This window comes from Lytechinus variegatus, chromosome 1 (assembly GCF_018143015.1).
Source record: "Lytechinus variegatus isolate NC3 chromosome 1, Lvar_3.0, whole genome shotgun sequence".
In the NCBI taxonomy this organism is placed as follows: domain Eukaryota; kingdom Metazoa; phylum Echinodermata; class Echinoidea; order Temnopleuroida; family Toxopneustidae; genus Lytechinus; species Lytechinus variegatus.
The window spans coordinates 39097382-39241560 of NC_054740.1; the positions used below are offsets into that span (position 1 = coordinate 39097382).

At 36.7% G+C, this 144179-nt stretch overlaps 3 protein-coding genes and 30 non-coding genes across 33 annotated transcripts; 17 read left to right on the plus strand and 16 right to left on the minus strand.

Annotated features, from left to right (window-relative positions):
• Positions 1–10580: 10580 nt before the first annotated feature.
• Positions 10581–10662, plus strand: TRNAS-AGA. The gene has a single exon. It is a non-coding gene; the product is annotated as a tRNA-Ser (tRNA).
• Positions 10663–11478: 816 nt separating this feature from the next.
• TRNAS-UGA lies at positions 11479–11560 on the minus strand. Its single transcript has one exon. It is a non-coding gene; the product is annotated as a tRNA-Ser (tRNA).
• An 8681-nt stretch (positions 11561–20241) lies between these two features.
• On the plus strand, positions 20242–32156 carry LOC121430546. Its single transcript, XM_041627853.1, has 6 exons — positions 20242–22586; positions 23598–24173; positions 24888–25169; positions 26570–26907; positions 27895–28157; positions 28734–32156. The coding sequence occupies exons 1-6, from the start codon at positions 22418–22420 to the stop codon at positions 28993–28995; spliced, it is 1890 nt and encodes a 629-aa protein (XP_041483787.1). The 5' UTR covers positions 20242–22417; the 3' UTR covers positions 28996–32156.
• Positions 32157–35068: 2912 nt separating this feature from the next.
• On the plus strand, positions 35069–35147 carry TRNAS-AGA. Its single transcript has one exon. It is a non-coding gene; the product is annotated as a tRNA-Ser (tRNA).
• Positions 35148–37233: 2086 nt separating this feature from the next.
• On the minus strand, positions 37234–37315 carry TRNAS-UGA. Its single transcript has one exon. It is a non-coding gene; the product is annotated as a tRNA-Ser (tRNA).
• Positions 37316–39030: 1715 nt separating this feature from the next.
• Positions 39031–39112, minus strand: TRNAS-UGA. Its single transcript has one exon. It is a non-coding gene; the product is annotated as a tRNA-Ser (tRNA).
• An 826-nt stretch (positions 39113–39938) lies between these two features.
• TRNAS-AGA lies at positions 39939–40020 on the plus strand. Its single transcript has one exon. It is a non-coding gene; the product is annotated as a tRNA-Ser (tRNA).
• Positions 40021–40854: 834 nt separating this feature from the next.
• TRNAS-UGA lies at positions 40855–40936 on the minus strand. Its single transcript has one exon. It is a non-coding gene; the product is annotated as a tRNA-Ser (tRNA).
• Positions 40937–41743: 807 nt separating this feature from the next.
• Positions 41744–41825, plus strand: TRNAS-AGA. Its single transcript has one exon. It is a non-coding gene; the product is annotated as a tRNA-Ser (tRNA).
• Positions 41826–42665: 840 nt separating this feature from the next.
• On the minus strand, positions 42666–42747 carry TRNAS-UGA. Its single transcript has one exon. It is a non-coding gene; the product is annotated as a tRNA-Ser (tRNA).
• A 4698-nt stretch (positions 42748–47445) lies between these two features.
• TRNAS-AGA lies at positions 47446–47527 on the plus strand. The gene has a single exon. It is a non-coding gene; the product is annotated as a tRNA-Ser (tRNA).
• Positions 47528–48362: 835 nt separating this feature from the next.
• On the minus strand, positions 48363–48444 carry TRNAS-UGA. Its single transcript has one exon. It is a non-coding gene; the product is annotated as a tRNA-Ser (tRNA).
• An 805-nt stretch (positions 48445–49249) lies between these two features.
• Positions 49250–49331, plus strand: TRNAS-AGA. The gene has a single exon. It is a non-coding gene; the product is annotated as a tRNA-Ser (tRNA).
• Positions 49332–50166: 835 nt separating this feature from the next.
• Positions 50167–50248, minus strand: TRNAS-UGA. Its single transcript has one exon. It is a non-coding gene; the product is annotated as a tRNA-Ser (tRNA).
• An 808-nt stretch (positions 50249–51056) lies between these two features.
• TRNAS-AGA lies at positions 51057–51138 on the plus strand. The gene has a single exon. It is a non-coding gene; the product is annotated as a tRNA-Ser (tRNA).
• Positions 51139–51978: 840 nt separating this feature from the next.
• Positions 51979–52060, minus strand: TRNAS-UGA. Its single transcript has one exon. It is a non-coding gene; the product is annotated as a tRNA-Ser (tRNA).
• Positions 52061–53130: 1070 nt separating this feature from the next.
• On the plus strand, positions 53131–53212 carry TRNAS-AGA. The gene has a single exon. It is a non-coding gene; the product is annotated as a tRNA-Ser (tRNA).
• Positions 53213–55000: 1788 nt separating this feature from the next.
• On the minus strand, positions 55001–55082 carry TRNAS-UGA. The gene has a single exon. It is a non-coding gene; the product is annotated as a tRNA-Ser (tRNA).
• Positions 55083–56154: 1072 nt separating this feature from the next.
• TRNAS-AGA lies at positions 56155–56236 on the plus strand. The gene has a single exon. It is a non-coding gene; the product is annotated as a tRNA-Ser (tRNA).
• A 1792-nt stretch (positions 56237–58028) lies between these two features.
• TRNAS-UGA lies at positions 58029–58110 on the minus strand. Its single transcript has one exon. It is a non-coding gene; the product is annotated as a tRNA-Ser (tRNA).
• Positions 58111–59182: 1072 nt separating this feature from the next.
• Positions 59183–59264, plus strand: TRNAS-AGA. Its single transcript has one exon. It is a non-coding gene; the product is annotated as a tRNA-Ser (tRNA).
• Positions 59265–61057: 1793 nt separating this feature from the next.
• On the minus strand, positions 61058–61139 carry TRNAS-UGA. Its single transcript has one exon. It is a non-coding gene; the product is annotated as a tRNA-Ser (tRNA).
• Positions 61140–62211: 1072 nt separating this feature from the next.
• On the plus strand, positions 62212–62293 carry TRNAS-AGA. Its single transcript has one exon. It is a non-coding gene; the product is annotated as a tRNA-Ser (tRNA).
• A 1345-nt stretch (positions 62294–63638) lies between these two features.
• On the minus strand, positions 63639–63720 carry TRNAS-UGA. Its single transcript has one exon. It is a non-coding gene; the product is annotated as a tRNA-Ser (tRNA).
• A 1061-nt stretch (positions 63721–64781) lies between these two features.
• On the plus strand, positions 64782–64863 carry TRNAS-AGA. The gene has a single exon. It is a non-coding gene; the product is annotated as a tRNA-Ser (tRNA).
• A 1793-nt stretch (positions 64864–66656) lies between these two features.
• TRNAS-UGA lies at positions 66657–66738 on the minus strand. Its single transcript has one exon. It is a non-coding gene; the product is annotated as a tRNA-Ser (tRNA).
• A 1077-nt stretch (positions 66739–67815) lies between these two features.
• Positions 67816–67897, plus strand: TRNAS-AGA. The gene has a single exon. It is a non-coding gene; the product is annotated as a tRNA-Ser (tRNA).
• Positions 67898–69690: 1793 nt separating this feature from the next.
• Positions 69691–69772, minus strand: TRNAS-UGA. Its single transcript has one exon. It is a non-coding gene; the product is annotated as a tRNA-Ser (tRNA).
• Positions 69773–70843: 1071 nt separating this feature from the next.
• TRNAS-AGA lies at positions 70844–70925 on the plus strand. The gene has a single exon. It is a non-coding gene; the product is annotated as a tRNA-Ser (tRNA).
• A 983-nt stretch (positions 70926–71908) lies between these two features.
• TRNAS-AGA lies at positions 71909–71990 on the minus strand. The gene has a single exon. It is a non-coding gene; the product is annotated as a tRNA-Ser (tRNA).
• A 388-nt stretch (positions 71991–72378) lies between these two features.
• On the minus strand, positions 72379–72460 carry TRNAS-CGA. The gene has a single exon. It is a non-coding gene; the product is annotated as a tRNA-Ser (tRNA).
• Positions 72461–82769: 10309 nt separating this feature from the next.
• LOC121413676 (putative nuclease HARBI1) lies at positions 82770–85661 on the plus strand. Its single transcript, XM_041606599.1, has 2 exons — positions 82770–83518; positions 83624–85661. The coding sequence occupies exons 1-2, from the start codon at positions 83106–83108 to the stop codon at positions 84612–84614; spliced, it is 1404 nt and encodes a 467-aa protein (XP_041462533.1). The 5' UTR covers positions 82770–83105; the 3' UTR covers positions 84615–85661.
• Positions 85662–95223: 9562 nt separating this feature from the next.
• On the plus strand, positions 95224–98529 carry LOC121406429 (trans-L-3-hydroxyproline dehydratase-like). The gene is made up of 2 exons (XM_041597454.1): positions 95224–95514; positions 97685–98529. The coding sequence occupies exons 1-2, from the start codon at positions 95419–95421 to the stop codon at positions 97943–97945; spliced, it is 357 nt and encodes a 118-aa protein (XP_041453388.1). The 5' UTR covers positions 95224–95418; the 3' UTR covers positions 97946–98529.
• The last annotated feature ends 45650 nt before the right edge of the window (positions 98530–144179 follow it).

Sequence of the window (144179 nt, forward strand, 5' to 3'; positions counted from 1 at the left end):
ATCATTTACTATTAACTATATGCGTATCATATCAATATCTATTCGGATCCATTATGGTGTTGAAATATGAAAAATAACTTTTTATTACAGAACGGTTTGTTATTTTTCTGTTATCCAAATAATGCAAGTGGTTCAAAGAAATCCCGAACTTGTCTATTTAAGTGTGTTAATGGTGGCGCACATTTTGGTGTTTACATTAAAATTCGTTTGGTATGTATGTGATGAAGTGCTGTTCTACTCCAAGACAAATCCTTTCATCACTCACTAATTGAAATCATTCTGGCATGAAAATGTTTGAGTTTAATCATATCAACGATAAAGTATAGAGCTGACCTAAAATGATTAAAACATCTAAATAATATCTTTTCAGTTCATAATGCTAATTCCGTCGATAGGATTCCATTCACGGCCAATAATAATGACTGATTGGAAAGGCTCTGTCTTTCCTCGTTGATGTAGTATGTCATGATATCCTTACCTCAAGTCATTTTTAACTCTTGCCATTTTCACCGTCTGCCATTATTACCTCTGCCATTTTTACCTCTGCCATTTTCACCGTCTGCCATTATTAACCTCTGCCATTTTTACCTCTGCCATTTTTACCTTTGTCATTTTTACCTCTGTCATTTTTACCTCTGCCATTTTTACCTCTGCCATTTTTACCTCTGCCATTTTTCCTCTGCCATTTTTACCTCTGCCATTTTTACTTCTGCCATTTTTACCTCTGCCATTTTTACTTCTGCCATTTTCACCTCTGCCATTTTTGCCTCTGCCATTTTTACCTGGCACCATCACGCTATAGCGCATCTTTACAGAGATTTCTTAAAATGACAATACTTAGTCGCCATGTTCATGATTTACAAGATTGACATAAAATGGTTGATTAAAACAAATTTTTTGCTTTATTAATTCATGTTTAGGTTTGTGGGGTATCTAAATAATAATATTAGATAGCCAAGACAGAGTGGTTCTTAGCGCGTCACGTGATATGATCGAAATCAACGTATTTTCCCAGCTACCTTCGATGAATAGACCAGTTCGTAGTTAACTTCATTGACTATTTTGGTCAAATGACCTTTCATTTCTTTCATTATGATAGGCAGATTTCAAAGCAAGATATTACGTAAGCTTGCCCTACATAGCAGGATGAAGAAATTGAATAGACCAGGTGACTAGAATAGCACACCAATCAACACTTTATGAAGGTATTTGTTGCATCCTACTCTGAATGCATATCATAGCAAGTTGTACAATGTACTTGGCAAACTGTGAAATACCAGTCGTTCGTGGACGCATTGTTGTTTTTTGTGGATGTGAATGAAAACCACTATTCAAAAGAATATATGAATAATCAAGACATCAAAGTTGGTGCTTATCTCATTAGATTTTAAACCCCCATGTCAATTTAGTACAAATGACCTTCCTCCGATCATGCGTAGAAACTTTTGAGCATGCGCAGAAAGGAACTACGAACTGAACTGGCGTAATATAGCACCCTCTTGTGGATTATATGTTACCAACTACACGGAAATAACATATGTGGGACTAAAGTAGCGATCGTATGAAATCGATCAAAACTCTTCGAACACCCCGTACGGGACCCTATTCCGTGACCGGACCGCGGAATCTAAAATTCAAAGTGAGTCCGACGACGACGACGGGGAGCCTAGCCTACTAGTAGTCCGAGATAACGTTAGATCTATCTAAGTTAACGTTAGAACTAACGTTAGGCCTTCTACTTCTACTAAAATGGAGCCTATACTATTTGCGTAGACAGGAATTACCATAATTTCTGAAATTCTGGCGATTTATTTAACAATTTCTGGATATTTATTGGTGAGTGGGGCCAAATAATTTGTTTAGCAGAGAAATTGAAGCTTAGCTTTAAAACTTTTTTTAGATTTGGATTTGGTCTAACGTCAAGATTTGTGGTGATGTCTGATGAGCGATGAGGGAATAAGATCAGCTTTTGGACGATAAATTTGGGTAAGTAGATTTAGCCTAGATTTACTTTTATGTAGGCCTAGCCTTAGCCTAGATCTAAGTTAGGTCTTACTTTTTAAAGTATTTAACGTTAGGCTAGAGTCTAAACGTTAGAGAAATCTGACGTATATAACGACAACGACTGAACGAAAGTTAGTGTTAGCAAAACATTTGTTAGTTTGATTTGGTCCTGGAGCTGGTTCAACAACAGAAAGATCAGGACCACCACTAACAGTCTGACATTAGTCATTATATAGGAAGATCTATCTTAGTCATGTTTAGATCTGACTAAGGGTAAATTTGATCAGAATCTGCACCTTATCATGGCTCAACATGCATTCTCGATCTGCATGCCTTGGGTTCTGAACATGGACTGGACTTTAAAATAGATCTAACAACAAAATATGCCTAGATCTAAACAAACTTGATTTTGATTAGAAAATGGGCATTCATGCGTTAGACTAACATTACTTATCCTGGTGGGTGTTTCATAAAGCTGTTCGCAAAGTTACGAAAGACTTTACGCACGACTGGTGATCTTTTCTTATGCTATGTGATATCTCTATGTAATTTAGTTATGAACTAAGAACATGTTCCAGTCGTGCGTAAAGTCTTTCGTAACTTTACGAACAGCTTTATGAAACACCCACCAGTTCCATTAGTCATCATTAAATATCATACACAACTGGTCGACTGCACGCACCGTATAGACCTAACTTAAAGTTAAAATTTAACGTTAAAAGTTAGATCTATCTTCATCATTCAAGGCTATCTAATATAACAGATATTGGCGGCTGCCGGCTGATGGGGTGTGTAAAAATTCTTTGGACCGCCTAAAGGATTTATATTTAAAATATAACCCCTTAGGAAAATATAAATCTGGCGGTCCAAACAATGTTCATATTACACACCCCATCAGTTAATATCTGTATAATAATAATAATAATTATAATATTCCGTCTTTGGAACAAACTCCCTCCATCTCTCCGAAACCTCTCTTCTCTTAACCTCTTCAAAAAAACATCTCAAAACACACTTATATAACCATAAACCTTAACTTGTTTTATGCAATTAACAGCGCTTTGTATCCTCTGGAAAAAGCGCTACATAAATCCAATTATTATTATTATAATCATAATAATAATAATAACAATAATGATAATAATAATTATAATATTGGATGGCCAATTTTCGTGGGATGCGTAGAAATATTATTGATAGATAAAGAACAATATTTCCACGCATCCCACTCAAGGCCATCCAATATTCCCTAGTTATTTCCGTTCCAGAGCATCACCAATTCAGAAAGCGGTGCGGCACATACTGTAGGTATCATGCTATAGTACCGCCTCCCCTTCCGTAGATCAAGTCTTGGAACGATATAATATAAAAAAAGCCCGCACTAGTCTTGCAAGAAGGCTTCAGCTGGTATATACTGAGAGAAGCAATGCAAGAGAGGTTAAAGTTAACATTTTCTACCATTTATTTGTTGAGAGTTGGATGCATTGGTGTTTATGCCGTCAACGAAAACGTTATCTCTGGTGTCATTGAAGTTTAAGATTACTCTCAGACTACCAGTCGCTGATAATGCGCCCTCATGTGTTTCATGCGCAACCACTGACAAAACGAAATCGCCGCCATATACATCATACATGTACTGTCATTCCACTGACTTACATTTTCCAACTCGACGCATCATATATGACATGCTATACGAGGGTTCAAAGAGGAAGGCATATTCTTAACCTTCGTTCGGCACAGTCAATCTCAATGATAATCTCAAATTCCAGGTCGAGTTCGAATAACTTCTAATATACTATATGACGCAAATTACCACCAAGTATAGAATTCTCTTCTTCTAAATTTACATAATCTAGAATTCCAGGACAAGTACGAATATCTTTCAACACAATAGATTACGAAAATAAACTACCGTATAGATTTTCCCAGTAAGTGTGGATTTTTTTTTTCAATCTCCGTAGAAAATCATAGCTGCATGAACTATTCATCCTATTCCCCTAACCCCTAAACTGTCTGCGTGACCGAGACAGGATTATACATCTGTAACACGTGACGCCATAGAAAATCCATCCTTTATACGCTTTCAGAAGATCTATTCTACAGTCTCATGAAGAAACCGACTCCAAAGCGACCGATTGTATCTCATTGGCGATCACGCAATAGCTTTGATCGGTCTTGAGTCGGCTCCGCCGATGTGACTTAAGCATAAAAGTAGAGCACAAATCAAAGCCGATGATTATATTCAGTTTCTATCCGACGCAATCGTTGATTTATATCAGCCATTCATTGATTATGAGGTACTGCGTTCGAAAGGGTGAAGTAGGTATCAATATACTCTCCTTGAGAAGGGGATAATACACACTAAAAGGAATAGGTTCAACTTTGCACCTTTAAAGGTGCAGACCAGGGCCCCGTTTTACAAAGAGTTGCGATTGATCCGATCAATCACAACTATGGACGGCCAGCAGTTAACGTCAACATCTAAATGACAAATAACACAAACAGGCAAAAAATGATTTAATAATACTAAATAATAACTACCTCTCATGTGAAGCAATTTTGCGTATAAGTTTTCTTTCCAACAAGCACATCGGTGAAGAAAAATAATAAGAAGAAGATAAAGACAAAGAAGAGGAGGAGGAAGAAGGAGAAGAAAAAGAAGAAAAAGAATTATGAAAAAGAAGAACAACAACAAGAACATGAACAAGAAGAAAAAAAATAAATGGTGTGGGGTTGCGCAGATCACCCCACATATTTTATGGCTTAGCCATAAAACCCCATGTTGTTTTATGGCTTCATTTTTCTGAAAAATATCCAAGAAACTCAGTAAATCAAACTTTCATCCTAACATTCCTGACAAAGATTCTGGAGTCTGTTTCATAAAGAGTTTTATAACTATATTTGTAACTCTGCGATTATGCTGTTATGGTAATTACCATGGTAACAGTGTTGAACAACCAATCACAATCAAGGTTACCATGGAAGCTATAATAGTGGCAAATTCACAATAGTTATTAGTCTTGATAAGAAAAAGGTCCTCGGTAAAAAATCATCACAGTTTGATACAATGTACCATAACCTGGATCTTTGTGAGATATGAACACACTCACTCATCCATGTGTCATCACATTCTTCAAATACACACACATAATTATGCAGATTCTGATTTGAGCATAAGTATGTACAATTTTTTTAATGAGAGGGTAAAAGAGAATGAGGTAAGTTCAGAGAGGGGGGGGGGGAGGGGTGAGGGGGAGAGAGGAGGGGGGGGGGGGGATAGAGGAGGCGTTTGACGGTGTATTGTGAGGGGCGGTATCATATTTTAAAATGTACTATGACAGGCGCGGATCCAGGAGGGGGCCGAGCCGGCCCCGGTCCCCCTATTTTTTTACAACCTGCTGAAAAAGTGTACTCTTTAACTTGATAGAAATTATGAAAAACAGAAAGAAAAGTAAGAAAGAGGTATCATGAAAATCACATTTATTTCCTTCAAACAGATACAAAATAATATTTGACATAGTAACGAATACAGTATATATTTCGATACAAATTTGAAGGAGGCGAAAACCCGAAAAGCAGAGCTTGAGTTGGGGTCGCCAGATACAAGTAAATAACAAGTTACGTAATGACATCATATGTAATTGCATATAAAAAAGAAAGTTAAGAGTATAAAAGAAACATACAGCAGATGGAGAAGAGGGAGAAGAAATGTAGGCATTAGAAGTTCATTTGAACAAAAGAGTAAACTGGTCGCAATGACGTGACATTGGTACATGTATGTAGAGCTTGACCGACATCTGTCCAGCACAGCAACAGGCAAGGCACGTGCATCAATTAACAATAGAAATGGAAGGTAGTTCAAGGCTTGAACCACCTTCCATTTCCACTGCCAACCAATGCACATGCCTCACCTGCCGCTACGCTAGACAAATGTCAGTCAAGCTCCACATACATATCATTGACATGTTGACATGCTTGAACTTAAAGCATGTCAACATGTCAATGATCTGCATTTAAATAAAGTTTCATTTTATAAGAAAAAGATTGCAAAGAACGAGAGTTTTGTAGGTGGGCTGGTAAACTGTTCCAAAGTTTTGGCCCAGAGTAACGAATATCGTACTGGTATCTTCGGGTTCTATGTTTCGGTAAATGAATTTGGGTAGCGTTTCTCGTACTATACTTATGAATATCCGAATTGAAGTTAAAATGACAGAGATTACTAAATTGCAAGGGGAAAATGTTGTTTGTGCTTTTGTACATAAAAATACTTTGCTGATGCAAATTAATATCGCTAAATTTCAATAATTTTAACTCTTTGAATACAGGATTTGTGTGAGATTGAAAATGTAATCCAGATATAATACGAACAATCCTCTTTTGCAGTATTATAAGCTTTAGGATGCTAGACTTACAGGAGTTGGCCCAAATAATATTACAATACGAGAAATATGGAAGTATCAGAGCACAATATAACATACGTAGAATGTGACTTGGCAAGAGATTTCTAATTCTAGATATAATACCAATGTTTTTGGATACTTTACTTTCGACCTCATGTATATGATCTTTCCATGTCATAAAACTATCTAAATAAATTCCAAGGAACTTGGATTTGTCTACCCGTGGTAATATTACATTGTCGAGTATAACACATGCATCATTCAAATCAACATTCTTTCTATTATGAAAAACCATGTAGTTACATTTCTTGATATTTAAAGATAATTTGTTAGCTTTAAACCATTCACATACATGTACAATACATGTATCATACCCATGATGTGTAATTTAAAGCCTAACGGCCGACCCGACCCCGAAAGAAAACAAGAAAAAGGTGAGGGGAAGAATTGGAAAAAAAAAATTATATAAACATTTTCGCTCGCGCTTCGCATTGGCTGTGTAATAAATCCCATTCAAGAGGATTAAATGGCACTTATATATCCAGTTCTGAAATCAATTTGCACACAATATTTTAGCTCGCACATTAAGCTTTCATTATTTTGTTTGATTTACACAAATTGTTTACATCAAAATTTTCAGCTCGCGCTGCGCACTCGCATTGTTTGATTTGTGAGTTACCTATCCTCTGGAAATTCTTACCAAAATTTGTCAAAATGCTCCCTTATTTTGTCAGTCTATCAAAAAATTAAGCTCGTGCTTCACGCTCGTATTTAATTGTTTGAGACACACAGCTTATTCCTTATTAAATAAAAACGAGTTTAGACTGTCCAGTTTTCAGGTCGAAATATCAAACATTTTGAGCTGGCACTTCGCACTCTCCTTTTTTAATTGGTGATACTTGTATCCTCTTCATTAATCACTAAAAAACAGTCCTAATTGAGTCCCTTTTCACGTAACGAAATAAAAAAAATTCGGCTCGCGCTTGGCGCTCGCATCGTTTAGTTGGATTACTTATTTGTTTTCATGATTATAGAATCTCCTCAGAATCTTCAAGTCTACACAAAGAATTTGAGTCGCGCTTCGTGCTCGCATTATATATAAAGACCACATGAGATACCTTATCTTGTTTATAACAATAAAATAACATAAACTTAAAGCTCCAGTCTTTGTAAAACTAACAAAAAAAAAATCAGATTATAGCGGCCAATCGAGAAAAATGTTGATGAAAATATTTTTCGGGCCCCCTATTGGCGAAAGCTGGATCCGCCCCTGTATGAATTACATCTGACCTCTAATGGAACAACAACAAAAAAAACCAAGAGTTTAGACATGAGAGCCTGGCCATTTATGCGTTTTAACGGATTGCTGCTTCAGGGTCGATGTTGATCGATGTTTCGGATGGGGGGAAGGGAATGAAATGATGATTTTGTCCGAAATTGCTCCCTCCTGTTTATCCCAGGAATGACACTTCTGCCTTCACCATGTTCATGATAAACTACTAAGGCCTATCTATGCCGAAATGATCTGGGATGGGGATTGGGCTATAGAGTACGTAAAACGCTTAAAAAATATTGTTTTTTGTTAACCTTGTTATTCTAAGGTTGGAAGGAATTTTTTTGCACAATTTATATACTGTAAAAATCATTTTGTAAAATTTGTCAAAATCAAGGATATTCACTGGGGGGGGGGGGGGTTGTTTCAAATTCCCCGCCCCTTTCGCTGCGTATAGCCATGGAAAAGACGGGGAGAAGCACTTGCTGATAAATGTGCCGCAGACTGTCAATTCATCTGCGCTAGCTCTATAATTATTTTGTAATTCCCCTTGGAATTTCATGCGATACGATTAAGATAGTCGATGAATCAACGAGATTTTCAAGCCTCGGCTGACGTCACAAGATTTCATTCATTAACGTTCAGTCACACCAACACAACGTGCTTCAAACCGATCGATGGTACGTCATATAGGAAATAACGTAATAGACTTGCATCAGTTTCGCCGGTGCACCTGAGGCATTTGATGTTTAAAAACTATACATTAAATCTCTCTTTCCCGCCAGTTATTTGCACAGGCGCCATTTTCACTTGAAGTGGTGTGTATTTATAGCTTAAACATGACGGGAATAACGAGTATGTTATGATTTACTGTTTGCGTTGTGCCAGACAGAAATCAAAACTTAGCACGACAAGACGTCCACATCGTGAAGAAATCAATGCTGTATGATGCAGTGACGAATCCAGGAGGAGGGGAGGGGGGGGGGGGGGGGGGTGGAGGCACACCCGGCCCTTGTTCTCCCACTTTGAGAGGCACACACATATTTAGCATAATAGGGAAATCATGTTTCCTGAAACAAAATTAATCGATTTATTATCAAAAACATTTTTTTTGTTTTTTTGCTTGACAAATTTTCCTGGAACAAAAGAACTTCAATTTTGTAAAGTAAATCTTTTTTCTTTCTTCACTTTTCCTGTACAAGAATGCAGGCCCTGGGAAGCGACGATGCTGAAGCACCCCCAGGATTTTCCTGGAGGGGGGGGGGGTCTGGTGCGTATACTATTCTCCATTGGAATCAACCTGGAATTCTATTATCTGTGAGAAAATCGATGAATATAATACAAAAATGCCCCCTTTTTGCTTGTCATATTTCTATAGACCAAACTGATCTTCATTTTCAGTGAAGGTTTATTCTAATTATTTTTGCTTTTCAAATTTACATCAGCACCCCCAGTTAAAATAACGTTCCCAGGGACCTGCAAAAATGCCCCCTTTTGGAATGCCCTGGATCCGCCCCTGCATGATATAAATTATGTAGAATATCCAAGGGGTGGAATTCATATTCGATTAGGATGATACAGGGGGATAATAATAATTGAAAGCAAACTACAACGTCGGCTCACCTTTGTAAAAATAAATTTATACTCTTAAAACATCACTGGTAATGAAATCAATGCGTTAATGAACATGTGCCCAACAGAAAAATTTGATCGAATTCAATCATTATTCCTTAGTCAATTTGTACAATTTTTAAAAATCAAACGGAATTTTGGCTCAAAGGACCTCTTTTATCCGTGTCATATTCATCAGCAGATTTGCTACTTTAACCAATCTCATTTTTTTTACATTTTAAGAATTTACTTTTCAAAGTTCAGAATAAAGATAAAATAAATTAAATATCTGCTTAATCAATGTATAGTATTTATTGCCTAAAATGCTAAATTATCTTCAATCACAATGCAAAAGGAATTTTCACATGATATCAAAATAATGAAGGGTATACACACAAACACACCCTCACATGCACACATCCTCCCGCGCACCTACTCACACAGAAAAGCGTTTACTAATAAATGGATGGAATCACTTATTATTGATTTTCAATTTTCTTCGTTTTGTTTAATATGTAACTCGATCTGTTTATTGTTAGAAATTTTAATTCATCAATGTAACATTTGTTTTTATAATTTGTAAAATTCGTTAGTTTTATTTGATCGTAATACTTTATTGTTGGATTTGAAAACAATGAAATAATCTTGAAACTTATTATTGACTGTAGAATCTATTCAACATGCAATGGCGTAGAAAATGGTGTGAGTGTGTGTGTGGAGGGGAGGGTGTCCGTGACTTGCTCCTCCTATAAAGCTACGTCTGGAGACCAAGAACTTCGACCACAGACTGATATAAGATCAACCACAATCCGTCCATAGATTGCGGCATGTCATGACGATTGTGACTGAAAAATAAAACGGTCAGCTTTTTCCCCAGTGAACAATTGATTTATAAGCAAAACCATAGACCTACAAAATGCGATTATCTAAAAATGTTATCTAAAAAACAGAGAAGAAATCTTTTGTAGCGAGCATAGGGTTCGAACCTACGCGAGATCCCATTTCATTTCAAGTCAAACGCCTTAACCATTCGGCCATTGCAACTTGATATTTCTGGTCAGATTATTTAAAATTAACTTCGAATAAATTCTACCAAGTTCTTGGCCTGTCCATGATGCATTCAAAGTTATGTAAGATCAGTTGATTAAGTCAAATCGATCTTGTTCACACTTGAATAACCCACAAAATACGATATAACTAATGCAAAAGAGGAAAAAGATTTGACATGGCCGAGTGGTTATCTAGTTTCTTTTAAATTTTACTTCCAATTCGTTATAGACAGCATTAAGTAGGTTGCGATGGTCGAGTGGTTAAGGCGTTTGACTAGAAATCAAATGGGATCTTCCCGCGTAGGTCCGAATCCTACTCGCAACGGAATATACTTTCTGTGGGTTTTGTTCTCTCTTTTTTTCAATACGAAACGAGTGTCACTATCTTGACTTTCACATCATAAACAAAATATCTGACTTTACAAAGAAATACAATGAAAATTTTTAAGGCACACTGCCTTGTTAAGTAACTTTCAATCTTAAAACATATTTCATGAACATGATCCTTTGAATATTGACGAATATTTGAATTGAGCATCATGATTGTGACACAGGTCACTGCTAAATTTAAATATCCTGTGGTCATGACGGCGAATAACCGTGCTTTTGATTTGCAAAGATCACGTGACAAAATCACTAGATCTTATAGAACTTTCAATGCATCATGGACAGGCCAAGAACTTGGTAGAATTGATTCGAAGTTAACTTTTCATAATCAGACCAGATATATGAAGTTGCGATGGCCGAGTTGTTAAGGCAATTGACTAGAAATCAAATGGGATATTCCCTTGTAGGATTCGAACCTGATGTCACGTGATGTTTTCAAAATCGTAAACGCGGTAATTAGTCATCATGACCACAGAAGATTTAATTGAGCAGGAACAGAGTAACAACTCCGTCAAAATGATGATCCTCAATTCAATATTTTAAAGATTATTTTTATGAAATGTGTTAAGATTGCAAGACATTCAACAAGGTAATGTAACTTGATAAATTTGATGAGAGCATTATTTGTCCGTAAACTCAAGATAAGTATTTTTAGCACAAATTTTCTAGAAATATATTGTATAGGGATGAAAGTCAAGATCACACTCATCTCGTTTTGGAAAAAAGGAGAAAACCAAACCACAGGAAGTATGTTCGTTGCGAGTAGGATTCGCACCTACGCGGGAAGATCCCATTTGATTTCAAGTCAAACGCCTTAACCACTCGGCCATCGCAACCTCTTACTGATTGTACTATATAAAGTAAAAGTACAGTAAATCTATTCGGACTCATTCAACCAACCAGAGATCTTACCTCTTCAAATCCAATAGACCAGTACTCAGAAACGTTGTGAAAGCTAACAACGCGCTAACTGGGCCTGTTTCTTAAAACTTTTGAAGCCACAAACTTGTTATTATAACAAATTTGCGATAACAGTTTAAAGCTACGGAAATCCTTCGATTTGATTGGTTAAGAGTAAACTTGTTATAGAAATCGGGAATTTGTTATCATAACAAGTCTTTATGATACGGAACCCACGTCCTGTTACAACTGGCACTATTGCAACCGGTAAGGTGGCAACGATGCCCAATGTCATCACAATTCATTACTAAACATTGAAATAAATGTCTTCATTTCACAATCCGAGAGACGTAACTGGGCTTACTGTTAAGCGCCCTGTTAGGCTAACAACGTTTCTGTGCTGTTGGCCCTGCTTACTAACATATTCAGAATTTTTTAATTTTTTATTCTTTGCAAACCGACATTTTGCTGGAGGACTACGGAACATATCAACAAATTATTTTACAAAATTTTCAATAAAAAATCAATAAAATTTTTTTTTGGCATTGATAAAAGTGAAAAATACACTGGCCTGAAGAAATTGTAAAATTAAAAGTAACAAATCGATCTTTTGTTCACTTGGATTTCCCAGAAAATAAGAGATGACCATTACAAGACAAGTTTTTTTTCTTGTTGTGGGTAGGATTCGAACGTCCGCGGGTAGATCACATTTGATTTCTAGTCAAACGCCCTTATACCACTCGGCTATCTCAAGTTTTCTGCTTACTAAAAGTTAACTTCGAATCAATTATACCAAATTCTTGGCCTGCCCATGATGCGTTCAAAGTTACATAAGATCTGTTGATTAAGTGAAATCGTTCTTGTTCACACTTGGATAACCCACAAAATACGATATAACTAATACAAAAGAGGAAAAAGAGTTGATATGGCCGAGTGGTTATCTAGTTTCTTTTAAATTTTAGTTCCAATTTGTCATGGACAGCATTAAGTAGGTTGCGATGGCCCCATACTGAGGTCGTTGGACTGCTCGGAAAATCCTAACAGTTTCCGACTTTCCTAACACTTTCCTAACGCTCTCCTATCACTTTCCTAAAGCTTTCCGACCACTTTCCTAACACTTTCGTAACACATCAACTCGGAACTGCGCATGCGCAAGAGGGCCGTGCGCAAAATCTACAGCCCGCTGTATTATATAATTGTAAACATGCTGCACGCTATTGATCGGAGGGAAGTGTTGTTGTTCGAGTCAGCTCGACCGTATCAAAAGTTCAAAGATTTGCTGGAAGTTTCTTAAAATGTAAGTGTAATTAAAAAAGTTTTTATAATTGTTATGTAAGCGTTTTACAAGATAAACCTGTGACTTTTTAAAGAAAACTTACAATTTAACTTAATTTAAACGTTGAAATCAAACTGAGGGCTAAAATTGTTTCGATACTTTCGCTGACTGTCATTGTGTCAAAGTCCTCAACTGGTTTCTGGTGATGGTGAGTGCAAGAGTGGCACATGGTGCACACTGTCAGCTATAGACAATGTGTCCATCACGTTCAAACTTGGGCCTATAGTGAAATCAATACTTGAAAAATTTATTAATTTTTGGCCCATTTTCTGGTGCTACGATATAGATTTACCTCGATCATATGTACTTCTGTTGAATCGTTTAGAGTTATTAGACATTTGAAAACCATGAAAACGTAGGCCTATTCCGAAGATATTCGATCTTGTAACGTTAACTTGGAGTCTCAAAACAGTTTATATGCACATCTCGGTCGGTATGCAAATGAGGGAACTAATGACATCACTCACTATTTCTTTTGTATTTCATTTTATGAAATATGTATATTTTCTCGTCATTGTCATGGGAAATGAAGTTTCATTCCTGCATGAACACGTGGAATTCCATTATTTTAACATTTTGTGCTTCAGGCATGGAGGTCCTAATCGTCATATTCGTAAAAATTGAAATATTGTATAATTCAAACAATAAAAAACAAAAGAAATAGTGAGTGAGTGACATCATCGATTCTCTCAATTGGATGTAACTGGCTCGTTCATATAACTATTTTGTTAAAAATAAGCGAAACTTTGAAATGTCATAACTTTCTTATTTTACAGTACATCCGATTTTGATGGAATTTTCAGCATTGTACTTGTCTGATTTTTCTCTATTGATTCAAATCAACATTTTTCTGCGGTGGACTTGACCTTTAAATATGCTAATTTGTTCATATATTTTCAAAACTCACCAAAATTATTTATTTGTTGATTGACTTTGGTTATTTTTATTCCATCTGAGAGCTACATTAGGTTCACCAAGGTTCTACACTGAGTTAAGAAACTTTGACTAGATAATTATTAATACTTAATTCATATGAAATTTATTCATTTTTACCTCTGCCAATTTTATCCCTGCCATTTTTACTTGTGCCATTTTTATCTCTGCCATTTTTACCTGGCACCTCTAGTCTAGAGACCTTTTTCTAGATGTAGAAGTTTGGTACTTGATAGACATTTACTGAATGAAAGATAGGTCTAATGTTAGGACCTAGATCTAGATAGTAGATCTACTGACCATTCCCTCCTATAAACTTACCGTGTGTGGATCTTGGCTATTTGTTGCTCGCCTTGTGTAACGTAATTGTTTATTCAATCATAGGCCAAATGTGTTTTTTTCCTATAAAAATTCCTGTATTGAATCATAAACACATAAAATTTGCTATTTTTTTTAAGATGAAGCCAAGGTCAAGTTACATTTACTGTGTGTCTAAGAAACAACATTTATTGTATTGTTTCTTATATTTTTTGTGTTTGCTTTTCATTTCCCCATTATTTACTTTACTGTAGGGTCTAAGTATTGCTGAATTTGTCTACATCATGACTGTATAATCTATAGATTTGAGAACATTATTGCTTTTTTTTATTTCATGCAGTGATAATGACCAAAAAGGGAAAACCAGATTCGTATTGGAATCACCTCATGCAACTATATGCTAGAGGTCAACACCGGTTTGGTGTGGGACAAACCCCAGGAGGAAAAAAGTGGAAGGAAGTAAGGGGCAAGATTGATGCGTGCCCCCTCCACAAAAAGCAGTCAACTGGCCTCTTTGGAGTTGCCCTTTCCTGCAAGTGTGGCTATCATGAGGTAATTTTGCCTATTATTCATTTATTTACTACATCTCATGGAATTCTGTGTGGTATATATGACAACTTGACACCCGAATTTCATCTAAGTAGAAAATAAAAATATAAATCCTTTATTCTTTCCTGACTGTAATCTATAAGACAAGTGGATAACATACCAAAGTATAATTAAGAAATTAGATTTTACTTCATCTAGGAACAGAAAAAAACAATACAGTGAATATGTCCACCTTCATTTTGAAAATGTCACACTAAATCTTTTCAATTGTTTCTGGTGCCTTACTGCTTGGAAATTGTGCTGTCAATTCAGCACCATTTCATTGGACAATCCCACATTGTTGATCTTGTTAACCCCCTTCCAAAGTGAGAAAATGTAAACATAATGTAGCTTTACTGAATTAAAGATGGAAAAAAAACAATTTTTTTATATTTTCTGCTAAAAGGCTACCATGATTATCATTTGCCATTCATATCACAAAATCATCTTTCAGTTATAAAAAGAAGAAAAAAGTTGATGAAAGTATGATGACATGATTTACTCTTTCACTTATCTCTGGTGCCCTAGCTTGGTGCTAGTTTATTGACCATGATCTTGAACCAGCTAGCGGATGAATTTAAAGCATTTCATAATTTTTCATTGAAAATTGAAAAGTACTTTTAATGTGCCCTAAGGGGACAAGTCCAGCCCAACAGTAAGTTGTTTTGAATAAATAGATAAAAATCAAACTAGAAAAATGTTGAAAATTTTTATCAAAATCAAAACTTGCTTTTTTTGATGAAACAGTGATATATGCACAACTCAGTGACATGCACCTGAGACGGCTGATGTCCCTCACTCACTATTTCTTTTGTTTTTTATTGTTTGAAATACAATATTTCAAGTTTTTATAGAATTGATAATATGGAAGAACTTTACTGATCCATATTAAACAACGCTTTGTCTATATGTTTGGAGAGGAATTAATTGTTGTTTCACTTCTCAATAAGGAGAAAATTATAATATTTCATATAATAAAATACAAAAGAAATATTTGGTCAGAATAAACATAGTATTGTTTAGTGAAATTAAGCAAAAGTTCAAAATGTCATAACTTTATCATTTTACATCCGATTTTGATGAAATTTTCAGCACTATGCTTTTTGGACTTATCTCTTTTTATTCATTTTTTTTTGGGGTGGACTTGTCCTGTAAATTTGTCAGAAATGGATCACATTTCAACTGTAGACAAATTTCGAAGTTTTAACACTGAGAAAAAAAATATACCAGAGGAAAATGAGTCTTATTATTTTATAATGCCAACTAATTTGTAAATTACATGATAGAGATGTTGTTTACACAAGCAACACTATCAGTTCTGGTATAAGGATTAGTGACCAGAGAGATAATTGTTTACTACTTTACTTAGTGATAACACCACTGCTTTAATTAACTTTTGGTCTAGAGGATATGACAGGGAATATAATCAGTGGCTTTCATCATCATGTTTAAATGTGCATTTAATTAGGTTTGCCATTTTTGTTGTTGCAAGGTTGATTGTTAAAATGATTTGTTACGTTAGTAGAATTGGACAAAAAATACAGTAGTAATTTTGCTTACTGGCAAAATGTGAATATTGTTCATTTTCTTCCACATCATTTCCACAAATACCATATATTTCAGTTTGAAAATATCTCTTTAAAATAATTCCCAATAACCTTAGGAGAGGATGTTTAAAATCCATTTTTGTATTTTTAGATGTAGTTTAGATATCGATTTATTCATTTTCCGTTCACAAAGCACTAGGTTTCTCGAAGTCCTCATTTCATAATCCATGATTGTATTGACGTAGTACAAAATACCAATAGGAGTTCGTGCAGATTGCTAGATTTGCTCTAAGCAATAATCCACTGCAACTATTTGATACATTTATTACAGCCACCAAAGAAAAGTACTGTAGCATCTTCAGCAGTATCATCGGCAACATCATCGGCAGCATCGTCGGCAGCATCGTCGGCAGCATCGTCGGCAGCATCGTCGGCAGCATCGTCGGCAGCATCATCGGCAACATCATCGGCAGCATCGTCGGCAGCATCGTCGGCAGCATCGTCGGCAGCATCATCGGCAGCATCCTCATCACCACAAGATCCAACAATCCCATGTGGGGTGTGTGGCCAAAAGATACTTGTTTCTGAATTTACAGAGCATTTATCAATGTACCATGCAATGATAACATGTGATCAGTGCCAGAGGACCTGCAGGGGTGAAGTTGGGATAGCAGAGCATGTTGAAGTTTTTCACCAAACTAGTGAGTATCTTGACACCTTTTTGCTCCACTAGGAATGATATTTTAAGAAAAAAGAATATTATGTAACCTCCCCCCCCCCAAAAAAAAAAAAAATAGCATGTTGATAACAGATAAGAATTAATTATCTGTGACACTATTATTACAGCCATAGATAGCATGAAATCAATTGCTTTAAAAAAATATATACATTGATGAATTTTGTTCAGATAAAGAATTTGCATTGTACTACATGGTAGTTTTAAATTAAATCATGCATTTGTGCAATGCACTTAGAAGTGTTGAGTAACTGAATATTGCTTTCTCTATATTTCTATTCATTAAAACATTGAAAATAACTTAGATTATCTCATTCATATTGAGGTATCAATATTTAATTTAAAAAATGCTTTTCCTCTGCAGCTAAATTGCCACGCGCCCGAGCTCCATCTGCTCAGTCGGCTCCACCTACACCTATACCCAAACCAGATGCGACCAGAGAGGCCAGGCAGCCTGGTAAGTTGTGTGTTTTGTCTACTTTTTATTTGGTGTGGCCTTGACTGTCAACCTCGCTTTAATAGGGAATGGAAAGCTGATTTTTTTTTTTTTTTGGGGGGGGGCTTTTAGGTGATGCTATATTGATCCCAGTTGCAACCTTTTCATATTTTCATTTGTTTTTATTTTAGTTCTGTAGAGAGAACTATGTCAGATTCTATAAACCTGCATGCATATTAAAAGAAGCACAAGTTTTATTTGACCTTTTAATTAATTGTCTTATTAATTTGTAATGCATATGTTTTCTTCACTTTCAGTTTATCTGTGTTTTCTTTTTTGCAATTTGCTTTGATATTTCAGTTTATATGCTTTTTGGTTTAAATACTTCAGTTTATCATTATTCATCTGCTTTTAAGCTCATATGATTCAATGAATTTTTAAAAAAATGATCATTAACCTAAATAAATAAAGAGAACTTTTCTATTCATGTTGCAATATGTAAAATATTTTATTTTTTTCCACTGCAGCTAGACTAACATGCCCCCGAGCTCCATCTGCTCAATCTGCTCCACCCATATCCCAATCAGATGTGACCAGAGAGGCTAGCCAGCCTGGTAAGTTGTGTGTTTTTCTACTTTTTATTTGGTGTTGCCTAGAAAGTCAACTTCTCTTTAATAGGACTCTGAGCTGAACTAGAAATGGTTGTTCAATGATGGAAAGCTGTCTCTTTTCTGGGGGGGGGGGGGGGGCTTTTTAGGCGATCCTATAGTGTTCCTAGTTGCAACCTTTCCATATTTCATTTTTTGTTTAGTTCTGTAGACAGAACTATGTCAGATTCTATAAAAGTGCATTCATATTAAAAGAAGCACAAGTTTTATTTGACCTTTTAATTTATTGTCTCATTAATTTGTAATGCATATGTTTTCTTCACTTTCAGTTTATCTGTGTTTTCTTTTTTGCAATTTGCTTTGATATTTCAGTTTATATGCTTTTTGGTTTAAATACTTCAGTTTATCATTATTCATCTGCTTTTAAGCTCATATGATTCAATGAATTTTTAAAAAAATGATCATTAACCTAAATAAATAAAGAGAACTTTTCTATTCATGTTGCAATATGTAAAATATTTTATTTTTTTCCACTGCAGCTAGACTAACATGCCCCCGAGCTCCATCTGCTCAATCTGCTCCACCCATATCCCAATCAGATGTGACCAGAGAGGCTAGCCAGCCTGGTAAGTTGTGTGTTTTTCTACTTTTTATTTGGTGTTGCCTAGAAAGTCAACTTCTCTTTAATAGGACTCTGAGCTGAACTAGAAATGGTTGTTCAATGATGGAAAGCTGTCTCTTTTCTGGGGGGGGGGGGCTTTTTAGGCGATCCTATAGTGTTCCTAGTTGCAACCTTTCCATATTTCATTTTTTGTTTAGTTCTGTAGACAGAACTATGTCAGATTCTATAAAAGTGCATTCATATTAAAAGAAGCACAAGTTTTATTTGACTTTTTAATTTATTGTCTCATTAATTTGTAATGCATATGTTTTCTTCACTTTCAGTTTATCTGTGTTTTCTTTTTTGCAATTTGCTTTGATATTTCAGTTTATATGCTTTTTGGTTTAAATACTTCAGTTTATCATTATTCATCTGCTTTTAAGTTCATATTCAATGAATTTTTGAAAATAATGTTATTTACCTAAATAATGAATAGAACTTTTTTATTCATGTTGCAATATGTAAAATATTTTATTTTTTTCCACTGCAGCTAGACTAACATGCCCCCGAGCTCCATCTGCTCAATCTGCTCCACCCATATCCCAATCAGATGTGACCAGAGAGGCTAGCCAGCCTGGTAAGTTGTGTGTTTTTCTACTTTTTATTTGGTGTTGCCTAGAAAGTCAACTTCTCTTTAATAGGACTCTGAGCTGAACTAGAAATGGTTGTTCAATGATGGAAAGCTGTCTCTTTTCTGGGGGGGGGGGGGCTTTTTAGGCGATCCTATATTGTTCCTAGTTGCAACCTTTTCATATTTCATTTTTTGTTTAGTTCTGTAGACAGAACTATGTCAGATTCTATAAAAGTGCATTCATATTAAAAGAAGCACAAGTTTTATTTGACTTTTTAATTTATTGTCTCATTAATTTGTAATGCATATGTTTTCTTCACTTTCAGTTTATCTGTGTTTTCTTTTTTGCAATTTGCTTTGATATTTCAGTTTATATGCTTTTTGGTTTAAATACTTCAGTTTATCATTATTCATCTGCTTTTAAGTTCATATTCAATGAATTTTTGAAAATAATGTTATTTACCTAAATAATGAATAGAACTTTTTTATTCATGTTGCAATATGTAAAATAATTTTATTTTGTTTCCACTGCAGCTAGACTGACATGCCCCCGAGCTCCATCTGCTCAATCGGCTCCACCCATATCCCAATCAGATGCGACCAGAGAGGCTAGCCAGCCTGGTAGGTTGTGTGTTTTTCTACTTTTTATTTGGTGTTGCCTAGAAAGTCAACTTCTCTTTAATAGGACTCTGACTTAGCTGAACAGGAAATTGTATTTAAGTGATGGAAAGCTGTCTTTTTTTCGGGGGTTGGGAGGGGGCGGGAGGTTTTAGAGGAAGGTAAAGTAATCCCAGTTGCACCTTTTTTTCATAATTTCACCTTCTTTCTATTAGTAGTTTGTTTTAGATACTTTTTTCTGATTATTATTAGTAGTTGTAGTATAATCATTTTCTTCATTATTATGATTATTTAATTTTTTTAATCGCAACAGGTACATCACAGCCCACAAACACTTCAAGAGAGCCACATGCAACTGTGGGATCGGAAATGCCGAGCACAAGCCATCGAGGTGAGTGGTACTATTTCCACTTTCATTTGTTGATCTGTTATCATTGGCTTGTTTATCCATATTATATTTGTTTTGAATTTCATCGTCACTATGGATAAACAAAAACGCACAATGAGAAATTAATATTTATTGATATTTTTAGTATTCACAATTTTTTCATTAATTTATTAATAATTGTTATAATTGGAACGTATATAATGAGTGTATTGGAGTGTATATTATGAAATTTTTATTGATTGGACCTTTAAAATGTTATACAGAATATGTTTTGAAAAAAAATGATATCAAGTGAAATCAAATAAAACTTGAAGAAAAAAAGGGGTTCTCTCATCTGAAATATGATCTTAATCAAATTGTAGTGATATTTCTCAAAACCCATCTTAAGACTACAAAACTTATTTCTAGAGCATTATTTGGTCAGTTCAAAGTACCTTTGCACTAGATTAACGCTGATGCTAGAGATATTTATGTTCTTAATTATGGAAAGATTCCCTTCTTATAAACAACTTTGTTTCTTTTCACACTGTAGCTGAAGTACATCAAAGTGTGTCCAACACTAGACGGTATCTGCCCAGCCAATTTAAGAAAGTTCTCAAGGAAGCAGACCAAGAGTGGATCGCTAATATACTTTATACCGGTCAAGGGAAACTGCGAGACCACTTCCCGGCACAGAACTGGTATCATCCCCCTCCTCCTCAAAAATTGTCTGGAGCTCCGCCTACTCCAGGAGAGTACTTCAAGCAGAGAATGTTTTTGTGGGCACCCATGCGAATGTGGGGGATCCCACTGCATTGCCCCACATGCAGATTTCACCTAAGTCATGCTGGGATCTACACAAAAGTCAGAGAAGTGATAGACCTAGATTCTAGGTACTATCTTGTCGGGGCAGAATATCCCAGGTGCAATAGATGTAAGGTGCCAGTTTGTCCCTGGAGTGAGGATCTGCTAAGGCAGCTGGACCCCAGTCACCGCAGCAGATTTCCTGCTGTTTTGACACAGCGTCTCGCTCTTGACAAGAAGTGTCTGACGCTGATGAAGCCTCGCACGGAAGGGAACAGCTCCAGTTATAATCAACAGGCACTGGATGAAATTCACAGTGAAGAATGGGGGCGAAAAGTTCTCCAGTACTTCACTGCTTGTGAATTGCATCAGAAGGGAACTGCCTTCACAAGATTGTCAAGTCCTTACGATCCTCCCCCGAGATACACACCTCTTCCGCTTGCTCAATGGTTTGAGACAGCCCATGCCAACAACATCTTGGCCCATCTAGATGAGCACAAAGGAGTGTTAACCTCCATGTATGGCAGATTTCTGAAGATTGACTCCACGAAAAGGGTAAACTAATGATATTTTTTGAACTGTATAAAATGATTGTTATTTAACTTGATTTCTCAAAGAATAATTTATTTATTTTACAATTAGGCATGTAAGGAGTGAGTAAAATGGCTTTTTAATTTTCACAATGCAATTCTGACATAATGTGAATTGGATAATCTGTGCAGTTGAATCAGTCAAACAGCTAGGAACTTTTTTCTATTGACCCACTGTTTGTGCTGTGAAAGGCAAATAAATATGGCTCTAATGCGCAAGCACTTACTGCCATCAGAAAAAGTCCAGTAAATATTGATTGCTCATGTATATTTTTTTTTCCAGATTGGCCATAGACTTGGCTCTGGTCATTTCTTTATACACATCAACCTGATTTAGAGTTAACTCGTCTGGCTAAAGACAAATGACATGTTGGCTTAAGTCATGGAGGAGTAGGATTTCATACATTCATTTAAATTAGGAAACAGTCCAAAATCAGATTGCTGTGCTCATCGGTTTATAAATACTTTTCCAAAGTTTGTATCTGTATCTTGTCTGAGCCAAGATCAGGGGGGGGGGGGGGTCAGAATCAGCCCCTCTCCCAGATATAGCATAGCCAAAAAGTCCTGCCTGATTAGGGTTAAAGATTGATTACTGTTAACAAATATCCTTTTTGTTTTTTCTTATAATTGTATAGATAACAAAGAAGCTGGCAGGTGGCGTTGCCAACACGGCCCATTGGATGACCAATGTGGCAAATGAAAGGGGACAAGTCCTCAACAGTGTTCTGACTACTGGAGAGGGTGCTGGTCTGGATGCTCTGTGCCAGGGTATTGTTGAACGCTATAAGGATGCTTTAGAGCCAGAGCCTGATGTCATATATGTGGACAGAGACTGCTGCAGTGCTTCAGGTGAGTTTTTGTATTTTTTTTAATGCTCACAGTGATGGATTTGTTTGGATTTCAACAATAAACTTAAAATCTTGGAAGAATTATGTGGCCAAGCAAATATTATATGTGTTTTTGTGTGAATTTGGTTCAATTTAGTGAATACACTTTCAAAACCGAGTTCCCAAATCAAGAGTTTTGTAACATTTTTCAGTCACCATAAGTAAAAATCTGCAAATTCTTGGTTTGGAAACTTGATGGACATCCAATAATGTAAAGAAGAATGACAAAAAATGGTAAGATTTATGGTCTATGTTAACACATTCTTAGGTCCACATTAGTAACAATATGGTATTGTATTTTAACTAAACAGCATTTTTCTGCCAAAGTCTTCTAAGTATAAAGAAACTCTAAGTTAAAATGTTCATTTTGCCAGAAAATTTCAAAAAATTAACACTATGTATTGGTATGATAGATATTTCAGTATATGAGTCAGAACTATAAAGCTTCATCGCTGATCAGGTAGTCTATTCAAATATAAGTATAGAATCCTGTTATATTCTGAATCCAATTTTTGTGTTTGAAAGTTTTATTAGTAATAATTAGTTTTGATTTTAAAGTTTTAATATCTGTAATCAGAAAAGAAATAAAAAACAAAAATTGAAGATTTAAACCAAACATTTTGAACCATTATATCAGAAGGAAAATTGTTTGGCACACATGGTTGCTTATATTCTGCACAAGGGAGTATTATATTATTGGTTGATCATTTTCCATCTTTCTATGAGTCTCTCTATTTGTACAAATGTCCCCTCAAAACCCAATTATTTATATTTTTGTATGTTTAGTGTTTTATTAATTTTGAGAATTGAAATGTAGTCAATAAAATGAATTTATCTGTGCAGTACTTTGTACAATGTTCGTGTAAATCTTTATTGCCCTTCCAGCCTGTCTGAAATTTGCTTTTTTTTTCTAAAGTTATTTTATATCAGAATTTTACATTTATTTTTTCCAATTTTGAAAACTATTTTGCAGGTAAACCAGCGGTACTCTCATTGTTTCGGCCATGGAGAACTCAGGTGAGGCTAGACATATTTCACTTTATGCGTCGCTTCGTGACTGGTCTCACCACTGAGCACCATCACCTCTTTCAGACCTTTTTATCAAAGATTTCAAGCTGCATCTTTGAGTGGGATAGGGTTGATATCGAGAAGCTGCGAGAGGCCAAAAAGAAAGACCTAACAAAGAGTGGCCGAATGCCTACAGATGCACAGGTGACTGCAAGTATAACTACAGCAGAACTGGCCAAGCACTGCAGACGGCGAACAAGGGGAGCAGAAGAGACAGGCAGACTGATTCAGGGTGTCTTAGACGCAATGTGGGACTCCACAGACAGTACTGGTCTTCCCCTCATAAACCATACCAGCATGGATAAGGTATGGCAGGTGCAGAAAAAACATCTGCCCTGCATCCAGGATGTGCCTGGTGTTGACCTATACACCCAAGTTGGCCACGTATACAAGGGTGGGCAAAAACTCCAAGTTTTACGATGCGCCAGAGGGTCATCCTCACTGGAGAGCTTCCATCGCCACCAGTGCAGCTTTGTTCCTGGTAAGTTGATGGACATGATTTTTTTCTTTCTCATAGTTGGGTTTTAATTAATCCTCATGCCATATATTCAAAAGTATCCTGCTGTTATACCCTATTTCCATGACATCATCATTTTCAACATGGCAACATTTTCAATGCTCTCAGTCTTCCTAATCAAGTTTTACAAAAAGTAAATTATATAAATTTTATTCTCACTACATCATCTTCTTGTGTGCCTTTCACCTTAAGGGGAACTCAGATTATCAAGGCTAATTAAATTATAGATTCCAGATGATGAAAAACAAACCCTTGGTTTACTGAAGCCTTCGGGATCTATATTAGTTTTTAAGTAAATGCATATTTACAGCAAGCAGTTCATAAAGTAGATTGAATCACTCTACTTAATGATCCTCATGGACATCTGTCAATATTGAAGCATTTAGCCTGATAGGTACCGACTATACTCTCCAATGCAACAATGACAGTTGTTTTTTATGGATATTTTCAACTTGTTTATAGTCCAGTTCCTTCCAAATTTGTCAAATGAACGGTAAAGATCAAATTCTTGGTTAGTATTGATGTTATAGTCGATACACACACACCCATATATATATATATATATATATATATGCACGGATTAAGCTGTATCAATTTAATTAATTTTTCCCATTTATACATGTCATAAATGCTCTCAACAATGTAAAAAAGGTGTATTACGTGTATGTTTTCTTTCAGGTTGGAGATGTAACGCCATGCACATGCAGATGTATATGTTGGAAGGTGGGGCCCGCTGGAATATAAACAGGGGGAAGGACGCTCTGGACATTAGTGACAACAGTGGAACGAGGCTCTATGACGTCCAAATGATGACAACAATCAACAGTATGTCCCGGAGGATCCTGGGATCGGACCTCATTCCGGAGTTCCAGACACCAGGAAAACCAACAGGTAAAAGCAATATGAAACAAATTTTTCTGTCCAGTTATGCACATAAGAGCCCCATTTCATATGCTGGGAGTGGGTAAGGGGGGGTGGCCTGGAAGGCCCCACCCTCATTTTTGCATGATATGTCGCAACACGAAAAGCTTTCATGCTTTTTTACCTCAAAAACGTTATTTTATGTACAATTTCATTACAAATTGCTTTTTCAACCAAGAATCATAAATGAATATATATTTCTTATTTTACTGAATCAAATTGCTTAATATGTTGTTTGTGACTGCATCCGAAAAATATAATTGAAAAAAAGTATTAAAAAAAGGACTGAAAAACAGAGATTGCAATTTTTTAGTACATTTGTTAAAAACACAACAAAGGATATCTACTCTAAAAATTAGCATGTTTGGAACTTTATTCAGTGACTTCGAACAAAATTATGCTTATATGCATATATTACGCATGGATAAACATAACTTGAAAAAATTTTAATTAAAAAAAAATGCACAATTTTGTACATTAGGTCGCGGGTGACATGCAGATATTCATCATCCTCGCATGGGTCAAGGGCTGAGATCTCACTCATGCTGTCACTTGTAAAACAGTATGTAGAAATATGAAATTAGAACTAAAACTATTCTTGGCTGATGGAAAGGCTGCAACACTAGTTTCTGGGGAAAAACTGAAATCGTCTTCCAATGATGTTTAATTTTTTACGAGCACTTAGTGATCATTTTGAATGGTAATTTTTTATCACGACTTCATTTTGGACCTTATCAAAGACAGTACTAGAACAGGGAATCATCTAGCTTACATCTAGCTTATATTTTTCATAAAAAAACTTTTATACTATGCTTTTAAACTAATTTTCGTAAGGAAAAATTTTATTTTTCAATGAACAGACTTGGAAATAAATAAAGCAGGAACAGGAAGATTGCTCTGTGCTCTGTATGTCATACATCAATTTTTTTACCTTTTTCACGGACAAGAAATCAATAACTTCAGTTGACAATTGCTCTGTATTCCTTTCCCACAGTACGGTGTTGAAAAATGTTACAATTTTGTTTATGTCATAAGGGACATCCAAACACAGCATTACCCTCAAGCTGACTTCTGCCTCTTGGTCTTTTATGATTAGGGCAAATGATAATTTGAAAATTGTCGTATCTGATATGCTCAAGCTGACTATTGTAAAAACGAAATACCTGATGGCACCTTCAGGATTAACTTTATAGAATTCAAAGACGTTGTAATCTACTATTTCCCTCCAAAAGTGACCTGTAAGTGCTGGTCACTTTGATATACATGTAGCAGTAATGTTGTCGCCCTAGACTGAGCTCTCATTTGCAATCAGCGTCTCCAGCCTATTTATCACTGGCTTCCTACCTGTATTTACATTTTCTTCCAGTCAACAATATTAGAAAAAATTACTTGTGAAATAACATCATGATTAGCTAATGTTTTTATTGTTACATTTTCAGATGAGAAGATCGCTGTGGAGTATCTGTTTGCTCAGTCTGGACGAGGGGATCTTCTTGCCCCAGAGCAGAGCCCTGATCTAGGTTCTAGAATACCAGATGTTCAAGAAGAGGAGAAGGTGGAGGAGAGTTTGGATGACAGAACTGTTTGTGGAGCTGTTGATGTTAACCTGGACATCACCCAAGTTGCAAAAAGGCAGGTGTCAGTACCTGCAGAGCAGCAGGAGCCACCAATAACTGCAGAGCTCCAGCAGCAGGACTCACAAACACCTTTAGAGCAGCAAGAAACACCATCACCTGCCCATTCACCCACTCTGCCTCCTGAATCTACACCACAAGAGGTATTTGACATTTCATCTGACATTTTTTGTGTTTACATGTTGAAAAGTATCTTGTTCATACTGACATGCAGGATATAGCCTTTATTTTACTCTTCAGTTTTATATGATTGGTTAGGAATTTAAAAGTGAGAAACAAACTTTAGTTGTATTCAGTTTAGGTATATAGATAGTTTCAGTATGTATATAAATATATATAGCTATATATATATATATATATATATTTATTTGGGATCAGTAGTATGGAGAGGGCCGTAGCAAGGTCAATACCCGTCTTCATCAAGCTTTCTGACACATGCCCTTCATCAGGATCTAGACCAATATATGAAATATTATATATTGGTCTAGATCCTGATGAAGGGCAGTGTCAGAAAGCTTGATGAAGACGGGTGTTGACCTTGCTACGGCCCTCTCCATACTACTGATCTCAAATATCATTATGACGGAGACCCGTACACGTACATCGCCCTGATGAAGCCCTATGGGCGAAAATTTGATCAACTTTTCTATCTACGGTTCTTTTATTCACATTGTATTTTGCTTTATACTTCCACAACCGACGCAGGACCTTCATTTTCATTTATATATATATATATATATATATATATGTATATATATATGTATATATATATATATATATATATATATATATATATATATATATATATATATATACATATGTATATGTATGTATGTATATTCTACCTTCATACCTATAAGCAAAATACCACCGTACATATTATTTAAGGAATTAGTCAAAATTGAACAGAAATGAGAGCCAAAATATTGTCCTGTAATATTGGATCAAGAATCCTGATATAAAAGATTAAATGAACTTGCATATAAAACAAGATATATTATGAACTAGATGTTTATAGATTCACTTGTTAATAGTATGCCGAGATTATTATGGACGACAGTTTTTCTTGATTTTTGTATGTTCCAAATATGTATGTGTGACAATGATGTATGTATGTAATATCATTATAGGACACATGCTCTGACCACAGAGGAATACCAGGTTGGAAGGCAATAGACAAGTTAGCGGCATATCTGGTCAGTTTGAAGAGAGATATTACTGCCCTAGCGGGCAGTGACGAACACCAGATTATTAGACTGTACAACCTCCTTGATGAGGCAGACAAGGCCCCATTTGTCTATGGTCCAAAATCAAGGAGGAGATCTCTCCAGGGTCCATGGAGGGCCTCTAGAAAAAGAAGTGGGGCTGCACCAGGTGTTCAGGCTGCTGAAAGGTAAATTTCTGGGTTGTTTTTTTTTTATTAGTAAAATTTGCATATGAAAAAAAGAGGAAATTCTCTTTATGCATGATTATAGATATATTACTTTGTTGATGAATATTTGAAATACATACTATGAAATCAGATACGGCATGTCAAAGCTTCATTTAGTCACTCTTGTCTTTGTAACTGTAAGGAAAAAATGGTACACTTATCGTTAGCCTTTTGGTCTGATCCAAAACTGTATATCTGGATTAAACTTAAACTCATTTGCTATTAAGGCTTAATGAGCTTTTTGAAAAATGTAATTTCATCATGATTTAATGATGCGTATTTGGAAAGCAATGATATCCTACTACTTTAGAACAGAAAGTATGTTTTAAATGTAAAATTTACTCATAATAACAGGACCAGGTTGATAAACAGTTAATCTGATCCTGCTATCCTGTATAAAGATATTTTAATAAATAATAAATATAAATTAATATAATTATTACCTTTTGTATTGTAAGTTAAAAAAATATAAAGATTGTAGATTTGTCCATTCACTATTCCTCCTGTATTCCTTGAATTGTCTTTCATTGTTTTTAGACTGTATTTGTCTGGTGGTGTGGCTGCAGAGAAACCAGATTCAAACAGGTTGACAGAGTGCCTCTGTCTCCACCTGTTTAAGGAGTTTAGTCTTGCCAGAAACAGACCAAGGGATGCCCAAGGAAAGATCCTCCCCACCCCCCAGGCCATTGTGCATACGTATCAGCACATAAAACAGCTGGTAGAAGAAAGTATGGTTTTGCAGAGGGACACTGATCTTGTGTTAGTGACATTAAACAACACTACTGTCACCACCTGGTAAGATTTTGCCCCCAAAAAATATTTCATCTAAATCCTATGTAAAAAGAAATGCACTTGAAGTTTTAAATGATTACATAAACTCACTTTGAGCCAAAGGTCAGTGATATCAATGTTTGGTTTGCCATAGTCCATAAAATGGTAAGAAAATTTATTCGATAGCCAGATTTCAACCTAACTTTGATTTGTATGTTTAGACTAACTTGTATGTTTATACTAACATGTAAACAGTTTAGGCATTTTTTTAAAGCTTGTTGCCTCAAGACATTCAGAATCTGTTATTGGTGGGATATGACCTTTGGGCATAGTGCTTTCAAATGAATAAAATCACCAAAAGGAAAATTAAATGTGCCTTCAGCATACAAAAATAAAATGCATACGGAAATGCAAAATGAATAAAAACAACCTTTTGCACAGTTGAAATTAAAAAACTAAAAGCAAGTTTGATACCTAGTGGTAGCAACTAAGGACCATGCGTTGACCTTTTTTTTTTAAATGGGACTATGAAAGATTGCGATCACTACATGAAGTTCTTGCCTGCGATCAATTAAAATCACAAATCAACACGTAGCGCAGGTGATGCAATTTTTTAATGTTGGGGGTGGACTAGCGGCCTCCTGGACCATGAAAGGGCATCAATAGGTTGATTCCTGGAAGTGGTTAATGGCTATGGGCACTCTTGGTCTCGGTAATAAGGAGGAAATAAACTGCAGAAAATGGGGGAAGAGAGTGATGCAAACAATTTCAGAAAGAATCGACTTGTTATTTCAAGTCTTCTAATATGTAACACATCCATTAACTTTGTCACTATTGATTTCTATTTTAAAAAAAAGTTTGGACTTTCAGTAGCCTTACCATACCATGGTGGTGTTCCATAAAGCCGTCCATAAGTTGCGAATGACTTTACACGTACAATTGATGATACTTTCTAGTGCTGTATGTAAATGAATGAGAATCTTTGATTTCCACCTGAGAACATTTACCAGTATTTCGTAACTTATAAACAGCTTTAATGAAACATCCCCATGACATATATATGTAACACTACTTCTGTGAAGCAGATTATGCACGTAATGAAATGTACTGGTACCAGGTTTTGCAAGGACACTGCATTGAACAAAACTTTACCTAATTTAGCTAATGTATCTACTTTGTAAATTTGAGCACAATCATTTCCAGGCCTTAGTAGGTAAAAATTATCAGAAACTTTAATAAAAAGTTTTTGGTTTTCATTTTTTAGTGGTTGCATCCATGGAGTATAATTGTACTGGTCTATATTTCCATTTTGATTTCAGGCTGCACAAACGACAGAAGAAGATACAGGCCACAACTCTTCTGCAAGGTGTGCACTTCCCGGAAACTCAAACAGTTGCAAGCGAGCCACTTCCCCTACCGCGGCAACAGCCCACTGAGCTGCAAACTCATGGACACCGGGAAATGGAGTTTGAGGAACCTCCAAACCGAGAGGGAGAGATGGCTCCTCCTAGATCCAAAAAACGGAAAGCAACCCAGTCAGGGCCTCCAGAACTTCAGTCACCAGCTCCATTCCCATTTTACCCCCACTATTATCAATTTCCCCCTTTTCCCCCTTTCCATGCAGCCAGGCCAACGATGCCCCCTCATCAGCCATACCCATGGTATAACTTTCCCTCTGGCTCAAGCCAAGAAGAGGGAAATGTTAACATATCTCGCCATGCTAGGTGGAGAAGAGAGAAGGCCCGACAAGAAGATATGGAAAGGGCTGCAAGAGGAGAGCCACCCCTTAAAAGGTACAAAAAGGGAAAGGGCACATACTCATGTTCAAAGTGCAATCAAAGTAAAACGAAGGAAACAGGTCACACACAATTCCAGGGAAAATGGTTCTGTCCAAGCGAAGGACAGACTTTGGAGGAATGGAAAGAGTTGGTGAAAAAAAAGTAATACTGACTGTCTGACTCTTTCATTGAATCTCCATACATATATCCCTTCCATATAGGTACTATTATAATGTATTGTCTACCTTGAATGCTGCATTGTGACCCGAATATGACAATTTTAGTGGGCCAAAATGAACAAATATCTTTTTTTAAAAAGAAAGAGACAATGTTCTTGCTTCTAAATACTGAAAAGACAGACTTTTTTACCCTCGTACAAAGACCTATAAAAAAGATTTTAAAGTTGATTCTCCCTTGAATATTTTGTTCACACTTTTGGCAGCCAAATTTTAATTGAGTTGCGATCCTTTTTGTATGTGCTGCTGTCGCAGCGTGGTATCCTCGGTGTTATGGTATCACAAGATGAGTATAGTAGCATTTTTTTTACCTCATAATAGCTGAACATGTGTATGTATTCAGGTCTTGTCATGTATTCTAAATTTGCCAGTTAGTCTCAGGAAATGTACTTAGTGGTAATGTTAAGTGCAGTGTGATATTAAGGAATATCAGATTGAAGAAATATTTTATTGAAACACTCTTCAGTTGTACTACTCTTGTCATTCATTCCGTACTTGCCAACCAGTCTCAAGCAATATATCTACTTTCATCAGATTTGTTTTTGTAAACATCTATTTATAATGTATATGCGATTTATAATGAGGAGAAACGATTTTGCATACTAAGACATTTCACTGTACTTCAGGAATCATTTAGTAAAAACTTGACCATCTCAGGATCTCAGTCTCATACTCAAATTTTGAAATGCTTTTTTCATCTTAAGGTGAGAGGCAATTTGTCTTTTCAAGATTTTTGATATTGTATTTTTATGGACAAATAATGATGTTCAAGACACATTTTTGTAATGTGTCAGAAACTGTTGCCTTTTGTAATGGCATATTAGGAAATAGTTGAACTACTTCCACAGATTTGACCAATCTTAATGAAAAAGGGGGAAACATTAGTCTTGAAGTTGTGTAAGACACATTTTTTTAATATGTTGAAAAGTGTAATACCATTGGTAATGGTGATTATGGCAATAATCAGATAAAAAATTTGGGGATTAGAATGATTTTTCAGATTTTGAACTGTAGACATAATAGCATGTAATGTCAATGAATGAGAACAATATTGGGATTGGACTAATTCCTCAGATTTTGAACAATGATCAGGAAATGTGGCATGTTCATAGCTTCTTATAATGATGGTCAAGACCCATTTTTGTCTCTCCTGCATAGCAGAGCAAGACTACAGGCGCCGCTTTTCCGACGGCAGCGTTGTCAACATTGAAATGTTAACCAAGTTTAAGTTTTTGAAATGTCATCATAACTTAGAAAGTATATAGACCTAGTTCATGAAACTTGGACATAACGATAATCAAGTATTGATGAATATTCTGCCTGAGTTTCAGATCACATGACCAAGGTCAAAGGTCATTTAGGGTCAATGAACTTAGACCATATTGGGGGAATCGATATCAAAATCTTAACCAAGGTTAAGTTTATGAAATGTCATAACTTCAAAAGTATATGGACCAAGTTCATAAAACTTAGACATAAGAGTTATAGTGCATCCTTGAACATCCTTTGTGAGTTTCAGGGGATATTTGTGGAATTGTCATAACTTTAAAAGTCTATGGATTTAGTTCATGAAACTTGGACATAAGAGCAGCAATGTATCCCTGAATACCCTGTGTGTGTTTCAGAAATATGTCCAGGGTCAAATATCATTTAAAGGTCAATGAACTCTGGCCGTGTTGGGAGTATGTCTTGAATTGGCTTCATAATTCAGGAAGTTTATGGTACTTGCTCATGAAACATTGGCATAAGGGTAGTCAAGTATGAATAATAGTTTTGTACAATCCTTAGGTCACATGATCATGCTCAAAGGTCATTTTGTTTCAATGGACATAATAGTTTATTATCTTATTGATGTTTTCTTCTGTGAATAATTATTCATTAGCTGTTTTTCAAAGGAAGCACTGCTGCTATATCGCATTGCATAATGCAGGCGAGACTGCCAGAGGCATTCCACTTGTTTTAATATATTGAAAACTGCAATGCCATGGTAAGGGTGTTTGATGGTAATAAATCAGAAAATTGTAGAGGATGAACTTCTTCCTCAAATTTTCACCAAGGCTCTTGAAATTTGGCACAAGCAGTTTTCTTGGGCCATAATGATGTGCAAGACATATTTTTTAATCTGAGCTGCCATTGGTAACAGTATATGATATCAAATGTATATGTCCATATTACAGTAGATGAGGAAAATCAAAATAAGACAGTTGTCTTCTAATTTAGATGAAACGGTCATGATAATTACTATAATAGTACTACCCTTTGACACATTCCATTTGGTAATGCACTCGGTAAATATATGTGTATCATAAATGTCCGACTAATGAGAAATAAGCTGTTCTCATTCATGATTTTAGATTTTGTAGAAAGGAGAGTGATATTACTATATGAAATTAGTATCATAGTTTACAAAACTCATTTCTTTGTTAACTTTGATATGTAGTCTTAACCCTTGGTGAACTGAGAAGTGGGGGGGGGGCTGAGAGGTCCCCCCCCCCCCCCGATGTTTTCAAGGAGATGTCTGCAACAAGAAAAGCTCTCACTGCGATGTTTTGTTACTTCTCTTCTTTGAATCTCTAAACTTTTTAAGATCATTTTCGACGCATCTGGGTATGCAGTTCTCATGTTACATATAATTTTGTACACTTCCAAAAATGCTCCTAAACATGATTTTAACTACAATTCCAAACACAAATTGTGATTTTAGCCGAAAAACAGAAATGTATGAATATTTTGGATATTTTGTGAACAAGTTTTGATATTGCAAGTTTTGAATGGTACATTTGCTAAAACGCAATGAAGAGTAAACTAATCTGATCTGATCTGATGAGAGAAGCTCATTACAAGATCTTAACAGTGACTATAAGCCTACTATTTGCCATTTGGCATCAGTTTGTAGTTGTGTAGACTGTGTTTTTGAATTATCATTTTACTGTAAAATTACTGTATGATATAGGTATCATAATTTATAATAAAATTGTGATGAAAAGTTTTGCTTTCACTTTTTTATCTCATAGGCATGTCGTCATATAAGATTATATGACATACATTTCAGACCTAAGCACATTACAATTGTTAACTATCGATGCATTCTCACCAGAGGGGCTTGGCCACAAAAATTATCTGACAGATTTTGCCCATCTACCTCAAAACTCCCCCCTCCCAAGATTTTTACATTGGTGCCTTTGATTTTTTTTTTCCAAAGTTCCTTGTGGAGCATGCCGTGATGTTATACATAAATTGTTTATTATCAAGAACTTTCAGACACAAATGTATCATGTGTATCAGTACTTTCAAACTACATTTCAGTCAACAAAACTACTAGTATGTCGAAACTTGTTATTGTTGCAATCATTCCATGCTTGCTTTTCTTTTTGTGTGTGTTCAGTATTGTTTTTAAACACCTTGCATTTCTATATATAACATATTTATTGAGGTAAAAAAAGAAATAAAGTTGGAACATGTGTTCCCATTTGCCATTTAATGCCATGTATTCTGCTTTGCTTTTGTAATTTATTCATTTACTATCCGCATCTAGTAGTATATTATTCTAGGGGTACTTTGTAGGATGTTGGTTGGCAGTGCTTTCAGAAATAATTTGTAAATACATGGCTTTACTACATGTAGATCTTTGCGGAAAAATTAAGCGTAACCATGACACTGGTGGCACCTAACGTTTTCCAAGCTGGTTATGGTTTCAAGAAAACGAAATTTCTGAAAGTGCTGTAAGCTTCCTGTGTATGATTGTGTCTGTATATTTGTAGTGAATGTGAGTGTGCTTTCGACTGGTATTTTCACGGGATGTGCTACCATTTTTCACCAGAAGAGTGAGTGCGGCAGCATGTTTTGGGGAGATTGTAGAACTTCAGCAAAGTTTGCCAATTTTAGCCATAACTGTAGCTAGATAATGTCTGATGGAGATGACATTTTGCAGGAAATAAATAAAAAAAGGTTTTCTACGAGAAAAATAGGGGTAAAATTTCATCTTTTTTCTTAGTTTTTTTCCTTTCCCCTTCTTCCCCCTTTTCCCCCTCTCTTTCCCCCCTTTCCTCTTCTCTTCTTCCCCTCACCAGCAGTCCATTATGCCCTGGCCCTGGCCGAGTGGTTAAGGCGTTTGACTAGAAATCAAATGGGATCTTCCCGCGTAGGTTCGAATCCTACTCGCAACGAAATATACTTCCTGTGGTTTTTTTTTCCTCTCCTTTTCTCAATACGAAATGAGTGTCCTTATCTTGACTTTCACACCATAGACAAAATATTTCAATTTACAGAGAAATACAATGAAAATTATCAAGCCATACTGCGGCCTTGTTAAGTAACTTGCGACCTTTCGCAATCATCACGGACGCTAGTATTAGGGTCCCCTAACACAAAAGTTAACGCTTAATCATACACTTGATTTTTAAGATTGATTGTGCATTACAGTCAATAGAATCAAACGTAGAAAACTGCTCTACGATCAATGCTAAGCTTTGTGTAACAGGGGGGGTTACAGGCCCTACAAATCTGCTTTTCGTGTGCAAAATCCCTTTCCGCGACACCCGTACCGCATACATGCATGTATATTACGACTGATGGCTGGAGATATTCAAAATGCAGGACCTAAAATAGATTTATGACATGGAGAAGAAAGTGGTTTTTCAAACAAATCGAGAACATATTGAGTGAGGAAAAACTTACTGAATGAAGGCTTAAATATAGATCATTACAGTCCATCGAATCGATATTACATTTAATGTGGATTATTGGTTGATCACTGGCAATTGATTTCATGGATAAGATCAACCTCTCCAGCCGAACATTTCGCATGCGTTGATATGTACACATCATATGCGATACCTTTGAACTCGTTTCCTTTTGTTTCTTTTGTTTCTTTGTTTCTTTTGTTTACTCCTTATACACAAACGATATGCCTCTCGCACACGATGTGAGGGGCATTATGTTTTACATTCCCCAGAAATGGGGATAAGATTCAAATTCCGGGGGACCACTTCCATTGATGAGTGGATACCAGGCACGACCATGGGGTTTCGAAAAGTACCCTAAACATGCTAAACGAGGGAAGCAATTCTTTTCCAGATTATGAAAATGCATCTCTTAACAAGTATTTGGCTTGTGAAACCCTACAAGTATTGAATATGTATCCCTTATTTCAGCGTTTTAAACATCGTTTTGACACCCTAATAACGTTACATAGGCCTATATACGTAACGTACCTGCCCACTCTGTCCCCTTTTACGGGTGGTCGCTACTGGTATCCACTAATCAATGGAAGTGGGCCCCCCGGGCGGCCTCTCGAGCTCTAGGAGGAGTCAAATGTGGCTTTGGAAAGTCGTCCTCAATCGGATAAATCGCTGTTACCATAGTAGCAACCAGAATTTTGCACACGAAACGCATATTGAATGTTTCCGTCGCAGATGCGAAACGAAAAAAAAATCTCATGTCACACAATTTGCATTGCAGGACTGAGTTTTACGACCATGATGACGGGCCCAAAAAGTCCCTTCCAAAGTCAACTACCGTTGTAAATAAGCGTCCGCGTCCTCAAACGAAAGGTCGGGACTTTCAGTCTTAAAACACATTTCATAAAAAGAATCTTTTAGACATTGACGAATATTTGAATCGAGCATCATGATTGTGACACAGGTCCCTGCTAAATTTAACTATCTTGTGGTCATGACGGCGAATTACCGTGCTTTTGATTGCAAAGGTCACGTGACTAAATCACCAGATTTTATAGAACTGTGAAGTTTGAATGCATCATGGACAAGCCAAGAACTTGGTAGAATTGATTCGAAGTTAACTTTTCATAATCAGACCAGAAATATCAACTTGCGACGGCCGAGTGGTTAAGGCGTTTGACTAGAAATCAAATGGGATCTTCCCGCGCAGGATTTGAACCTGATGTCACGTGATGTTTTTGCAAAGTCGTAAACGCGGTAATTAGTCACCATGGCCACAGAAAGTTTAATTGAGCTGGAACAGAGTAATACCTGCGTCAAAATCATGATCCTCAATTCAAATATTCGTGAATACGTAAAAAATAATTTTCATGAAATGTTTTAAGATTGCAAGTTATTCAACAAGGTTATGTAACTTGATAATTTCGATGAGAGCGTCATTTCTCCGTAAATTCAAGATAAGTATTTTAAGCATAAAATTTCTACAAATATATTGTATAGGGATGAAAGTCAAGATAGTCACAGTCATCTCGTTTTGGAAAAAAGAGAAAACCAAACCACAGGAAGTACGTTTCGTTGCGAGTAGGATTCGAACCTACGCGGGAAGATCCCATTTGATTTCAAGTCAAACGCCTTAACCACTCGGCCATCGCAACCTCTTACTGATTGAAGTAAAGTAAAAATACAATAAATCTATTCGGACTCATTCAACCAACCAGAGATCTTACCTCTTTAAAAACCAATAGACCAGTACTGACAACACGGAAACGTTGAAAAAGCTAACAACGCGCTAACTGAGCTTGTTTCTCAAAACTTGTAAAGCCAAAACTTATTATAACAAATTTGCGATAACAGTTTAAAGCTATACGGAAATCCTTCGGTTTGATTGGTTAATAGTAAACTTGTTATAGAAATCGGGAATTTGTTATCATAACAAGTCTTTATGAAACGGAACCTAGGTCCTGTTACAACTGGCTCTATTGCAACCGGTAAGGTGGCAACGATGCCCAATGTCATCACAATTCATTACTTAAACATTAAAATAAATGTCTTCATTTCACAATCCGAGAGACGTAACTGGGCTTATTGTTAAGCGCCCTGTTAGGCTAACAACGTTTCTGTGCGGTTGGCCCTCATTACTAGCATATTCAGAATTTTTTAATTTTTTATTCTTTGCAAACCGACATTTTGCTGGAGGACTACGGAACATATCAACAAATTATCTTACAAAATGTTCAACCAAAAATCAATAAAAATTGTTTTGGCATTGATAAAAGTGAAAATTACAATGGCCTGAAGAAATTGTAAAATAAATTTAACAAATCGATCTTTTTCACAGTTGGATAACCCACAAAATACGACATAATCAATACAAAAGAGGAAAAGGAGTTGATATGGCCGAGTGGTTATCTCGTTTCTTTTAAGTTTTACTTCCAATTTGTTATGGACAGCATTAAGTAGGTTGCGATGGCCGAGTGGTTAAGGCGTTTGACTAGAACTTCCCGCGTAGGTTCGAATCCTACTCGCAACGAAATATACTTCCTGTGGTTTTTTTCCCCTCTTTTTTTCAATATGAAATGAGTGTCACTATCTTGACTTTCACACCATAGACAAAATATTTTAATTTACAGAGAAATACAATGAAAATTATCAAGGCATACTGCGGCCTTGTTAAGTAACTTTCAGTCTTAAAACACATTTCATGAAAATGATCTTTTAGACATTGATGAATATTTGAATCGAGCATCATGATTGTGACACAGGTGACTGCTAAATTTAACTATCCTGTGGTCATGACGGCGAATTACCGTGCTTTTGATTTGGAAAGGTCACGTGACAAAATCACCAGATTTTATAGAACTTTGAAGTTTGAATGCATCATGGACAAGCCAAGAACTTGGTAGAATTGATTCGAAGTTAACTTTTCATAATCAGACCAGAAATATCAACTTGCGACGGCGAGTGGTTAAGGCGTTTGACTAGAAATCAAATGGGATCTTCCCGCGCAGGATTTGAACCTGATGTCACGTGATGTTTTTGCAAAGACGTAAACGCGGTAGTCACCATGGCCACAGAAAGTTTAATTGAGCTGGAACAGAGTAATACCTGCGTCAAAATCATGATCCTCAATTCAAATATTCGTGAATACGTAAAAAATAATTTTCATGAAATGTTTTAAGATTGCAAGTTATTCAACAAGGTTATGTAACTTGATAATTTCGATGAGAGCGTCATTTCTCCGTAAATTCAAGATAAGTATTTTAAGCATAAAATTTCTACAAATATATTGTATAGGGATGAAAGTCAAGATAGTCACAGTCATCTCGTTTTGGAAAAAAGAGAGGAAAACAAAACCACAGGAAGTACGTTTCGTTGCGAGTAGGATTCGAACCTACGCGGGAAGATCCCATTTGATTTCAAGTCAAACGCCTTAACCACTCGGCCATCGCAACCTCTTACTGATTGGAACAAAGTAAAAATGCAATAAATCTATTCGGATTCATCCAACCAACCAACCAACCAACCAGAGATCTTACCTCTTTAAAACCAATAGACCAGTACTGACAACACAGAAACGTTGAAAAACGTGTTGTTAATAACACGCTATAACTGGGCTTGTTTCTTAAAACTTGTGAAGCCACAAACTTGTTATAATAACAAATTTGCGATAACAGTTTAAAGCTAAGGAAATCCTTCGATTTGATTGGTTAATAGTAAACTTGTTATAGAAATCGGGAATTTGTTATCATAGTAAGTCTTTATGAAACTGAACCCAGGTCCTGTTACAACTGGCCCTATTGCAACCGGTAAGGTGGCAACGATGCCCAATGTCATCACAATTCATTACTTAAACATTAAAATAAATGTCTTCATTTCACAATCCGAGAGACGTAACTGGGCTTATTGTTAAGCGCCCTGTTAGGCTAACAACGTTTCTGTGCGGTTGGCCCTCATTACTAGCATATTCAGAATTTTTTAATTTTTTATTCTTTGCAAACCGACATTTTGCTGGAGGACTACGGAACATATCAACAAATTATCTTACAAAATGTTCAACCAAAAATCAATAAAAATTGTTTTGGCATTGATAAAAGTGAAAAATACAATGGCCTGAAGAAATTGTAAAATAAATTTAACAAATCGATCTTTTTCACAGTTGGATAACCCACAAAATACGACATAATCAATACAAAAGAGGAAAAGGAGTTGATATGGCCGAGTGGTTATCTCGTTTCTTTTAAGTTTTACTTCCAATTTGTTATGGACAGCATTAAGTAGGTTGCGATGGCCGAGTGGTTAAGGCGTTTGACTAGAAATCAAATGGGATCTTCCCGCGTAGGTTCGAATCCTACTCGCAACGAAATATACTTCCTGTGGTTTTTTTTCCCCTCCTTTTTTCAATACGAAATGAGTGTCACTATCTTGACTTTCACACCATAGACAAAATATTTTAATTTACAGAGAAATACAATGAAAATTATCAAGGCATACTGCGGCCTTGTTAAGTAACTTTCAGTCTTAAAACACATTTCATGAAAATGATCTTTTAGACATTGACGAATATTTGAATCGAGCATCATGATTGTGACACAGGTCCCTGCTAAATTTAACTATCTTGTGGTCATGACGGCGAATTACCGTGCTTTTGATTGCAAAGGTCACGTGACTAAATCACCAGATTTTATAGAACTGTGAAGTTTGAATGCATCATGGACAAGCCAAGAACTTGGTAGAATTGATTCGAAGTTAACTTTTCATAATCAGACCAGAAATATCAACTTGCGACGGCCGAGTGGTTAAGGCGTTTGACTAGAAATCAAATGGGATCTTCCCGCGCAGGATTTGAACCTGATGTCACGTGATGTTTTTGCAAAGTCGTAAACGCGGTAATTAGTCATCATGACCACAGAAGATTTAATTGAGCAGGAACAGAGTAACACCTGCGTCAAAATCATGATCCTCAATTCAATATTTTAAAGATTATTTTGATGAAATGTCTTGAGATTGCAAGACATTCCACACGGTAATGTAACTTGATAATTTTGATGAGAGCATTATTTCTCCGTAAACTCAAGATAAGTATTTTTAGCATAACATTTCTACAAATATATTGTATAGTGATGAAAGTCAAGATTGTCACACTCATCTCGTTTTGGAAAAAAAAGAGAAAAGAAAATCCACAGGAAGTATATTTCGTTGCGAGTAGGATTCGAACCTACGCGGGAAGATCCCATTTGATATCAAGTCAAACGCCTTAACCACTCGGCCATCGCAACCTCTTACTGATTGAAGTAAAGTAAAAATACAATAAATCTATTCGGACTCATTCAACCAACCAGAGATCTTACCTCTTTAAAACCAATAGACCACAACTGATAACACGGAAACGTTGAAAAAGCTAACAACGCGCTAACTGAGCTTGTTTCTCAAAACTTGTAAAGCCAAAACTTGTTATTATAACAAATTTGCGATAACAGTTTAAAGCTATACGGAAATCCTTCGATTTGATTGGTTAATGGTAAACTTGTTAAAGAAATCGGGAATTTGTTATCATAGTTAGTCTTTATGAAACGGAACCTTGGTCCTGTTACAACTGGCTCTATTGCAACCGGTAAGGTGGCAACGATGCCCAATGTCATCACAATTCATTACTTAAATATTAAAATAAATGTCTTCATTTCACAATCCGAGAGACGTAACTGGGCTTACTGTTATAGCGCTCTGTTAGGCTAACAACGTTTCTGTGCTGTTGGCCCTGCTTACTAACATATTCAGAATTTTTTATTTTTTATTCTTTGCAAACCGACATTTTGCTGGAGGACTACGGAACATATCAACAAATTTTCTTTCAAAATGTTCAACTAAAAATCAATAAAAATTGTTTTGGCATTGATAAAAGTGAAAAATACACTGGCCTGAAGAAATTGTAAAATAAATTTAACAAATCGATCTTTTTCACAGTTGGATAACCCACAAAATACGACATAATCAATACAAAAGAGGAAAAGGAGTTGATATGGCCGAGTGGTTATCTCGTTTCTTTTAAGTTTTACTTCCAATTTGTCATGGACAGCATTAAGTAGGTTGCGATGGCCGAGTGGTTAAGGCGTTTGACTAGAAATCAAATGGGATCTTCCCGCGTAGGTTCGAATCCTACTCGCAACGAAATATACTTCCTGTGGTTTTTTTCCCCTCTTTTTCTCAATATGAAATGAGTGTCACTATCTTGACTTTCACACCATAGACAAAATATTTTAATTTACAGAGAAATACAATGAAAATTATCAAGGCATACTGCGGCCTTGTTAAGTAACTTTCAGTCTTAAAACACATTTCATGAAAATGATCTTTTAGACATTGACGAATATTTGAATCGAGCATCATGATTGTGACACAGGTCCCTGCTAAATTTAACTATCTTGTGGTCATGACGGCGAATTACCGTGCTTTTGATTGCAAAGGTCACGTGACTAAATCACCAGATTTTATAGAACTGTGAAGTTTGAATGCATCATGGACAAGCCAAGAACTTGGTAGAATTGATTCGAAGTTAACTTTTCATAATCAGACCAGAAATATCAACTTGCGACGGCCGAGTGGTTAAGGCGTTTGACTAGAAATCAAATGGGATCTTCCCGCGCAGGATTTGAACCTGATGTCACGTGATGTTTTTGCAAAGTCGTAAACGCGGTAGTCACCATGGCCACAGAAAGTTTAATTGAGCTGGAACAGAGTAATACCTGCGTCAAAATCATGATCCTCAATTCAAATATCCGTGAATACGTAAAAAATAATTTTCATGAAATGTTTTAAGATTGCAAGTTATTCAACAAGGTTATGTAACTTGATAATTTCGATGAGAGCGTCATTTCTCCGTAAATTCAAGATAAGTATTTTAAGCATAAAATTTCTACAAATATATTGTATAGGGATGAAAGTCAAGATAGTCACAGTCATCTCGTTTTGAGAAAAGGAGAGGAAAACCAAACCACAGGAAGTATATTTCGTTGCGAGTAGGATTCGAACCTACGCGGGAAGATCCCATTTGATTTCAAGTCAAACGCCTTAACCACTCGGCCATCGCAACCTCTTACTGATTGGAACAAAGTAAAAATGCAATAAATCTATTCGGATTCATCCAACCAACCAACCAACCAACCAGAGATCTTACCTCTTTAAAACCAATAGACCAGTACTGACAACACAGAAACGTTGAAAATCTAACAACACGCTATAACTGGGCTTGTTTCTTAAAACTTGTGAAGCCACAAACTTGTTATAATAACAAATTTGCGATAACAGTTTAAAGCTAAGGAAATCCTTCGATTTGATTGGTTAATAGTAAACTTGTTATAGAAATCGGGAATTTGTTATCATAGTAAGTCTTTATGAAACTGAACCCAGGTCCTGTTACAACTGGCCCTATTGCAACCGGTAAGGTGGCAACGATGCCCAATGTCATCACAATTCATTACTTAAACATTAAAATAAATGTCTTCATTTCACAATCCGAGAGACGTAACTGGGCTTATTGTTAAGCGCCCTGTTAGGCTAACAACGTTTCTGTGCGGTTGGCCCTCAATACTAGCATATTCAGAATTTTTTAATTTTTTATTCTTTGCAAACCGACATTTTGCTGGAGGACTACGGAACATATCAACAAATTATCTTACAAAATGTTCAACCAAAAATCAATAAAAATTGTTTTGGCATTGATAAAAGTGAAAAATACAATGGCCTGAAGAAATTGTAAAATAAATTTAACAAATCGATCTTTTTCACAGTTGGATAACCCACAAAATACGACATAATCCATTACGAAAATGTCCCGTTTGATTCTCGACCTCACTTCGGACTGCAAACTGCGGTTTTATACCCCGATTCGCGTTTGGAAACTTTTCCAACCCCGATAAACCCATCTTGGCCAGGTAATCCCCTTGTCTCGATTTCACCACCACGGGCCAGCTAAATGAGCGTTGAGCCAAGGACGAAATGATAAACAACGCCGTGCTATTACGTAAGACTTGTCTGCCTGTAGAAGGATCTTCGGAATGAAATTATTGTATTCGATATTAATCACGTTTTCAAAGGCATATTACATTCAGACATCCAATACTAGTCCATTTTCAATTTCGAACGAAGAAAATCGACCTTGAAATAAGGAAAGTAAGCGAATAAAAATTACGGTATGCTTAGCATGCAAGGACCGCGATGCATGCATAGTTTCTGTCCGTCCAGCAAGAAAATGGGTTCACTCGCGCAATGATACAGTCTTAACGTTCGAAAAATAGAAGTAATGGCATACCAACATACAAAGTATAATAATCATGCTGCTGATATGCACAAAAATATGAAATCATTATTTTTTTTACCCCAAAGTCTTATTCATAATTTAAATACAAACTATGCCTGTAACTATTTTTTAATCGCAAACGTATTATTGCACCATACGTGGTTCTCCGGTAAACTGCCCATGTGCGCTGCATCCATTCCACCGTTTGTTTTGGGTCGTTTATACTTTTAGTTTCCACCATTAAATGTCTAACTTAGATATGTTGTGCTAATTTTTTTGTAAGTCAAAATGTTCATCGTTGGAGAGCGAGTTCAGGCGATTGATGAGTTGGGATGATGGAGTGTTGGAAAGATCGATCACGTGTCTTAGTTTACAAAACCGCGTGCCCGTTGAACCCCGATCCCTTCAGTGCCCATTTTTAATATGTTCCCCTTCCTCAAGTACATCTTGTTGAATAATCACTTTAAAAAAAGTTGTTTTTTTGCCCCCCCCCCCTTAGCCCCCTTTTCATAGTGAAAGTTCCTTTGCAGTGTCCTTTTTTATCTTTGATCAAGCGACCCATTTGAACATGCCCATATTTGATTGTGATAAATGTCTGTTTTATTTTCTAGTTCAAAATTTATCATTCTGCTAATATGAGGTGATTAAAATTAGCGCCCTGTCCTTTTTGTCGGGAGAAAGAGAGAGAGAGAAATAGAGATGGGGTGGAATTTCCACCCCATCTCTATTTCTCTCTATATATCTTTAACAAGGGCGCCGGAAGCGAGGGGGGGCAGGGGGCACTTGCCCCCCCCCCCCAAATAAATTTTTTGGGGGGCAAAACGAGATTTTGCCCCCCCCCCAATGTGCCCCCCTGAAAGTAGAAAAATGATAATTTTTTAAATAATTAAAGGACAAAAGTATACGATGAAGGCACTTTTATGCCCAAAAATTGTCATTTCTATTGTCAAAAATGAACAATTTTGCCCCTGACGGAGCAATGACATTATCTTAGTAAGCCTGGCGTCTTTTGACGAACAGTTCCTCTGTGAAACATACCTTTGAAAAGCCCCTTTTCCATCTTATTACAGTGTGATAACGTTTAACCTTTTAATGAATACATTTCAGACTAAAACCGAATGGCAAGCTAATTTTCTTTAATATCTAAACCTACAAATTATGAAAAAGATGGATATCTTCTTAGATAAATGATTTGATTTTACATATTTCGATCCAAAAAAGTGAAAAAAAATCAAGCACGTTTTGAAATAAAAAGATGGCTGTGTATTTATGCAAAGCGCAAGCGATTTTATTATTTTTATAACATGTCCTGAAAGTTTTCTTTTTTCCCAATTATTCACCTCCCTTCCATCATTCAACTTTCTTCCCGGTCCTATCTTTCTTCTTATTTTTCGCCTCACCTTCCGCCGCTTCGCCCCTTGATCTACCTATGATGACCCCTCCCACGGCAGGAATTTTGTGTAAAAATGGAGTATAAGTCTCGTTAATAGAGTGTTTAAAAACAAATTTGGGGGATAAAGCATAGTTAAAGTTCATTGTGAAGGATTAATCATAACTCATGAAAACTATTCTTTATACTGAGTACGCAAACAATGAAAATATTCTCAGTATATTCCAAGTAAATTTGGAATAAAGGGAAAGTGAATTGGATTAACAAAGGTATGATTTTACTGGGTATGGAACATTCTCGTCTAACCGTCTATGCACTAAATTCAGAGGCGATTTTCTTTTTTTCATCATTTTTATTAGTTATGAAATTGACAATGGCCATCGATGTCATCAATGTCATCACTCTTTGGCTGGTATATAGGGCTAGATGAGAGTTGGAGAATAGTTGGGCCGGTATGCCTTTTCTTTTCCTAACCAAGTTCTTAACATAAACTATCTGTTTATATATATTTCGAAATTCGAGGATATAATTTCGATTTGAAATTATGTATTTTTTCCATAATAAAAGAGCACAAATAGTAGGGGGACATTTGATATTATGTACCCCTTTCCAAAATGGTAGGGGGACGCGTCCCCCCTGTCCCCCTGGGATTTCCGCCCATGGTGATGGGGGAGCTTTTGCATTTTCTAGAATAAAATTGAAAGATTTCGTGCACACTTTGGGTGAATTTTGCCCTCTCGATCGGTGGCCCCCGGATGCATACGGTCATGCATGTTTGTCATCTTAAAGTCTTTAAAAGGCCTATATTACATTGGTTTAAAACAATAGAGTTTGCAATAAGGCTAGTAATTTGCTGGAACTGCGACCCTGATCATGAAGAAACACCAGTCTGGGTCAGAAGGGAGGAAACAGGATCAAAAAGAACCCCAAGACTGTTTAATTCTCAAGAAATTTATTTTTGAATGCTCTTAGAAACGCAACTTTTACACTCAATTTTTACACCCTCAACCACACCCTCTCCCGCTCGATCGCTTCCGTATCTCACGCTTTCAAAAATATTGTGCCCCCTTCGGGATTTTGCCCCCCCCCCCAAAAAAAAAAAAAAAAAAAAAAAACTGAAAGTGTTCCGGCACGCCTTGGTGGAAACAAATCTGAAAGAAAACATGAAACCAAGAAAGGTATTTCAGAGGGAGGTTTACCGTATACACAGGCTATATGCCTACAAAATAAGAACAATAATGGGAGATAAAGAAGATCACCTGCTAATAACGCATGTGAATTAGAAAACGTTCTGAATAGATATGAATAGAACATTGAAATGCTATCCAAACATTGTGATTCATAATGCTGGTCTTTGTATTTTAATGTTCTATGTATAGGCCTACACCTCAGCTTTGAGAAAAGGACATTCATAGGCCTTACTACAGATATGATTGGCAAATGCACGTTCTTTAGAGGTGTAGATCAAAAGGGGGTGGATGAAGAAAATAAGTCTAGAAAGAAAAGAATTAGACAGCCAGACAGAGAGAAAGAAGGAAAGAAAGGAAGGAAGAAAATAAGTCTAGAAAGAAAAGAATTAGACAGCCAGACAGAGAGAAAGAAGGAAAGAAAGGAAGGAAGGAAGAAAGAAAGAAAGAAAGAAAGAAAGGAAGGAAGAGAGAGAGAAAGAAAGAAAGAAAAAAAGAAAGGAAGGAAGGAAGAGAGAGAGAGAAAGAAAGAAAGAAAGAAAGAAGGAAAGAAAGAAAGAAAAAACTTTCTATCAACGCGTGTATACATCCATGGCCATGCGCTCGCCGGAACTACACACATTGCAATCCATCGTGTGTGGCCCCCTGCTGTGACCGTAGATGCTGGGGTGAATTATCTTCGCGGACCGAGGTAAAGAAACAGGTGTTTCTATACTTAAATTTAATCTCTTGAGGGCAATAGGATTTGTATTACTGGGAGAAGATATTTGTTGATAAGGAAAAATGGGGTATACAGCCCTCAAACGAGAGATTTTCGTCATGAATACAAAAGAGGAAAAGGAGTTGATATGGCCGAGTGGTTATCTAGTTTCTTTTAAATTTTAGTTCCAATTTGTCATGGACAGCATTAAGTAGGTTGCGATGGCCGAGTGGTTAAGGCGTTTGACTAGAAATCAAATGGGATCTTCCCGCGTAGGTTCGAATCCTACTCGCAACGAAATATACTTCCTGTGGTTTTTTTTCCCCTCCTTTTCTCAATACGAAATGAGTGTCCCTATCTTGACTTTCACACCATAGACAAAATTTTTAATTTACAGAGAAATACAATGAAAATTATCAAGGCATACTGCGGCCTTGTTAAGTAACTTTCAGTCTTAAAACACATTTCATAAAAATGATCCTTTAGACATTGATGAATATTTGAATCGAACATCATGATTGTGACACAGGTGACTGCTAAATTTAACTATCTTGTGGTCATGACGGCGAATTACCGTGCTTTTGATTGCAAAGGTCACGTGACTAAATCACCAGATTTTATAGAACTGTGAAGTTTGAATGCATCATGGACAAGCCAAGAACTTGGTAGAATTGATTCGAAGTTAACTTTTCATAATCAGACCAGAAATATCAACTTGCGATGGCCGAGTGGTTAAGGCCTTTGACTAAAAATCAAATGGGATCTTCCCGCGCAGGATTTGAACCTGATGTCACGTTCTGTTTTTTTGCAAAGTCGTAAACGGGGTAATTAGTCATCATGACCACAAAATATTTAATTGAGCAGGAACAGAGTAACACCTGCGTCAAAATCATGATCCTCAATTCAATATTTTAAAGATTATTTTGATGAAATGTCTTGAGATTGCAAGACATTCCACACGGTAATGTAACTTGATAATTTTGATGAGAGCATTATTTCTCCGTAAACTCAAGATAAGTATTTTTAGCATAACATTTCTACAAATATATTGTATAGTGATGAAAGTCAAGATTGTCACACTCATCTCGTTTTGGAAAAAAAAGAGAAAAGAAAATCCACAGGAAGTATATTTCGTTGCGAGTAGGATTCGAACCTACGCGGGAAGATCCCATTTGATTTCAAGTCAAACGCCTTAACCACTCGGCCATCGCAACCTCTTACTGATTGGAACAAAGTAAAAATACAATAAATCTATTCGGACTCATTCAACCAACCAGAGATCTTACCTCTTTAAAACCAATAGACCACAACTGACAACACGGAAACGTTGAAAAAGCTAACAACGCGCTAACTGAGCTTGTTTCTCAAAACTTGTAAAGCCAAAACTTGTTATTATAACAAATTTGCGATAACAGTTTAAAGCTAAGGAAATCCTTCGATTTGATTGGTTAATAGTAAACTTGTTATAGAAATCGGGAATTTGTTATCATAGTAAGTCTTTATGAAACTGAACCCAGGTCCTGTTACAACTGGCCCTATTGCATTCGGTAAGGTGGCAACGATGCCCAATGTCATCACAATTCATTACTTAAACATTAAAATAAATGTCTTCATTTCACAATCCGAGAGACGTAACTGGGCTTATTGTTAAGCGCCCTGTTAGGCTAACAACGTTTCTGTGCGGTTGGCCCTCATTACTAGCATATTCAGAATTTTTTAATTTTTTATTCTTTGCAAACCGACATTTTGCTGGAGGACTACGGAACATATCAACAAATTATCTTACAAAATGTTCAACCAAAAATCAATAAAAATTGTTTTGGCATTGATAAAAGTGAAAAATACAATGGCCTGAAGAAATTGTAAAATAAATTTAACAAATCGATCTTTTTCACAGTTGGATAACCCACAAAATACGACATAATCAATACAAAAGAGGAAAAGGAGTTGATATGGCCGAGTGGTTATCTCGTTTCTTTTAAGTTTTACTTCCAATTTGTTATGGACAGCATTAAGTAGGTTGCGATGGCCGAGTGGTTAAGGCGTTTGACTAGAAATCAAATGGGATCTTCCCGCGTAGGTTCGAATCCTACTCGCAACGAAATATACTTCCTGTGGTTTTTTTCCCTCTTTTTTTCAATATGAAATGAGTGTCACTATCTTGACTTTCACACCATAGACAAAATATTTTAATTTACAGAGAAATACAATGAAAATTATCAAGGCATACTGCGGCCTTGTTAAGTAACTTTCAGTCTTAAAACACATTTCATGAAAATGATCTTTTAGACATTGATGAATATTTGAATCGAACATCATGATTGTGACACAGGTGACTGCTAAATTTAACTATCCTGTGGTCATGACGGCGAATTACCGTGCTTTTGATTTGCAAAGGTCACGTGACTAAATCACCAGATTTTATAGAACTGTGAAGTTTGAATGCATCATGGACAAGCCAAGAACTTGGTAGAATTGATTCGAAGTTAACTTTTCATAATCAGACCAGAAATATCAACTTGCGATGGCCGAGTGGTTAAGGCCTTTGACTAAAAATCAAATGGGATCTTCCCGCGCAGGATTTGAACCTGATGTCACGTTCTGTTTTTTTGCAAAGTCGTAAACGGGGTAATTAGTCATCATGACCACAAAATATTTAATTGAGCAGGAACAGAGTAACACCTGCGTCAAAATCATGATCCTCAATTCAATATTTTAAAGATTATTTTGATGAAATGTCTTGAGATTGCAAGACATTCCACACGGTAATGTAACTTGATAATTTTGATGAGAGCATTATTTCTCCGTAAACTCAAGATAAGTATTTTTAGCATAACATTTCTACAAATATATTGTATAGTGATGAAAGTCAAGATTGTCACACTCATCTCGTTTTGGAAAAAAAAGAGAAAAGAAAATCCACAGGAAGTATATTTCGTTGCGAGTAGGATTCGAACCTACGCGGGAAGATCCCATTTGATATCAAGTCAAACGCCTTAACCACTCGGCCATCGCAACCTCTTACTGATTGAAGTAAAGTAAAAATACAATAAATCTATTCGGACTCATTCAACCAACCAGAGATCTTACCTCTTTAAAACCAATAGACCACAACTGACAACACGGAAACGTTGAAAAAGCTAACAACGCGCTAACTGAGCTTGTTTCTCAAAACTTGTAAAGCCAAAACTTGTTATTATAACAAATTTGCGATAACAGTTTAAAGCTATACGGAAATCCTTCGATTTGATTGGTTAATGGTAAACTTGTTAAAGAAATCGGGAATTTGTTATCATAGTTAGTCTTTATGAAACGGAACCTAGGTCCTGTTACAACTGGCTCTATTGCAACCGGTAAGGTGGCAACGATGCCCAATGTCATCACAATTCATTACTTAAATATTAAAATAAATGTCTTCATTTCACAATCCGAGAGACGTAACTGGGCTTACTGTTATAGCCCTCTGTTAGGCTAACAACGTTTCTGTGCTGTTGGCCCTGCTTACTAACATATTCAGAATTTTTTAATTTTTTATTCTTTGCAAACCGACATTTTGCTGGAGGACTACGGAACATATCAACAAATTTTCTTTCAAAATGTTCAACTAAAAATCAATAAAAATTGTTTTGGCATTGATAAAAGTGAAAAATACACTGGCCTGAAGAAATTGTAAAATAAATTTAACAAATCGATCTTTTTCACAGTTGGATAACCCACAAAATACGACATAATCAATACAAAAGAGGAAAAGGAGTTGATATGGCCGAGTGGTTATCTAGTTTCTTTTAAATTTTACTTCCAATTTGTCATGGACAGCATTAAGTAGGTTGCGATGGCCGAGTGGTTAAGGCGTTTGACTAGAAATCAAATGGGATCTTCCCGCGTAGGTTCGAATCCTACTCGCAACGAAATATACTTCCTGTGGTTTTTTTCCTCTCCTTTTTTCAATACGAAATGAGTGTCACTATCTTGACTTTCACACCATAGACAAAATATTTTAATTTACAGAGAAATACAATGAAAATTATCAAGGCATACTGCGGCCTTGTTAAGTAACTTTCAGTCTTAAAACACATTTCATGAAAATGATCTTTTAGACATTGACGAATATTTGAATCGAGCATCATGATTGTGACACAGGTCCCTGCTAAATTTAACTATCTTGTGGTCATGACGGCGAATTACCGTGCTTTTGATTGCAAAGGTCACGTGACTAAATCACCAGATTTTATAGAACTTTGAAGTTTGAATGCATCATGGACAAGCCAAGAACTTGGTAGAATTGATTCGAAGTTAACTTTTCATAATCAGACCAGAAATATCAACTTGCGACGGCCGAGTGGTTAAGGCGTTTGACTAGAAATCAAATGGGATCTTCCCGCGCAGGATTTGAACCTGATGTCACGTGATGTTTTTGCAAAGTCGTAAACGCGGTAGTCACCATGGCCACAGAAAGTTTAATTGAGCTGGAACAGAGTAATACCTGCGTCAAAATCATGATCCTCAATTCAAATATCCGTGAATACGTAAAAAATAATTTTCATGAAATGTTTTAAGATTGCAAGTTATTCAACAAGGTTATGTAACTTGATAATTTCGATGAGAGCGTCATTTCTCCGTAAATTCAAGATAAGTATTTTAAGCATAAAATTTCTACAAATATATTGTATAGGGATGAAAGTCAAGATAGGGACACTCATTTCGTATTGAGAAAAAGAGAGGAAAACCAAACCACAGGAAGTATGTTTCGTTGCGAGTAGGATTCGAACCTACGCGGGAAGATCCCATTTGATTTCAAGTCAAACGCCTTAACCACTCGGCCATCGCAACCTCTTACTGATTGGAACAAAGTAAAAATACAATAAATCTATTCGGATTCATTCAACCAACCAACCAACCAGAGATCTTACCTCTTTAAAACCAATAGACCAGTACTGACAACACAGAAACGTTGAAAAAGCTAACAACACGCTATAACTGGGCTTGTTTCTTAAAACTTGTGAAGCCACAAACTTGTTATAATAACAAATTTGCGATAACAGTTTAAAGCTAAGGAAATCCTTCGATTTGATTGGTTAATAGTAAACTTGTTATAGAAATCGGGAATTTGTTATCATAGTTAGTCTTTATGAAACTGAACCCAGGTCCTGTTACAACTGGCCCTATTGCAACCGGTAAGGTGGCAACGATGCCCAATGTCATCACAATTCATTACTTAAACATTAAAATAAATGTCTTCATTTCACAATCCGAGAGACGTAACTGGGCTTACTGTTATAGCGCTCTGTTAGGCTAACAACGTTTCTGTGCTGTTGGCCCTGCTTACTAACATATTCAGAATTTTTTAATTTTTTATTCTTTGCAAACCGACATTTTGCTGGAGGACTACCGAACATATCAACAAATTATCTTACAAAATGTTCAACCAAAAATCAATAAAAATTGTTTTGGCATTGATAAAAGTGAAAAATACACTGGCCTGAAGAAATTGCAAAATTAAAAGTAACAAATCGATCTTTTTTACACTTGGATTACCCACAAAATAAGAGATGACCATTACAAGACAATTTTTTTTTCTTGTTGTGGGTAGGATTCGAACGTCCGCGAGCAGATCACATTTGATTTCTAGTCAAACGCCCTTATACCACTCGGCTATCTCAAGTTTTCTGCTTACTAAAAGTTAACTTCGAATCAATTATACCAAATTCTTGGCCTGCCCATGATGCGTTCAAAGTTACATAAGATCTGTTGATTAAGTGAAATCGTTCTTGTTCACACTTGGATAACCCACAAAATACGATATAACTAATACAAAAGAGGAAAAAGAGTTGATATGGCCGAGTGGTTATCTAGTTTCTTTTAAATTTTACTTCCAATTTGTTATGGACAGCATTAAGTAGGTTGCGATGGCCGAGTGGTTAAGGCGTTTGACTAGAAATCAAATGGGATCTTCCCGCGTAGGTTCGAATCCTACTCGCAACGAAATATACTTCCTGTGGTTTTTTTCCTCTCCTTTTCTCAATACGAAATGAGTGTCCCTATCTTGACTTTCACACCATAGACAAAATATTTTAATTTACAGAGAAATACAATGAAAATTATCAAGGCATACTGCGGCCTTGTTAAAGGGGAAGTTCACCCTGAAGAAAACTTTGTTGTAAAAATAGCAGAAAAAATAGTAAAAAATATTGGTGAAGGTTTGAGGAAAATCCGTTAAAGAGTAAGAAAGTTATTAGAGTTCAAAATTTTGGATTTGTGACGTCATAAACGAGCAGCTGCCCCATGTGTTATGTAATATAAAATGTATGAATTTCAAATTTTGTATATGGTTCCTGATGACTTAATTCTGTTTTCTTTTCATGATCGGGTGTGAAATGATTTGTCTATTGATATACAAAAGTTACAGTGAAAACCATTTTCAATTTTCTCAGAAAATGACATTTCATTGATTTTTTAACATTCGCTATGTAGGAATGCTGCTCGCATATGACGTCACAAATCAAATAATTGAAATTCTAATAACTTTTTAATTATTTGATGAATTTTTCTCAAACCTTCAGCAATATTTTTTATTATTTTTTCTGCTATTTTTACAATAAACTTTTTGTCAGGGTGAACTTCCCCTTTAAGTAATTTTCAGTCTTAAAACACATTTCATGAAAATGATCTTTTAGACATTGACGAATATTTGAATCGAGCATCATGATTGTGACACAGGTCACTGCTAAATTTAACTATCTTGTGGCCATGACGACGAATTACCGTGCTTTTGATTTGCAAAGGTCACGTGACTAAATCACCAGATTTTATAGAACTGTGAAGTTTGAATGCATCATGGACAAGCCAAGAACTTGGTAGAATTGATTCGAAGTTAACTTTTCATAATCAGACCAGAAATATCAACTTGCGACGGCCGAGTGGTTAAGGCGTTTGACTAGAAATCAAATGGGATCTTCCCGCGCAGGATTTGAACCTGATGTCACGTGATGTTTTTGCAAAGTCGTAAACGCGGTAATTAGTCACCATGGCCACAGAAAGTTTAATTGAGCTGGAACAGAGTAACACCTGCGTCAAAATCATGATCCTCAATTCAAATATTCGTGTATAAAAAATAATTTTCATGAAATGTTTTAAGATTGCAAGTTATTCAACAAGGTATGTAACTTGATAATTTCGATGAGAGCGTCATTTCTCTGTAAGTTCAAGATAAGTATTTTAAGCATAACATTTCTACGAATATATTGTATAGTGATGAAAGTCAAGATTGTCACACTCATCTCGTTTTGGAAATAAAAAGAAAACCAAACCACAGGAAGTATATTTCCTTCCGAGTAGGATTCGATTTGGAAGAATAGATTCGAAGTTACTCTTTCATAATCAGACCAGAAATATGAAGTTGCGATGGCCGAGTTGTTAAGGCAATTGACTAGAAATCAAATGGGATATTTCCGCGTAGGAAACGTGGTAATTAGTCATCATGACCACAAAAGATTTAATTGAGCAGGAACAGAGTAACACCTGCGTCAAAGTCATGATCCTCAATTCAATATTTTAAAGATTATTTTGATGAAATGTCTTGAGATTGCAAGACATTCAACAAGGTAATGCAACTTGATAATATTGATGAGAGCATTTTTTCTCCGTAAACTCAAGATAAGTATTTTTAGCACAAAATTTCTACAAATATTTTGTATAGGGATGAAAGTCAAGATAGTCACACTCATCTCGTTTTGGAAAAAAAGAGAAAACCAAACCACAGGAAGTACGTTTCGTTGCGAGTAGGATTCGAACCTACGCGGGAAGATCCCATTTGATTTCAAGTCAAACGCCTTAACCACTCGGCCATCGCAACCTCTTACTGATTGGAACAAAGTAAAAATACAATAAATCTATTCGGATTCATTCAACCAACCAACCAACCAGAGATCTTACCTCTTTAAAACCAATAGACCAGTACTGACAACACAGAAACGTTGAAAAACTAACAACACGCTATAACTGGGCTTGTTTCTTAAAACTTGTGAAGCCACAAACTTGTTATAATAACAAATTTGCGATAACAGTTTAAAGCTAAGGAAATCCTTCGATTTGATTGGTTAATAGTAAACTTGTTATAGAAATCGGGAATTTGTTATCATAGTAAGTCTTTATGAAACTGAACCCAGGTCCTGTTACAACTGGCCCTATTGCAACCGGTAAGGTGGCAACGATGCCCAATGTCATCACAATTCATTACTTAAACATTAAAATAAATGTCTTCATTTCACAATCCGAGAGACGTAACTGGGCTTACTGTTATAGCGCTCTGTTAGGCTAACAACGTTTCTGTGCGGTTGGCCCTCATTACTAACATATTCAGAATTTTTTAATTTTTTATTCTTTGCAAACCGACATTTTGCTGGAGGACTACGGAACATATCAACAAATTATCTTACAAAATGTTCAACCAAAAATCAATAAAAATTGTTTTGGCATTGATAAAAGTGAAAAATACACTGGCCTGAAGAAATTGCAAAATTAAAAGTAACAAATCGATCTTTTTTACACTTGGATTACCCACAAAATAAGAGATGACCATTACAAGACAGGTTTTTTTTTTCTCGTTGTGGGTAGGATTCGAACGTCCGCGAGCAGATCACATTTGATTTTTAGTCAAACGCCCTTATACCACTCGGCTATCTCAAGTTGTTCTGCTTACTAAAAGTTAACTTCGAATCAATTATACCAAATTTTTGGCCTGCCCATGATGCGTTCAAAGTTACATAAGATCTGTTGATTAAGTGAAATCGTTCTTGTTCACACTTGGATAACCCACAAAATACGATATAATCAATACAAAAGAGGAAAAAGAGTTGATATGGCCGAGTGGTTATCTAGTTTCTTTTAAATTTTAGTTCCAATTTGTTATGAACAGCATTAAGTAGGTTGCGATGGCCGAGTGGTTAAGGCGTTTGACTAGAAATCAAATGGGATCTTCCCGCGTAGGTTCGAATCCTACTCGCAACGAAATATACTTCCTGTGGTTTTTTTTCCTCTCCTTTTCTCAATACGAAATGAGTGTCCCTATCTTGACTTTCACACCATAGACAAAATATTTTAATTTACAGAGAAATACAATGAAAATTATCAAGGCATACTGCGGCCTTGTTAAAGGGGAAGTTCACCCTGAAGAAAACTTTGTTGTAAAAATAGCAGAAAAAATAGTAAAAAATATTGGTGAAGGTTTGAGGAAAATCCGTTAAAGAGTAAGAAAGTTATTAGAGTTCAAAATTTTGGATTTGTGACGTCATAAACGAGCAGCTGCCCCATGTGTTATGTAATATAAAATGTATGAATTTCAAATTTTGTATATGGTTCCTGATGACTTAATTCTGTTTTCTTTTCATGATCGGGTGTGAAATGATTTGTCTATTGATATACAAAAGTTACAGTGAAAACCATTTTCAATTTTCTCAGAAAATGACATTTCATTGATTTTTTAACATTCGCTATGTAGGAATGCTGCTCGCATATGACGTCACAAATCAAATAATTGAAATTCTAATAACTTTTTAATTATTTGATGAATTTTTCTCAAACCTTCAGCAATATTTTTTATTATTTTTTCTGCTATTTTTACAATAAACTTTTTGTCAGGGTGAACTTCCCCTTTAAGTAATTTTCAGTCTTAAAACACATTTCATGAAAATGATCTTTTAGACATTGACGAATATTTGAATCGAGCATCATGATTGTGACACAGGTCACTGCTAAATTTAACTATCTTGTGGCCATGACGACGAATTACCGTGCTTTTGATTTGCAAAGGTCACGTGACTAAATCACCAGATTTTATAGAACTGTGAAGTTTGAATGCATCATGGACAAGCCAAGAACTTGGTAGAATTGATTCGAAGTTAACTTTTCATAATCAGACCAGAAATATCAACTTGCGACGGCCGAGTGGTTAAGGCGTTTGACTAGAAATCAAATGGGATCTTCCCGCGCAGGATTTGAACCTGATGTCACGTGATGTTTTTGCAAAGTCGTAAACGCGGTAATTAGTCACCATGGCCACAGAAAGTTTAATTGAGCTGGAACAGAGTAACACCTGCGTCAAAATCATGATCCTCAATTCAAATATTCGTGAATATATAAAACATAATTTTCATGAAATGTTTTAAGATTGCAAGTTATTCAACAAGGTATGTAACTTGATAATTTCGATGAGAGCGTCATTTCTCTGTAAGTTCAAGATAAGTATTTTAAGCATAACATTTCTACGAATATATTGTATAGTGATGAAAGTCAAGATTGTCACACTCATCTCGTTTTGGAAATAAAAAGAAAACCAAACCACAGGAAGTATATTTCCTTCCGAGTAGGATTCGATTTGGAAGAATAGATTCGAAGTTACTCTTTCATAATCAGACCAGAAATATGAAGTTGCGATGGCCGAGTTGTTAAGGCAATTGACTAGAAATCAAATGGGATATTTCCGCGTAGGAAACGTGGTAATTAGTCATCATGACCACAAAAGATTTAATTGAGCAGGAACAGAGTAACACCTGCGTCAAAGTCATGATCCTCAATTCAATATTTTAAAGATTATTTTGATGAAATGTCTTGAGATTGCAAGACATTCAACAAGGTAATGCAACTTGATAATATTGATGAGAGCATTTTTTCTCCGTAAACTCAAGATAAGTATTTTTAGCACAAAATTTCTACAAATATTTTGTATAGGGATGAAAGTCAAGATAGTCACACTCATCTCGTTTTGGAAAAAAGAGAAAACCAAACCACAGGAAGTACGTTTCGTTGCGAGTAGGATTCGAACCTACGCGGGAAGATCCCATTTGATTTCAAGTCAAACGCCTTAACCACTCGGCCATCGCAACCTCTTACTGATTGGAACAAAGTAAAAATACAATAAATCTATTCGGATTCATTCAACCAACCAACCAACCAGAGATCTTACCTCTTTAAAACCAATAGACCAGTACTGACAACACAGAAACGTTGAAAATCTAACAACACGCTATAACTGGGCTTGTTTCTTAAAACTTGTGAAGCCACAAACTTGTTATAATAACAAATTTGCGATAACAGTTTAAAGCTAAGGAAATCCTTCGATTTGATTGGTTAATAGTAAACTTGTTATAGAAATCGGGAATTTGTTATCATAGTAAGTCTTTATGAAACTGAACCCAGGTCCTGTTACAACTGGCCCTATTGCAACCGGTAAGGTGGCAACGATGCCCAATGTCATCACAATTCATTACTTAAACATTAAAATAAATGTCTTCATTTCACAATCCGAGAGACGTAACTGGGCTTACTGTTATAGCGCTCTGTTAGGCTAACAACGTTTCTGTGCGGTTGGCCCTCATTACTAGCATATTCAGAATTTTTTAATTTTTTATTCTTTGCAAACCGACATTTTGCTGGAGGACTACGGAACATATCAACAAATTATCTTACAAAATGTTCAACCAAAAATCAATAAAAATTGTTTTGGCATTGATAAAAGTGAAAAATACACTGGCCTGAAGAAATTGCAAAATTAAAAGTAACAAATCGATCTTTTTTACACTTGGATTACCCACAAAATAAGAGATGACCATTACAAGACAGGTTTTTTTTTTCTCGTTGTGGGTAGGATTCGAACGTCCGCGAGCAGATCACATTTGATTTCTAGTCAAACGCCCTTATACCACTCGGCTATCTCAAGTTGTTCTGCTTACTAAAAGTTAACTTCGAATCAATTATACCAAATTCTTGGCCTGCCCATGATGCGTTCAAAGTTACATAAGATCTGTTGATTAAGTGAAATCGTTCTTGTTCACACTTGGATAACCCACAAAATACGATATAATCAATACAAAAGAGGAAAAAGAGTTGATATGGCCGAGTGGTTATCTAGTTTCTTTTAAATTTTACTTCCAATTTGTTATGGACAGCATTAAGTAGGTTGCGATGGCCGAGTGGTTAAGGCGTTTGACTAGAAATCAAATGGGATCTTCCCGCGTAGGTTCGAATCCTACTCGCAACGAAATATACTTCCTGTGGTTTTTTTTCCTCTCCTTTTCTCAATACGAAATGAGTGTCCCTATCTTGACTTTCACACCATAGACAAAATATTTTAATTTACAGAGAAATACAATGAAAATTATCAAGGCATACTGCGGCCTTGTTAAAGGGGAAGTTCACCCTGAAGAAAACTTTGTTGTAAAAATAGCAGAAAAAATAGTAAAAAATATTGGTGAAGGTTTGAGGAAAATCCGTTAAAGAGTAAGAAAGTTATTAGAGTTCAAAATTTTGGATTTGTGACGTCATAAACGAGCAGCTGCCCCATGTGTTATGTAATATAAAATGTATGAATTTCAAATTTTGTATATGGTTCCTGATGACTTAATTCTGTTTTCTTTTCATGATCGGGTGTGAAATGATTTGTCTATTGATATACAAAAGTTACAGTGAAAACCATTTTCAATTTTCTCAGAAAATGACATTTCATTGATTTTTTAACATTCGCTATGTAGGAATGCTGCTCGCATATGACGTCACAAATCAAATAATTGAAATTCTAATAACTTTTTAATTATTTGATGAATTTTTCTCAAACCTTCAGCAATATTTTTTATTATTTTTTCTGCTATTTTTACAATAAACTTTTTGTCAGGGTGAACTTCCCCTTTAAGTAATTTTCAGTCTTAAAACACATTTCATGAAAATGATCTTTTAGACATTGACGAATATTTGAATCGAGCATCATGATTGTGACACAGGTCACTGCTAAATTTAACTATCTTGTGGCCATGACGGCGAATTACCGTGCTTTTGATTTGCAAAGGTCACGTGACTAAATCACCAGATTTTATAGAACTGTGAAGTTTGAATGCATCATGGACAAGCCAAGAACTTGGTAGAATTGATTCGAAGTTAACTTTTCATAATCAGACCAGAAATATCAACTTGCGACGGCCGAGTGGTTAAGGCGTTTGACTAGAAATCAAATGGGATCTTCCCGCGCAGGATTTGAACCTGATGTCACGTGATGTTTTTGCAAAGTCGTAAACGCGGTAATTAGTCACCATGGCCACAGAAGGTTTAATTGAGCTGGAACAGAGTAACACCTGCGTCAAAATCATGATCCTCAATTCAAATATTCGTGAATATATAAAACATAATTTTCATGAAATGTTTTAAGATTGCAAGTTATTCAACAAGGTATGTAACTTGATAATTTCGATGAGAGCGTCATTTCTCTGTAAGTTCAAGATAAGTATTTTAAGCATAACATTTCTACGAATATATTGTATAGTGATGAAAGTCAAGATTGTCACACTCATCTCGTTTTGGAAATAAAAAGAAAACCAAACCACAGGAAGTATATTTCCTTCCGAGTAGGATTCGATTTGGAAGAATAGATTCGAAGTTACTCTTTCATAATCAGACCAGAAATATGAAGTTGCGATGGCCGAGTTGTTAAGGCAATTGACTAGAAATCAAATGGGATATTTCCGCGTAGGAAACGTGGTAATTAGTCATCATGACCACAAAAGATTTAATTGAGCAGGAACAGAGTAACACCTGCGTCAAAGTCATGATCCTCAATTCAATATTTTAAAGATTATTTTGATGAAATGTCTTGAGATTGCAAGACATTCAACAAGGTAATGCAACTTGATAATATTGATGAGAGCATTTTTTCTCCGTAAACTCAAGATAAGTATTTTTAGCACAAAATTTCTACAAATATTTTGTATAGGGATGAAAGTCAAGATAGTCACACTCATCTCGTTTTGGAAAAAAAGAGAAAACCAAACCACAGGAAGTACGTTTCGTTGCGAGTAGGATTCGAACCTACGCGGGAAGATCCCATTTGATTTCAAGTCAAACGCCTTAACCACTCGGCCATCGCAACCTCTTACTGATTGGAACAAAGTAAAAATACAATAAATCTATTCGGATTCATTCAACCAACCAACCAACCAGAGATCTTACCTCTTTAAAACCAATAGACCAGTACTGACAACACAGAAACGTTGAAAAAGCTAACAACACGCTATAACTGGGCTTGTTTCTTAAAACTTGTGAAGCCACAAACTTGTTATAATAACAAATTTGCGATAACAGTTTAAAGCTAAGGAAATCCTTCGATTTGATTGGTTAATAGTAAACTTGTTATAGAAATCGGGAATTTGTTATCATAGTAAGTCTTTATGAAACTGAACCCAGGTCCTGTTACAACTGGCCCTATTGCAACCGGTAAGGTGGCAACGATGCCCAATGTCATCACAATTCATTACTTAAACATTAAAATAAATGTCTTCATTTCACAATCCGAGAGACGTAACTGGGCTTACTGTTATAGCGCTCTGTTAGGCTAACAACGTTTCTGTGCGGTTGGCCCTCCTTACTAACATATTCAGAATTTTTTAATTTTTTATTCTTTGCAAACCGACATTTTGCTGGAGGACTACGGAACATATCAACAAATTATCTTACAAAATGTTCAACCAAAAATCAATAAAAATTGTTTTGGCATTGATAAAAGTGAAAAATACACTGGCCTGAAGAAATTGCAAAATTAAAAGTAACAAATCGATCTTTTTTACACTTGGATTACCCACAAAATAAGAGATGACCATTACAAGACAGGTTTTTTTTTCTCGTTGTGGGTAGGATTCGAACGTCCGCGAGCAGATCACATTTGATTTCTAGTCAAACGCCCTTATACCACTCGGCTATCTCAAGTTGTTCTGCTTACTAAAAGTTAACTTCGAATCAATTATACCAAATTCTTGGCCTGCCCATGATGCGTTCAAAGTTACATAAGATCTGTTGATTAAGTGAAATCGTTCTTGTTCACACTTGGATAACCCACAAAATACGATATAATCAATACAAAAGAGGAAAAAGAGTTGATATGGCCGAGTGGTTATCTAGTTTCTTTTAAATTTTACTTCCAATTTGTTATGGACAGCATTAAGTAGGTTGCGATGGCCGAGTGGTTAAGGCGTTTGACTAGAAATCAAATGGGATCTTCCCGCGTAGGTTCGAATCCTACTCGCAACGAAATATACTTCCTGTGGTTTTTTTTCCTCTCCTTTTCTCAATACGAAATGAGTGTCCCTATCTTGACTTTCACACCATAGACAAAATATTTTAATTTACAGAGAAATACAATGAAAATTATCAAGGCATACTGCGGCCTTGTTAAAGGGGAAGTTCACCTGAAGAAAACTTTGTTGTAAAAATAGCAGAAAAAATAGTAAAAAATATTGGTGAAGGTTTGAGGAAAATCCGTTAAAGAGTAAGAAAGTTATTAGAGTTCAAAATTTTGGATTTGTGACGTCATAAACGAGCAGCTGCCCCATGTGTTATGTAATATAAAATGTATGAATTTCAAATTTTGTATATGGTTCCTGATGACTTAATTCTGTTTTCTTTTCATGATCGGGTGTGAAATGATTTGTCTATTGATATACAAAAGTTACAGTGAAAACCATTTTCAATTTTCTCAGAAAATGACATTTCATTGATTTTTTAACATTCGCTATGTAGGAATGCTGCTCGCATATGACGTCACAAATCAAATAATTGAAATTCTAATAACTTTTTAATTATTTGATGAATTTTTCTCAAACCTTCAGCAATATTTTTTATTATTTTTTCTGCTATTTTTACAATAAACTTTTTGTCAGGGTGAACTTCCCCTTTAAGTAATTTTCAGTCTTAAAACACATTTCATGAAAATGATCTTTTAGACATTGACGAATATTTGAATCGAGCATCATGATTGTGACACAGGTCACTGCTAAATTTAACTATCTTGTGGCCATGACGACGAATTACCGTGCTTTTGATTTGCAAAGGTCACGTGACTAAATCACCAGATTTTATAGAACTGTGAAGTTTGAATGCATCATGGACAAGCCAAGAACTTGGTAGAATTGATTCGAAGTTAACTTTTCATAATCAGACCAGAAATATCAACTTGCGACGGCCGAGTGGTTAAGGCGTTTGACTAGAAATCAAATGGGATCTTCCCGCGCAGGATTTGAACCTGATGTCACGTGATGTTTTTGCAAAGTCGTAAACGCGGTAATTAGTCACCATGGCCACAGAAAGTTTAATTGAGCTGGAACAGAGTAACACCTGCGTCAAAATCATGATCCTCAATTCAAATATTCGTGAATATATAAAACATAATTTTCATGAAATGTTTTAAGATTGCAAGTTATTCAACAAGGTATGTAACTTGATAATTTCGATGAGAGCGTCATTTCTCTGTAAGTTCAAGATAAGTATTTTAAGCATAACATTTCTACGAATATATTGTATAGTGATGAAAGTCAAGATAGTCACAGTCATCTCGTTTTGGAAAAAAAGAGAAAACCAAACCACAGGAAGTACGTTTCGTTGCGAGTAGGATTCGAACCTACGCGGGAAGATCCCATTTGATTTCAAGTCAAACGCCTTAACCACTCGGCCATCGCAACCTCTTACTGATTGGAACAAAGTAAAAATACAATAAATCTATTCGGATTCATTCAACCAACCAGAGATCTTACCTCTTTAAAACCAATAGACCAGTACTGACAACACAGAAACGTTGAAAATCTAACAACACGCTATAACTGGGCTTGTTTCTTAAAACTTGTGAAGCAACAAACTTGTTATAATAACAAATTTGCGATAACAGTTTAAAGCTAAGGAAATCCTTCGATTTGATTGGTTAATAGTAAACTTGTTATAGAAATCGGGAATTTGTTATCATAGTAAGTCTTTATGAAACTGAACCCAGGTCCTGTTACAACTGGCCCTATTGCACCGGTAAGGTGGCAACGATGCCCAATGTCATCACAATTCATTACTTAAACATTAAAATAAATGTCTTCATTTCACAATCCGAGAGACGTAACTGGGCTTACTGTTATAGCGCTCTGTTAGGCTAACAACGTTTCTGTGCGGTTGGCCCTCATTACTAGCATATTCAGAATTTTTTAATTTTTTATTCTTTGCAAACCGACATTTTGCTGGAGGACTACGGAACATATCAACAAATTATCTTACAAAATGTTCAACCAAAAATCAATAAAAATTGTTTTGGCATTGATAAAAGTGAAAAATACACTGGCCTGAAGAAATTGCAAAATTAAAAGTAACAAATCGATCTTTTTTACACTTGGATTACCCACAAAATAAGAGATGACCATTACAAGACAATTTTTTTTTCTCGTTGTGGGTAGGATTCGAACGTCCGCGAGCAGATCACATTTGATTTCTAGTCAAACGCCCTTATACCACTCGGCTATCTCAAGTTGTTCTGCTTACTAAAAGTTAACTTCGAATCAATTATACCAAATTCTTGGCCTGCCCATGATGCGTTCAAAGTTACATAAGATCTGTTGATTAAGTGAAATCGTTCTTGTTCACACTTGGATAACCCACAAAATACGATATAATCAATACATTAGAGGAAAAAGAGTTGATATGGCCGAGTGGTTATCTAGTTTCTTTTAAATTTTACTTCCAATTTGTTATGGACAGCATTAAGTAGGTTGCGATGGCCGAGTGGTTAAGGCGTTTGACTAGAAATCAAATGGGATCTTCCCGCGTAGGTTCGAATCCTACTCGCAACGAAATATACTTCCTGTGGTTTTTTTTCCTCTCCTTTTCTCAATACGAAATGAGTGTCCCTATCTTGACTTTCACACCATAGACAAAATATTTTAATTTACAGAGAAATACAATGAAAATTATCAAGGCATACTGCGGCCTTGTTAAAGGGGAAGTTCACCCTGAAGAAAACTTTGTTGTAAAAATAGCAGAAAAAATAGTAAAAAATATTGGTGAAGGTTTGAGGAAAATCCGTTAAAGAGTAAGAAAGTTATTAGAGTTCAAAATTTTGGATTTGTGACGTCATAAACGAGCAGCTGCCCCATGTGTTATGTAATATAAAATGTATGAATTTCAAATTTTGTATATGGTTCCTGATGACTTAATTCTGTTTTCTTTTCATGATCGGGTGTGAAATGATTTGTCTATTGATATACAAAAGTTACAGTGAAAACCATTTTCAATTTTCTCAGAAAATGACATTTCATTGATTTTTTAACATTCGCTATGTAGGAATGCTGCTCGCATATGACGTCACAAATCAAATAATTGAAATTCTAATAACTTTTTAATTATTTGATGAATTTTTCTCAAACCTTCAGCAATATTTTTTATTATTTTTTCTGCTATTTTTACAATAAACTTTTTGTCAGGGTGAACTTCCCCTTTAAGTAATTTTCAGTCTTAAAACACATTTCATGAAAATGATCTTTTAGACATTGACGAATATTTGAATCGAGCATCATGATTGTGACACAGGTCACTGCTAAATTTAACTATCTTGTGGCCATGACGACGAATTACCGTGCTTTTGATTTGCAAAGGTCACGTGACTAAATCACCAGATTTTATAGAACTGTGAAGTTTGAATGCATCATGGACAAGCCAAGAACTTGGTAGAATTGATTCGAAGTTAACTTTTCATAATCAGACCAGAAATATCAACTTGCGACGGCCGAGTGGTTAAGGCGTTTGACTAGAAATCAAATGGGATCTTCCCGCGCAGGATTTGAACCTGATGTCACGTGATGTTTTTGCAAAGTCGTAAACGCGGTAATTAGTCACCATGGCCACAGAAAGTTTAATTGAGCTGGAACAGAGTAACACCTGCGTCAAAATCATGATCCTCAATTCAAATATTCGTGAATATATAAAACATAATTTTCATGAAATGTTTTAAGATTGCAAGTTATTCAACAAGGTATGTAACTTGATAATTTCGATGAGAGCGTCATTTCTCTGTAAGTTCAAGATAAGTATTTTAAGCATAACATTTCTACGAATATATTGTATAGTGATGAAAGTCAAGATTGTCACACTCATCTCGTTTTGGAAATAAAAAGAAAACCAAACCACAGGAAGTATATTTCCTTCCGAGTAGGATTCGATTTGGAAGAATAGATTCGAAGTTACTCTTTCATAATCAGACCAGAAATATGAAGTTGCGATGGCCGAGTTGTTAAGGCAATTGACTAGAAATCAAATGGGATATTTCCGCGTAGGAAACGTGGTAATTAGTCATCATGACCACAAAAGATTTAATTGAGCAGGAACAGAGTAACACCTGCGTCAAAGTCATGATCCTCAATTCAATATTTTAAAGATTATTTTGATGAAATGTCTTGAGATTGCAAGACATTCAACAAGGTAATGCAACTTGATAATATTGATGAGAGCATTTTTTCTCCGTAAACTCAAGATAAGTATTTTTAGCACAAAATTTCTACAAATATTTTGTATAGGGATGAAAGTCAAGATAGTCACACTCATCTCGTTTTGGAAAAAAAGAGAAAACCAAACCACAGGAAGTACGTTTCGTTGCGAGTAGGATTCGAACCTACGCGGGAAGATCCCATTTGATTTCAAGTCAAACGCCTTAACCACTCGGCCATCGCAACCTCTTACTGATTGGAACAAAGTAAAAATACAATAAATCTATTCGGATTCATTCAACCAACCAACCAACCAGAGATCTTACCTCTTTAAAACCAATAGACCAGTACTGACAACACAGAAACGTTGAAAAAGCTAACAACACGCTATAACTGGGCTTGTTTCTTAAAACTTGTGAAGCCACAAACTTGTTATAATAACAAATTTGCGATAACAGTTTAAAGCTAAGGAAATCCTTCGATTTGATTGGTTAATAGTAAACTTGTTATAGAAATCGGGAATTTGTTATCATAGTAAGTCTTTATGAAACTGAACCCAGGTCCTGTTACAACTGGCCCTATTGCAACCGGTAAGGTGGCAACGATGCCCAATGTCATCACAATTCATTACTTAAACATTAAAATAAATGTCTTCATTTCACAATCCGAGAGACGTAACTGGGCTTACTGTTATAGCGCTCTGTTAGGCTAACAACGTTTCTGTGCGGTTGGCCCTCATTACTAGCATATTCAGAATTTTTTAATTTTTTATTCTTTGCAAACCGACATTTTGCTGGAGGACTACCGAACATATCAACAAATTATCTTACAAAATGTTCAACCAAAAATCAATAAAAATTGTTTTGGCATTGATAAAAGTGAAAAATACACTGGCCTGAAGAAATTGCAAAATTAAAAGTAACAAATCGATCTTTTTTACACTTGGATTACCCACAAAATAAGAGATGACCATTACAAGACAGGTTTTTTTTTTCTCGTTGTGGGTAGGATTCGAACGTCCGCGAGCAGATCACATTTGATTTTTAGTCAAACGCCCTTATACCACTCGGCTATCGATCTCAAGTTGTTCTGCTTACTAAAAGTTAACTTCGAATCAATTATACCAAATTCTTGGCCTGCCCATGATGCGTTCAAAGTTACATAAGATCTGTTGATTAAGTGAAATCGTTCTTGTTCACACTTGGATAACCCACAAAATACGATATAATCAATACAAAAGAGGAAAAAGAGTTGATATGGCCGAGTGGTTATCTCGTTTCTTTTATGTTTTACTTCCAATTCGTTATAGATAGCATTAAGTAGGTTGCGATGGCCGAGTGGTTAAGGCGTTTGACTAGAAATCAAATGGGATCTTCCCGCGTAGGTTCGAATCCTACTCGCAACGAAATATACTTCCTGTGGTTTTTTTCTCTCTCCTTTTTTCAATACGAAATGAGTGTCCCTATCTTGACTTTCACACCATAGACAAAATATTTTAATTTACAGAGAAATACAATGAAAATTATCAAGGCATACTGCGGCCTTGTTAAAGGGGAAGTTCACCCTGAAGAAAACTTTGTTGTAAAAATAGCAGAAAAAATAGTAAAAAATATTGGTGAAGGTTTGAGTAAAATCCGTTAAAGAGTAAGAAAGTTATTAGAGTTCAAAATTTTGGATTTGTGACGTCATAAACGAGCAGCTGCCCCATGTGTTATGTAATATAAAATGTATGAATTTCAAATTTTGTATATGGTTCCTGATGACTTAATTCTGTTTTCTTTTCATGATCGGGTGTGAAATGATTTGTCTATTGATATACAAAAGTTACAGTGAAAACCATTTTCAATTTTCTCAGAAAATGACATTTCATTGATTTTTTAACATTCGCTATGTAGGAATGCTGCTCGCATATGACGTCACAAATCAAATAATTGAAATTCTAATAACTTTTTAATTATTTGATGAATTTTTCTCAAACCTTCAGCAATATTTTTATTATTTTTGCTGCTATTTATACAATAAACTTTTTGTCAGGGTGAACTTCCCCTTTAAGTAATTTTCAGTCTTAAAACACATTTCATGAAAATGATCTTTTAGACATTGACGAATATTTGAATCGAGCATCATGATTGTGACACAGGTCACTGCTAAATTTAACTATCTTGTGGCCATGACGGCTAATTACCGTGCTTTTGATTTGCAAAGGTCACGTGACTAAATCACCAGATTTTATAGAACTGTGAAGTTTGAATGCATCATGGACAAGCCAAGAACTTGCTAGAATTGATTCGAAGTTAACTTTTCATAATCAGACCAGAAATATCAACTTGCGACGGCCGAGTGGTTAAGGCGTTTGACTAGAAATCAAATGGGATCTTCCCGCGCAGGATTTGAACCTGATGTCACGTGATGTTTTTGCAAAGTCGTAAACGCGGTAATTAGTCACCATGGCCACAGAAGGTTTAATTGAGCTGGAACAGAGTAACACCTGCGTCAAAATCATGATCCTCAATTCAAATATTCGTGAATATATAAAACATAATTTTCATGAAATGTTTTAAGATTGCAAGTTATTCAACAAGGTATGTAACTTGATAATTTCGATGAGAGCGTCATTTCTCTGTAAGTTCAAAATAAGTATTTTAAGCGTAACATTTCTACGAATATATTGTATAGTGATGAAAGTCAAGATTGTCACACTCATCTCGTTTTGGAAATAAAAAGAAAACCAAACCACAGGAAGTATATTTCCTTCCGAGTAGGATTCGATTTGGAAGAATAGATTCGAAGTTACTCTTTCATAATCAGACCAGAAATATGAAGTTGCGATGGCCGAGTTGTTAAGGCAATTGACTAGAAATCAAATGGGATATTTCCGCGTAGGAAACGTGGTAATTAGTCATCATGACCACAAAAGATTTAATTGAGCAGGAACAGAGTAACACCTGCGTCAAAGTCATGATCCTCAATTCAATATTTTAAAGATTATTTTGATGAAATGTCTTGAGATTGCAAGACATTCAACAAGGTAATGCAACTTGATAATATTGATGAGAGCATTTTTTCTCCGTAAACTCAAGATAAGTATTTTTAGCACAAAATTTCTACAAATATTTTGTATAGGGATGAAAGTCAAGATAGTCACACTCATCTCGTTTTGGAAAAAAAAGAGAAAACCAAACCACAGGAAGTACGTTTCGTTGCGAGTAGGATTCGAACCTACGCGGGAAGATCCCATTTGATTTCAAGTCAAACGCCTTAACCACTCGGCCATCGCAACCTCTTACTGATTGGAACAAAGTAAAAATACAATAAATCTATTCGGATTCATTCAACCAACCAACCAACCAGAGATCTTACCTCTTTAAAACCAATAGACCAGTACTGACAACACAGAAACGTTGAAAAAGCTAACAACACGCTATAACTGGGCTTGTTTCTTAAAACTTGTGAAGCCACAAACTTGTTATAATAACAAATTTGCGATAACAGTTTAAAGCTAAGGAAATCCTTCGATTTGATTGGTTAATAGTAAACTTGTTATAGAAATCGGGAATTTGTTATCATAGTAAGTCTTTATGAAACTGAACCCAGGTCCTGTTACAACTGGCCCTATTGCAACCGGTAAGGTGGCAACGATGCCCAATGTCATCACAATTCATTACTTAAACATTAAAATAAATGTCTTCATTTCACAATCCGAGAGACGTAACTGGGCTTACTGTTATAGCGCTCTGTTAGGCTAACAACGTTTCTGTGCGGTTGGCCCTCATTACTAGCATATTCAGAATTTTTTAATTTTTTATTCTTTGCAAACCGACATTTTGCTGGAGGACTACGGAACATATCAACAAATTATCTTACAAAATGTTCAACCAAAAATCAATAAAAATTGTTTTGGCATTGATAAAAGTGAAAAATACACTGGCCTGAAGAAATTGCAAAATTAAAAGTAACAAATCGATCTTTTTTACACTTGGATTACCCACAAAATAAGAGATGACCATTACAAGACAGTTTTTTTTTCTCGTTGTGGGTAGGATTCGAACGTCCGCGAGCAGATCACATTTGATTTCTAGTCAAACGCCCTTATACCACTCGGCTATCTCAAGTTGTTCTGCTTACTAAAAGTTAACTTCGAATCAATTATACCAAATTCTTGGCCTGCCCATGATGCGTTCAAAGTTACATAAGATCTGTTGATTAAGTGAAATCGTTCTTGTTCACACTTGGATAACCCACAAAATACGATATAACTAATACAAAAGAGGAAAAAGAGTTGATATGGCCGAGTGGTTATCTCGTTTCTTTTAAGTTTTACTTCCAATTCGTTATAGATAGCATTAAGTAGGTTGCGATGGCCGAGTGGTTAAGGCGTTTGACTAGAAATCAAATGGGATCTTCCCGCGTAGGTTCGAATCCTACTCGCAACGAAATATACTTCCTGTGGTTTTTTTTCTCTCTCCTTTTTTCAATACGAAATGAGTGTCACTATCTTGACTTTCACACCATAGACAAAATATTTTAATTTACAGAGAAATACAATGAAAATTATCAAAGCATACTGCGGCCTTGTTAAGTAACTTTCAGTCTTAAAACACATTTCATGAAAATGATCTTTGAGACATTGACGAATATTTGAATCGAGCATCATGATTGTGACACAGGTCACTGCTAAATTTAACTATCCTGTGGTCATGACGGCGAATTACCGTGCTTTTGATTTGCAAAGGTCACGTGACAAAATCACCAGATTTTATAGAACTTTGAATGCATCATGGACAAGCCAAGAATTTGGTAGAATTGATTCGAAGTGAACTTTTCATAATCAGACAAGAAATATGAAGTTGCGATGGCCGAGTGGTTAAGGCAATTGATTAGAAATCAAATGGGATCTTTCTGCGTAGGATTTGAACCTGATGTCACTTGATGTTTGCAAAATCGTACACGCGGTAATTAGTCATCATGAACACAGCAGGAACAGAGTAACACCTGCGTCAAAATCATGATCCTCAATTCACTATTTTAAAGATCATTTTTATGAAATGTTTTAAGATTGCAAGATATTTAACAAGGTAATGTAACTTGATAATTTTGATGAGAGCGTTATTTCTCCGTAAACTCAAGATAAGTATTTTTAGCACAAAATTTCTACAAAAGTGTAGAGCGTTGTGGCCCAGTGGATTAGTCTTCGGACTTTGAAACAGAGGGTCGTGGGATCGATCCTCAGCAATGGCGTAATTTCCTTCAGCAAGAAACTATAGGAGCGCCTTGAGCACCTAACAAGGTGGATATGTGGGCAATATAAATACCCTATATTATTATCATTATTATTGTATAGGGATGATCGTCAAGATAGTCACACTCATCTCGTTTTGGTAAAAAAGAGAAAACCAAAACCACAGGAAGCATGTTCCGTTGCGTGTAGGATTCGAACCTACGCGGGAAGATCCCTTTGGATTTCTAGTCAAATGCCTTAACCACTCGGCCATTGCAACTTGCTTTTTCTTGTTTGATTATTAAAAGTTAACTTCGAATCAATTCTACAAAGTTCTTGGCTTATCCATGATGCATTCAAACTTCAAAGTTCTCTCAGATCTTTCTCAAATCAAAAGCACGGTATCCGTCACGAACACAGAATATTTATTTTTAGCATTGACCTGTGTCGCAATCATGATGCTCAATCAAATATTCGTCAATATTCAAAAGATCATTCTCATGAAATATGTTTTAAGATAGAAAGTTACTTAACAAGGCAGTGTGCCTTGATAATTTTCATTGTATTTCTTTGTAAAGTCAGATATTTTGTTTAGGATGTGAAAGTCAAGATAATGACACTTATCTCGTATTGAAAAAAAGAGAAAAAAATATACAGGAAGTATATTTCGTTGCGAGTAGGATTCGAACCTACGCGGGAAGATCCCATTTGATTTCGAGTCAAACGCCTTAACCACTCGGCCATCGCAACTCCATGATAACTCTCGAAATAAACCCGATTCTGACAAAACTTAATTTTGATCCATTTTAATCCAGTATCCACTTATGTCTTAGCCTATTGTGTCACAATGTACACACCGGGTGGGTGTGTCATAAAGCTGTTCGTAAGATACGAATGACTTTACGTACGACTGGTGACCCCTTCTTGTGCAAGAGGATACATCCCTATGTCTCTCATTTAAGACATAAGAACATGTTCCAGTCGTTTGTAAAGTTGTGCGTACCTTTACAAGCAGCTTTATGAAACATCCCCGGTAATTGGAATCCCGAACCACACCTAACAACCTGTGTGTTGTGTATGGCTCATTTAGTTTAAATGGAAAAGGTATGTGAGTTTTCCAGGATTCGTAATTTCGCGGGAACCTTGAGTAGCTCGGACCTGATTCCAGCAACTATGGATAGGTGAGATTTCTAGGGTTGCATATCCAACAGATCTTTGCTTTTGCGGGTGAGTGTGTTTAGGATCAGACGAATAGTTTAATGGGTCATTTTTTGTGTAAAAGTGATTTGTGTGGTTGATTGCGGTAAGGAGAAAATCAAGGTTCGTTAAAATGTGCCATTTTCGGTTCTTGGAATTGTATGAAGTTATACTGAGAATTTTAACGAGTATTTTATCGAGAAGTGTCACTTGGATTTGAGTGAGAGAGTACTCTCGTCAGATAGCTTTCCCGGATCTCGAAATAGACCTTCCTGATTTTGTCTGAATCTTGAGTGTTAGGGTGTGTGTATATGCCACAGACACATATAGGTAAATGTTTCAGGGTAAGTAATTAGGGCACTAGCTTTAGCAATCACCTCGGAGACACTATCTACAACGCAAGTAATCTTTTGTCAAAATCCCTTCATAAAAAAGCAGCCGAAAATCGGTGAATCGGTCCTGGACTATGGACAATGAACATAATTTGCAATTTCTCGTCCGGTCCGAATCTAGAGACGATGTGCTGTCCCCGGCCGGTCCACTAACTTTCGACAATGACTTCTAATCTGTCCATTGTGATTTGACAGGCATTTTCAATAGATTATCAACGTTCAAGAGAGCGTCTGCGAAGAGAATGCAAAAAGTCATCGCAATTCGAGGCAATTCAAGCTCTGGTAAAAGCAACCTCCGATCTCACCCCACCAAGCACCATTGTTCTACAAGAACTGTATAAGTTACAATAATTATTTATTTAAATTATGTACATTTATCGAGCAGTTAGCTGCTCTGCTCATTACATTTCCTTACATAGTCCAATGAGTCCTCTAAAATATAATCTGAGGTTTTATTTTTGAATTATTTGTAAAAAATCTATAATTATCTTAATATGATCTTATGTCTTGAAATATTTTTCACTTATTATGTTATGTTTATTATATCATGTACACTGTGAAACGGAAATCAATCAATAAAATGATATGAAATTGTTTGTTATTTTCCTGTGGTATTTTTTTTTCATTTTAGTAATAGCCGATCTATTTTCGGACATAGTAGAGTCAGTAGGGCCTACTCATATCTGACACCGTGAACGACGCATTCAAATTTGTATGAAATGTGTCGCTTTAGTGGTGAGATTCGCTTTACGACGTCATCGGTATGATGTGTGGTCGAGTTCTAATTTGGCAACCAGTCATTTCCCCCAACTGCGTTAAATATTTAGTATAGTCATGGCTGTGGTAATGGCTGTCGTCTTGAAATCCAATTTATTCCTGCCAATATAAAATAATAAACATTATTCAAGCATACATTTCTTAAAACATGCATGATAATGTTTTATGGTAAAATTATGCAATCGTCAATATGTAAGATGCCTCATATTTTAAAGATATTCATCTTGACGAGCCTTTAAAAGAAATTTGTAAATTATTTGTCCAACCAAAGCGTAATAATCAATTTTACACACATTCCTTGTATATATAGATTGGTTTTACAAATAGACTACAAAAGGAAATGACTTGTCATGGAGATTTCCTCGGCTGGCATTCAAAATTTACAATCCGACTCGGTGTAAGACATTCTCACCTTAAGACATCACCTTCACGTCTGCAGACCTGGGGCGAACCCGCACTTGGCTTCCCACCCCCGCCTCTCCTAAATCTTGTCTTCCCCAGAAGTCAAACAGAAACCCTCCCTGTCTTTTCCCGTCGTTGCTGAAGGCTGGAGGAGTTACGGTGGCTGGCTGCTGGATGAAGGTGTCACACATAGTAATGAGGGGGGATGTCAGCTTAATGCATTTTATGTCGAACATCGCGGCGTTGTTTCACCAAATAGTAGAGGAGGAGGGGGCGGGATCGCAATCTACTTCTTCATGGTAAACGCCAATCTTTAAGACATTTGTGAGCATGCAATGTAAGCGAAACCAATTAAGAATGCGATATGTATGTTGATAGATCTATATCAATTAAAGTAAAAGCAAACAAAATATGAAACCAACCAAAAAGAATGATATGAAATGCTATAATTTAAACGGAATGAATAGGAGATGGTCACTCTTTTAGTGAATAATAAAAAAGTTATACTTGTGTAAATAGCGCTTAGCATACATGATCTTAATGCAGCATAATTTCACTGGCTTTAGCAGTGCAGGGCCCCGTCTTACAAAGGTTTGCGATTGATCCGATCAACCACAACTATGGACAGCCAGCAACGTCAACAACGAAAATTCATCTTTGATCATAATGTTTTCTAGATAATATCCATAAGGTGAAACGACATTTTCTCCTACGACAATTGCTCCGGTGTTAATTTCGTCTAAGATGTATACGGTTAGGGTTGCAATACGGTTTATGTTAGGTTTGGGGGTAGGGTTAAACATAGGGTGAGGTTGGTCGTTCGATGTGGAATTTAGAGCTGAGCAATTGTCGCCGGAGCAAATGCCTTGGAATCATCTATACATGCATCGTTTGTTGACAATTCAGTGTGCTCCTCTTTGTTTTCAAAAGGACATTGTGCAAATATCCTGTAGAAAAAAAATGACATCGATGGATTTCCATACATTATTTTGAGGTTGATCGGATCAATTGCAACTCTTTGTAAGATGGAGCACAGCTCTTTTGCGCACTTTGATTGAATGAATGACTTCCATTCATCTCACCTGGGTTGATGACAGCACAATGTGGATTTTATTTATTTCCGTTCAACACAATTTTCAAAATATGATGAAAGTAACAATACATGTTCAATATAATAAACACAGTTCAATGACATTTCATAACAAATAATGAAGATTAAAAAAAACCCCAAATGAGTTGCAATTATTTTATCTATAAAAAGAATGTGGAGATGAACGGAGGGACTTGCCAAGAAAAACAAAGCTTGTATGTAAGGCAAGTCCCTAACCTATTTTCAATACTAATTATAAACAAACTATTTACAAAACTATATAAAAAAAATGGAGACGGACACTGAAGACGAGCTCAACACAAGTAGTCTACAAAATATCAAAATTGAGCGAATAAGGGACAACAAATATAAGAGAAAGTTCAAACAATAATATTAACAATGATAAAAATAATAATGATAAATAAAAAAAATACTTACAAAATCATAATAGGGAGGGAAAAGGTGGCAAAGGAAAGAAAGAGGAACATAAGAGAGGTGCAAATAAAAACTAAAAATGAAAAGAGGAACATGGCAGGTGCACAGGTCGTAGTGCATTGTAGCATGTTGTAGTGTCATTTTTAGAATGTTTTTGCTGAAGGAAATTACGCCGTACCTGGAATTCGAACCCACCACCCCCTGTTTCAAAGTCTGAAGATTAATCCACTAGGCCAAAGAAGAAGATCGAATATGAAGGGGGCAGCAGAGACTGAAGCCGGGATTTTGAATTCGGGTTTGATTTGGAATTTGGTCTTGAATTGTGGTTGAACTATGAAGCCGATTGCGAAACACATCTCTGTCTGTACATGTTGATGGAAATTATATTATCAGATCACTTGGCCCTCAAATAGTCCAAAACTCTGTGGTAGTAAAATAAGCATCAAGATACAAAATCTAGATAGAATGTTAAGCATTCTGGTAAGGTAGTAATATGATATGATTGAAATATCCGATAACCCAGCTTTTAGATTGGAATTGGAAACAGAATCAGGTCCCTTCCATTACAACTGTAAGACGTAGGAAACATGAGACTTCAGAACATGAATTAGAATGTAAAGAATTTTCTTTTTTACAAGCTAAAAATGTGCCGGATAGTAGAAAAAATGCAAACAAGTTAAATCATTCTAAACCCAGCGCAGTAAGCGCTCACTATGTAATAAGATGCGACGTGATTTTTAGATAATGAATCGAATTTTCATTAAATATGACATTTCTAAGAAGCAAAATTATTTTCTTTGAAGTTCGGCATAATGATAGAAGTAATAAAATCATATAGTATTGCTTCTCATCAAGCCCTGTGTTGGGAGTAAAGTCCAAATTGGATTCACTTCACAGGTGGTGATGAAGTCATTACGATTTGGAATTGATTTTGCTTTTATTCCCACAGGGAGTCACAAACTTGACTGACTTTGGATTTTAGAGGTCCTATCGCATTTCTGAACTCCGGTTGCTAAGATTTTATTGGTTGGAATGTTCATATCAAATGTTATTGCAATTTATTTGAAATTCGGATCGCAACGAATCGCATAGTGCGCGGCGGGCTTATAGGAGAATGCGATCCAAGCAGGTGTTCTTCACTATACCCTTGCACCCATTTTTTATCAATCTTCTAATTATCTCCGGTATATTTCGAACCTCGCCCACTCAGTTTAGGACAGTCAGAACAAAATTGACTCCTGTCCGATCAAAAGCTGTATCGCCATTTAGAACATTTAGAATGTCATACCGACGGTTTTCTCTGATATAACTATAACTTGGCTATGAGGATGTCCTTAAAAATGAATTTCTCTATCTCCGTGATATGGCCAAAAGATGTTCAGTTGGACAATAAATGACATCTTGGCCCCGTCGTACAAAGAGTTGCGATTAAACCGATCAATCGAAACCATGGAAAGCCAGCAATGTCAATATCTACTATGCATGCTATTATTTTCTTACTATACATTTATCGTTTTCTTGAAAATTCAGTGTGCTCCTTTTTATTCTTCAAGGACATTGTTCAAATATCTTGTAGAAAATAATTATGACAATGATGGATTTCCATAAAATTGAGGATGATCGGGTCATTTGTAACTCTTTTGTAAGACGATACCCAGGGAAATATCATCATATTCATCATAAAGAAATTGACTCTATGCAAAACTCTTCCTTGGCAACCACGGCAACTGGCGATACCACCATCATGATCACCATGATCACCGTTTTCCCATCGGCTTTATACAAAAAGAATCTACTTCGAAAAGTGACAATGCCCTTTCGGTATGAGATCGACCATTCATCATCACCGCAATTAATGCTGATAACAAAGGTTTTGTTGCTGCCACTCCTCACTCTTTAAGAGCCACAGTCAAACAGGCGAAAGCTATTCCAGATCGACCAGAACATTAAAGTTATTCCCATTGACATACAATCTATCGATTTTTAGTTGGTTTTGTTGGTTTAGCTGGAGTATAATTATATCTGATCAACCCGTGATCTTATGAAGATATGAATGCATTACTAGGGCCGTCTGCTTTAAAGAGTTGCTATAGAGACTAAGATGTGTTCGTTTAAAAAAAGAAATTGTTTGATTTGAGTCTGCAGTGTCGGATCTAGGAAGGGGGGGGGGTAGGTGGTTAGCCATCCTTGTGCTCCCTACAAAAAGGGGAGAGGGTAGGGGATCTATGGGAGAGGGTTAAGGAGTGACGCAGTGCGTCGCAGCTTCGTAAAAGTGAAGAACCAAAAATCCTTCACCTGGGAGTAACGACATGTTTGGCTTGCCATTTATTTTTTCACTGAAGCCCCAAAACATCCTTCATGCTTGGCTTATCAAATATTCGGGACAAAAGCCAACTGGTCAACCCCCTCCCCTTTGCCTAAAAGCTAGATCTACTACTGGTCTGTGGTAAGATTAATTCTTTGATTATACTTGATGCACTGAGCGCTATAGAATTAAGTGGCATCTGAAGCTTAAGTCAGGAATAATCGAAAAGGGAGGTATATAAGTCCAGCTATTGGCATTATTAAAAAAAATGTAAATTTGAATGCACGTTAAGGGACATAGAATGTATAAGGTTCGTAAATAGCTCCAATTTGCGCCTTTAATCGGTAAGTGTGAATTGTGAGCACATGCCTCAGTGATGACATATACCCCCGGAAATGCACATGAGAAAAGCATCATGTGAACGGAACGAAGATTGAAGATATGAGTTGAAAAGTAGACCCGTAAGGTAATACCGCAGTCACATCGGCTCGCCCAGCTCCAGACCGAAAACAGCTATTACGTTATAACCAAAGACACACCATCCGTTGATTTGGACCAAGTTTCGTCGGTGTGACTGCAGCTGAACGGCGGACATGAGTGACGTGTCGTTGAAAGATGATGGCGCTTATTGCCCGACGCATATCGTCTCAGGGGGAGATTTAAAAAACACATATGTAAAGCGGCTTAAGGAAGGTATGGGACAGTTACCATGATTATTTCTGGATGGATAAGAAATGGAGAAGAGTGGTTTATGTGGAAGAGGAGATGCATATGAGATAATAAAGAAAATCAGAAGAAGAAATATTGCCAAGAACATGGAGAGTTGGTTCTGCCAACATTATTTTTCCTAACCATGGCGGTAACTAAAAGCTCCACGTTGAACGCGAATTTTACCGCATCTTTAAATACAATGAGATAGGTTAGTGATAAAAACAACTATAACAACATAATGAGTCGATGGACAGTGTTAAAGGGAGAGGGAGAGAGAGGGGGGGGGGGGAAGACGTCTCTTGGATTTAGCCGCGGGCTGGTAGAAATCCGATACAAAATCTTTCCATAATCATATTTAACCTTTTTATGATTATCACTTTCTGTACGGATTCTTGTTAGTAAATTGGAAATATTTCTTTGATGTAGTTCAAAACCTAACCGGTTCTATCTTTTTCAAAAATCTATGTTTCTTTCATTTCACTTCAAAAGTCGAGGCTTGTGTCGAGAAGTAAAGGCTGTAATATGTTAGTGTACAATGCTGTAGCATATACTTATTTTTCGCTTTTGATTTAAAGTTTAGATAGGTGTGGTATTTGTGGTGTGATATGGCTTTTACGACCACGGGTAGACGACAACCAGAAATAGATGAAAAAACGTTTAGTGATTGACGCAGCTATAAATGTAGAGGCCGGAGGCGATATTTTAATAGCAAACAGAATGGACGGTGGGATAAATAAACATCGGAACTGGATATCAAAATCTTTAGGGGGTACGAATTGCAGGGGGGGGGGGAGCAAAAAGTTGATCGAACATGAGGGAACTTAACCCGTTACATATACCACGGTGTTCTTTATATGAAAAGGCTACAGTAGTAAACAGATTAACACTTGAAATAACAAATTTGCCAGTTGGAACCCCACAATAAGGGGCGGTGCCCCCTTGGCGTGATGCCTCCGCCCTATGTTTTTATTTTAAGAAATGGGGTAGAGGTGGGGGGAGAGGGGAGAGAGAAAGAGAGAGAAAGGCAAATAAACGAAAAACCAGTCTATAAAAAATATAAATGTCTGGACCCATAATCCTATAACATAATCTAAAAAAAAATGACATGACGTTTAGGTAACATTGCCCCCCCCCCCTCAAAATGCCCTGACTCCGATCTTCTACACAATACACACATGCCCCTAAATCTATCTTTTTGCTGGCCTGGTAAATAATACATTTATAATGAGAAATATGAAGAAGATAAGGTAAAATATGGGATTGAGAGAAGGAAATGAAAAATTAAAATTATGGAATTTAGAGAGACAACCGAAGAGAGCAGATGAGAGACGCGTTTGCGGCGTGTGTGGGTGAGGGAGTAGGTGTATGTGTATGAGTGAGGGGGGATATCAGTGAGTGAGAGAGTGTGCGTAATCAAAGGTGAGTGTGTGTTAGGGTGTGGGGGTGTTTGTATGTGTGTGAGAAACAGAGAGAGAGAGAGAGGGGATGTGTACGAGTGGGTGTGTCTTTTCAGAGATATGCATAAGAGGAATAACAAAAAATGGGAAAACAATTGAAAGTTAGAGAGGGGGTGGATTGAGGGAGATGACAGCTAGCAGGGGTCAACGTCTTTTCAAAATCCCCGATCGCCCGCTCCCGTCGGTTTGTGATTGACGCCTCTGCCATGCCGTGGGCAGTTCAACCTTTGTGATTACTGCGCCATCCATTACACGACTTAATGCAAATAAACCATAAAACAAGACAGGACGCTTAAACATACAAAGATTGTTTTTAGCTTTTTACTGTACTACTTCTATTTCTACTCCGACCGCTGCTGCTGCTGCTTCTACAACTACTACTACCATTACTACTATTACTATTACTACTACTACTACTACTACTACTACTACTACTACTACTACTACTACTACTACTACTACCACTACTACCACTACTACTACTACTACTACTACTACTACTACTACTACTACTACTACTACTACTACAACTACTACTACTACTACTACTACTACTACTACTACTACTACTTCTACTACTACTACTTCTACTACCACTACTGCTACTTCTACAACTTCTTCGACGACTACTACTGCTGCTGCTACTTTTACTACTACTACTACTACTACTACTACTACTACTACTACTACTACTACTACTACTACTACTACTACTACTACTGCTACTACTACTACTACTACTACTACTACCACTACTGCTACTTCTACAACTTCTTCGACGACTACTACTGCTGCTGCTACTTTTACTACTACTACTACTACTACTACTACTACTACTACTACTACTACTACTACTACTACTACTACTACTACTACTACTACTACAACTACTGCTACTACTTTTAATACAGGTTCTACAATCTCTGTCCCGTGGACAAACTGCACATAAAACTACTAATATCACTGATAAGAGATGTGTACAAAATGTTGCCGGTACTGATGATAATAAATGAAGAATATGATAATAATGATGATAATCACGACAATATTAGATAACAATAATGACGATAATAATAATTTTGACGATGATAATGATGCACTCTAAAACATGAAGTGCTAATCTAGCTCTTAAAGAGCGTTCATAGTGACTGCACTTCGGACTGCTGATTTTTCCAATTTTAAATTTGATAGAGAAATATCAGCACTCCGAAATGCAGTCAATATCCGTCCTTTCAAACGGTAAAAAAATCGTACTTCGAATGATGATTTCAGTGAAAAATAAGACTAATGACGAATATTTAACACGTGTGAAACCAAACTAAAACATGATTAGAATCACGAACGCTAATCACATCATTCACAATGATGATTCAAGTGAAGATTCATGTCTGAAAAGGCCATATGTAAGCTAAATTAGGACTTCATTTTTTAGAGTGTGATGATGATAATGATACTATACTACTACTACTACTATAATGACGATGATAATGATACTAATGATAATAATAAAAACAATAAGAATAATGATTATAGTAATATAAGTAATAATATTGATGATGATGACGAAAACGAATGATACTGATAATCATAATACAAAAATGACCATTATTATTACCATACATGAACTAATAAACCTCACACTGTTCAACCCATTTGGAGAACTTCCCCCAAAACTTTAGAAATGGGAAATTTATCTGAATTTCAGACTTCTCTAGGTTGTTTGTTATCAGCATTTTCTTCAGTCGGTCGACTTTATGCACGGAGGATCGAATTATGTGGCAACCCTTAATTTCCTCTTGAAAATAAGAAGGTCTGAAATAAAGGTAGATTCCCTATTTCTATATGTGAGGAATTTCTCCAAACGGATTAAATACCATAGTACATGTATGTTATGGTATATATGATAAAACCGATAATACTGTTTTTTTTAATGTGTTTGAACATTGGTTGTGTAAGTGCCTTGCGTACAATGAATCCGTTTCTATATACAATAATAGTTGTAAATGCAGATATTGATGTAAAATATGATCATCCCCTCTGTGACGTTTTTAGGATCTATTATGTAGAAACTTCCTTTGAACTTTAAGAGATCGAGGTATATTTTACAAGTACAAAATACTACTTGAGGTATCATTCCCAGGCAGGTTTTTATGAATGGAATGAGCACCACGTGTGTGGACATTTCGGATCCATGCAATTTGAAATTAGTGATATTTGCTTTCCATGATAGTTTTTTTTATATTTATGTATTTATTGGTATAAAATCAATCTCAAATCAATCAAAATATTTAAGCCTAGGTCACATAGCCCGGCCGGTGTCCGGCATCGGTGGAGCTCGGTGGATTTTTGAGGTGTCGCCGAGCTCCCCTCATCGGTGGCATAGCTCGGTGACGTGACCGGGCTCCGTCCGGAAATCTACAGGCGACCGACCAAACACCGGCCGATGACCGTCCGGAGTCTGTCTCAAAAGTGGAGATTTTTTTCGGCCGATGTGGCAGCAACTACCGGCCGATGTCCGGCCGATGGTCGGCCGGACATCGGGGGGTATACGGCCGGTACCCGAGCAGGTTAAAGGACACCGTGCGATCACCGGCCGGGTTGTTAACGGGCTTCGAACACTGCCCGGCCGATGTTCGGCCGGTGTACCTCGGACTTGGGGGGCCGATGGTCAGCTATTCCATACCTGTATATATATGTCCACCCTACCTGGAATGGTCAGTTCATCACTATGGCTGCACCGAGAAGACTACGAATGGCGTTGTTAGAACACGAGCTAGCTCAGGCGAGGTTCCAGTACAACTTGGTCCTGGCAGCACTGCTCGAAGAAGCCGAGAGGGAGCGACAGAGGGCCGGCAGAAGAATAAGACGTTGGTGGGTGCGCGAGTGGATCCTACGCAGACCTCGTTTCGGCCAGTATGAGACGCTCATGAGGGAACTCGAGGCCGAGCACGCTGCCGACTTCAAATCCTACCTCCGCATGGTGCCACAGATGTTCTATGAGTTGCTTGACCGAGTTGGCCCCCGCATTGCCAAGACCACAACGTAAGTTTACACTTTATGAACCTACTGTCAAATTGTGCTGAAATGTCTTCCATCCATATTTATTCTAGTTTGATTTTATTCATATTTCACCCTCTTCTGTTGCAGGCATCGAACCCCCTTGGATCCTGGGCTGAAGCTGGCGATCACCTTGAGGTTCTTGGCGACCGGAAGCAGCTATCATGATCTGGCGTTCGCGTTTCGTGTCCCACACAACACCATCTCTCTGTTCGTCCCCGAGGTCTGTCAGGCCATCTACGACGAATACGAGGACGAGATGTGGGCCACTCCCCAGACAGAAGATGAGTGGCGCCCGGTAGCCGAGGGATTCGGAGACAGATGGAACTTTCCCCACTGTTGTGGCGCGATCGATGGGAAACATGTCGCCATCAAGAAGCCCCCCAAGAGCGGCTCACTTTACTACAACTACAAAGGCTTCTTTTCCATCGTCATGCTTGCAGTGGTAAACTCTGACTACAAGTTCATCTGGGCGGATGTGGGGTCACCAGGGTCGTATTCCGACGCCGGCATCTTTAACCGGTCGCGACTGGAGCCAGGTCTGCGTGAGGGAACGATCGGACTACCCCAGCCGGATCCCCTACCAAATGACGACCAGGACACACCCTACTACATGGTCGGAGACGACGCCTTCCCCCTACGGCCATACATGATGAAGCCTTACCCTCATCGGCACCTGAAACGGGACGAGCGGATCTACAACTACCGGTGTTCCAGGGCACGCCGTGTGGTTGAAAACGCGTTTGGTATATTCGCCAATCGCTTCAGATGTCTGCTAACAACCCTGGGATTGAGACCGTCGAAAGTTACCAAGATCGTCAAGGCCTGCATGACCCTTCACAACCTCATGAGGACTCGTTACCCCAACCTTCAGAATGCTGACCTCGACCGGGAAGATGAGCAGGGACAGATCATCGCGGGTGCATGGCGAGACCAAGCCGTGCTCGAAGATGTGCAAGCAGCAGGGCACGGGCCAAGATTGACCCGACCAGGCAAAGAACTGCGCGCATACCTCAAGAATTACTTTTGCAGTCCTGCCGGGAGTGTGCCATGGCAAGATGTGGCAATAAACCAGCAGTAACTTGTGTCTAATATTGTTACAGTATACCAGATGCAGCCACAGACATTCCATTATTCTTCTCAGGACTTAACGCATTTTTGATGTGTTATACTTTCCATTATTCAGTATGTTGTTTGCAAATAAATCTGTTATTGGGTAATCTTAAAACATTGCCTTTACTCTTTTTAATTTGAACACTAGTAATAAATGCCAAAAGAAATCAAACCTGTTTGAAAGAATAAATCAATATTAAAATACACCAGTATGAATAAGATGAGATGTGTGTAAATAATACAACAGCAACACATTCATTGTGATTGAATTATTTTTAATCAAAGAATAATCGTCATTGTATCTTTTCTTTCACCTTTAAAAACTAACCTTTCATAAAGAAAAACACTTGTATCAACCAATATGATTAGCTTTGTAATTTTGTAATAGGCTTCAAATGATTGCCCATTAATATGTTTTCACCTTTTAAAAAGTATGTGTTTTTTCATAATGAGGAAGGATCTCCATTGTTTACATATCAGATAAAGTCTTACGAAATATTAATTTTTACTTGAGTACTGTTTAACTTTTGATCTATGCAACTTTGTTAAAATTAACCAATTTTTATGGTGTGTTCTATAAAACCTTCTAAATGACATTTTCTTTCCTTCTAAATTAACTTTGTTTTACCTTTTGAGTTCTCAGTTTATTGCTCTAAGATGTTAAAAGATAAAAACAATAAAGACAACGACAGAACTTTAGTTTTCATACCTTGGATGTTACCACATACACAATAAATATGGCAATAAACATAAACTGGCACAGGACACCGGCCGATACTCGGTCGTACACCGGCCGATGCGTATTCCGATGTGGTAAGGATGGGGCTGCGATGAGGGAGCTCGGTGAGAGCCCGTCGAATTTTTAACTCCGAAGTTAAATTTCGCCGAGCTGCCACCGATGCGGTTTTTAGCCCCAAACGCCGGCCGGTGACCACGGGAGTCCGGCCGGTGTCCGGCTAAAATCGCATCGCTGGCTCATCGGAACCTCATCGGCCGGGCTATGTGACCTAGGCATTACAAGTGATCCATAATTGGAAATAATCATATACATGTACAAAATTATACAAAAAAGGGGGATGGTTGTGGCAGAATAAAAGAAGCCTTACAAAATAGCATTGTTCAGGCATGAAGGACATCAAGTCATACAGTAAAATTTATAATCAAGGGTAGGGGATAAACATACAAGTACATGTTACATTCTACTATGATCGAAAGATGGTCCTATAAAATTACAAGGGGGTTCAAATCTCAAAACGCCATTTCTTAATATGAGTAGACAGTTTGTGATTCTTCTTTGCTAAAAAAATATTCTATTTCTTTCTGTTTCTTAACAAAGGATTTAAATTTAACAATAATAGGGAGACTATTATTGAATTTGCAGATATAAATATGATATTTCAATAACAAAAATAAATATGTAACAAACCTATCAGTACAAATCCCAAATACTTTTTCTAAATTGGTTACATTGAATGTAACATTACCTTTCTGGATTAGCTTTCCATGATAGTTAAAACCACAACTTTAGAACAGAGTTTCAAGCCCAATTTTATACTGTCTCCGGTCGTTACACTTTTGCATACACAATAATAGTTGTAAATGCAGATATCGATGAGTTGATGTCAATATGATCATCCCCCTCTGTGAAGTTTTTAGGATCTATTTTGTAGAAACTTCCCGTGAAGTTATACAAAATACTACTTGAGTTATCATTTCCAGGCAGTTATGAATTGAATGAGCGCCACATGTATACAGTTCGGATCCATGTTTTTTTAGATTAGTGATATTGGCTTCCCATAGTTAAAACCGCAACTTTAAAACAATGTTTCAAACCCGATTTTATACTGTCCTCGGCCGTTACACTTTTGCATTTTATCTAGACCATGTAACACAGTGACGTGATGGCCAAAAACCTTTGAGGGGGCCAGACGTGGCATATGGGGCAAAATTTCTTTACCTTATCAAAACGAAATCGAATTTTGTAATGGATTTTGATACATAAGTATGAAATACATGAAATAAAACGTGTTAATTTTTCTTTTCCCCTTTTCTTTTCTTTTCTTTTCTTTCCTTTCCCATGGTCCCACAAGCTCCACTAATCTGTAGGCCTACTGCAGATATTGAAAACAGCAGGGGTTAACTCTTTGTCAAGCGACCACCCCCCCACCTCCAAAGTTGCACAGATAATGATTGATTAGAATTAACAATTTGAGAACACCTTCGCATGAAAAAAAATTGCTTTGGGCGCGATAGGGGTCGCCCACCCAAAAAAAAAAAAACGTGAAAAAGAAATATCTTAAAAACATTCAGTAATCTTAATTATAGGGTCAGGAATTCGTCCTTGTTTTTCTTCTTCTATACGAGTTTTTGTGACTTTGGGTGGGTTCATAAGAGGATGCCCCTTTAGACAAGATCGATCGAAATGGATCGATTTGTGACATTCACAAAAGAAGCGTTCCGTCAATTTCAAATACAAAATGCACGAACGTCGCGCGTGCCAGAGACTAAATGTACATTTTGGCGGTCTCTTTATTGTGTACATTGCAAAACAGGGAGCGGAGTTTTCATCAAAACGTAAGTATGACACAGATCGAACTGAAACTCCCAGTTTGCGTGCGATGTGAACTGCATCACTTTATTGGTAAAATTATCAACTGAAATTACTTTCAGGGGTCCAAGTAGGTTTTCTTACTTCCTTCCTTTCTTTTTCTTTTTCCTTTTATTTTTCTTTTCTTTATTGTGCCATGAGCATCTTTTTATGATGGATACCGGCGCATTACAAATGTTCATATTATTATTATTATTATTAAGTATTAATCTACTATAGGTGCCGCGTCCGAGTGGTCTAAGGCGCCTGGCTATACATGGAAAGTCTGGGGTTCGATCCCAGGCCGCAGCATCTATGCCGGTGAGCAAGGCATTTCAATCTACGATTTTATCGTGCTTTCAAATAAATGGAAATGCTATATGCATTATGGGTAAATAGGTGTGCACATGTTATTTTTAAGAGATCACGCGCTTGAGATATTTCCCATAGACTTGGATGTTGATTTTAGAGGGTCGAATGAACACTACCAGTGGATATGACATACATCTGGCATTCCATATCTGACCAGAAAAGGTTACCTTAGCCACCTCATTTTAAACAAATCGGAATTCATGGCGGGATCAAATTCATCACCTTAAACAGTAAAGAAGCCCTAATTCTTCCGCCAGCCAAAAGTAGTTCCAATATCATCAATATTTCTTCCCAATTTGGGCAAATCGATTTCAGAAGTTGCCCTTCCTATAGTCAGAGTTTTATGGTCAATCATATCCATACGCTCTTGTCAATCGGCAATATCAAGTTAAAAAAAATTGGTTGGTCGAATTAATACATTTTGCCTTCCTGTTGTGGTTAGGCTCATGGCACCTAAATTACATGTTAAATATATGCGTTGGTTGGCATCAAAGCCAAACTGACTTTACGAAACGTAAAGTCACACTTTACGTTTTGTGAAACAATCCCTAATCGACTGGACTTCTTTTCTGTCAGGGGTCCGATATTCGAAGGTTTGTGTGTTACAAGAAGAGAATGGCAGAGAATTTAAGGTAAAGATTTAACTAGATGACTACAGACGGGAGGGGGGGGGCTTGGGGTGCTTGCCACCAAGTTTTACGACCAAGAAAATAAAAGAGAAAGCTAAAGAGAGAAGGGTCAAATTGAATATTATTTTCTGAATATAATGTCAAAATCTATCACAAAATTGGATATTTGTAATATAAATGTCTAGGTTTTTGCTCACTCGCTTCGTTCGCTCGCAATATTATAAAATTTGACTGAGCCTCCATATCTAGTCCCCTCATTTTTTTGTTGGCTAATTACGCTACTGGATTGAATCTTAGCTGATTATCACAGCCCTAGTTATCAACAAGATCTAGTCCGAACTAGACCAATATAGATCTTCATCTGCTTTCTCTCGACCGAGGTGACGAGTTCAGCAGTGCCAACCAACCATGAAGTTAGGAAAGCACTCTCGTGTAAGTCAAAGCGATGTCGATCAAAACATATTGACCCCGATCAAGGTAGTTCACTACGCAGGGGCGGCGCCATGGGGGGGGGCTGCCCCTATTATTTTTCAAGTATAGTGACAAAAAATCGAGAAAAGAGAGGAAAGGTAGAATAAGAAAAACGGAAATAGGGAAAGCATATAAAGGAGAGATCTAAATTATTATGAGCCCTTTTAATTCCATAATACTCACATTATCGGGATTATATGAATTTAAAATTCCATCTGTTTGTCTACACCCCTCCTTATCAAAATGCCCTGCCATTGCCCCTGTTCTTAACGAAAATAATATTTGTTTGTATTCCATAATCTACCGAGAGAAGTTTGAAAATATTCAACAGGTTGGATTGCAAAGCCAGATAGATGAATGCAATTTTTTAATTCGTAAATGTGGGTTTTACTCTGCTATGTAAACGACAAAAAAATGAAGGAATTGAGGGGCCGATTGCACGAAAGGGTCTTTCCAAGGACCGTCTTTCGTGTCGCCCATCTTTTATGATACGCTATAGGCGGGGTGTTTCTGAAATTTATGATAAAGAATAAGATTCATTAGTTCGCTTTGAAATCAAATTTTATACGATTTCATGATATATCACATCATTTTATAAACAAATATTTTGTTTAATTTAACGGACGAATGAAATATGTTTGCAGATGATTTATTTAAAATGCGTTTCACATGGCGCATCATAAAAGATGGGCGACACGAAAGACGGTCCTTGCAAAGACCCTTTCGTGCAATCGGCCCCAGATTTGTCCGTGGGGTCGCAGGTTTGTCATTCATGTGTGAACGTTTATCGAAACCAACCAAGCAATCTATCAGGATGACGGACAAACCAATGGCACCGGAAGTAATGAAAATTGGTGTAATGTGGGTAATGGTACGGAAGGTAAAAACTTCCACTGTCAATTTAAGATGGGTTCACTGATTCCCAAGCCTAACCAATTTTGATTTTAGCAGCAGAGTTGCTTACTAATTTTCAACTCGTTCATATTTATTGTAAGTGAAAGATAGATAACCGATTTATAAGTATATATTTTTTCAAAAACGGCTGCCATGACTGTAGGTCTATTGTAGATTGGCACCACCCACATACATAAATACAAGTTTCCATGGGGACAACTCCCACTCTCGGCATGCTCGGTATCACTGGTGGTGCTGCAGACATTTCCTTTTCCACATAGATTTTCTATACAGCCTTCGCCTTCAGTAGGCTGCAAATAATACAATATTTCATGTGAAATGGTGATATCTGTTAACAAAAAAAATACTACGATCTCTTTTAGAACATTTCTTTTAACTTGGTTTTCTCTTTAGTTAAAAAAATGATGTATATAATTAGCTCTGAACAAGCGCTGCTGAATATATTCATACAAAAGCTGCGATGACTGATGATTGGGTTGACTCCCCCGCCCCCCCCCCCCCCCCCCGCGCTTTTCGTGCGCTCTGTGGCAAATACAACACTGGACGTGCAAGATCATGGTCAGCTTTTACACTCGCGAACGGTAAGAAATATTTATTGTCGGTTTATATTTCGATTAAAGACCTATTTTATGCATTTCTTCATTAACGCTCAAAGACTGGTACAAGGGATTCAGTGTAAGTACTAATAGGCATATGGATTTGTCCAAATTTTGTTCGTAGATTCTACACGTTACATTAATCATTTGTAAGGGAGCTATAACAATATGGAAAAGAGTGTGCAGTGGGTCCCATACAGATCTATTACGCCTATATGTAGTTTACATACGGAAATGAACCAGGGTCAATTGAATGCCTTTTGTCAGATTTGGCATTTTGTAGGAAGAATGTAAGTGCACAGTCCATTGAGCGCATAAAAAAAGGAAGCGTCGCCCAGCAAATCCTGAAATGAATACTTATATTGGCCTTCTTCTGTATTTTCAGATATTTAACTTTGCTCGTTGCTATAGCCAAAAGGAACGCTAGAAGGCGAGAGTGGGTAAGTTGTGACACTCCTTGTTATTTGCATGCTAGATTCGATAAGATGAATAATCTTGTAGAAATAAGTACCTTGCCTTAAAATTTGATTCTTGGGAAATATTTTTCACCTATATATAACTTTCTACCCACACAATGAAAGCCATCGTCACCTTTGAAAAAAAAAACGATGTCAAATGGCTCAACTTGCCCCATCTGTGGGGTAGTTGAGTCACCTCCTGGGTAAGTTGAGCCACAAAAACTATGTACAAAGATTTTATTTTTTATTTTTTTCAAAATATTCATTCAGGATAAAAACACGTATCAGCACAATGGCTGTTTTACATCATGGTCCTGATGGACAAAATATAATCAGTAAAATAAATTCAATATTCATAAGATTAATAAACAAGCAACAAAGCGAATATAATATACAAACAAACAATATAGCAAAGTACGACAAAAAGAAGGTTTAAATCAAGAGAAATGTCGAATTGTTTGAATGTCTGAGAAATAGAAAAGACGGAGGATTGAGTAATAGTCGACTCCAGGGATGGAGTGAAAATAGAGGGGATGGGAGTCAGAAAGAAATGAAACAATTAAGAAATGCAAGAGTAATGAGAAGCGGAATATTAAGAAGGAGAACATTGAAACAAACTCATAACATTTTAGAATATAACTAACAGATCAAATATGATAAAAAAGTTAAGATAATTATTCTAGTCATTGTAAAAAAAACACATGTGATTAAAGAGTAATAAAATATTTTTTTTAAATAATTTCTCTTGAACGAGTTGAGGGTTTGTTGATTTTGTAATTCATTTGGGAGAGAATTCCATGATTTTGCATCAGAGTATTTAAAGGATTGTTTGAAAAGTTTGGTATTTGGTTCGGGCGTCGATCCTGGGGGCGGGCGATCGCACCACCTATGAAAATATTGGGTGGGGCAAACATATCGTATTGCCCCCCCCCCCCCAATAAATTTCGCATGTGCAAAAAAGGGAAATAAGATTGTAATGTTACACAGAAATCAGAAAGCAACCCATTCTTTATTTAAAATCGTGCTCAAAATGTCCGATTTTCAGATTGGAATATAACAATTTTCAGCTCGCGCTTCGCGCTCGTATCAGTTCTATAGCAAAAACTCATACTTTTCATGATTAAATGGGTGAATAGAATGTCTCGTTTTCAGTTCTTAACCTCAAAAGAACTTCCGCTTCGATTTGCAATAATCTTTTGTTGGATGGATATCATATATCATATATGAGGTGAGCATATGAGGGAGGATCGATGTTCAATAAAGGCACAATCTTCTTTGCCAACTACTTAAAGTTTTTGGTTAAAACAACAAAACTTGGCTTTGTGGCCATACTGAGAACAAGAGTTACACTGTAATTTCGATTCATATCTGCACTTTCTCTGTTTATGATTGAGTTCACCACATTTGTAACATCCTGCATAGGAAGGATGAGGAGTGGGAGGTGATCTAAGTTTTTGGAGTGTCAATTGTATGGGAAGAGATTGCACAACCAAACAGTCTAGCGCCTTCAGCGTTCAAGATCTATAGCTTCATGTTCAATAAACTTGCAGTTCCTTCTCAGTGCCATCTGGTGAAGCAGCCAGTTTGCCTCGTAGGTTTTCCATTCAAGTTCCTTTTGAAAGGTCTTACGAGGGATGATGGAACTTAAGACAATTGTTGAAACAGTAGTACAGTTAGCTAAAACCTAATCGCCAAGAGATTCAATCTGTATATAACATGGTAGGATCAGTTTTGCATGGTATTTATTTCTTCTTCTTCTTCGGGTTAAATCTGCCTCCTTCAGGATTGAAGATTCTTGCAGATGGTTATTTGCAAGATGATGGGCATGTTCAAAGACATTCTCTACTCTGGCTCCAGGGATAGTTTTACAGTAGACTCGATTCTTTTGATTAATTAGACATTGAAAATGGTTTAAGATGTTTAATGATCGAATCACCAATCACAAGGGTATTGATTTTCTCATCGGAGACGAATACACGATCATTTTCAATACAATTCAAATTTTTACTGGTATGAGACTCATAAGTAAATCCCACACTATGTTTGTAGCGGTAATCATGAAGTTGCTTATCAAAATCACATGATGTTCGGAAAGCTTCGTCATCTCCACTGTGGGTAAGTGGAACCGGAACGGGAGGTGTGTCTGTTTGAGGATGGTCATCTGGAGGATTGTCATCTGAAAGACGAGAAGTGTTTTCATTCACAGCAAAAACTGTGGTGTTAACCGGTGTACATAGAGGACCACACCAGTTATTTTACACCGGTGTTAAATTGGTGTTATTTTTACACCTATAGGTGTTATTACAACACCTATGGTTGTTACATTTACACTCTTTGGTGTTATGTTCAATCTCTAGGGTGTTATTCTAACACCTCAGGGTGTGGTCCTTTATTAACACCAATTGGTGTCAGTTTAACACCACAGTTTTTGTAGTGTTGGAGCTGTTAAATATCTGTGCATGACTAGAATGAATTGTTTCAAGCAAGCTACTGACAAGGGACTTGAACTGCTTAAATTCATTCGCAAGGTAATCAAATTTTTCACGAAGATCAACATTGGTAAACATGGAAGTTCTAGTTGCTGACTGCGCATGAGAATCATCCAAAAGTGGGCAATGCTCTGCACAAGAGGCGAGAACGGGGGAATCCTCAGTGAATTATCCATAGAATCATTTGTGTTTGGGTAATTACATGGGGGTTCCACCGGTATAAGGGGTAAATTGCCAATTCGTCTACTGCCATCCCGTCCACTCACCACATGGTCTACATTCATTTCGTCTAATGCCATTTCGTCCATCAACATTTCGTCTACCACCCATTTCGTCCAATCACCATTTCGTCTAATAGCCATTTAGTCTAATAGCCAGTTAGTCTATAGCCAATTCGTCTACAACCATTTCGTCTACCAACCATTTCGTCTAAATCCATTTGGTCTAATGCCAAATCGTCCATTAACCAGTTCGTCCACCGTTCATTTGGTCCAATAGCCATGTCGGCTAATTTCAGTTGGTCCAATATCCACATCGTCTACTTATCAACTCGTCCAATTGCCATTTCGTCTAATAGTCATTTCGTCCATCAACCATTAGGTCCAATAATCAGTTCGTCTACCAACCAAATTGTCTACTAACCATTTCGTCCAATTCCCAAATCGTCCAATAGCCATTTAGTCTAATAGCCATTCGGTCCAATAGCCATTTCGTCTAATACAAATAATTTGCGTTATCCGAGGAGGGGAGCGAAATGACTTTAATACCTTGAAATTATTGATTAGTTTAAAAAAAAACCCTAAAAACTATGATGATAACTACTATCGCAAGGGTCGATTCAGTGGGTACAGCAATTCAGGCACCCCCACCCCCCCTAAAACGCACACACACACACACATATAAAAGGGGGAACTAAGATGGGGAAAATGGAAAAGGGTCCTTTTATTTTAATTTGTCGCTCAATTTTTATTTTAAAAAAAGAAAGGAGAATATTGTATTCCGATATCAAAATACGATAAACAGATGAAAGACAATATAGCCTTTTAAAGAAATATTATTGATCAATATACCCCCACCCCCAAAAAAGAGCTCTTCCCGATCTGTCCTATCTTCTTTCCCTGTACTATCCTCTCCCTTTTTGTTCGTTTCCCGTCGCTAGAAGCCCGCCTGCGCCTAAAATAAATGTAGGCCTAGTAGTATTGACAATAACGATGAGTATAATGTTTGTGATATACTCATGCTGTAGCGTTAGGGCGCTAGTGCAGCATAGTAGACCAGTATGCGTATTAGACGAAATGAATATTAGACGAAATGGTGATTAGCCAAAATGGCAATTGGACATATTGGTTATTAGACCAAATGGCAATTAGACCAAATGATTGTTAGCCGAAATGAGTTTAGACCAAGTGATAGTAGACCAAATGCAGTTAGACCAAATGGAACATGGACGAAATGAAAGTAGACCAAGTGGTTATTAGACCATTTGCCTTTAGACCATTTGGCTATTAGACCAAATGGGAATAGACGTAATGATAGTGGACAAAGTGGCTATTGGACCAATTGGCAAAAAAATACCATTAGACCAAATGGCTATTAGACCAAATGATAATAGACGAAATGGCTATTAGACGAAATGGCTATTAGACGAAATGGTGATTGGACGAAATGGTAATTGGACCATGTGGATAGTGGACCAACTGATGGTAGACGAAATGATATTAGACCATGTGGGTAGTGGACAAAATGGCAGTGGACGAAATGGCAATAAACCGTTCCACCAACACTGGGCATTCATCTCGATGAATTGGATTAGAAACATTGGAGGTCAAGGGAGGGTAATCCGTTTCGCACCTCTTTTTAACAGGATTAGTTTTGGGCTCCGTACAATGGTTGCTAATTGAAACGCCTACATAGTTTGGCAACTGTTGTCATGGTGTTGCTTAACGCTCGGCTTGTTGGGGCGGCCATTTTGAGGAGATATGATACTAAAATGGCGGGATATATCCTGGTTTGAATTAGAATGAATAGACCCCAACTCAGATGTTAAATAGTCAACAAGTTCATCACCAAAAATAGCATCAGTAATATCATGAATCAGTAGATGTGAAAGAACTGCATCAATACTTGAGTTGTTATATGCTTTGGTAGCTTACATCTAAATAAATTCCTCCATCCGAGTCATTAAGGACGTTGGTGTGTCCATTACCACGGCAACCAATGATGCCATCCGGGTGGAGCATCCCACTTGTCAGGACATGAACTTCGTCTCTGGCACGATTTTAACCGACGGGAAGGACTCGCAAGACGCAGATTCAACGGCAAACATCTGCGTTTATACCTCGCTGGGCCTGGTAAGATAAGTAGTTATTTCTTGTATGTATAGGTATGCCATGCTGAACTCGATCCCTCTCTCCCGGTCGTTGTTGAAAGTTTCTCCAGACGAGTGCCCCAATATTGTAATGTTGTATCTGTTCACATTTTAAATGCTTTCATTGTAACAAGAACAGGTCTGTCGTAACCTTCCAAGCATCAGGTGTAAGAAGCACTTCAGGAAACAATAGTCCTTTTATCTGATTGGAGAATGTTGTTTTTTAATTCAATTCAATTCAATTTTTAATTCCATTTCCATTCAAACCATAATACAAAGTAATATAAAGTAATACAAATCAAATACAATTTACAGACGAGCATTCCTCGTAAGAAAAAGCATAATATTGAGCATAATTGGAAATGAGGGGGGTCCACTAAAAAGCAAAGCTTGTAAAGTGTGGATCCTCCTTGGAAATTAAGAAAATATAATCGACTCATTTATATATGCGTTTATATACAGGAATGAAAAAAAAGAGAAGGAACAAAAAGGTTGAAATCGTATTGATGTATATATAATAAAATGCAAAGCTAATTCACACAAAGAGGTCTTCGCTGTGAAGGATATGTTGCGCAATAGACAGAAGAAAAAGCAGAAAGAGAGAGGGAATGACAAATAAAAAGGAGGAAAAGTCAGTGAGAATGGGGAAGGGCTGACAACAAACCAGGTTGATCTGGTGAAGTAACAAAAGATGACGTAACTGAACAATATAAGATGAAAATAGCTAAAACAATAAAAATGAAAAATGTAAGGATGATAATCAAGATAATGAATTGTTAGTTCCATTGCGAAGAATTATATGAATGAAACAGGATAAGTGTGAGTTTACGTTTGAATGAATTTAAAGAGACAATGTCTTTGACATAGATAGTGAGTTCCAGAATTTAGGACCGTTGAATTAGGAATGTATTTTTTGTCCAGTAAAGTTCTGTAAAGTGGTGTATGAAGTTCGTCAGAGTGTCTCGTGGGGTAGTTATGACAAAATTTATTTTAAGGGACCATGGCATCAAAAATATTGGGAAGTGTATTATTATTATAACTATTCATGAAGTGCCCTAACTGTAGTAAATACAGGTCTTTGACTTTCAACAGATTTCTTTCTAGAAAAAGTGGGTCCATATGAGAACGGAAAGCTGTAGTATAAATAATACGAAGTGCTCTCTTTTGCAAAAGTAACAATTCATTTAATAATTATTGATGGTATTACCCCATAATAAATAAGGCAAAATTAAGGATGAGTAAAACATGATTAATGATGTGGAGGGAATTCAAAACTTTAGCCTATTAATAATACCTTATTTCGTGAAATTATTTTGGATATATTTTCAATATGATTTACCAAGAAAGTTTCTGTCAACCATGTCAAATGTTATTCCAAGAAATCTGGTGTACGTTGTCATTTCTAATGGGGTATTATCAAACATAATATTCATCGGTTACTTGTTTATGGAATTTATAAATAACATGCATTTTGCTTTGTTAAGGTTCAAAGATAATCGATTGGCTCTTATCCATTCAGTAACATTAATAAGTTCCAAATTTATAACATCAACTAAATTTTGTGGATCCCGATGAGAAAAAAGTAAGGTCGAATCATCTGCAAACAAGAGAAGGGACAAGATTTTGGATGATCTTCAAAAATCATTTATATAAATTGTGAAAAGAAGCGGGCATAATAAGCTGCCCTGAGAGACACTACAGTTAACATATTTCAAATTGGAGGTGTGATCTTTAACAAACACGTATTGTTGTCTGTTGAATAAGTAGCTCCTGAACCACTCCAATATTTCATATTGTAACATATTCTTTTTAGACTTGTACAAGTTTCGTTTTCATCAAAATATATGAGCCCAACCTGGGGTCCGTTGCAGAAAGAGTTGCAATCAATCGCAACTCTAAAAATCATGCGTAACTTGATATTCAACCAATCGACAGCGCGTATTTGGGACTTGCGATTAACTTTTTGACTTGAGTTTAAACGCAACTTTTTCTGCAACGGACCCCTGATGTGTATATTGTTTCTGATGAATATTACCAACAAACTGTTCTGCGGTTTCTTATAAACGCACATCTGATATGTCGTTCCCTTCCACCACTTCCTCCTCTCTCTGTCTCCCCCTATATCTGTCTTTCTCCCTCTCCCTCTCTTGCAGATTGCCCGAGCTCCTTGCGGCGCTGGAGTCGTTGCCCGGGTCGCCCTCCAAGTGAAAAAAGGGCTGACTGATCTCAACCAACCTAGGACCTTCAAGAGCCGTTATGGCTCTTCCTTCGTTGGGAAGGCCGTGGAGAAAACCAACGTGGGAGAAAGAGAAGCTGTTAGAGTCGAAGTTTCTGGACAGGGTCATTACATTGGACGGAACACGTTCTTTAGTGAGGAGAACGATGAAATAGGGAAAGGTTTCGAAGCAATTTAAGGAAAGAGTTAAGTCTCTGTCCACGCCAGTGAGTAAATTCTTTGGAAGCTGTGGGGGGTAGGTGGGATAGCAGTACATTGAGTTGTATTTCACAAATTTAAGGGCACCACAAATTCTAGAATTTTTTTCTTAAAAGCGGGAGGGGTGCTTAAAACTTTTACTCAAAGAGCAGTGGCATATTGTAAAGACCGCTGAAATGATTTATACTATTTTTAAATTTGAACATGTATATAAAAAAAAATATTCATTTTATATGAAAATAAATACACTCTTAAAATAGTTTGGCAAACAATGCTAAATTCTAACCAACCCTGGGAAACATACTGTCCACACAACTACAACTATTGGCTAAAATATGCCCAAATTAGGTAATAAAAACAAAAAAAGGATAATAATTGCCCAGAATATATTTATCTTTTAGCAACATGCATTGCCCAACACAATGGACAGTATGTTGGCCAACGTAAGTGTTTTAATTGTGTACAAACAAACGAACATCTGTATGTTATGACAGCAAAAGCCTTTCACCAACTATGTTACTCGAATGTTGCTTTGTTATGAATAAATTAATACCGAATATGTAAGCTTCATACTCAGTTATATGACTCTTATTATATCAATGAGCGAAGCGAGCGAGTGAGCAAATTTTCATTGCACAGTGTGTCCAGTAACGTATACTATGAGAGACTGAACGGGTGTGTATTCATAATCAACCATTTGAGAAGTAAGATGTATCGAAAATTTCTAATAAATAAACAAAAGTTTGTGTAGTTTTGCGCGATTCATTTTCTTTAGAATGTTGAATAATCCAGTATAGTTGATAAATGTAATCAACCAGGCCTGCAAAACGACAGACTATACCAAAGGTAGCGGGAATTTAAACAGGAAAAAAGAAGAAAGAATAGATAATTTGATTCAACTTTCACATGCGCTTGTTGCGTGTCTGCGCTCAACTCTTTGGTTGAGATGTCGTGAAGCAAGAGGTTGTTCAGCAGAACAACGGACGAAACAGAGACTGAAGCTGTTGGTCTAGTCTAACGCATCCGATATAGGACCGGGTTAGATTCTAACTTTAGATCTAGCCTGCGGTTGAGCGTAGGCAAGCCGAGGATTTAATGTTGGAGTTTAGCGTCAGTTGAATGCTAGATCTCACCTATTGAATTATATGCCTATCTATTTGGTTCATGAAAGAAGACTGTTTTATTCAGGGTTGGCCTATTTAAATCAATTGAAATCATGATTTAATCACTATGATTATAAGAAAAAAAATCATTGATTTAAATCACTTCAATTGAAATGTGTTGACAAATGATCTTGACTTTTTTATTCGTGGTAGTTTAATTTTGTTACTCAAAATAGAAAGATTTTATCAATTTTATATCATCAAAACATAAATAAATGCTTCATATCTACTAAAAAATGAAATCATGTCAATAAAATCAGGTTGATCTTGCAATATTGCTTATAAACGGTTTAAGTCTTAGGTCCATACTCACTATGTTTTTTGAAATCATTGATTAAAATCACGTTCATTGAAACATGCACAAAATATTGACAATATTTTTATTTGTGGCAGTATAATTTTTCTTTTACTCAGGAATAAAAAGATTATATCAACTTTATATCATCAAAACATGAATAAATCATACATAAGCGTTTAACATTTAGCCCCTACTTCACTTTCCCTATGATTTTTTTTTAAATCATTGATTTAAATTACATTTAAACATGTACAATATACAAAGTTGGTTAATTGTACTAAAAGAAATCATTCAAATTCACTCGCAACTTTTTCCCAATAAGTAACAGTTTTGCAAATCAATGCTTTAATCTATAAAAAAAGCTCCAACCATGGCTTAAATACCAAAGCAGGTTTGAACAAACATACAGAAATGTAGTTTTCTTTATTAAACACATGATTTTCAATCATTGGCTTCACTCTAAAAAAAGTGAGTGAAATTCTACCCAATATTGAGTCAAAAGGGAACATGCATGTTTGCTGGGTATTTTTTCACCCCATATTGGGCTATTTCAACACAACATTGCGTAAATTTTTTTTACCCAACCAGCATGCATGTTCCCAATTAACCCAATATTGTGTAAACCTTTTTTAGAGTGAAAATCAAGAATGCTACTCTTTCGAGAACGTAAGTCTCTGTGTCATGGAATTCTTCTAAAGAAACTGATTCTCATTTCATGTTTTGAATAGGAACACTCACTAACTTTGTAGTATTAGCTGTACCAAGGCAGTTCCTCAACTTGGACCAAACCAGTCAGTAGGAGCTAATTTTTATACCTACACGAGAGGATGCAGAAACATCATCTTCGTCATGACTTACATTTTCCATATAAATACTAGTTTTACCGGATTTGTAGAATAGACGTTAATAATGATTCTAGTTGTGAAATGTATAATTTTGAAAATGATTTCAATGTATATATTTTCGGTGTTTCCACTCTGTTTTAGAAAATATTGTTTGAAAAAATCCGATTTAGATTTAAAAAAAATCTAATTTGAATAAAATAAATCTTTTTTTTATAAAAAAAAAATCACCAACCCTGGTTTTATTCCACATGTTCGAGACATTGTTCTAGAGACTTCTACATGTATAGCGGTATACCTCACCGGTCTGACATGTTCCATGCTCTCGGTCAGTCACACTGCGGTCCCCTTGGCCTTGGCTTGGGCCTTTTGAAAAAAAGTCCTTGCCTCTTATGGCAGTCCATATCTATAATACATTATGACCTATATACTTGCGTGCGATTGGCCAAAGTGTTGCCAGGTGACCCTCGTAACAAATATGAAATTTCCATGGAATTTCTCAATACGTAAAATACGTCATACCTCGAAATGTCCCGCGCGAGCTATCACTCCACTCCACTTTCCGTGGGTAATAATCGGTTATCGAGCAAGCTTGATTGAGCATCGCCTATATAGCGTGTCTTTAACTTTATTATTTTTTTAATCGCATTTAATATTCATGTATATGTATAGAAAAAGTTACGCGACAACATCAATGAATCGCAGGGAAGTTTGTATCTATAAGACATCAACTATTAATGCAAGCACAGGCCAAAACGAACTGTATTTCTACCGACGTCTGTATAATATGAGAAATGTTAATGTTACAGCCTAAAGAGCGGAGATTGCTAAATAGGCGCTCTATAAGTATTCATTTTCAGCAGGATACTGTCTCTCGAGATTTTGATGATGAATGTTGTTAAGGAAATGCCGACATGAAACATGACTTTGCCTTAAAACCCCAAAATGGAATGTTATTGGATTTGTCTGGACATTCCCCGGGGACTGAGCGATGCATTAATGTAAACGCGACGCCATTTTAAGCGATGCGGAACGGTATGTTATCGGCACATTAAAGTGACAAGTATCGAAATTGCCAAAGGGAGGATCATGTGAATTTCATAGTAGTTTCAAAGTAGTTATTTTGAATTAATCATTAAAGTTGCATTTCCAGTGATATTGTAATTTCGTTTTCTCAACCATGTCAACAAATTTCTCATAATAACAACATCCGATAGCACTGATATCAGCATGCAGTATTGTAACCTATTTCTTTTTTGCCCCTAATAATTTCACTTTAAATTTTCGAAAACAATTCTTTCTTGGTGCCGTAACACAAAGGTTTGCAATTAATCGTAAACTTAATTTTTACGATTGATTGTACATTGCAGCCAATAGAATCAATCGTAGAAAAATGTTCTACGTCATTGGTATAAGCTTTATGTTACGGGCCCCTGGAATTGTTTTACATTCCTGGGGACGTTTCTTAAAGTTCATTGGTGATTATTTAGCGCGTAAGAAAGGTTAACCAGTCTTTCTTAAATTCGCTTTTAACTTACAAACAGCTTTATTAAACATCCCGATTTGTTGAATTCACTTACCTTACATTGTTACAATTTTACTGCTTGTTTGTCATGCATGAAATAAGAGTGCACTTGCGAATGAATGTAACAATATTTCTTTTTGAAGTGAGTGTGTGCGTAATTAAGTGGGTGCATCAAATTTGTGTGAGAGTAGGAGGGGTGGGTGGAGAAAGAATGAGAGAGAGGGAAAGAGAGGGGAGGGGGGAGAGAGAGAGATTTGGGGAGAACACGAGGGGAATAGGCCTATAGCATTTTAGAGACAATGTCTTAAGATTTTTAAAGAAAAATCCCTCTTGAGCTGGTGATTTCAAAGGCAAAATATATACATTAATGGAGATGACAACTCGGATAAATCCTTATCTAAATGGTAGATAAAGAAAATAGTCCATACAAGACATCCGTTTATAACACTCGGATATTTGAATTTTCGAGTGGAGATTATAATAAAATGGGCTGCTTTATAGCTGGTCGGATTCGAATGGTACGTATTATCAGAGGGAAAGAGTCCCCTAATCCGCACGAGTAATGGACGTTAGCATTCATAAATGGCATGTACGATAATAAAACACATCTGCAAATGGGGATTCGGCTTCAAAATGTGACACTAATGACCAGACGGCTTTTCATCCGTTCAGTTACCCCTCTCTAGACATTATAATACGCCACTGGCGCTGGGATGTGGCGGGAAGGAGATTCTTTTACAACCATGATGTAGTTCACCGCGTCACATTAAAGTCCAATGTCGCTCCTAAAAGAATTTTTCCCGGATGATAACCCAACCATTCCCCCATTCCAACATGCGGCGATTTCTTCCGATTTGTTTTACCGAGGGGAGATGAGAAGACATCTTTCCCATAAGCTGCTTTACAAACTCGAAATTTGAGGGTGGGAGCGTGTTCCCATGCACCCCCTTAATCGCCACCCATTATTGCACCAGACCTGAGTTGTATAATGTGTATGCACATGACTTGTTTGAGTTGGTTAGATGATCAAAGCCTTTGGGGCACTGATGATTTCATGCATGTTATGTGTAAAAGGAAAGATCGGCCATCTTTGACATTGCTAAATTACCCCCACGGGCTAATTGGTGATAATATATAGGTAGTATTAAAACATCCAATTATGGCTACAGTTATTTCATGCTCTGACGATAATTCACTTTATAAGGCCCGCTGAACAAACTACCTATGCGGGCACTTTTCCCCGCTTCAAAGCCCCCTTTGATCTCACCATCACATCATGAATACCAAATTCATGCTCAGTTTGTCCCTTCTGAAATTGAGACGAAGCATTTGTGTAAAACCATAACCATGAATTTGAAATGGTCGAATATGCAATTTATTCTTAGAATGACTACAATGTTAAGAATCCGCAATGTTCATATAGTCTTTCCTCCAGGGGGAGGGGGTTAGGGCCGGATAAGTCTCTAGCTGGATCAGCCACTGAACTTTTGGAGATCACGCCAGACAAAATTTACCGAGGCGTCAAAAATTGCAGTGTCTAATTAAACTGTCAAGTCACGGCAAATGCGCTCAAAATGTAAACTTGGGTTTTCACGGAGTGACAGTCACCTTGAACTTAACCTTGAAGTTTTTATCTTAAACTCTCTCTTGACGCTATGCATATATGAGCGCCAATATTCATGACCTCTCATATATTGACGTAGTGTTACTCTGACACTAACCAGCAAGCTGTTTTTTTCCTTTCCAATTGGTTGCAACTTTTATCCCTTTTTTAAGTGTACATATCACATCATTACAATTTCATATTGAATTGCCGTTCAAACCTATTCAGTCTATTAAATCTAGGAGTAATGCATGCAATATATATATATATATATACAGCTTCTAATAGCTTTCTAAATCTAATCACATTAAGTTTGTACTATTATCACGATCATAGCAGAATATTTAACGTTTTTGTATGTTATTATTTTTGCAATTCCTTGATTCTTTTGTAACGGTGCTTACTTGCTGATTTCATGCGTATTTTTTTAACTCCATTTTGTAACATTCACCAAGGAAAGAAAGAATGAAAAAAATACAGACTGTCAGAAAAGATCGGTCTGTGGCGATCGAAAATCTTGTTGTTCTTACATTTAATACTTTCAATTTTTGTTTTGTTTAAAAGTCAATCATCAGTATCTGAAAATGTATAAATATTATTTCTTGTAGGAAATCAAATATCATTATAAAATATTGCAAGTAGAAATAAAGCCAGTAGTGTAAGGAGCCAGAATTTTGGTGGGGCCAGACATGGCGCATTGGGCAAAATCTCTCAAAAGCTGCGAGCAAAATAATTAATATTTTTCGTACGAGAATCTGATTTTGTGAAATATTTCGACAAAATATTCAGAAAACAATATCCAATTTCACCTCTTCCTTCCTTTCCTTTCTCTTAATTTTACTTGGTCATGACATTCATTTGCATATTCATTTTATTATTGATCTATTTATTTATTTTTTTGCGGGGGTTGTTCATGGCCCCAAGTTCAAAAGTATTCGTCAGTAGAAAAAAAAAGAAATAAGATATCGAATTTTTTTAATGCTGAATCTTTTTCGAATATCCAAACGAACTTGAGATGAGGGCGTATTGAGATCGGAAATCTCTTCTTTCCTAGTCCAAATAAAAAGGAGCGATGGAAATTAATATTTGCAGTGATATTAGGCTCCAAGGCCAGGAAAGGTTGAGCCACTCACGGGAATCTGAAGAATAAGACTCCCGAGAATCCCCCGCCGTCAAGCCCCCTTAATCTCCTCTAACATCTCGGTGCCCAGAGACATTATCTTGAAGTACTCTCTTTCCGCATCGTATTTCCTTCATTAACATGCGGAGTGAGACGCCTTCTCCAAAAGGCTCGTATAATTCACCTGAACATCTTTTGACAAATGCCGCTAGTGGTCGAATTAACGCAAGAAACATCACTCTCTCGTGGGCATTTTACTCCCGCTAATCGTCTCACGGGTGTCGGAAAGTCGTTATTGCGACAGTCACACCGGCTGAACGGATCCCAGATCGACTAAAGATGCAATGTTATTACCAATGGCATACCATCGATCGGTTTGGAGTCGGTTTCGTTGGTGTGACTGCAGTAAACAGCATGACGTTTATCACTGGTAGTCATGACCTATCTATCGTGTTCATCGAGACTTTCGTCCTTCACCATGATGCTACTTTTACACCAGCGAAACCGACTCCTGGGCCCCCGTAACAAAAACTTAAAGCGATGAATAACAAATATGAAAGAACGCTTCTGATTAGTGCCATGCCTGGTCAGTATTTTAAACCTAATGTGCGTGTAACATTGGTCAGTTAATTGAGCGATTGATCGCTAATCTTTGTGTTACACGGAACCCAGGGGGGCGGTTTCATAAATGACTTGCAGCTGTTGTAACCTTGTCATTATGGCATGCAACGACCATGCTAACAGGGCTCAGCAGCCAATCATAATCAAGGTTTCCATGGTATAGTTGCCATAATGGCAAAGTTACAACAGTTGCAAGTCCTTTATGAAACTGACCCCAAGACCCCGTAACACAAAGCTTAGCGATGAATAGCAAATATGAAAGAACGCTTCTGATTAGTTCCTAGTCAGTATTTTTGAACCTAATGCGCGTGTAATATTGATCTTGATTGGTCAGTTCATTTTGTGATTGATAGCTAATCGTTAAGGAGCCCTGATCGACCAAAGATGCAACCTTGTTTCCAACATGTCCAGTAAAATATTTAATATGTTCCGTCAAACAATTAGGAATATGAATGGCAATATGTTGAGAATAGGCCTATAGGATTTACACTCATTATTACCTTTATTTTTTTATAGATTTTGAAAGGTTATCTGATGATACTGAGCAAATGCATAATAAAATAGTAAAGATATGAAATTAGTGAAAAAGTTATAGACAACAAAATTATATGCTTCCAAACACAAGAGATAGAAAGTATAAGTATTATGTTTTTTTTTATGAGTTGTCAATGTGTCCGATATTTTATCGTTTCGTTTTGTTTACGTCAAAGAATCATAAATAAAATACCACCGAATAAAGAATATGTGCAATTAGTCGGAAAATCAAGTGTACGATGAATAAAATATTGCAAAGCTCTGTTCACAAGTCATGTAGGGACCCTCACACGTAGATAACTGCTACCACACAGTTTCTATAAATGTAATCAGCGAAGGAATTAAGCTTTAAAGGTCAAGTCCACCCAAGGAAAATGCTGACTTGAATAAATAGAGAAAAATCAAACTAGCAAAGTGCTGAAACGAAATTGGATGTAAAATATGAAAGTTATGACATTTTAAAGTTTCGCTTATTTTTTCACAAAACAGTGATATGCACAACTAGCTGTGTCAGTCGACGAAATCCATCACTCACTAATTCTTTTGTTGTTTATTGTTTTAATTATACAATATTTCATTTTTTATAGGTTCTACGACAAGGACCAACTTGACTGAATCATACAGTATTAAACAATGCCAATTTCACATGTTCAGGGAGTAATTAATCGTTGTATCACTTGACAATGAAGAGAAAATTAGAATGTTTCATATTTCATATAATAAAATACAAAAGAAATAGCGAGTGGATGACATCATAGTCTACTCATTTGCATACCAGCCAGGATGTGCATATAACTTTCTTATTTTACAACCGACTTTGATGAAATTGTCAGTGTTGCTTGTTGGATTTTTCTCTTTTTATTCAAATCAACTTTTTGTTTGGGCGGACTTGTCCTTTAATGAACAATGTTTGACAATCTGAAGTAACCGACATGATGATTGTGCTTAACTGTGCTTAATGATTTGATTATGATTCCCGTATATGCATTCCTTAATCGAAATACTGTTGTCAAGAATGTACCTCGTATAAACGAATACAACGACATTTGAAGATCGCGCGTGTTGGTGCATAAAATGAAGAGGATGAAGTTTGATAATGGCAGTCCATTTATGTTGTTTATTACAAAATCTCAATACATTGGGTAGCACATGGTGTTAAAATGATGCTTTTTTTTCAGGAAACCATAAAATTGATTTCAATACATGTAGTCACAATCACAACAACCGTGATATTGTAAGACGAGACATTGACTCGGCATCATTTGACTATTCACCCGACATCGTTTCTGTCATGTCTCATTTTAATCTGTACTTGACTAAAAACGCCTGATTTAAAGGACAATTTGTTGTATTCTTGAGCTGTGAAAAATTTAGGGGGTAGATAATGTCCCTGTGTATCCTTCCAAACGCACTTCCTTGGTGCCTCACGTGCCAAATAGATAAAGGTATAGATAGAAAGAGAAAGTGTGTGCGTGAGACAGAGAGAGAGAGGAGAGGGAGAGAGGAGAGAGAGTGGGAGGAAGGGGGGTGATCGTGCAAAGAGCGAGAAATTCGCACGAACTGGGTTAAGTCATGTGACCCTCTCGAGTGGTGTTGATCAACGTGATAAGAGTTTACCCGCTGAACGCTTCTGGGACCACGTGACACCTGTGATGTATTTTACGTGGCGCCACGACTGGTTCGCGCTACAGTCAGACCAACGAAACCGACCCCACGTCGACCGATGGATTGGCATTGCAAGTAACGTAATAGATTCGGTCGATCTGGAGTCGATTGCACTAGTGTAACTGTAGCAAAAGTTTGCTTCTTCCGGCATGTCCGGGAGAGTTTTTTTTGTCTGGTTCATTAGGCTGTTTGTAAGTTACGAGCATCTTATCGAACGGCTGTTATTTTTTTTTTGTGGTAACTGATAAATGACTCACACACACACTCTAGATTTCCATTGGTGCTTATTTAGTTCATATAAGAAGAATTGTAAGAGTAATTACATTCATTCATTTAGTTATTTCTCTTTAAGGATATTCATAGCATAGAATGATTAATGATTTGTGGAATGTAGACAATATATTGCAACTCAGAGAGATTCCTAGTGGTAGTGGAAATTAACAATAGGATTAGCTATTCTGTTTACAATTGTTAATTTCACTGAGGTCATTCAAGAGTCTGCTAGAATTTGATTGCTTCTGAAAAAAGGGGAACGTTCTTTTCAAAGACAATACCAGAAGCTTCCAGAATAGTGAATACTAGAAACCTCTAGAATAGTGAATACTAGAAACCTCCAGAATAGTGAATAATTTGTATATAAGCTGGCAGTTTTTCCAAAGATCATCATATCAGATCACTTCATCACATCAGATCAGAACTCAGAGTTTCACGACAGACTTTATGTCAGAGCAGAATTTATTTCCACCTGGAATATTATCTTCTGTGGAATTGTTTGCCCGCCATCAACTTTCAACAAAGGCATTGGTGCGTTGTAGAAAGCGTCAAAGTAGTGATTGCAAAAGTACGCTTTATTAGTTGTCACAACGTATTTTGATGGGTCAATCGCCTTTCGTCAGCCACGCCGTCATCCTCCGTGTCATACTTACTTAATCTCCGGTTACAGTCAACCTAACCTTCAATGAACGGGGAAGTGTCATGATGAAACCTGAAGCTAGCAGGCCAAATCAAACTCTCTATACCAACAGTTGCCAATTTTCCTCCCCGGCCGAAGGCAAAATATCGTATTTCCAGTACGTGCTTTGGCACCATATTTCTTAATGCGAACGTGACTTCCGTATCCCAAAAGATTCGATGATAAATTTGTCCCTTGACCGTGATTTGAAAACTGGCCATTGCTCTGTGGACTGAACTAAATACATAAAGGCAAAAAAAGAGAAACTACTTTTAAAAAAGCTGACATTTGTTTGCAAACTGGGAATGGATTATGGAGTCAGGGGAGAGAGAAGAAGAAGAAAAAGGGAGAAATATCAGAACGCAAGAAGAAGAGATAGAAAGATAGAAGAAAGGAAGAAAAGGGTAAAGGAAGATTTTTGCGAAGAGAAATATTACAGGGGCCGCCAGGGAACGATTTCCTAAGAGGGGTGCTGGTTTATGTTAAGAAAAAAATCACGACAAGTCACACAAAAAAGTGGGGTTCAATTTAATTCATAAAAGTTATTTTGGTCAAAACCCTCCTCAAAATGGATATTTAAATATGTTGGTCCTTTTCAGGACCAACGCATGCCCACGAAAAAATACATGCTAGTGTGGGAAACTGCTATTATTCTTCTTCTTCGCCATGGAGACCTTCAGAAGTTACGTAGACATTGATTCAAATCTCGTTACATATTAGCGTACCAAGCTATTCTTCAAAATAGCGCTCGAACCTACTGATTTTTTATGTATTAATCCAATGCTTATTTATAAATGTGAGAAATTATGCATGTACATGTACAACAGCTTTGGCAAATCTTGTATTTGAATATGTTATGAAATGAACTGAATGGAGCGAGCAATCACTAGCGTACCTCTGGGGGGACGAGTCACAACCCATGCAAGGGACATACCCCTGCTCCCCTGACGAGCCACAACTGATCCCTGACGAGCCACCAGTGGCCTGGTGCGAAATGTCCTTAAATCCTGTTGAGGACCTCTTTTTTGCTTGACAATTTTTTTGGGCGGACGATTTTGCCCCCTGTGGAAAATCCTAGGTACGCTATACTGCGAAGAATGGTAAGTATATATATATATATTATATATATATATTTTTTTTCCAGTGCCATGACACGTCAAAGAAAATGTTCTACAAAGCACAATAAATTATAAAAAAAAAAAACACAAACACACCTGCACACGTCATGTAGTAAGAAAAAGGGGTAGTAGTAAATTCAAGTCGATAATCAGCATTCAATTTTTTAGTGCCTCACGGTTCATATGGCGATTTCAAACATCCTGAACGCAAATAATGATATAATGTGATCTCGGGGAAGAAAAGTGCAAGGTTAATTCCGATCAATAAAGATTCTTATTACCATGGCAACCTATGCCATGATGGATGTTCCGGCTTAGTGACGTCATTGAAAAAAGAAAAGCAATCTATGAATATAAAACTTGTCCGCTGTCATGGCAGTAGATGGGATCGAAGTGGACACCATTCTTCAATCCACTTAAGCGAATATGCGGGGGTAATCATGCCCCACCTCAAACATTGGATTTGATTTTTGGAAGGAGGCACCGTGTATCATGATTGTGATACTAACTGTAATATGCCATAGTGGCTTCTACTTCTCTAGCATATACTCACTCCTACTCTTGCATGAAGATAAGAGAAGGGGGTCAAATTTCCTTCCTGAAATACACTAATAGCATTGTCAAGATGTAATCCTTCACCCTAAGTGAAACAAAAGGGTTGAAAATGTTCTTTTGGGTTTTGTTTGCAACCAGATTATTTATATAACCAGGAGATTTTTTTAGGGTTTACCATGTGTAATATGAAGAAGGGAAATGTAATACAGACATAAAATTAAAATGGAAAGACGAGTAAGGGTAAAAAGAGGAAATTGGAGGTATTCTTTTCTTAAAAGTGAGTGAAGTCTTGAAAAGGACTGTATGCCAGATGAGATGAGCAGAATACGACTTGAGTAGCGATGATTTGAGTAGTAGCAGGTTGAAGTAAAGAGAGGTTACTCGACGTTTCAGGCATATTGACTGTTCGTCTGATCTGAAGCAGGTTGAAGACGGGCAGTACAGATGTACAGATCACAGATGTACATGTAGATGCATATTTCTATTTTGAAATCAGGATCGTCATTTTAGAGGTAATCTACCGTAGTCCTAAACGTACCGACCAAATGCTGCAACAATAAATATTCGGAAATGATTTCCCCGATGTATTCTGTTGTAGCTTTAAATTTGAAACTTTAAGACTTTAATTTGAGGACGTTAGATTTCGCAACGGGGAACTAATCCGGACCTTTTTGCATTTACAGCGGGGAAACTCTCTACAACGCACCAATTCAAACAATCCAAATCACAATGGAGAGCTGAGAGGCTTTTGTCAAAAGTTGGTGGACCGGGACAGCATCGGAACTCTTAACTCTGGACCACGACATATTTGCAGTTGTTCGTCCGTTGCAAATCTTCGGATGATCTGCTGTCCCAGTTCACCAACTTTCGACAAAAGCCTTTCGGCTCTCCATTGTGGTTTTTTTAATTGCATTTTCAAAGGAATCGATGCGTTGTAGAGATTGATGTCTCCGTAGGAAATTCGAAAACTGTTAGTAATTCTCGCATGCCACAAACCTTCCCAAATTATTCTAAACTATGTAAATGAAATTATCAGAATGCATGATGTTCTGATTTTTATTTCAAATTATCGATTCGTCTGTATTAGCATGCTCTTAACTATCGATTACAATGAAGGGGAGACTTTGATCTTGGATAAAGATCCGGTTTGAATTACATAGGGCTTTAAAAACGTAATGAAAACATACAAAGTAGATAGTATTTTCATGCATATCATTTGCACTTTAATTGGGAATTATCGGCGCAATCAGCAAAGATTTTTTTAAAAATTTTCCACAGCTAACTAAAGAGAGAGAGAGAGGGGGAGAGATTGGGAGGAAAGTGGAAAGTTAAGAGAGGAGTGGGGGGCGTGGGAGCAGAAATAAAGTTTTAGACAGCGGGGATACGATGTGAGTAAAACAAAAAACCCTCATCACTCTAAATTACACACCCCTTGAGTCGTGAGGATAGGGGGGAGGGGGTCAATATTTTTACAAACTTTTCTTTTGTCACATTTTCTTTATTCAAAGAGGGTGGGGGAGGCACGGATCAGCCACTCAGAGGTATCACCTCTTCTCCTAAGTAGTATCATCATCTTCTTTTAAGTTTAACAGGAATAGTTAAAGTACGGGAACCTCTATTCAAGTGTGTGTTGACGTCTGATAATGTAACGTGATCCCGAGCGTATATTTGCGAAGATGTCTGCTCTGTCGCTTTCGAGCCTTGTCAGAGAGATTTCTTTCTCAGTGTTGAGGTTTGATATCGTTGATATCCTTACACACATATCCATGTCATAATTATTTGACAATGTACCGGCAACTGTACACATGAATTTGACATCGCATTGATATGTCCGAAAGTTTGATTGCATAAAACGAGATTGGCTTATATTTATTTGATCTTTTAGTATATAGGATAAGGATGACGAAATAGTTTCATGACTAGTTTTTATGAATCAGGAGACAAGCGCTTATTGTACCAGGGGCGGCGCTGGGGTTTATGGATGGGGGGGGGGGTTGCAAGATGACCCTTCTTTCTCTCAATTGAATAGCAGACATGGCAGAGGTAGGTCTATAAAGGATTACTCCACATCTACCTCTTTATGGTCTTCTTTTTTTCTCTCTTCCTTTTCTGCACCCTTCTCTCCTTTTTCCCTTTGGCTACTAAAAAACATCATGGGGGGTACCCTCCTTCACCACACCGCTGTGTTTTACAGAGGTAGAGTGCATCCACGTGTCCCTATCTTTCCTATGCTCTTCTTGTTTCTCTCTTCCTTTTGTTCCTTCTTCTCTGCCCTTTCTTCCCTTGTTCTACCCTTTCCCCAAATGAAAAAAAAATCATGTGAGCGGAGGGGGGGGGGGCAGTTACCCTACTGTACCGCTCATTGTGATTGTCTGAGTTTGTCTGATAAGATCAAATCTGTAACCAATTTTGTGGGGGTTTTACCCACATTGCTTTTCCCGAAAATAAATCGTCCAGTCATAATATGACATAGCTTGGACCATAGCTCAGCATCACAATACCTCTGTATCCAGTGAATATATTTGGGAGTGTCGGGGTCTAGTGGTTGGGACTCTCGTCTTTCAATCCGAGGGACCTGGGTTCGATTCCAAGCAATTGCGTGTTTTTCTTCAGCAAGAAATCTAACAACTTTGTGCTGCACTCAACCAGGTGAAGTGAATTAGTACCTAGTATGCAATTCATTCCTTGAAATGCAGTGCGCGCGTAACAGCTGTTCTGCTAAAACCAGGGTAATTATGCTGTATTGCTGTAGAGCGCTTACAGACTTCTGATAAAGTAATTGTTATACGCTGCATAAGCATATATAATTATCAGTATCTTCACACCTACGTGGTTGGTGCCCCCCCCCCCCACCCAGCTGAAAATCGTTACAAACTTAGACCTACACGTATCTTTTAAATTATATCTGAACATACATATTGATCTTTTGGGCCCTTGTCTATTTTCAAATTTGCTCTTTGACGCCCCTCCCCCTATCCGCCACTGACTATTAATAAATCAGTAGGAAAATATATTCACCTCCATAATAACATCGTCCCATCAAACATGAATCGTTGATTTTGGGGGGTAAATAAACTTTCTATGTTGCGGCGATTTGTCCTGAATCATGAAGAACACTTCATGGGGAAAAGGGGAAGTTTTAATTAGATTATGATGAAACAATCCAATCCAATCGTCATCATTAGCACACACTTCATTTTTCAATTTCTACTTTTTTTCCCGTTCTTTGATGATTCGTGACTTTATTTTTTGTTCTTACATACAAAATTACTTACTTGGGTTTCCATGTAGCCCTTCCCTTTTTTTGCTGCTATGCTTCAAGCATATATTTGTTTATATTTGCATTTTACTCATTATATATATTTTTTCTTTGTATTTATGTCTTATTTCAGTCACTAAATATAAGATTGTCACTTGGTTATGTACTTTATGCTAAATTATGATTATGTCTCAAGCATTGTAAATTTGTTTTGTATATTATTCCAATAAATGCAAAAAATCCTGCAAAAAAAATAGTATAGCGTCTTTTCGTTTCGGTTAAAAAACGCTGCACACACACACCCCCTCACACACCCACACACACACACACGTTACACCATGGTTGGGCAACCTAAGCAATAATTCAACACCTCAGAATGAGGAGTTGAAGACCGGAACAACGATGAAGAAAAGAACTCAAATCACGTACCATAAAGTCCATAAACTCCTTTTCTTACAGTCATGTGGGAAAATATCAATTCATTGTCATGAGCATAATAAGCGATGAGAGTGTCACAGTCTGGTTTACAAAAACTGCAGTCATCCAATAAACATGATAATATATGAAATATACTCTCGTTTAGGCCTGTATATGCCATGCACTGGAATCATGCAACAGCAGGTTTTCCCTTTTGCCTTAGCTTTGGAAACACTACAAACTAGAATTACTTGTCACGTGTTTATCTCTGTACATCTCAAGTATCGAGGAATCTTCCCTAATAATAGATACTTGCTCGCGGGAAAACCCAGAATAATCATATCAGTTTCGGCCTGGGATAACATGTTTCCAAGACAATGTGCAACGCAGCTGCACATATGAAGCGAGCCTTATGAATTTTAACGTTCGCTGGTAACTATTGTCTGTTTGCGGGAATGCTGAACTGAAATGCATGTTGCATTATAAAGCATTAAGGAAGATTTAATGCATGTGCATCAAATTATATTTTGCAAGCTTGCTACTCAAATTCTTGAAAAATTATCAGCTAATATGATTAGGCATGCCTGTAGTATCTTCAAAAGCCTTCGTATTTCTGCAAAGTTCTCCTGATTTTTTTAATTTGTTCATTATCAATTAATGGTTTTATAAATGTCCCCATTGCTCTTTCCAAAGCCTCAAAACCATATGTTGCTAAATTACATTCCATCGAATTTCTTATGAAATACAATGGGAGTGTAACATGATTTTTTACACTTTCAATATTTTGATAATGATGACCTTAGCCATAATTGAATACATGTACAAGTTTACAAAACCACCATATATAGAGATTCCTTAGTCAAATCAATTGCTTTTATTAGATAATTAATCTTAGATATTAGACATTTTGATAATGTTGAGATTGAATGATAATGAATGTATAGAAAGCTTTTCTAAGATTAAATTGAAATCGAATGTTAACATATTTTACAATTTCGTAAATCCCTCAAATTGCGCGTCACCGTTCGGATGCATTACTAAAATTATGAATGCATATGCTCTATAGTTAAGATTTTGAAAATATAAAATAAAAATGTGTTTTGCTAGATGAATGTTGCGATTTTTCATGAATATTTAAGGATAATCTTCACTCTGAAAATGAAGTGCTAATGTCCTTGTACTGTATAGTGACTGCATTTTGAGTGCTGATTTAGACATTTAAATTTGAACTAGAAAATCAGCACTCAAAGTGCGAAAGATATTTGAAACTATTAAAAATTGATTTTTCACAAAGAATTAAAAGGCTGCCCCTAAAAATGATTCGACACCCTCACCCATAAATCATGTAAGATTTGTATGCTAAGATACTAATAATCGCTGTAGCTACTACTAATACTACTACTACTACCACCACTACTACTACTACTACTACTACTACTACTACTACTACTACTACTACTACTACTACTACTACTACTACTACTACTACTACTACTACTACTACTACTACTACTACTACTACTACTACTACTACTACCAATATTACTACTACTACTACTACTACTACTACTACTACTACTACTACTACTACTCCTCCTCCTCCTACTACTACTACTACTAATACTACTACTACTACTATTACTACTACTACTACTACTTCTACTACCACCACTACTATTACTTCTACTGCCACCACCACTACTACTACAACAACAACTACTACTACCACAACAACAACAACAACAACTACTACTACTACTACTACTACTATTACTACTACTAGTACCACTACTTACCACGGTTAATTATGATTGTAAATCTATCGCTTTAGTTCTTCAATTCAACAAAAAGCGTTACTAACGTGCGAACAATATGGCCATGTATAGGGGAAGGCGGGTAACGTTGTGACACATTTTGCTTTTTGCATGTTATGATATGATTAATAATCTTGTAGAAATACGTATATTGCCTTAAAATTTGATCCTTCTTACATATTTTTCACATAAATGTATATATAACCTTCTAACCCCACACTGAAAGTCATTGTCACCATTGAAAAATAAGATGTCAAATGGCTCAACTTGCCCCATCTGTGGGGGTAAGTTGAGCCATCTTCTGGGGTAAGATGAGCCACAAAAACTATGTACAGAATGTATGGGGGAAGAACCGGCATGTCAATTTTTTTTATTTAGAGTCTTTTCACTCGCTTATTCTGTAATATATATATATATATATATATATATATATATATATATATATATATATTTATATAGTGAGTGGGTATATATGTATATACATGTATACATTACCATAAGAATTACCATGGCTCAACTTGCCCCATGTTGGCTGGCACAACTAACCCCAGTCCGAACTTAATGCGATAATATTGCATCCACACATTTCTTTTGCATCAGTCATATAAAAGACTTACAAGACTAAAGATCCATACCTCAGACAACAATGTTGTTCTTATGTCTTTATTAAATATAAAGAAGTGTGTGTTTGTAAAAAGGACTTACTAGTATCTATTTCACACCTTTTTTTCTTTTACTTTTTTTTGGCTGAAATGTACTTTTTGTTTCAAAGTGGAAAACAGTGTGGTGGGGTTGAGGGTTATGCAATGGGTCATCAATAAATGACACCACCACAATGTCTGACTCATTCATCATAGGCCTGCGGTTGGTGGCTCAACTTGCTTAACTTTACCAACCTACCCTTATTGATTACATTTAGTTTATCTTATGTGGGTTTGTGAACCCGCGCGGCCCACATTCTTGGATAGATTGTAATTCATGAGTTATTCATGTGTCAATTTGTATTACCTAGGCAACACTGACGTAGCGACATGTGGACAAGGCATTTTGGGACGGAATATTGTTGGCGTGGTTTTTCAAGCTTTTTTTTTGTTCTTGTAATGATTGGTGAGGAAATAATTGATTTCTGATTTAGCCGAATGAGAATATTCAATGCCCTCTTATATACCCTGGGTCCCAATACACAAAGGGTAGCGATTAATCGTACGCTTGATGTTAAAGATGGGTTGTACGTTTAAGTAAATGCAATAAATTGTGAAAAAAGGTTATACGGTGATTGCTAAGCTTTTGTGCTACGAACCTTAGAGCCCATTAAATTATTCAGATTATAATTATGTGTAATACATCGTAAAAGGATTTCATTTTGTTGGGTAGTGTCTACAACCCCCCCCCCCAACACACGTATCTTTAAACTAGTGCTCAGTGGCATACTGAGTCAAAAGTGTCGAAGGGGTAGAACATAGTGCACTACTACTACTACTACTACGACTACTACTACTACTACTACTACTACTACTACTACTACTACTACTACTACTACTACCACTACTACTACTACTACTACCAGTACTACTACTACTAATACGTACTACTACTAAAAAACAACAATTACTACTACTACTAATACGTACTACTACTACTACTACTACTACTACTACTGCTACTACTACTTCTACCAGTACTACCAGTACTACTACTACTAATACGTACTACTACTAAAACAACAACAATTACTACTACTACTACTACTACTACTACTACTACTACTACTACCAGTACTACCAGTACTACTACTACTAATACGTACTACTACTAAGACAACAACAATTACTACTAATAATAATACGTACTACTACTACTACTACTACTACTACTACTACTACTACTACTACTACTACTACTACTACTACTACTACTACTACTACTACTACCAGTACTACCAGTACTACTACTACTACTAATACGTACTACTACTAAAACAACAACAATTACTACTACTAGTACTACTACTACTACTACTACTACTACTACTACTACTACCAGTACTACCAGTACTACTACGACTAATACGTACTACGACTACTAAAACAACAACAATTACTACTACTACTACTACTACTACTACTACTACTACTACTACAACTACTTCTACTACTACTATTACTTCTACCACTACTACTACTACGACTACTACTAGTACTACTAGGCCCCTACTACAATTGATATTATAAACATCACCCATTATCTCTCCTTCACTCCACCACTCTCGTCTCCTGCTGGTCCTTCTGTTCATAACTTCTCGTCTCCTGCCTTCCTCCCACCACCATTTCCTCCTCCTTCATTACCCCTCCCCCTGGTCCTCCTGCTCCTTTCACTGCACCATCCTTCTACTACCATGACTACTCCCCCCCCCCTCCTTTCTTCCATCTTGTCTTATTCTTATTCCTCTCCATCCACTCGTTCCTATCTTCTTCATTCATCTCTCTTCCATCTCTCCTTGTTTAATTCTTCTTCCACCACATTCTCCTCCTCATTCCGTCTTCCTAAAACTCATCTTCCTCCACCTATCTCCTTATCACGATATGTTTTAAATCCTATTTTCTCTCTCTGTTTAAAACTTACCCCCTCTTCCTCCTCATTCGAAAATGTCAACTATATATCTTGTCCTCCCCCTTTCCTCTCTATCCCTTTATTTCAACTGCTAAAGGCCTGGTCACACTGCCAGAGCTTTGTTGGAGCGGTCGTGGAGCGGTAGAGAGAGAGGGTCAAATTTCGCTCACAAAACTGAGGAAGAAATCGAAAAAAAAAATCGAAATCGAAAATGGTGAACGGTAGCGAGCGGTGATGATTTTTTCTCTTCGCTCCACGACCGCTCCAACAACGCCCGGGTGGTGTGACCAGGCCTTAAATGTGCTTGTAAAGTAGACAATAAGACATCTAGAACAGATCGAGTTGAAAGGTTAAGACCCTTATTTAGATTCCGGTCATGTCTCCCTCTCTCGACGCCACTTCACTTTTGGGGAACATTCGAGTGCCCGGGCAGTTCTCACGTTACATCCCCTTGCGTACATACCTCCTCCTCCTCTACATGAACACCGAGTCGGTTTAACTTGTTAGTTTGCGTATAAGCATTTAAAGGAATTATCAGGCTCATGACGACGAGTCGCGGTGTAGCGGTTCTGACCCTGATCAGAGAACCGTGTGTTCGAATCTAACCGCAGCCTAGCGCCAATTGGCAAGGCGTCAATCCACACATGCACATTGTATTGTCACTTTCCACCCTCGTATTATTAAGCAGGCACTCAGTAGGATGTGAAAGCCCCTGTAGTATGCCTAACAATTGAGTTTTGAAAGTCTTGTTGGAATGCTCCTCAGGGAGTAGAGAACAGCGACATAGTGTAACATATTATGTTGACCGCATGTAGACAAAGTATCGATGCAGTAAGCATTATAAAAAAGCTGATTATTAATATCATAACATTGTTAGAAAAGAGCTTCCTAAATGATTGCTATTGATTTTGATATGTAAATCTATAATGCATTCTTTCACAAGGCATTATTCATATCTCTTCCTCTCCACAATTTTGCCGTAAAAGTTAACAGTACTACTATACTTACTTAGGGGTAAGTTAACACGTAAATAAGTACATGTTGTAGACTCCTACAAGATTTTGTCAAATTCATTAAAATGGTAAAGAATTTTAGTGAAATTCAACATCAAAAGCCGCCACAAAGACCGTGTTCATTTTTTATGACAGGAGAAAAGGGCATTGCCCAAGGTTTGTAGTTTTATGCTAAACTATAAGATGATATAAGACTTGAGCTTGTTTGTGAAATAAATCAATGAAGATGATGATTATGCAAGATGATAAATAACAATGCTCCTGAATGCCGTGCAAACCGATACCTGTTATTCACACATTTCATTCAAAGGACAGTTGTTTGTAGGCAAAGTTCAATATCAGTTCACTGTGAAAAAGAAAGGTTTATTTCAGTAAATGGAGAAAATTCAAACACGCGAAGCAAAGAATATGCAATCAAAACTGGATGAACATGTAATATAAGATGGCATTGGCATGGTATGGCTGCTTATATGTTCGTTCCACTTGTGTAAAAAAAACATATAAGGCGCTATGCAACTGAGGTAGCAGATCGTGTCACTCACCCACTTTCTTCTGTAACATTTTGTTACATGAACTATTGTATTGTATGGTTTATTGTGAGGGTGTGGGGTGCGCCTCAGAAACCCATAAACCTTAAATGGTTCGTTATACAGCCTAAATTGTTATACAAGACTCTTTAGATCTTTCCTGCTTCTCCGAACATTTAGGTGTGTTCATATCTACTGCAGATTTTGTCTAATTGAGTTAGAATTCGTATATACATATATATACATGCTCTGTATATACTTTATTCTGTCTCAAAAATTGTGTTCTTCATACTACCAGTCGCTGATGATCCTTCGGGTGAAACAGTCTGTACGACCAGCTTAAGTTAAGCATCCAACCAATAAATTATTTATACTCAGCTCCTATACACAATCGAGCACTATTAGATATTGCAGTATATCACTACTCACTTGCTTACGTACATATACATACACCCCCACACGCATACAAACATACATTCATATATATATATATATATATATATATATACATATATATATATATATATATATATATATATATATATATATATATATATATATATATATATATATATATATATATATATATATATATATATATATATATGTATGTATATAATTCTTATATGCCTTCAACAGAAAAATTATTCACATATACACATGATACACAAACATAGCTACACGAATACCCTTATAAACGTATGCACATCTCCTTACACACCTACCCCACACACATAAAACCCCCAATGGGGCCTACAAAGGATCAATCATTATATGAGACTCATGAAATTGGCTAACGATCTCAAATCAACACCGTATCCCTCATTATTACCTTTTTTCGGATTCTTATAAGTTAATCTGCACCCCCCCCCCCTCCGCCTCCCTCATTTCCTCTCACCCATTCATGCATTACACCCACCTCTGTTTTTTTTTCTACTGTGACCTTTGCTCTCTTCTCTCCTGTCATTTCCACCCCCTTTTCTATCTCCTCCGCTCCCAGCCTCCCCAATCAGTCCTTCTTCGTCTGTTCGTCTTATACTCCCATCTATTAATCCTTCTTCAGTTACCGCGTCGTTGTCCTTTTTTTTGTTTCCCCTCTAGTTTGGATTAGATGGGGATGTCTCCTTGTCGATCTTCCTTGAAGGCTTGGTTTACACACTTAATCCAATGGCTCGGTTGATAAGACCAGACTGCAGGTTAAGTTTCCCCTCCAAGTCTGCCACGATCTAAAGGTAAAAGCCTGCCTGTATGTCATTGCTATATTAGAGCCGAAACTATTCAAACGAAGTGATGACTGTAGTCTTTTTAATATTACCATGAAATAGAGGGGTTTAATCTATTCTACACCATTTATCATCATATCTAGGTATACGTTGAAATCACATTGATTTGATTTCAACGTATACCTAGATATGATGATCGATGGTGCATACAGAGAGCTACAGAAGAGTTTATATTTTATACTGCAGCATTGATATTATCTTCATCTTCAGAGTATAGTCACCATCAGACTTACTCACGTATTTGTCATCATCAAGTTATCATCGTCAAGAAATACACAGCAAAAACTGTGGTGTTAACCGGTGTACATAGAGGACCACACCAGTTCTTTTACAACGGAGTTAAATTGGTGTTGTTAGTTTTACACATATAGGTGTTATTACAACACCTTTGGTTGTTACATTTACACTCTTTGGTGTTATGTTCAATCTCTAGGGTGTAATTTTAACACCTCAGGGTGTGGTCCTCTATTTACACCAATTGGTGTCAGTTTTTACATCAGTTTTTACAGCGTATATATGAACTCTACACCTTGCATTGATTTGCCTCTTATTAAGTCTGGTTGAAAATAAAGGAGCATTCGATCCAACCCCAACATAACAATAAAAATATTTCGGGGTCTTAATTGTTTCCAATGTGTAATATCTTGAAAGTAGGCCTATCTGACCTGAGTGTGAAAATAGACGTAGAAATATAGATATTACGTGATTGTATAATTTCAAAATTTATTTATATTCGCGACCCCTTCATCCCTTTAATAACATTTCAAGCTCATGTCACTGTATGTATACTTCATCACCCCGGTCAAAGCAAGACAATTTTAGGGCTAACACTTACAATTCCATTCAAATTCAAATTATTCTTGATGATTCTTAAAACATCATCAAATATTGTACAATCGTATCATAACAAGAAAAGGAGGGGAACAAATAGATAATACTTGAAATTAAGAAGCCTCCAAAATATACAGTAATTATTTATACATGTACATACAATTAAACGCAGTTTCATTTCCAAAAAAAAATAATGAAAATAATCACCGCGTATTCAGGACTCGCGCCTGATTTTACGAGCTGCGTTTAAGCGAAATTCATTCTGAAACAGGTCCTGGTGCACGTTGCAGAAAGAAATACAATTAATGGTAACTCTAGTAATCAGACGCAACTTGACCTTAAACTAAAGAAATGCTCGTATCAGGGATTTGCAATTGATTTTTTTTATTATCTTTTTTTGCGTTTAAACGCAACTCTTTATGCGACGGGCCCCCGGAAATCCTATGCTCAGGCTCCCGTTCCATAAAGACTTGACATGATAACAAATGTACGATTTCTATAACGGGTCTACAATCAGCCAGTCAGATTGAATTATTTCATTGGCTTTTAACTGTGTTTGCAGCAAGTTTTAAGATAAGGGACCAAGATGTTTCAAAGTATATATGAGAACAACAACTTTTTTTCACTCAAAATAAAGTCTACTGACAAACTGCTTTCTGCAAAGAGTATATGAATCCTCCACCCGCCTATGGATTCTTTTCATTTTTCATTGGTTATTTACGTCTAGCGTTATTTTACGAGATGGAATGTACCACATCGATCGGCCTATACCTTCGAGAAGAAAACGGGACATTTTATTCCATTTTATTATCGACAGACCTTCGATTCTCCGGAGAAACATCCCACGCGAATGACTTCCCGGCAATTAGCTTTTCTCTTTTACTTCCAACTTGTCCAAGCGACACAAATGCTGGTTTTCGACATCAAAAGTATTAAACCAGGATACAGATTAGAAGAAAGTTTCTGATTTCCTCGCTCGATTGATTTAAACCATTTTTATCAAGTGGGTTATAATATATATATATATATATATATATATATATATATATATATGTATATATATATATATATTTATATGTATATATTATATATATATATATATATATATATATATATATATAATATATACATACATACACACACATACGTACACGCATACATACAAACATACATACCGTACATATATAAACACACAAAGCCAGAGATGAGATATGTTAGTGAAGAGAGAGAGAGAGAGAGATTGACAGACAGACAGAGACATGCACGTCTGATTTCTATCAAAGAAAAAATAAATTATTATTCAATGTATGAAAATGAAGTTTATTTCATACTGAATTCGTTATTCAAATTATTCGCATTTTTAAAAGTATGTATAGTACGAGGAAGTTAGTCAAATACTAAACCCGTATAAAATTCTTGCCAAAATGCCTGATGCTAAAATTCCATTTCCAATGTCTCTATCATTCCACTTTATGCCTATTTTTTTGTAGTAAGGTGTGCTCCATAGATAATGCAAAGATTTGAGATTTTTTCTGTAAAAAAGGGAAAGAAAATGATCGAAACAAGAGATCTTACCAACTACTCATTCCGATAGCTTTCAAACTGACAACTAACATTTTGCTTTGATTTTTTTTCTTACAATATTCCTAAATAAGATATATTCCTATTCGTATACAATTCAAGGAATAATAAGTGATCAAACAAGCTGAAAGAGACAATGCGAAGATATTGCCAGATCTCAGGTCTTGTTTCTTGCCAAGAAGCTGAACACAGTCTTGAAATTGTGACAAATTAATGTAATAAATACGTTCTTGTAGTTATTGATCCAACTAGTTACTGTGTCTGCCCAGCCACGTGACTGGGTTCCCATATTCCTTTTCGTCTCAATGTCGATTTCAACGATATGATAGTTGCAATCGACTAGCTCAGTGCGCCTATTGCCATTAATGGGTTTTCATGGATCAAAGCATCCAAAATATTACATTTTAGTCTTGATTGGCTAGACTACACTTTTGATTCTTCGTGAAGACGAACTGTGCGCTAAAATATTTGCAGCGCTCAAAATGACCTAAGCCGTAGTCTGCATGGTTTGATCCTGAGTTGGTTTTGTGCATTTTTGTTTTTTGAAGCGTGCAGGTGAGTGAGCCATATGCCCTTTGCATCACTGCAGGCCATAAATTGACGTTGAAGTTAACACAGTGCAAAAACTATGGTGTTGATTTAACACCAGCCCGGAATCTATATATGTCCACACCAGAGAAGCGTTGAATAACACCGGTTTGTTATTGGACTATACACCAGAAAGGTGTTTATACAACACCAATTACTATTAAAACAGCATCGGTTTCATTCCAAACTGGTGTTGTTTCTACACATCTCTGGTGTGGACATTTAATTATGTAGATTCCGGGCTGGTGTTAAATCAACACCGGAGCTTTTGCAGTGCAGGCCTTATAAAATAACTGATGATTATGATTGATTGCTTTTATTATACAAAAAGGGCGCCTTGATGACATCATGATAGTCTGTTGACTTTGACCTATTTCGCACGTCATGTCCATGATAGACTTAAAAATCATCGAAATTGACGTGGCGGAATTGTCCATATCATGCTAAAAAAAATTGAGGTTAAAATAGTAATGAAGGTAATACTGATATCTGAAGGGGATCTGTTTAGGAAAGACCACCTAATGAATTGTACGTAGGCATGCAAATAAACAAGGAGCTAGACAAAAGCAATTAAATTCAAACGTAGAAACTTCATGACTTTGTAGGAAAACATGCGTATAATTATTTGTTTGACACCCAGTAGACATGAATATGATTTATTTTTCACAATATAAAGTTACTTATTCATTATATCGGTTGCTTAGTTTGTGAGTACTTCCTGCTGAGTTTCTGATGAGTTTGTACATTTTGATCAATTTAGCTGCTCGCGTTATCCCGAGAGAAAGTATCGAATTAATTTCTATGCATTTCCGTCTCACAAAGGTATCCAAAAATACGCAGAAAAGAAGGAAAGCGAGAAGGGGAGAGAGAGAGAGAGAAAAGGAGTAAAAAGTGAGCTCCCTTGCATTATATTTAGTCCACTTCAGTAAGAGAGGTGGAAGGGGAGGAGAGTGAGAGAGAGGGAGAGAGAGACTGTTCGATGAGTGGCGTCATGCTTCAGACGTAAGCGAACATGGATTTTTTGCTCGTGTTTCATGGACACCATACTGACAGCATGGACTGGGGAGAGACGTACATCTCAAGAAACAAGACTGATTAAAGTAGGAAATATTGAAATAAAGTGGCGTCTCCAGTAATTTGAAATTAGGGTCCAAGTGGAGGGATACAATTTAGTGTTGAATGCAGCGCGGACAATACAAATCCACGCTTACGCTTAAAATTAAGCGCGAAGCGCGAGCTTTAGTCCCTGGAGTGGACAAAATAGAATGCAAGGGAGCTAACCATGAGGGGAGGGGATTCAAGAGATTATTTTCAAATTTTAGAAAGTGAAAATTGGTATAAAGAGCTTTTTGCTGCTTGAATAAAACATGACATTTATTTACTAACTGCCAATAATACAAGTTTTGTTTCTTCAGTTTTTTTTTAATTCCGGTGGGCATGGTTAAGACACCGGTTTTACCAAAAGGGTGCAGATGCTCCCCTTGCCCTCTTGTGCCTTCACTTCTCAAATACCGATGCATTTACACCTGAAAGAAACGGAACAAACAAATTTAATGTTCGTGCGCCTCGTCAGTCGTGTGTCATGAAAATAACCTTCCAATAACCGTGTGCTTCGTGACAGAAGGTACGAGAATAACGCACATTCGGCCTTCCACATTCCCTGTCTTCATTTACGTGTATGTAACATTTCTTCAAGGAGGCACTGGCGCAGACGTGGGAGAGCTTGGGGTCATCATTGTCCCCCAAATTTCCAAGACGAAAACAAAAAAAAAATAATGAAAGAAAGAAAGAAAAGAAAAGAAAAGGAAAGTAAAGGAAAGGAAAGCAAAGGAAAGGAAAAGAAAGGAAAAAGGCTGAATTATATATTTTTTGTCACTATTTTGTCTTGACTAACAAAACATTCCACTTATCTTTTTAATCAAAAGAAAAAACACATTATCTTTTCTCGCTCGCAATTTTTTTTGTTAATTTTTATTCAAATGAACAATGCTTTGCCCCTCTATCTTTATAATTTTCTATTTTTCTTAATACGCCTTTGCAAGAAGAGACTCCTTCCCTCTCCATCCCCCACCCCCTCTCTCATACACTCACTCATAGACACATGCACAATCCATCACCCCCACACACACTTGCACCAATAATCTGTATCCCCGTCATTTTCTCTTTGTTTCTTTCTCGTTCCCCTTCTTTTTCTCAAATGCTCTAACACTCCTCTGTCTTTGTCTCCTAGTCTCTCTATTCATTTGTTTCCGTTTGCCTACCTCTTCTCTGCCTCTCTTCCTCCAATTCTCCCTCTTTTTGCCCTTGCCTATTTTTCGCTTCTCGTATTTTGTAATTTCACCCTTCGCTGCCTGTTATACAAATTGTAATGAGATATGTTATCATTTAGTGGACGTCCTTTTATTATTTTTTTTTCAAATATACTTCTCTATAAAACATTATCATTGCCAAACATTATGAATAATTAATCCAGGATTTTTATAGCGCACTTATCTACCTTGTTAGGTGCTCAAGGCGCTCCTCTATTTTACCCCGGGCTAAGATAGTGTACCACTTCTAGTGCTCACGGTTTTTTGAGGAATTACTTCCAGCCGGTACCCATTTATCTCCCCTGGGTTGAGTGCAGCACAATGTGGTTATTTTTATTTTCTATTTTTACTTAAGGAAAACACGCCATGGTTGGGTATCGAATCTACGTCCCTCAGATTGAAAGACGGGAGTCTTATCATGACGCCCATAGTGTAGAATCTAACCATGTTCGTATTAGTTTCATGTACACTGTTTAAAAAAAACCTGATTTTACAGAAAAAGAAAGAAGATTTGCCAAAAGCAATAACAGAATCAATCTGTAAATTCATAAAACAGGATTTTTTCTGCAACTTAACAGAACGGTTCTGTTTAAAAAGGGAAAAGGGTGTTTTATCGAAAGAAAATTGTAAGGTTCCATACGCCAAATAACAATTTCCTGTAAGTTTAATGATATAACGTATAAGATTACGCAATCTGGTAAGATTACAGGTGTTCTCGAGACTCTGCTGCAGGAACTTCTTTTATTTTAAGGATAAATTTTCTAAAAGTGTACACTGTTAAAAAACCCCTGATTTTACAGAAAAAAAAGATTTGCCAACAGCAATAACAGAATCATTCTGCAAATTCATAAAACAGGAATTTTTCTGCAATTTAAAAGAACGGTTCTGTTTAAAAAGGGGAAAAGGGTGTTCTATTGAAGGAAAATTGTAAGGTTCTATACGCCAAAAAACAATTTCCTGTAATTTTACATGATAAAACGTAAGATTACGCAATCTGGTAAGATTACAGGTGTTCTCGAGACTCTGCTGCAGGAACTTCTTTTATTTTAAGGATAAACTTTCTAACAGTGTACATTGTTACCCCCCCCTGATTTTACAGAAAAGGAAAGAAGATTTGCCAAAAGAAATAACAGAATCATTCTGTAAATTCATAAAACAGGAATTTTTCTGCAATTTAACAGAATGGTTCTGTTTAAAAAGGGGAAAAGGGTGTTTTATTGAAGGAAAATTGTAAGGTTCCATACGCCAAATAACAATTTCCTGTAAGTTTAATGATATAACGTAAGATTACGCAATCTGGTAAGATTACAGGTGTTCTCCAGACTCTGCTGCAGGAACATCTTTTATTTTAAGGATAATTTTTTTAACAGTGTATAGCAAAGTATTCTTTTCGGCTTGTTGCAGCTGTTATTAGCATAATTGCAATATCTGGATGTCATCAGTTATAATATCTTTGGAAAATACTCTCAAATTGAAGTTTATATCCGCTCACTCCGATACACGTGACGCGTAATCTTGGGAAGTTTGATGGGATATCTCAAGTACACGAGCGAAATTGGAATTTATTATTCATTTAGAGAATATCGGGCAAAATATGGGGATTGGGGGATTTTCATACAAATTAATGACCCCGAAGTGATAGACAAGAATTGGATTTCCTGCTGACAGAAATAGATTATATCCATGCTTTCAAGGGAATACGAGTGCCTTGAAGTTATTTGAATTTATCATTACATGAAATTGTTGATGCAGTAGCCTACAGACTGAATACCTTAAATGAATTATATATTTCTTACCAAAATAAATAAAAATATACATATATTACATGCCTTCATGAATTAATTGCAAACTGTGAACTGTGAATTCTTCAAATGCATTGGCCAATTGCCTAACGTACCTAATATCAATTAATTTTCTTTTATATATGATGAGCGTTAATAAAACAGTCTTCATATTAGCATGGCTCAATATGTTTTCGGACGATATTAAGATGAATTCCAATTTATTCTTCTGATGTACAATCAAATCTATGTTAGGTTTTTTGCAGTTAATGACGAGTTATCGTAATGAATACCGATTAAAAAAAAGTATCCTAAAAAATACTCATCAGTAGTTCTTTGCGAAAGAGCAGATTTCGTTCTTCGTCACAATTTAAAATAGGGGGGGGGGGGGTTGCGATGTACAGTGCGTCCCAGAATAAACGAAACCGAGATTTAGCGATCATTTATCATAACTTAATCATAAATAGAATAGACAAATGACCTACCAATTTAAAGCTTAGAATCTCCTCATCTGATATTACTTAGGTTATTTTTAGTCACGCATGAGTGAGCAAAAACAATTTGAAGAAAGGATACCAAAAACTCATTTGGCGGGGGGTATCTGGGTTTCAAAAAGAAAACCACATTTCTGAAAAGTTCAATATCTGCTCTTTAATTTGGTACCTCAATTACAGAAAATGGTCAAGAAATAAAAAAGTTCTGGTCATTTGAAATAAGGCTTGTATTTCCATAATTTCATGAGATAAACGTGTTTTCACCGGTTTCCCACAGAAGCTTTCGCATGGTGAACAAAAGATTTAATGCATGGCTGATCGTCAACAAAACGGAGTGTCGAGTGAGTTTGAAAGCCAGCCTGGAGAACCTCTTCATTTTATGAAATTATTGAAATTCAAGCCTTATTTCAAATGACCAGAACTTTGTTATTTCTTGATCATTTTCTGTAATTTAGGTATCAAATTAAAGAGGAGATATTGAACTTTTCAGAAATGTGGTTTTCTTTTTGAAACCCAGACACCCCCGCCAAATGAGTTTTTGATATCCTTTCTTCAAATTGCATTTACTCACTCATGCGTGAATGAGAAATAATCTAAGAGAAGATTCTAAGCTTTAAATTGGTAGGTCATTTGTCTATTTTATTTATGATTAAGTAATGATAAATGATCGCTAAATCTCGGTTTCGTTTTTTCTGGGACGCACTGTATAGCGGGGAGGGAAGCTCCCCAAGAAGACCAAAACGTGACTTATGTATATAATATGTGTTTTTCAATCGAATCTTTATCAGAATTAAACTACCAAAATTTTATAAATTTTTCCCATTTCCTTCTTTTTTTCTCCTCTTATTCCGCCTTTCCCCCGTCCGTTTCAAAAATTTGCTTGCTTTAAAAAATCTGATGGGTACAATCGCCCATGAAAATTCTAACTCCCTTACTAAAGATTACTCAAGCGTAACTTTCCGAAACTCTCCCTTTTATCGTAATTTTATTCATGCTCGTGGCAAACAGACCCTTGCCCCTATAAAATAAAGGGTAAGAGGAATGTAAATCTGTAATTTCCAAGCACTCTTCGAATTTTTTTCCACGAATACCAAACGAAAAAATCTATGCACTTGTATTCGGTCAAGAACAAAGGTGTTTGGTAGTGAACTATACAGTATATTTGTTTAAATATTATATTGGTTTCAATGTTAAAAACAAAAATCATTCAAACCAGTTACAGCATATACTGTAAAAAAAATATGGGGGGGTTAAGAGCTAGGTCAATCGGTAGAATTGAATTCAATGAATCTGTAAGAATATTGTGTCAGCAGCACCTTAGGAGACTTTTAAAGCGAATTGCTTTTTATTTTTAGCTTGATACGTCTATTGTGAGGCACAACTTTGATGATGCCATCTTGTTAACAAAGAACCTCTTGAGGATTTGAATCAAGGATGGACCATGTAATTCCCCCCCCCAAAAAAAAAATATATATACAATTTAGAAATAGCTCTCACTTTTTCCCAAAATACTTAATTGAAAGCTTTTTAACTACCCCTGAAAATTTTATCTGATTTACTTTCGGAATTGAGCTTGTTGTTCCACAGGGTTCCAACTTACCTCCTAATTTCCTCCTACATTTGAAAAAATAGGGCGCCCCCTATGTAGACACCTCAATGATAACATCGTGATATATGACTGCCTCTTACAAGCTCCGCTGCTATGCTTTTGACAAGTCTTTGCGTTCGACATATTAGATTTCATGACATTTTTATGATTCTCGCTGCCTTTAACTGATTGTTACAAGGAGCCAATTTTGATATTGTCTCCACGAAGATCAATCGAGGCGGAATTCATAGAGAGGGAAATTACAACTCGATCGAAAAGAGAGAGGTATTATTAATTTCCTTTGATCGTGACCCGTTTATTACGTGGAGTATTAATGATCAAGGTCCAATTTCTGTCAGTTAACACATGAGCAAGCCGTCCTTTATAAATGTTCAAATTTTCCTTTATCATGTCAACTTTGGGGCGATGAGTGTCTCTTGAGCGTAAATGTGTCACATTTTAGAAATAAATCGTCACCTGTCATTATTTTGTTCTTGTCTTGAAGACAAATAGCCAGGATAACGATTTGGTTAATAATGACAATGAAAAGGTTGAATAAAGGTCAGGGCACTGACTTACAGGGGAGAGTGTTCCATGATCAACATTTTGTGCGACAAGTGGTCGGATCTGACAACTTTCATTGATTTTGATTGGCTGAGAAGCACTATTGCTACGGTAACTGTCGGATAAAACATTATTTGTCGGACAAACGTCTGATAAGTCCTTTCATGAATAAGGAAAGGGGGGTGTCTGGGGGCATTTCAAGATAAAAAAAGAAAGAAAGGGTGAGAAAACAAAGTGAAAGGAGGAGGAACGAAATATGATACAATTTTTTAGTGTTATGTCGAGTTTATCATAAAGAAGGTTTTAGCATTAAAAAGGTCAAAAACTTTACCTCGCTTGCTTAGCTTGGTTGCATTTTTTTTAGAGAGAATTCGTATCACATGCCATGTCTAGCCAGATTCAAACTATGATCATTACATTATTTGGTCAAGGTCTGGGTAAGATTAGGTTTTTGAAATTTGGTTTTAATAATGTGCCGTGCAGAGCTTTCTTGGAAAATAATGATTATACATCATCGAATAGTCTAAAAATTACACACTACAAATCTCGGGACCATTTCAAGAAAGGACTTGTTCGACGTTTTATCTGACAGTTACCATAGTAAATGTGCTGGTCAGCCAATCAAAATCATGGAAAGTTGTCAGATATGATAACTTGTCGGACGAAACAATTTTGATGAAAACGTCACTTTCATGCTACAGTCGTACCAACGAAACCGACTCCAAACCGACCAATGGCATGCCGGATTTAATCAGTTCTGGGGTCGGTTTCACCGATGGGCATTCCAAGCCAAAGTGGACATTTTCCAAAAATTAAAATTGGCTCTATTTCAAATCAAAACTCATAGGGGATTTCATAAATACAAAAGAGGAACACAATTAGCCACATTTTTTTTTCTTACGCATTTCCTAATAGGACAGTCCAAACCATACAAAAAAAATCTGCACATGCATGGGACTACACATATTGTTTTTTTTTTCACTAATTTACATTTAACAGAAAACTATTGCATGTTTTGTAAAATTTTATTTTGGATAATCTGAAGGTAATCACTTTACATCATATCAAAAGGAAATTTTGAAATATAAGTTCATTTTACGTTGCCTGTGTGTGAATATTTCAGATGTCACCCCGTAACCGGATATAGGTATATAATTTAAGTTGTAATTAATGAAAAAAATACACCAATTTCTTAATGTAACGCAGTATATTAAAGCTAGAACAACGTAGAATCCAATCAATTATTCAACATTGTGATAGCCATTTAAAGTTCACAGTATTTGAGCAACATGTTTTCTCCTCAAATATGCATGTCCATTTTACGTCACTCTGTAACCATGTTTATGAATATTCATATTTAATTAATTCAGTGGAACAAATTAACAAATGTTATATAAATATTTTGAAAAGTGGGTTTCAGCAACTACTGTCAGGTATCATTTCTTTGCAAATAACTACTTCAATATGTGTGACATCTGTGTTTGAATGCTAAAAACTTGTTTCTGAATGTCACTCCGTAACTGTGGAACTGCCCCGGTGTAACTTGATATTAACAATCACAGAAGTTATTTCTTTATAAAACCCAATATATCAGTAAGCATTTTAAGTTTTGTACATGCATGTTTAGAGAAAAGGTGTATGTGTGAGTGTGAGGGGGAGGGGGGTGTGACTGAAGTGCCCCTCAGCCCACACCTTTTATCCGAGTTCTACTTCTTGCCAATAGATGGTTTGTTATTTCTCGCCTGATGACCGACACTGACAAGGCTTTTAGGTCTGTACCTATACATTATGCATTTCATGATGTTCTAAAAGAGCGGAAATATGCTATTCTTTAGTGGCAATTTAGCAATGTCAACAATTTCAAAGTATTTCGGAAGCACATCGTCCAGGTGCGTACTCTGAAGGGTTAAAAAAAAGGAGAAATAAAAAAAAAACTGTACCGGCGGATGAGTTGAAATTGTGTCACTTGAATCATTGGCTAGTGTTCCACATTGATTTTCGTTCATTTTTTTTGTCTATATAGATATTGAAAGAATGAGAACATGGAGAAGGCGGGCTTGGGTAAAGAAATGACATCAACTGAGATAGAACTACAAAAGCGAAAGCGTATATGGTCATGATAGTGAAGGCAATACATGAAACGAAGAAGAAGTAGAGAGAGGAAGTGAGAGAGAGAGAGCGCGAGGGAGATAGTAGGAGAGAGACAGAGATGGGGAAGAGGTCCATTATGCTCTCAGACCCATCAACTTGACATTCGTAAGCAGAACAGTGTTTACATTAAACTGAGGTGAAAGTGGTGTTTTGCGAATTACCTTGCTTTTTGGAGAGGACCAACGGCAAGTAAAGTTGTATTGAGAGTGCCTTGTTACCTCTGAAAGCAAGGTCGAAGGGTTTTCTGCACACTCTGTCATTCAGCTTTTTGTAATCTTAATTTGAATAAGAAGAATTATGATATGATTGTGTTTCATTCAATAAGGGCTTAGCAATATTTACCGAAAAATCAGGACGAGAATGAATAAAGATGTTGCTCTCAAATTGTACTGTTAATTTGAAAAAAATAATAATAGACAGAGAATCAGTTAAAACCTGGAGATTCACATTGCTATACGTGATTATTTCAGATTCATGGTATTGGCATTTGCTGGATGAGTGCAATCATACTGGCCCTAAAGAATGAACGAAAAAGAAGAAGAAGAAGAAGAAAAGGAAGATGAAGAAGAAGGAAGTGATAATGATAGAAGGCAAAGAGTTGAGATTTTCATATTGTTTTTAGGAGTACACCAACATAACATACAGAAACCTGAGATCGTCAATGCCCTTCTCGAATTTTCCTTTTTTGAAAGTGTGATCTGAAGTGTATTAATCCCGACAACGCACTTCATGAGCTATTCAACGTCTTAACGATGCAATCAAAATGTTATCCCATTCTCCATCTCCATAATGATTGCGGATTATACATCCTCGACAGTGATGCCTCCCCGTTGCCTAGCAACCGCTGAGGCGTATCCGTGGTTAGTGCCAGCCGTCATCTTCGTTCCTAATTGATGGATACTTTGAAGAAAGACCGATACGAATTAGTTCTAACAGCCTAACATATCTTGCTCTGCTCGTAAATTGAATTACGATACAATGCTCTTTTCCTTTTAGTATGTTTATCGAACGCGAGTCCAATTACAGTTTAAGGCAGGATCCGGGGGGAAGGATTCATTTCTCAGTAAATATCATAGTTCAAATAATCACCATTATGACTCAATGATACCTCTGACACCTCGGCTTTTAGAACACGCTGTATCTTTTTGAAATAGAAGCATGCAAACCCAACAGCACTAAATAGGGAGAAAATATCTTTTCACAACATATTGACACCAGTGCCCATCTTAAAAGAAAATAGTATATACCACAAACATTAAACTAGAGAATGAAATTCTACACATAAACAAAACTATGATGAAAAAGTAAGTATGCTGTCGTCTCATTTCAAAATAATTTGAAGATTTCACATTCATTTTTATTAATTTCAATTTCTCAGTTATATCTTTAAAAATGTAGAAGAATCCTAAATCCCCGGGCCTAAATTATCATTTACAAACAATTGTCGCGTTTTAAAAGCACAGTACTACTTTTCACCATGCAATTCGGTGGCAATTTTATGTCAATGAAATTACCCGGTATTTCATAGTAATAAGATCCATTTATGCCCTTAGATTCTAGTGATACCGAAGGTTTTAAAAGTGCTGAGTTAAGCAATTAACAGTTTAAAGTTTATCTACTTTCGTTTGCATCAGCCACCAAAAGAGACTCCCAATTCACAATTGTTCACACTGCTATATAATCATGGAGAAATGCATTGTCTTTTACCGTGTTAACTCTCAACACATTTTTAAACAGTCTTTCGTCATTATTCATACACTCAAAGTGCCGTCTGCGTTACTATATAAACGTGAAACCGATATTTTTAAATTAAGTTGATATAAGTTGTCCCCGAAGTGAGTTTACTTTGAGCGATACAAAACTCACCCAGAGGACACGGATGAATAACAAAATGTTGCAAATTGTCACGCCTTAGAATATGACATTCGTGTACTTATCGGTCATCTTATTTGTTGTCGCTCTGCGCTCTGTTTGCCAATGAAATGTTATTTACTTTGTATAAGAGAAAATTTAGTGCACGAGCAGAAGAGGAGAGTAGAGCATTAAAGGAGAATGAAACCATTGGAACAAGATAGCTTGTGTGAAAACAGAAAAATCAAAGAAACAGATCAACAAAAGTTTGAGAAAAATCGGACAAATAATGAGAAAGTTATGAGCATTTGAATATTGCGATCACTATTGCTATGGAGATAGCAAATTGGCAATGCGACAAAGATGTGTGATGTCACTGATGAACAACTCTCCCCAAATACTTGAGTATATATTTCACTTGAATTGCCTCTTTTATCACATCTATCCATAGATCATGTGTTCTTTCTACATGAGGGCATGTAATACATATTTTTTTAAGAATACATAATGGATAAAGAGTTTGTATCATCGTAAGAAAAAGCAAAAAGAGACATTTTGAGGGTATTTTATAGTCCACCAAAGGGAAAGTTGTTCATCAGTGACATCACACATCCTTGTCGCATTGCCAATGGGAGGATCTCCATAGCATTAGTGATTGCAATATTCAAATGCTCATAACTTTCTCATTATTTGTCCGATTTTTCTCAAACTTTCTTTATTCTTATTCTTTGATTTTTCTGTTTCTACACAAGCCTATTTGTTCCAAAGGTTTCATTCCCCTTTAACAAGTAGATAGAACCATGCACACCTATTTCTTGAGATTTTCGTTCCCTCTACAGGGACGGGGGGGCGGGACCTCCCATAGACTGCTGTCCACAAAATTATTTTCCCCCACAAGATTTTCGGACCCCGATATGAATATTCAAGACTTGCGTCTTCGGAATAAGAGTACGCATGCGCGTTGACTTCTTTTTACAAAATCGTGGTATTTTTGCAGTTGGGTCGTTCGCGTTGCCTGCATGCCAGCCATGAATGAATCAGCACCCTCGAATTGCGGGTACCCTTCAGTCGAGGCCTTAGGCATAGATCTACATGTATTCTTAAACACTTAAACATCAAATTGGCATAAATGATCGACAAGACGAAATGATAGGCTAGGTTATGGCAAGCGAAGGCTAGGGCAGTAACTTTATCTCATTAGAGAGCGAAGTTGGCTCAGTCGGTCAAGCGTCTGCCCGTCGAACCAAAGATCGCGGGTTCAAGTCCACCCCCGGGGTGGATGATGGATGACTGAAGCCAGTGCGTTGTGTGTAAACGTCTCTCCTCTGTTTCATAGATGTAGTGCTGAGAAATGAGCAAAATAAGCACGGAATTCCATCAAAATGTCTGATATTTTTCGAAGCAATATTCATACACTGTGCCACATATGCTTTTCTGTGTTAGTGATCATCATCATTATCGATTGTGAGCGAATATTGCATTATGTTACAAAGATAAGTTTACAGTAAGGTACCAGATCTATATTTTGACAACTAGTCTTGATTTAAAAGACTTTCCCATGAAATAGTCTAATATTGTTTGCTGCAACTAGATCTACTGTCTTTTTCCTTAACCATGTTAACCAGTTCTAAGCTAACTATGTCATTATTCGGCTGCAGGCATTAGACAGGTCCAGATTTGAGATAATTATAGCCTAGCATCGCCTAGCATTTTGTCTTTTTATTAATTGCAATTTGATAAATGTTTAAAAATTGGATCTATAGAAGCCTATAAATCCTTTAAGGGTACCGCCAATTTGAGGGTTGATTCATTCATGGCATGCAACGCGAACGACCACAAATTTGTCAAGACCACGCGCATGCGTACACTTATTCCGAAGACGCAAGCCATGAATGTTCATGACGGGGTCCGGAACTCGTGTGGGAAAATAATTTCGCGTCCCGTCCTCGGGACCGGCGGCCAAGCGATCTTTAGACAGTTGGAAGAACGAAAAAAAAATTAACAGATTGTCAGAAATAGTAGAAAGCGCGCGACAGAGAGGGAGAGAGAGGGGGGGGTACAGACCGACATACTTTTAGAAAATGGACAGAGAGAGAGGGGAGTCGGAATGTAAAAAGGAGTTGTAAGGGTCGATTATCCATAGACGTGATTTTTTTTTCTTTCGATGGCATATAATGGCATTCAGTAAATGCCTATCGTTGGATCGTTAGATATAGAATCAGAGAGACCGGAGCAATTTGTCGCCAAGAGCCAGAAATATAACTGGTTACTAAATGACTTCATTACATACATATACATGTACCTAGACAGAATTGGGTTAATTAAGTTTTATTACATCCATGTGGGAGTAGTACTCACAACAGCTACCTTTTTTATCATTGTCATAAGAATGTGGTCTTTTAACGTGGACTAATTGACGCTTTCAAGAAAACACGCTGAATTGGTCCGTTCTGTACTTATACGAATGCGTTAAATATGGTGGCCCTGAAGGGACATCGCATATAGACCAAATCGCGAATATTCACGACGAATTTGGCGACGAAATTCACGATGTCGCCAATTTCGTCGTGAATTTCGTCGTCAATTTGAATATTCACGACGAAATTGACGACGAAATTCACGATGTCGTGAATTTCGTCGCCAGTTTCGTCGTGAATATTCGCGATTTGGTCTATATGCGATGTCCCTTCAGGGCCACCATAGTTAAAAGCACCTCGGAGAACATGAGAAGTGGCCATTTAGGCAAGTGCTCAAGCCACATCGGCGAGACCAACTAAAGCTATTACGTTATGAGCAATGATATGGTATCAGTCGGTTTGGAGTGCGTTTCGTTGGCATGGTTGGTGCGAATGCATAGAGCATGACCCATATCCAACTTTAATCGGGTTATGACAACCACTTTTGTTTTTTCTGCTTCTTAAAGATCAAGTCTACCCCCAGAAATTGTTCATTTGAATCGATAGAGAAAAATCAAACAAACACATCGCTGCAAATTTCATCGAAATCGGATGTAAAATAAGAAAGTTATGACATTTTAACATTTCGCCTATTATTCACAATTTTTTTTTCTAACTCAGCGATATGCAAATGAGAGAGTAGATGATGTCCTTCACTCACTATTTCTTTAATTTGTGTTTTATTGTTTGAATTGAACAATATTTCAATTTTTGCAGATTTGACAATAAGGACCAACTTGACTGTTAAAAAAATGGTAATTGCACATGTTCAGGGAGGAATAAAAAAAATCACATTACAATGAGGAGAAAATTTTAATTATTCACATTTCACAAAATACAAAAATATAGTGAGTGGGTGACGTCATCAGTCTGCCAATTTGCGTACCGACCAGGATGTGCAGATAACTGTTTTGTGAAATTAAGCAAAACTCTAAAATGTCATAACTTTCTTATTTTACCTCCGATTTTGATGACGTTTTCGGTGTTTTGCTTGTTGGATTTTTCTCCTTTTATTCAAATCAACCTTTTTGTTGGGGTGGAATTGTCCTTTAAAGTATTTGTTATAGATATGCCAAATTATTATACAAAATCAAACTTTTTTCATTTTATTTCGATTTGCTCCATGTTATTTTTTTTTTCAGTATTATGCCATTTTGCATGGCTATGTTTGCAAACATTATCTTAACGGACATGGTGGCTCAGTGGTAGAGCGTCCGCCTCATGAACGGGAGGCCGTGGGTTCGATCCTCGGCCGAGTCATACCAAAGACTTATAAAAATGGGACCTTCTGCCTTCTTGCTAGGCGCTCAGCATTTAGATTGGAGAAGGGTAATAATAACAACATAATTATGTTATGCAGGGCCCGCTGGTAGAGCAGTTTCCTAACTGAAGTGGCTACCCTGGGTAAATTAAATGTTATTATTATTATTATCTTAGACTGGTGACACGACATTTGCTCCAGTTTTTTTCGTCTAAGATAGGGTTAGGGTTACAAAGGGATGTGACAGTTCAGATTTTTAGCTGATTTCATTTTTTTTAGCTTAATTTCAGCTTATTTTGGGCTTTCCTCTGTACAAAAAAGTGTGGGAACTTTTTCTATTTCAGACCTTTTCAACACTCTTCAGCTTTTTTCAGATCTTTTTTTATTTGTGACCACTCACACCCCTGGTTACAATTGGGGTTTACGTTAGGTATAGGGTTAGGTTTAGGAAATGGAATAGGGTTATTCTATTAATGTGTGGAGTTTACAGCGGAGCATTTGTTGCGTAGGTATATTATGTTAACCTGTTGTGTGACACGAGCACCTCCTTTACAGCTCTCTGCTTAAGTCCAGGGGTCTATTTGAGGAGTTTTCACGGAGCAATGTGTCAATGAGTTTCACGGAAAGCTTAATAATGAGTGGGTAGGAAGTTATGTATAAGAGTATGAATGATTTAACATTTTCTGTTTGCCTCTTTGCTTTTCTCCTTGGACACTACTTTTCTTTGCTCGCATGCTCACGTATGCAATCCGCTATTTCTTTATTTATCAGTGCAAGTACTTCCATTTCCCCCCTTCTCCACGTCAATGTGTTTTTACCATATCATCACGGAACAAGCATGAACAGAGTGGAGTTTACTTCTCCCAACAATTCACCCAGTCTCTTGAATTGATTCGATTATTCCCCAAGCAAACTCGTTTCCAAGGTTTCGCTCTCGCTCTAGACTTTAACTTATCTTTGTCCAAGGTACCCGTTTAGACGACTGGAGTTAAGGCTGATGTGAAATATCGCTCCTTTTTTTGCTATCGTTTGCATTTGTCAAAGGCCTGGTCACACCGCCAGAGCGTTGTTGGAGCGGTCGTGGAGCGGTAGGGAGAGAGGGTTGAATTTCGCTCACAAAATTGGGGAAAATCGAAAAAAAAAATCGAAATCAAAAATGGTGAACGGTAGCGAGTAGCGAGCGGTGATGATATTTTTCTCTCCGCTCCACGACCGCTCCAACAACGCTCGGGCGGTGTGACCAGGCCTTAAGCAGGAAAGGATGTCTTTTTCAGGGTAGTGTAAAGATTTTCTGGATACTGTACGGTCAACATACAATTCATTGGTGTTCGATTTGTTCTATTGTAATTTTGGCGATGGTTTTCATGAATGGAAATTATCTTTAAACCTGCATATATGCCTGCCACAGATATTTCACATCATTTTGACAAAACGACATCAATGATCTTTTCTTTACCAGCCCCCATAACATCTGTAAGATTTTTTCGCCGTCGTGATTTTTCTTTTAATTTTTCTAATGAGAATGGGTTCTAATTCGATAGAGAGGCGAGAGCTCTCCGTAAACAGGTAGAACCAACGCACGGTCTTGACGCACATTGGGGTAATCATCTTAAAAATCCCCGTTGTTTTCCCGCTCATCCCCAGGCCACACCCTCCATTCCCTGGCTAATGGATTCGAACATGGGCTTCTGTTTGTCTTGCTTACTTGGAAGACGGTTTGGGTAGCGTTCTGCTGACATCACAATGAAGGACCGACTTGACCGCCATAGCGACGCCGATTAGCTAGCTCATTTCATACTATCCAAGTAATATCAATACTTATTATCTTCATTTGTTTAATTTTCATTCCATCTGTCAATCACAGGCTTTAAAAAAATATTTCTCTTTTTCTATATCTTCCCTTCTCTCCCTCTCTCTGGTCCAACATATATCTTCTCTCTACCACTGTCATGACTGTCAACAGTGTCGAAATGAACCCCAAAATTTGAGGGAGCCAGAAATGGCGTTCTTTCAAGCTACGAGTGAGCAAAGCGAGCAGCAAATATTTTGACCTTTTAAACCAATATTTTTTGTGATAGATTTGGACATTAAATATAAAAAAATGATATCATGTTTCACCTCTTTCCCCTTTCGCTTTATTTATTATTATTTCTTTTTTTTTCTTGGTCTTGAAACTGTTGGCCGTCCATGGCCCCCAAGGCAGCAACCTGAATGCCAGTGCCTGCCATATTCGTCTCTTGCATTGCTCTTGTAATTGCCTCCCCTCAAGTTTGTCATTTAACAAGCTCAGAACGATGTGGAGGGCCGTGCTCGATATCGTTTGTGAACCCTCCCGGGAAATTTGCCAATCAATATCGCTACTCTATTATAATCACACGTATCCATGGGTTTATGAACGTGATATTGACGTTGGGGCTTAAATGCGTTTTTCTTGGTGGATAATTGGAACCGGCCGATACCACCATCCAATTACGGTACCATGGGATAAAGGCGTCTGGATTTCAAAGGAGCTTCCAAGGCGATGATGTAGGCGTATAAAGAAAGAAAAAGAGAGGAAACAATGAAAGAGGAGGAGGGGGTTGGGGATGGGAGTGAATATGAGAGTGGATGGGAGTTGATCATCATAGTAATTATTTTGTTTATTTCTTACGTAAAACGCGTATGCGATGAGCAAACAACTATACCGCTGATGAAAGTACTAGACAAATTATTTATTTCCAAGGATACTTGGATGTAGATACATGTATTTTCCGAAGTGAAGCTGAGGGAAGATAGTGTCTACAGACATATCGTCGAGGACGTTATTTTTTTGTTTCATCCACTGAAACCAAACGATTATTATACCCCACATCGCATTCGATCTAGCTTAAAGTATGAAAGACAGCACATTTCCCTTTTAAAAAATAGCTTATTTCTACTGCCTTTTCCTTCTTGACATCCCTTTTCTCTCAATAATAATGTACCCCACCCTCCTCACCCAATCTCTCTCTCTCTCTCTCTCTCTCCCTCTCTCCTCCTCCTCCTCCTATTCCGCCACGTGTATGCCCTTCTCACTGGTATCATTGCACTAGTCTGCAGGCACAGACCCTGATTGCAACTTTGATTAGAAAGTGAGTCTTCACACAAGACAAGCACAGATTCAACAAGTTCTGTACATAAGTCATTGTGTTAGGGACCTTAAGCCGCGTAATTCAGAAAGGTCCCTTTCGACTAGGGGTGCAGATGTAAATTAGGAAAGAAAACAAAAGGTTTTACTTAAAAATGGAGATCATATTGGTCGCGATAAATTTGAACCCCCCCCAAAAAAAAAAAAAAGTTTTCACTACAAAATGGAGGTCAAATTGGTTCCGAGAAATTTGAAAAGCCAAAAAAAGGGGGGGGGGGTCATTTCAAAACACATCTTCCAAAATATTTGGTGTGCTGCCTATGGAGAATAATACACAACACCCCTAAGCAATTTTTTGGGGGGTGCCTTAGCACCTCCAGCACCCCCGCTGCCCATGACCATGATTTCAGACCACTTAACTCGAGTGAAAAGGTTTACACAGCAGACTACTCCCTTCTCTTTATTATCAAGAACATCACCTGGTCATGTTTACCATATCAAATACGATGCAGACGGCGACCTGTCTTTCATTTGACATCACCATATCACCATATCAACATAATAACCTAGAGCAATGCACCAAGGTCACGTGGGATGTGCTTGTCAATGGATCTAGGATTAGGAATTCTGGGTAGACTGCTAAGGAGAAGGAAATTCCATACATGCAATTACAGCAAGCGAAGTTGCCTCGTCGGTAAAACGTCTGCCTGTCAAAGCAAAAATCGTGGTTTCGAGTCTACCCCAGGCGGATGACTGACGCCAGTACGTCATGTGTAAACGTCCCTCCCCTGTTCCATCGTTGCAGGTTATATTACAGTGGAAAACATTCCTTCCCTCGGATAGGACATAGAATGGAGGCCCCTTGTAGAAGAGAGTTACCACCTTTGCACGTTAAGAACCCATTGCACTATTCGAATTAGGGAAGGGGGGCCGTTGCAGTGGTTCAACTGCACTCCCCCAGTCAGTTATATCGGGAGGAGAGACCTACTGGTCACAGTGGTTCAGTTCGTTTTTCGCCTCCCAGGTACAAGTGACGCCAAGACAAATAGTAAAAGTAATAATAACAATAATACTAATAATGTATAGAGGGGTGAGAGCATACATTCAGTGATGATAATAAATTCATCTCAATATCTGTTTATATAAAGCGTACTTCATGATTTTTAAACTATTATCACCTGAGCCATTATGGAGGGGGAGGGGTCTAATTTTTCGTTAAATCTTGTTTATATACCTCTTGGTCTAGTGGTTCTGACTCTCACCTCTTAAACAGAGGATAGTGGGTTCGAATCCTAGCCAAGGCGTGTTTTCCTTCAGCAAGAAATTTATTCACACTGTTCTGCACTCGACCCAGGTGAGGTGAATGGGTACCCGGCAGGATTATTTCCTTAAATACACTAAGTGCCGGAGATGGTAGCTCGAGCTAAAGCCGGGGTAATGATAGCAGCGCTTTGTTAAAAAAGCTTTATAAGTTCAGCTATTATTATTTTTATTATTAGTGTTATTATTATTATTATCAATATTATCATTATTATTATTATTATTATTATCATTATTATTATTATTATCATTATTATTGTTGTTGTTATTATTATCATTATTATTTTTATTTTCAGATAGTCTGACATGGACCAAACACATTTGGTCGTTTTTATCTAATTATAGTTTGAAATGAACGATATGCGATTTAATTACCTTTGAAACTTATCATATTTCTAATTCTAATTTAGCATAATGCCCACTAGGCCTAAATATAATGTCTACTTATTATTTTTTGTTATCATCAGTCGTAAAATTTTGTCATAAACAGATCATCATAAGTATCTTAGACTAATTGGTATTAAATCACAATGAGGCGAAATAAATATAACCTAATTGCAATTAGGATGATGGCTAAATGGCAATTAGACCAAGTGCAAGTAGTTAGTAGAAGAACTTATTGTACATGAAGTAGGATTAGATCATTGTGTGATGAAAAAAATGCAGTGTAGACGAAGTGAGTGTAAACCAGTTGGCAATTTACAGCACGATCTACAGTAGATGTGAACACCGTTTGGTATATGTATATATAGCATTACACAGACTGGTGTTAATTGGTGTTAATATGATACCACAGCGGTTATTTTCACTCCGATGTTAAAATTCCGGTGTAAGTTCAATACCTATGGGTGTTATTATAACACATTTGGGTGTCACTTTTACACTCTTTGTTGTAATGTTCGATCTCGAGTGTGTAATTTCAACACCACAGGGTCTCGTATTCAAGGAAAACCAACAGGTGTCAATTTTACACTCTTTGGTGTTACGTCCAATCTCAACGGTTTAATTTTGACACACAGGGATATGTCCTCTAGGAACAACAACTGATGACATTTTTACTCTCTTTGGTGTTATGTTAAATCTCTAAGGTGTCAGTTTAACACCTTAGATTGCGGTCCTCTAGAGATACCAACAGTTTTAACACCAAAGTTCTTAGAATATATTGTGTCATAGTCACACCAGCGAGACTGACTCCAGGGCACCGTCTTACAAACAGTTACGATTGATCCAATCGGTTGCAACTATGAAAAGCCAGGAACATCAACACCAAAAATGCACGTTTGTTCAAAATGATTTCTAGATATTTGATTTATGTTCATACATACATCGTTCTCTTGAAGATTCAGTGTGATTTAGTTCGAAAAAGATTGCGAATTTCCTTTAGAAAAGATTGTGGTATGGATGGATTTCCATA

Excerpts from the sequence above, each read along its gene's own strand:
- LOC121430546 (XM_041627853.1), top strand. The coding sequence starts at position 22,418 with ATGACCAATGTGGCAAATGAAAGGGGACAAGTCCTCAACAGTGTTCTG. Across the intron at positions 25,170-26,569 it reads CCCCATTTCATATGCTGGGA|ATGAGAAGATCGCTGTGGAG; the intron begins GTGGGTAAGGGG and ends TTACATTTTCAG. Across the intron at positions 26,908-27,894 it reads CTGAATCTACACCACAAGAG|GACACATGCTCTGACCACAG; the intron begins GTATTTGACATT and ends ATATCATTATAG.
- LOC121413676 (XM_041606599.1), top strand. The coding sequence starts at position 83,106 with ATGTTCGGCCGGTGTACCTCGGACTTGGGGGGCCGATGGTCAGCTATT. Across the intron at positions 83,519-83,623 it reads CGCATTGCCAAGACCACAAC|GCATCGAACCCCCTTGGATC; the intron begins GTAAGTTTACAC and ends CTTCTGTTGCAG.
- LOC121406429 (XM_041597454.1), top strand. The coding sequence starts at position 95,419 with ATGAACTTCGTCTCTGGCACGATTTTAACCGACGGGAAGGACTCGCAA. Across the intron at positions 95,515-97,684 it reads TTTATACCTCGCTGGGCCTG|ATTGCCCGAGCTCCTTGCGG; the intron begins GTAAGATAAGTA and ends CCTCTCTTGCAG.